Consider the following 144,179-nt stretch of genomic DNA (forward strand, 5'->3'; position numbering starts at 1 on the left):
CAGCTAAATTTATATTCAGCATTATATAAGAGGTCCTAACCAGACAAAGAAGAAAACTAAATTAAAAGTATAAAGGTTGAAATAAAAGGAAAATAACTATCTATATTTGTAGATAACATAATTGTGTATGTAGAAAATACTAAGAAATCTCAAAAAATATTACTTGGTCAATGAGTAAATTGAAGATCATAGAATATAAAGTCATTATAAAAATCAATTTATTTCTTTATATTGACAATAAGAAATTGGAAAATAAAATTAAAAACAGTATTATTTGTGATATTATCCAAAAACATAAATGTGACTTAAATTAATTTAACAAAAGTGGGCAAAACCTCCATGCTAAGAACTAAAATAGCATTGATAGAAATTAAGAGCCTAAATAAATAGAAAGATATGCCACTTTTATAGACTGAGAAATTCAATTTTATTAAGATGCTAATACTCTCCAAATTAATCTATACATTCATACAATCCCAATCAAAATCCTGACAATTTTTTTTATAGATATTACAAGCTGACTGTAGAATTCATGTGAAAATGCAAAAAACTATAGTAGTCCAAAGAATTCTTTAAAATAAGAAATGCGGAGATTTACTGCAAAACTACAATTAGTATGTTCATGCAGTATTGGCAGAAAGTTAAGCAAATAGATCATTGAAACAATAAATCTTCCAGAAATCAATTAAGACATATGGCCAAATGATTTTTGACAAGGCTACCTAAGTAATGTAATAGTGAAATAAAAGTCTTTCCAACTAAAGATACTGGACAACTGGCTATCCATATAGGAAAAACAAACAACCCTTACCATACCCCATACCCCAATTAATTCCAAATAAATCATAGACAAAATACAAAAGCTAAAACTATAAAGCTTCTAGAAGAAAATACAGAATAATTAACTTTTGTGCCCTTGAGGTGGGCAAAATTTTTTAAAGAGGAAGCAGAAATCAATGATCACAATAAAAAATTTTTCATAGAATCTACCAAACTTTAAAACTTCTGGTAAACAAAACACACCATTAAGAAGAGAAGACAAGCCAAACTATACAAACTATATATATATATATTTATATATATGTATACACACACACACATACATACATATATACGCTATAATTAAGTATATACAACACTTGAACAGATACTAAAAGAAGACATAAATGGCTTATGAGCGCATAAATATATGCTTGAGATTATTAAAATGCAAATTAAAAGCACAATAAGATACAATTGCACACAGGCTAGAATGATTACTATTAAAAGACTTATCAACATTAAATGTTGATAAGGATGTGGAGCAACCACATCTGTCATACATTGTTGGGAGGAACTGGTAAAATTATACAGCCACCACTTTAAAAAAAAAACTCTTCAGCGGCTTCTTTAAAAAGTAAACGTATCTACATTTTAAACAGCAATTACTCTTGTAAGTATTTATCCCAGATCATTGAAAATATGTGACCCTAAAATACACTTATAAAAATATTCATTGTATAGCAGCTCAAAACTAGAAGCATTCAGGTGTGCATCAATGAAAGAATGGATATGTAACTTGTCCCATATTCAAACAATGGAATATTACTCAGGAATAAAAAGGAACACTTTTTACATAAGCATAACAGCATGGATAAACCTCAAAAACATGCTGAGTGAAAGCAGCCAGCCATAAAAGAGTGCATAGTGTGTAATCTTATTTATACAATGTTCTCAAAAGAGCAAAACAAATGTGCAGTTCTAGAATCAGAATAACACTTTTAACTATTATGATTAAAGCTGCTATAAATATATTTCTTATCTATTATGATTAAAGCTGCTATAAATATTTAAATAAATAAATATTTTCTTGTAAACTGTTTTCTAGGGGCATACCTTGTTATAAAGAAGGATTCTACAGAAATTTCTAGGATGATAATAATGTCCTATTACTTAATAGGAATGTGTTATGTAGAACTGTAAAATTAATATCCTTACATGTCACTACATGTAAATAATGTCTAAAATCATGATTGTGTGTGAGTTCCCACTTTCAATTGTCCTGTATTAGTTCATTTTCACGCTGCTATAAAGAAATACCCAAGACTGAATAATTTATAAAGGAAAGAGGTTTAATTAAGCCAGTTCCCCATGGCTGGGGGAGGCCTCAGGAAACTTACAATCATGGAGGAAGGCAGAGGGGAAGCAAGGATCTTCTTCACATGGCAGCAGGAGAGAAAAGAGTGAGGAGCAAACGGGAAAGAGCCCCTTATAAAACCATCAGATCTCATCAGAACTCACTCACTATCACAAGAACGTCATGGGGGAAATGATCCAATCACCTCCCACCAGGTCTCTCCCTAGACAGGTGAAGATTATGGGGATTATCATTAGAGACGAGATTTGGCTGGGGACACAGAGCCAAACCATATCATGTCCCTAAGGCAAATTCTACACTTATTTATTTTTTTTTTTTTGAGTTGGGGTCACACCCTGTCACCCAGGCTGGAGTGCAGTAGCTCATTGCAGCCTTGACCTCCTGGGCTCAAGCGATCCTTCCACCTCAGCCACCTAAGTAGCTGGGACCACAGGCATGTATTACCATCCTGGGAAAAACTTTGTAGAGATGAGGTCTCACTATGTTGCCTAGGCTGGTTTCAAACTCCTAGGCTCAAGTGATCCTCCTACCTCAGCCTCCCAAAGTACTGGGATTATAGGTGAGCCCCCAAATTTGGCCCTATACCTATCTTTATTAAGATTTGGTAATCAAATCTAACACATTATCTTTTATGTGTAAATTAATTCTAGTTAAGTTACTGTCATTCCTAAATGAAGAGGTGTGTATTTTTTTTTTTTTTTTTTTTTTTTTTTTTTTTTTTTTTTTTTTTTGAGACGGAGTCTCGCTCTGTCGCCCAGGCTGGAGTGCAGTGGCGCGATCTCGGCTCACTGCAAGCTCCACCTCCCGGGTTCACGCCATTCTCCTGCCTCAGCCTCCCGCGCAGCTGGGACTACAGGCGCCCGCCACCACGCCCGGCTAATTTTTTGTATTTTTTTGTAGAGACGGGGTTTCACTGTGTTAGCCAGGATGGTCTCGATCTCCTGACCTCGTGATCCGCCCGCCTCGGCCTCCCAAAGTGTTGGGATTACAGGCGTGAGCCACCGCGCCCGGCCAAGAGGTGTGTATTAAAAGCAGGAGAAGCATTACTTTTTTCTTCCATTGTTTTGCCCTCCTTCCTGGTTTTGGAAAGTGGCTATGATTTACTCTTCCTCCTCTGTGGCTTTTCTTGATTATTGACACCTCCAACCAAACAGTCAAATCCAGAAACCTGGCATCTCCCTTACCCGCCAACATCCAATTCATCCCCAAGACATATCTCTAAAACTTACAGAATCCCATAACTATCTCTCTGAGGTGTCAGATTTCACCAGTTCTGTGAGTTATTGAAGCATTTTATCAGTTTGTTTGAAAGTCTCTTCATATGTGAATAGCAGGGCTTATTCCATACCAAATAAACTCCCTGCAGATTACTTCTCTGATTGCATTAAGTCTCTCTGGTGGCTTTCTTCTCTGTGGATTCTCCACCCATTTGGTGTGGAAGTCTTGGAATCTGGTAGTATGGGATGGAGACATATTGGATGGCAACATATTTTTTTGTTTTATTTCTGGAGCAGCAAACAATCTACCTTAGAACTGTACTACATTCATTTATTAGTTTAACTTACTGAGAACACACACTCCACCTCTGAGCACAGAAACAGCTGCAATAATTAAATTTGATTATACTGAGAAGATTAACATTTCAATACTTAGCTGAAAGATAAGATAGACGTCATGGGACTTGATCAGGCAAGGAAGCCAGCCTCCAAAATTTGTATAAATTAAACCAAAGGTAAACTCAGCAAATATAACCATATGATAAGGACTGTGGTAATGCGTCAGGCTACAAAAATTAAGCAGAATCATCTCTGGTCTTGGAGCACTCAATCTTGTAAGGAACACAAATAAAATCTTGTAAAATGGTGTGATGCCTGCACGCAAAGTTAATAGGTGTTCATGTAACACAGCGCTGCAGAGGTAAATTGGGTGGTGGTAAATATCATGGGCTCTAGAGAGATTGGTGAGATTCAAATCCCCATTCTACCCTTATGAAACAGTGGGACCTTGGATATGTAACTTCAGTTTAGAAGCCTTGGTTTCCCATCTACAAAAAGGGTTATTGAGACAATTAGATTTAAATATATATATACATGTTTTAGTTACTAGTTCAAATGTGTTTATTATATATTAATAATGTTAGTACTCTATAATTTTAGACCATTGATAGATGATAGAAATTTTTCTAATAAAATCTTATATTCCATTGTAATATAGACATATATTTTAATATTCTATAACTTTTTCGCTTACTCGTTATGGGCTAAGAATCTGTGAAGACCTCACAAATGGAAAGCCTCTCAGTAGGGACCTGAGGCCTGAGGGAATCAGCACCTTCTGGAGAGTTTGAACAGGCCCATGTTTCATGGGCACAGAGTGCATGGGACAAATACAGAGTAGCAGCAGGTGGGGCCAGAGAGGCAAACCAAAATTAGCTCATCAGAGAGCAGGGATCTTGTTCGCCATGCTGGAAAATATGGACATTATCCTACATTATCCTAAAGGGCAAGGGAAACCACTGAAAGATTTAAAGCAGAGTTCGGGCTCATAATTATATTTTAGAAAAAGTCACTCTGGTAGGGAATGAACTGAAAAAGTATTACCAAGGACTATCTTGAACTATTTTCCTAGGGGTTCTACTATAAGAAGTGGCCAGTATTACCAAAAGAGCAATTTCTTGGTCTTTCAGATGTTCCTCTCTGGCTGGACTGGGAGCAAATGCTTTTCTGTATCCTGCTTTTCAGGTCTTAAGCACTCCCAACCCTCCAGTTCACCACCTGCTACCACCTGCCCTTAAATACTGAAGGAAAATCCGATGTAACCAAATGATGGATTGTCAGAGCCAGAGGTTGAGAGGAAGAAAGGAAACCCCATAGATGGTGATGATGGGGATGCAGGGCCAAGGCACCCTAGGGAGGAAGGAAAAAATGAAGGACCCAGAAAGGAGGATTGGGTGTGACTCATAAATCACTCAAAGAAGAGACAAAAATGCTTTTCAGCATCCTCTGGATACATGTGTATGACTGACAGTCTGAAAATAAAATAGCCTATGTTTTTGTCCTTCCAAATATTAGGGACAAATATTAGGGAGCTAACAAGTTATTGATTATGAATATCAATATTTAATGTCATTGTCACCAGTACTCTGAAGAAAAAAATCATTCTTACTTTGGGAACAAATATGGGACCTATTATATCCTGGGAAATTCAGGGAAAGCTTCCTCCAGACGGTGGCAGGGAAACAAGCCCTATGATCTGAAGTAATCAGAACATGGGGTAAGTGGCCATAGGCATAGGCAATGACATGGACAAATGCACTGAGGTACTGAGGTAAGAAGGAGTTTGATGATTTCAAGGAGTTAGAAGAATACTGCAGTGGCTGAAGCATAGTGAACAAGAGGGACAGGGGTGCGTGATGAGGATGGAGAGGTAGGGCCTGGCAGGATTGGAGCTATAGATTTTAAATAAATGCATAACACTCTAAATGAGCCAAAAAGTGCAAGCATTTGGGTATTTTATAAGATTATCAAATTCAAATGAATCATTTCCTATATTTGACCACCTTCCATGAAAAATTATACTTAGTACATCAGATAAAGTACAATTATTGTTTTGCTTCTGTGACTATTAAAGGCTATAGTTACGACAATAGAATGGTGTATGATCCCTTCTTTTTCATAGCTCTGTTTCTAATATGAGATTGTATTTCCATTGCTAAAGACTTTTTACTAGGTAGGGAGATTAACAAGCAGTGCAGCAGAAATATGACCGTCATTACTGCTGATTAAATGATAATTTTCTAGAGCGACATTATGCATCAGAAAGAAAATAATGAGCTCACTTGAATTTATGGACCCCGCGGCAGCTGGAGAAGTTTTCTCATTTGCTCATCAACAGCTTCCACACCAAATATTCCAAAGGATTATACAGATACTTGGGATAGGCACAGTCTTAGAGGTTAAAAAGTAGGCACCTTGGCAGGGAGGCTTACATAATTGTAATCAGCCTGCTGGAGGTAATAAATAATGCTAGTAAAGACAATAAAAATATTTGCATATACATTGTAGTCTATCCATTACTTTAAGTCAGGAAGAGACAAAAACAGAAGCTGGTGGATGGAATGTAGTAAAGAGGAAAGCATAGTTTGACACAAGGAAAGCAATGGAAATAGAGTCAAAGAAAGGCCAGTTTGACATAGAGAATGCGAGTCAATTATCCAATACATTAGTTTGCTGGAGCTGACATAAACCACCACAGACTGGGTGGCTTAAAGAACACAAATTTACTTTCTCACAGTTCTGGAAGCTAGAAGTCTGAGATCAAGGTGTCAGCAAGTTTGATTTCTTCTGAGGCCTCTCACTTTGGCTTTTGGATGGCCAGCTTTTCACTATGTCCTCACTCTGTCTCTGTTTCACCTGTGTCCTAAACTTCTTATAAGGACACAAGTGATATTGGATTAGGGCTCACCACATAACCTCATTTTACCTTAATCTCCTCTTTAAAGGCGCTATCTCCAAATAGTCATTTTATGAGGTACTGGGGCTTAGGATTTCAACATATGAATTTTGGAGGACACAATTCAACCCAAACATACGACAAAAATTAATTGAGTACTTACTCTGTGCAGGGCATTGTGCAAGGCACTGCAGATAAAGGAAGACATGGCCCTGTCCTCATGGACCACGGGAGATAGGGGGAAGACAGGCATCCAATAAGGGATCGTATATAAACACATTATTTAACAATTAATCACCCCTGTGAGACATACTGCAAAGAGGAGCCTGAAATAGGGGAGGGTCCAGGAGGCATGTCTGGAAGAAGGAAGCTTTAAGCTACAACCAGAAGAGGGTGTAGGCATGAGCTGGAGGAAGAAAAGGACACGAGTGACCCAAGAATGAGAAAATAGCATGTTTCCTGGGGGCAAGCGGGAGAGACTGCTGTGTGTTGGAAGGGTTGCATGAAGCCGGTAGGACTAAGAGAAGAAAACAGATTTGTGCAATGAGTATGGAGCCATAAGCGGATGTTAGACCATTTGGAGAAAACTGAAGTATGATTGCTGGGGAGAAGTGTAGCCTGTGCAGAGTGGCATGCACTAGCGTGAGTACTCTTTATTGGTGCATTGGGAGGTAAATGAGAAGACAGTTGTCTAATAATTTTGAGAGGCTATTTAGTCCAATGGTTAAGAACTAGAGCTCTGGTTCAGACTTTATGGATTAGTTAATCCTGCCTCTACCACTTACCAGCTTGTGACTTTTGGTGAGTTACTTAATCTCTCTGTGTATCATCATCCTCAACTCTGCATTTATCCTAATCACCGTATGCACCTCATAAGTGGAGTTAAATGAGTGGATGTACATAAAGTACACACGTAGATGTACATAACTAGCAGTTTCTGACACAAAGTAGCATTCAGGACATGACAAGTTTTATCATTAGTAGAAATAACAGAAGATAAAATCTGCATAGCACATGAAGAAGTTGCTTAAAGGTAAGATAAAGGTAAAAAAGCAGAACTCTCTCTTAATGATGAATTCAGCAAGCATTTGTTGATTAATTCCTCTTTCACTCTCCAATAACCTTTTTGATAACGATGGAATTTTCCTTTAAAAGACCTTTTAAGCAATTGATGGAAGCACATTAATGACAAATGTGCATTGGTTCTAAGTACTGCTGTGGTCTTAGAGATTAAATGTCTTCCACCTACAGCTTTCCACTAAAATATCTCATCTAAGTTGCCTTTCTCTCTTTCTAGCAGTTTAAAATTTCTCTTTTCTACCTAGCCTGTTGTTTCACATGGTCACAGTGTACATATTTGACAAAGGAATGACTACAATAGAAAGCAATTGCCTCCAAATGAAAGAACGGGTCTAAAGGAAAATCCTTCAAATATTGGTACTCTCTGAAATCACTAGCGCCAACAAGATTCACTGTGTAAAATGCTATCCCTAAAGTTAACAGTGTAATCTCCTCCCCCTCTGCCAGAAGACAAGTTATCAAAATCCCAACTTTATAAAAAAAGTCACCTCAATTTCTTATTCTTACTTGTTTATAAAGAATTACGTGACTCATCTAGTTGGTTCATTAATAGCTGTGATGCTGTCATGAATTGCTTTCTGCTATAGTACATTTTCATATCTGACAGTATGGTTGCATTTTGAAAGTTCTATCATTACTTTCCTGTTGAATGCAATGATAGAACTTTCAAAAAAAAGTTCATATGGAGTTGGGCACTCAATAAATATTTGTTGAATTAATGAATCAGAAATAGTCCTCAGAGCATTTCTGCAGGACAATGGTTATTTCCCCATTTAACAAATGTGAGAGCTGAGGTTGATGGATGTTAAATAACTCATTCAAGGCAGCACAGTGGTGAATGACAGGAGAAATGAAGTCCAGGTCTCCTAGATTCAAAAGCTGCACCATGCCTGTTCTGATTTTTATGAATGATGCCACAGAGTAGAAAAATCCCTGAAGACTGTGGTTTGAGGGTACCTTCTCTGTGCCACACCAAGCCTAGGACTTGCTACAGGACACATAGGTTTCTATTTCCTGCCATAACCCTCACCAGACTGCATGGATTACTACTGTGTCCCAGCAGTAACACAGTGATTAGCACTTACTAAATGTTCAGTAAACAAAATTTTCAAAAAATAATAAGATCGCAAATACAATGTGAAAACAAAAATAATTTTGACTTCATGTATCTTTTAAAGTCTGCATATCTAATCTATTAGATCTCATAAAAATAAAGAAATATGTTTTGTGATATAGAATATGCACCTCATATTTGATGCCTCTGAAACTTTAGAGTGTTGCTCCCATTCATAAGGCTCCCATTCATTTAACTCTTCAACAATATCTTCCCATTCTTCACTTCAGGGTGACCTTAGTGTTCCCGATGATTCCATCCCTGTCCTTGTCTCTCTTTACCTCTTAGCCTTCCAACTCCCTGAGGGGACTCATAGCTACACCCATAACTGTGGCTGCCAATTTAGTGACACTGTCATGGATTCCTAGCTTTCCTTTACCACTGAAGGATTTATTCCTCCAGCTGCTGGGAGTGCTGACAGATAATAAACCTCAGCTCTCAGCCTCCTCTAGGAATTACCCTCAACTGAAGAGAGCTATTTTACCCAAGGCCACACCTTCCCAGGGGCAGTCAGCATCCAAAAACTGGCAACAGAGGATGTAAAGGCTGACTCTCCTCACTGGGCCATTCTAGCTTGAGTTTCCCTTGGGATCAGCAGTAGCTGATGTTGAGTCTGCATTACACACATACCTTCCCTCTAGGCCACCCTGTGGCCTTCTATTCTCACACTAGTGTTAATTTCAGAACATTTCTAATACGCCTCCTGCATATAAATTTCCATCTGAGCCTGCCTATGGGAAACCCAGCCTGCAAGAACCAATGATTCTAAAGTCTCTATTTCTAGCTGCCTTCTTTGAGACGCTCCAGAACCATATATTTACAGAAATCTATTGGACATCTTCCATTTGGGCATCATTGGCAATCTGAAGCCCAACATGCTCAAACTGAACTCATCTTGGTTTTTGAATCCTCACACTTTTGTTCCCTCTTGAGTTCTCCTTCTCAGGGAATATCACTAGCATCATCTCAGCCTCCCAATACACAAACCTGGTGCATTAGTTATCTATTGCTGTGTAATAATATTACCACCAACTTAGCTGCTTAAAGCAACATGCACTAATTATGTGACAGTTTCTATATATCAGTAGTCCAAGCACAGCTGGGTCTCCTGTAAAGCTGCAATCAAGATGTTAGCCAGGACTAAAGTCTTATCGTGACCAAAGGATCTGCTTCCAAATTCATGAAGTCATTGGCAGGATTCAATTCCTTGCAGGCTGCAGGATGAGGACCTCAGATTTTTGCTAGATGTTAAGCAGACATCACTTTCAGTTACTCACTCTGTAGTCCTCTCCATAGACAGCCCACAACATGACAGCTCGCTTCTTAAAAGCCAGCATGGGAGAGAGAGACAGTTCAAACAGGACAAGTGTTAGAATCCTACATAACATAATCATGGAGGTGACACGCTGTTACACTTGCCATATTCAGTTGGCCAGAAATAAGTCACAGGTGCTGTCTACAATCAAGGGGAGGGGTCCATCCAAGGAACACAAGGAGGTAAGGGTCATGGAGGTCACCTTAGAACTTTTCTACTACCCTTGGGGTGTATTCTGGTTAATTTTGCCCTACCCAGAGTGATGGTCTTACTCTTAATAGCAAAAGCCTGGACTGGTAAGCAAAGAAAGATATTTGAAGATCTTCTAGAGTTGAGGAAACATACCTAAGAGTAATTATTCTGAGGAGTAAGAGAAAATCTGAGCATGAGTGGCCCTGTTCTCTCCGACCCCGAACAAAAACACTGCAGCAGTGTAACACGGTAGGCAGTGCAGAGTAACGGGAGCCTGCTATTCAAATTATCCAGAACAATAACTCTGGCACCACTTTTTTAAACCCATAATATAAACAAAGAGTTCTCAGTTTCTGCAACCTTTTTGGATTCTGTCAGTCTATGCATTGTCGTATCTGAAAGGCTTCCAGAATAGGAGGCTGATATTACTTTCAACTGGCATTGCTTCCAATGGCAAAAACTGCACTAACATTTGCATCAACCTAATAAATTCTTTCCTCCATTCTCATTTCAGTATCTACCAGACATCATTGCCAGGTTTCTTTTCCCAAACTGGCTCAAAAATATGTCACCATTATCATCCCTGATCTAGCAGATTCACATTCTGAATGACAGGCATGGTAAAGTTCTTATGAACAAGCCGTTTTGTTCACATAAATTTGAGTTCTTTCACTTGGTGATGGTGTGATTTTAGGCCAACTTCTTAACCTGCATAGGCTTCAGTTTCGTCACCTGTAAAATGGCAATAATAATTGCCTCTATGTGGTAATGTTAAGGCCAGGTTTAAATACACAAACCATTTAGCACAGTGCTTGCCAAATGGCTAGCATTTCACAAACTCTAGTGCCTAAAATTAACATTATAATTATTGCCAAGAACAGTAATTAGTTGCCAGGCCAATAAAAATGTAAAAAACACAGAGTTGCCAATTTTTAGTTTTTCAATTAAATTCATTTTTTGAAACAATTATTTAATGTCACTGCTATTTTATCAAAGAAAAGAAACACATTAAACCAAAAAATTAGAAGGACATATTCTTGAATTAAAGAGGATTTTTTTTTAATGGAACAAATTTAGTTTTTGAGAAAAAAAAAAAACTTCACTATTTAACTTTGCTTTTTCTTATTTTGCCACCTCATGGTGAAAACTTCATCATGGATTTTCAATGATTCATAGCCCAAGGTCCCATCAGACCGGAATAATAGTTGCTGCCCTCTTGTATCTCAATCACTAAATGAATGATTGGCTTATCTTACATCAACACACGTTTTTCGTTAAGATACCTGAAATCAGACAGGGCCTCAAATTTTCAAGCCATTTTGATTGATTTACTGTGAACCAAACCAGTGACTTCTTAGCAATTGGCTATCTTATTTTGGTGACAGATAGGGTTCAGGGGAGCCATTATACCTTGATGAGTTTGTTTGAAACATGCCGGCCCCCTCCCTATGTCACGGGGAAAATTTGAGGGGGTGGGAATTGTTATAAAAACCTCACACATTTTAAATACAGAAACATTCTGCAGTTTTTCTGGTAAATTACACTTGATTGGGCTAGAAGATAAATGTCACAATTGAGAGCAATTTGTAAAACTGCAACTGGAAATAATTTCTTTGCTCATGCTGTTAAAAAGAAATACACTCTACTCAATCGTAAATTTAAACAGAGTAGTGATGTATGGCGTGCATTAACTGAAAAATCATGCAACTCTGTATGACAGTTTATTTACATATAGATGCATGTGAGTGTCTATGTATTGGCAGTCATGAAATGTTTGGATAGCTTTAGGAGATATACCTAATGCTAAATGATGAGTTAATGGGTGCAGCACACCAGCATGGCACATGTATACATATGTAACTAACCTGCACATTGTGCACATGTACCCTAAAACTTAAAGTATAATAATAATAAAATAAAATAAAATAAGAGAAATGTTTGTATTTTAATCCACTATTTCTGTCTGGATGGGAAAAGAAAGAACAGAGATGTGCTTTTTAGACCTTGGCTTTCTTGTAGAACCTTTTAGTAATGTGGTGCAGATTGATTCATGAAAAAAAAAAACAGATTGCTACATTTTTCTGTATATTTTGCAGATTTCTGGATTACTCAGAATAATTTTAGTTGCAAATGACAGCAACCCAAAACTGGCTTGTGATGGCGGGGGTTGGAGTAGGGGAAATGCATTTTTTTTACGTAATGGAATCCTGAGGTATTTACCTTTAGGAACAGCAGTATCTAGATGCTCAAATGTTGAAATCAGAATTCTCACTCTATCTCACCATTCTGCATTCTTCTTTGTTGGCTCCATTCTCAGGCTCTCTCCAAGAAGTAGCAAAACTGGTAACTAGCAAATCAGAATTATATCCTATCAGCCTTTACAACATCAGCTAGAAAAGCATGCCTTTTTTCTTAGCAATCCAATGATTAGTGGGCTTCTGCTAGGTCCAAATATCCAACCCAGAATAAATCACTAGGCATGGAAAGGTGGTAAATTTATTTATTGGAACTAGATCAACTGTTTATCTCTCAGACCTGGAAGTGAAGCCCAGTCTCCCATTCCAGAACCCATGTAATCTATAAATGGAGAAGTATGTCTCTTAGAGAGAGAGGTTTCTGCAGAAGTACAGTGGGTGATCAGACGTAGATAGCCCCTACCCTTTAGTGATTATTATATCTGTTTCTGTGCACAACCAATTTAAGCAGCACATGCTAGAACTGCTACACTTTCAATAAGTGACCCTATAGCGCTAAGATAAAGCATGTTATCTGCCTGGGTTAAAACTGGCAGCTTATCTGGCTGTATCTACCACGAAATAAGACAGTAATGACAACACCTTCAAAGAAAATGGATTATGTGGACCCATGAATGTTTCACAGTGTTCCCACATGGAATGAGCAGAGATAACATGTCTGCTCTCACAAGTAGAAAGCCTTGTTTGTATGTCCATTGTGTGAAAATCTAGTTACTTAACAATTACAGCTTTTTATTCCAAATGAGAAAGAGTACGATCAATACAGTAGAATAAGCATCCAAATTAGAATTGTATGGACTTGGGTTAAAATACTGTCTCGGATCCACAATAAATAATAGCTATTTATTTTTTAAGTCCATTGGCTATGTCATATTAGAATAGTTGTTTAACCTCTCTAAAACTAAACTTTATCATCCTTAAAATAGGAAATAATGATATCTACCTTGCAGATTCGTAATGAAGATTAGACATAGCAGAAATTAAGCGCAAGAGTCACGTAGACATGAAATAAATAATAGCTGTTTTCCTCAGGAATAAGAATAGCCTTTTTAATACTGATATAAAAAGCTACTTGTGAAGATCAAGTGATGTAATCACCCAGTGTGTTTAGTATATTGTCTGCTTTAAGGTAAGAAGTCCACAAATGTTAACTATTGGTGTTGTTAATAATAATACTCATTTTTATGGCTACCTTGAAGTTGAAATGATTGAATTTACTTTCATTATCTTAGCACCATACCAAGTATAGAGTAAATGTTCAAAATGACTCTAGGGTTTGCTTACTGTATTTATCATTATTGTGCCTAACCATTTGAATAGTAGAATGAATATGTAGCTACTAAAAGGTGAATGTCTTGATACAATAATCTCCTGTGCTTATTATCAAGTGTGAAATATAACTACATTTAAGACATTAAATGGAATCTTTTCTCTGACTTTCTCTGTTTAACCAAAGATACAGAAGCCAAACTGTAATGGGATAAATTGACTTCTGAGACAGCTCTTCTTTTTTTTTTCTTTTTTGAGACGGAGTCTTGTTCAGCTGCCCAGGCTGGAGTACAGTGGCATGATCTCGGCTCACTGCAACCACCGTCTCCTGGTTTCAAGCGATCCTCCCGTCTCAGCCTCCTGAGTACCTGGGATTACAGGCACCTGCCAACATGCCCGGCTAATTTTTGTATTTTAGTAGAGACAGGGTTTCACCATTTTGACCAGGCTGGTCTTGAACTCCCAACCTCAGGTGATCTGCCTGCCTCTGCCTCCCACTGTGCTAGGATTACAGGCATGAGCCAATGTATCTAGGATTACAGGCACCCGCCATCATGCCTGGCTAATTTTTGTATTTTAGTAGAGACGAGGTTTCACCATTTTGGCCAGGCTGGTCTTGAACTCCTGACCTCAGGTTATCTGCTTGCCTTGGCCTCCCAATGTGCTAGGATTACAGGCATGAGCCACCACGCCCTAGCAGAGACAGTTATTCTTAAGTGTCATTTGCATATGTAGTGTTTGTATATTGAAAATATTCCCTTCAATACTTTGCTTCAATTTTCTTCACTTTTTATTGGGTCTTCATTAGTGAAGGTTCATCTTTACATTTAGGGGTGGGATGGTTAAGAATAAGTTTCCAAATATCTAGATTGTTTACCAAACCACAGATGGAAGAGAGTTTCAAAAAGCTCTGGCTTTCATTTTTCTTGCTTCCTCTTAAGGCCACAGCTCTCCATCTTCTCCATTACAAGTTCATTTCAGCCACCCCTAGAATCAGCATTAAGGGGCTGCTAAACTTTAATTGGAATGAGGAAGTCAAGACCCTCTCCAGACAGAGCAATGCACCTTAGTGGTTTGGGAGCTTCTCCAAACTCATGCCACCATATTAACAGTCTCATTCCAAAGCATAAATATCTTGGAACAATTCTCCGGAAATACAAGCAATTTGAGTGACAAATGTAAAATTACGCAACTGGGGGGGAAAGATTGTCAAGCCAAAACATAGAAAGTAATGATTCATTTTAGAAAATAAAATGCTCAAAGAAACATCAGGGAACTTGTTTTCGGCTGCAGTTAGCTTAATGAAATGGTTCTCTAAGTGGATGTTTATTGGAAATCTGTGTTTAAAAGGCTGGAAATAAATTCCATTTTTAAGTTATGCTTTTTTCTCCCCTCTCCCTCTGCATTTGCTGGCCCATTTTATTCAAAGCTGAACACCAGATATAAATAAGGATTTTTGAACTGCTTTTAAACTGCTGGCATCTGTTAGATTAGAAGGAAGTCTGATTTAGCAAAACTTAGAACAGTACAGAACAATTGCCAAAGCAAGAGGATCTTTTATTTATGTTGTACAACAATGTTATGTAACCAGGCAAGTTGTTCATCTTAATTCTTTATGATGAGTATATGGGGCAATATATCTCTTAATGTTTGGCCAGCTGAGAGCCCATTAGCTGGTGTTGTATTATTTAGATGTTAAATTGATTTGAGAGGAAATTAATTATGTATGTTCAGCTAAAAACCATCACTACATTCAGTAAGCTCTTATATAAGATATCTTTATATTTTTAATTTTTGTTTGGTGGGGGGAAGGTGGTGTTTTTTTCACTTTCTTTACCAATTTCCAGAGTCTCCCGAAACCAAGTAGTTAGAAGTAAAAGTGCCACGGTCAAAGAGATCTTGGTTTAAAATCCGGCTTACTGTTTTCTAGGTGCTTGAATTTCAAAAGTTATTACTCTTTCCAAGTGTATTGCTCATCTATAAAATGGGGATAATAATAATATCTTCCTCATGTGTTTGTTCTGAGGATTAATGCAGATAAAGTGCTTAGCACATTGTCTGACACATAGTATGTATTCCATGAATGCTAATGCTATAAAATTATCACTACATTCTTATGAATACAAAGTTCTGTAACATGATTGGGGAGTAGTTTTGCTTTTTTGTTTGTTTGCTTTTAACAATCTATCTAGGTTCAGTAGAGAAAATATTAGCTAAATCATTTTAGCTATATAGGGACATAATAAACAAACCTCACAACAGACTGAGAAAGAATTTTTGCCATGACTCTTTTCTGTATGTTAAATTTCATCAGTCACAGCCGGGCAAGAAATGCTAAACAATATGTATAAGGAGGCAAAAGATGATTACAAACTCAAGACTTTTTTTTCTATTATTTTATTTAAAGGAAGGGCCTCTATCTGTTGAAGTCTAATGAAATTATACTCTGGAAGTGGGAGAAAGGAATCCTATTCTTCAACTTTAGAAAACAAATCCAAGAAGTTAAATGACTTGTCCAAACTAACACAATGAAGGTAGAATTTATTCTAAAATTCAGCTATTTAAATCCCAACTTTCTGTTCTTTCTCCTACCCTCAATCCTAACCTGGCCCCCACCAAGTCAGTATGAAAGTGGCTGGTTTGGATTCTGCTAATATTACTTTCTATATCAAGGAATTTTCTTAACTAAGAGTAGACGTTTTATCTAAACTCTTCAAAATTTTAAAAGATATTTGAGAAAAATTCCTTAGAAGAATTTAATTCAGGAGGGAAAGAATGCATTCAATATAATTATTATTAATATTTTAATAATGAAAACTAATTTAAATTGAAACTTACTATGTGCCAGGCACTGTGACATGCATTTCACTTGTACTGGTCCCATTTCATCTTCACAACAACTCTGAAGTAGGTATTAAGAACACTGGAGTTTAGAATACTTTCCAAGAGTCATGCAATTGGTAACGGTCAGAAACAGGACTCAAACCCGAGTCTATATAATCAAAAGCCATGGCCTGGGTGATTCAACTTTTTGTCTTCTTCCCTGTCTCAAGGGATCACAGGACTGTTATTCATACTATCAGTCTGAGGCACATTTAGAAGATGGCATTACTATCAGAATTGACTACAAAGGGGAGCTAAATTGGGACTATAATGTTGGGAGTTGAGATTTAGGAATATGACTAGGGCGGATGCTTATTTTTGAGGTTATGCTAAAGATAGCACTAAGAATAGAGGTACTGCCTCCAGAGTTCTCCATCCCCGAAGCTCCCCCGCTCTGCCCAGTTTCCCTTGAATCTCCTCAAACAGCAGAATTAAGCTTGCCTTTTGCATTATCTGGGTCAAAACTGGCAATCAGTAGATTCCAGAAAAGCTTATCTTAAATGAACTACTCTGGTCTGTGGTACATTTTAAACAATCAGTTTTTGTAAGTAAAATGTATTCAAACATGATGTAATTAGTAAAAACAAAATCATTTTAAGTGGTATTGGCTAGAGCTCCAGCAAGAAAACAACAACAACAGCAAAAAACCCTCCAGCATTAATCTCTGCACAATTAGACTTTAGTAGGAGGTAGAGATTACCTCTAGCACACAGGTTTCCCTCTGAAGACCTTATCAGGTTCCAAGGTTACATCCAACAAAGAGGTAGAATGTCAGGTCACCCTTCAAGTGGCAGAGATCTTAAACAATTCAAGTAAAGGTTTAAAAGGATGGTCTATGACAGTGTTAAGCAAATGTCAAGAAACATCTGAAAATGGCTCCACTCTACAGATCTTTAGATGATTGCCCAGGTGCAAGAGGCTAAGGACTGGTTGCTGTATTTTCGGCTCTGAGCACACAGATTTCAAAATAAATTTGATTTGACTTCTCAGTCCCAGCAAAACCAGTTAGCCATTTGGCTGGAGGTCTTTTCATGCAGGTACCTCTATAATAATTATAATTAATGTAGATGCACCTGCTGCCATGTGCCAGTCACTTTTCTAAGTGATTTACATCTGCTAATTCATCTCCACCACAACCCAGTGAGGAAGGTACTATTATTAGCACTGTCTTAAGGTAGGAAACTGAAGCACACAAAGATTAGAAACACACCCAAGGTTGAAATGTTAGGAAAGGGTGGAACAGGGGTTCAAAACTAGGATGCCTGCAGAGCCCACACTACTTACCACTATGCTTGTTATACTATCCTTTGCCATATTCATGGCAGTCGCTGTTTTTTCAGGATTTACTGTGTTTCAATTTAAATTATACTGAGAACTTTACATGTTATTTCATTAGAGCAATATGACAATTCCATAGGGTAGATGCTATTATCACCCCCAATTTATAGATAAGGAGACTGAGGCTCAGAGATGATGTGTAATTTTCCCAGTCATGTTGAGTCGGATTGAAATTCAAACTCAGATCATCTCACACAACCCACATACGTAACTCCTCTCAAAATACCTCTCAAGAAGCACTCTTTTTCATCAGTAAATCTTAAGTGCTGTAAACCACTGGGAACTTATTTCCAGCTGAAAATAAACAAGGAAAATGAGATTTGACTGCCAACAGAGAATTTTTTTTTTTTTTTTTTTGAGACGAAGTCTCACTCTGTAGCCCAGGCTAGAGTGCAATGGTGTGATCTTGGCTCACTGCAACCTCTACCTCCTGGATTCAAGCGATTCTCCTGCCTCAGCTGGAATTACAGGCACGCGCCACAGCACCCAGCTAATTTTTTGTATTTTTAGCAGAGATGAGTTTCACCATATTGGCCAGGCTGGTCTTGAACTCCTGACCTCAGGTGATCTGCCCGCCTCAGCCTCCCAAAGTGCTAGGATTACAGGCGTGAGCCACCGCACCTGGCCAGAACTTCTTATTGTTACACTTAAACTGTATTCTCCTGTAAATATGTTTGAACTATTAATACATTTTTTAACACATTTTACTTTAAAATATAGTTGTCTCCTCTTATCCATTGGGGATACATTCCAAGACCTTCAGTTCATGCCTGAAACTGCATTCATTTCTATGCAGCTTACATAGTACCAAACCCCATATATACTATGTTATTTTCCTATGTATACATAGCTATGATAAAGTTTAATTTATAAATTAGGCACAGTAAGAGATTAACAATAATTAATAATACAATAGAATAGGATAATTATAACAATATACTGTAATAAAGGTTATATGAATGTGGTCTCTTGCTCTCAAAATGTCTTATTGTACTGTTCTCTCCCTTCATCTTGTGATCTGTTGATCTGATAACCAAGGTAGCTACTAAGTGACTAACAAATATGCTGAAAAAAGGGATGGAGTGAGATTTTATCACACTACACAGAATGATATGCAATTTAAAACTTATAAATTGCTTATTTCTTAATTTTCCATTTAAAATGTTTGGACCATGGTTGATCATGTGTAACTGAAACCACAGAAAGTAATATCATGGATAAGGGGGAACTGATGTAGATTTAGATTTATACAAAAATTTCAAAGAGTTTTTCTGTATCTTACACCAGATTTTCCTTATTCCTAACACCTTACATCAGTATGGCACTTTTGATATAATTTAATGAATCAATACTGATACTATTAACTGAATTCTATATCCAGATTCCTTTAGTTGTACCTGATGTTCTTTTTCTGTTCTAAGATCCCACCCAAGATATCACATTACATTTAGTCATAATGTCTCCTTAGCTGTAACTTCTCTTAGCTGTACCTATTTCTCAGACTTACCTTGTTTTTGATGACCTTGACTGTTTTGAGGAGTAGTCACGTGTTTTGTAGACTGTTCCTCTGAGATTTCTTTGAGTTTATGTCATAATTAGACTGGGGTCATAGGTTAGGAAGGAAGACCAGAGAGGTAAAGTGCCTTTTTCATCATATCATATCCAGAGTATATGCTGTTAACATGACTTGTCTATATGAATGTTAACCTTGATCTTCTGGCTGAGGTACTATTAGGTTCCTACACTGTAAAGTTACTCTTTTGCCCTCCTCTCCACACTCTAGTCTTTGGAAGGAAGTTACTATAAGAAGCATACACTTTAAGAGGTAGAAAGTTATGTGGGAGATTTGTGGATTCACCCCCAATAGAGATTTAACTATTTACTCAATAATTTATTTATATCAATATAGACTCATATATATTCATTTTTTACTTTTGTTACAATCCAATACTACTTTATTTTGTGAATCACATTATTCCAGCTTTGATCTTTGAGAGCTCTTTTAGGTGGCTGTTTTGTCCTTTTGATGTACCCCCATCACTGTATTTTACTTTTGTTTCTGAGCAGTTTCTTAAATTTTGACAATATAAGGCGATCCGACTTCATCTTGTATATTTTCTGCCAGAACCTTAGAATCAGTCATTTCTGCAAAGAGCCCTAAGTCATTTTATTAGAAAATGGTATTAAAAACCAGCATCTGTATGTTAGGTGTGCTGGTTGCTACCGAGTATCATTGCTTCTAAGCTTTCTTAGCTGACAGAGCAAGGAAATAAGTGCATGTGTATACATATGTGTTTATTAACATATGAATGTACACATATCTATAAGTATAAAATATTCATGTGCACTATATTAATCCAAACATGAGTTTATACTGAGGTATCAAACTCTAATCTGTTAGAGTTGGATCATTCTAGACTTTTCTCATTGTATGTCTATAACTTCTTACTCTAACAATGAGAAACCTGGCTTGCACCATTTGCTATTCATTTATTTAATTTTTCCATCAGGGCACATGTATGGCAATATCATATTGCTAACAGATAGCCCATGGGCAACAATTTTTTCAACTAAATTACAGTGCTTTTGTGGTACTTTTGCCTTTAGTCTTAAGATTTCACCCATTACAAAGTTACTTTTGTTGGCCCCGTTTCCCATTACTTCCTTCAATAAAGTTTCATACATTTGTAATACAGTTAGATTCCTTTGTCACAGTTTGCACTCTATCCTGGGTTCCCCTAATCTCCTAAATGATTTTTTTTAATGTGCATACATCAGGACTTTTGCTTGCTGTAAAGTCCTATGGGTTTTAACAATTGCATAACATCATATGTCTACTACTACAGGACTATACAGAATAGTTTCTCTGTCTGAAAAAGTCTTCTGTACTCAATCTCTTTCTGACCTTTCTGTTATCCTTATAGCTTTTCCTTTTCCAGAATATCATATAAATTGAATAATACAGTAGGTAGCCTTCTAGACTGGCTTCTGGAACTTAGCAATATGGATTTAAGACTCACACACATCTTTGCATAACTTGATAACTCATTTCCTTTTATTGCTAAATAATATTCTGGTGTATGGGTATACCACAGTTTGTGCATCCATTTGTTTAAGGACATTTTGGTTGCTTCCAGTTTTTGGTGATTTTTATTAAAGCTACTATAAATATTTGCATGCAGACATCTGTGTGGACATTAATTTTCAAGTTAGTTGTGCAAATACCTAGGAGCACTATTCCTAGATCATATGGTAAGACTATATTTAGTTTTGTAAGAAACTGCCAAATAGTGTTCTAAAGTGGTGGTCTCATTTTGCATCTGCACCAGTAATGAATGAGAATTCTTATTGTTCCACATCTTCACCGGAAAATGGTACTGTCTGTTTTATCTTGTTAATTTTAGCCATTCTACTACATGTATAGTGGCATCTCATCATTGTTTTAATTTGCATTTATCTAATGATAAATGACATTGAGCATCTTTTCATAAGCTTATTTGGCATTTGTGTATGTTTTTTGGTGAGGTATTTTGCCAGACTTTTTGCCATTTTTTAATTGGGTTGTTTGTTTCCTTATCTTTGTATTTTAATCAGCCAACAGACACATGAAAAAATGCTCATCATCACTGGCCATCAGAGAAATGCAAATCAAAACCACAATGAGATACCATCTCATACCAGTTAGAATGGTGATTATTAAAAAGTCAGGGAACAACAGTTGCTGGAGAGGATGTGGAGAAATAGGAACGCTTTTACACTGTTGGTGGGACTGTAAACTAGTTCAACCATTGTGGAAGACAGTGTGGCGATTCCTCAAGGATCTAGAACTAGAAATACCATTTGACCCAGCGATCCCATTACTGAGTATACACCCAAAGGATTATAAATCATGCTGCTATAAAGACACATGCACACATATGTTTATTGCGGCACTATTCACAATAGCAAAGACTTGGAACCAACCCAAATGTCCATCAATGATAGACTGTATTAAGAAAATGTGGCACATATACACCATGGAATACTATGCAGCCATAAAAAAGGATGAGTTCACGTCCTTTGTAGGGACATGGATGAAGCTGGAAACCATTATTCTGAGCAAACTATCACAAGGACAGAAAACCAAACACCACATGTTCTCACTCATAGGTGGGAATTGAACAATGAGAACACTTGGACACAGGAAGGGGAACATCACACACTGGGGCCTGTTGTGCGGTTGGCGGGGGGGGAGGGATAGCATTAGGAGAAATACCTAACGTAAGTGATGAGTTAATGGGTGTAGTAAACCAACACAGTACATGTATACATATGTAACAAACCTGCACATTGTGCACATGTACTCTAGAAGTTAAAGTATAAAAAATAAAATAAAATAAAAAGTTCTTTGTATATTTGGGATACAATATGTAATCAGATATGTGTTTTGTAAACTTTTTTTTTTTTTTCAAATCTGGGGCTTATCTTTTTATTGTTGTAGCAGTGTCTGTCACAGAGCAGAATTTTAAACTTTTAATATAATCCATGCTGTGGGTTGTCCTAATACCCAGTATCTATGAGTGTGATCTTGTTTAGAGATAGGTTCTTTACAGAGGTAGTCAAGTTGAGATAAGGTCACAATGGATTAGGGGAGGTTTTAAATCCAATGACTGACATCATTACTTTAAAAAAAAAAAGGGGGTCGGACGCGGTGGCTCACACCTGTAATCCCAGCACTTTGGGAGGCTGAGGTGGGTGGATCACAAGGTCAAGAGATCGAGACCATTCTGGCCAACATGGTGAAACCCCATCTCTACTAAAAATACAAAAGTTTGCCAGGCCTGGTGGCAGGTGCCTGTAATTCCAGCTACTCCGGAGGCTGAGGCAGGAGAATTGCTTGAACCGGGGAGGCAGAGGTCGCAGTGAGCCGAGATTGTACTACTGCACTCCAGCCTGGCAACAGAGTATCACTCTGTTTCAGAAAAAAAAAAAAAAAAAAAAAAAAGAGGGGTATTTGGATACAGACAGGGAAGAAGACCATGTAACCCTGGAGGCAGAGATTGGAGTGATGTATCTATGAGGGTTCCCAGGAGCTAGAAAGAGGCAAGGAAAGGTGCCTCCTAGCAGCTTCAGAGCGAGGATAGGACTGCCAACACCTTGATTTTGAACTTCTAGCCTCCAAAAATATGAGATAATAGATTGCTGCTATTTAAGCCACTTGGTTTGTGATGCTTCATTATGGCAGCCCTAGGAAATGAATCCAGTTCAAATTACCATTGTTTTATTTTTTTCTTTTCTTTAAAGGATTATGTTTTTTTGTTGTTTCTAAAAACTCACCACCAAACCCAAGGTTACTTAGATTTTCTCCTGCTTTTCCCTAGAAATTGTATAGATTTTTATTTTACACTTAGATCTATGATCTATTTTCCATTAATTTTTACATAAAGTATAAATTCGGTGTCTTGGAAAAATGTTTTGCATGTGGACATCCAGTTGTTCCAACATCATTTACTGAAATGACTATCCTTTCTTGATTGAATTGCCTTTGTGCCTTTGTTAAAATAAGTTGACTATATTTGTGTGGGTCTGAACAACAAATTTTAATACTTGGTTATTTTTCCATATATGATATAATCCATTAAGGTCCTTTCATAATTTTTTTATGTTTGCAACAGCAGATTTTATTACTCTTCCTTTCCTCTAGATCATTCATCAATAAAAACCACTTCAATTTCTGTAGGCTCTACAAAAAAAAGGTGATATAAATTTCTTACATCAACTAAAAATGATTCATAATCATTTTCTTATTTTCACCCCTAGGCGACGAGGAAGATAAACTCCCTTTCGAGTCACAGATTTAGAAAAATACATATTATGAATTTTAAAAGTTGGGAGGTATGCTTTCTATATCAGCTGTGGAAGAATTTTGCATTCAGACTAAACAAGACAAGAGAGGGAATTATTATGAAATATGAGTTTCTGCTCCACGGCTGACTTATTTTATGACTTCATGAAAATGCATAGTGGTTTGTGTGCAGGGGCAGGGGTTGTGACTCTGCCCCTGCACCGACCATGCACACAAACTGCTATGAGATACACACATTGTAAAGCAAGCTCTAAGAGGATGAGGACTTCACCTACTCCAAGCAGAGTCTCTCACACACAGTCACAGCTCAGCAAATATTTGGTAAGTGAAAGATGATGGCAAAAGCTTGAATAAACTAAATTCAGTGAATAACATAAGGGTGGACCAGGAGCTGCATCTGGGTCACAGATGTGTTTTAAGTTTCTCACACTTAAGAACATAAAACACAGTGTTTCTTAAAAATCTGTACTCATTTCCAACACTTTTACTTTATTTTTAAAAGACAGGGTCTCTCTCTATCATCCAGGCTACAGTACAGTGACATAATCATAGCTCACTGCAGCCTAAATATTCTGGGCTCAAGTGATTCTCTTACCTCAGCCTTCCAGGTAGCTGGGACTACAGGAGCATGCCATCGCACCATGCTAATTTTTTTTATTTTTTATTATTTTTTTTTTGAGATGGGTTCTCATTTTGTTGCCTAGGCCAGTCTCAAACTTTTGGTTTCAAGTGATCCTTCTGCCTCAACCTCCTAAAGTGCTAGGATTACAGATGTGAACCACCATGACCATTCTCCAACACTTTTAAATGGAAAATTCTCATGAAAATCCAGAGAATCCAGCAACACAGAGCCTTTATTCCCATTGACTATAACTGAGTAATTGTGCCCTTTTAGAGAGGACAGGTGCTCTACCATTTGCCACAATTGCTACCACTCCTACTTGTCAAACACATGGCCAGCTTTACACATTGTCTTCATCTGTATTGTCCCCACATACACATTTGAGTTTGCAACCCTCGTTATATAGACTTGGGTATCTAAGTATTTAGACAGATTTCTGGGGATTAGAAAAACAAACAAATGATCTCATAACAATAATTTTAATAATAAGAAAATGTCTAATTTGTTTAGAATTAGAGCTATGCCAGGCCTAATGTGAAGTACTTGGCATAAATGTATGTTTTATTATTTACAATAATCCTAGATAGTAGCTACATATGCTGTTCCTTTTTATGGGTGAGAGGTAACCACCTTGCTCACAAGTATAGCTAATATAAGGCAGAATAGGCATAAAAGCTCAGGTCTAAACTCCTAACCATTTAACTATTATTTAAACCACTTTGTCATTTTCTAGAGAGCAGGAGAAATTCATTGCTGGTGATAAAAGGGGTTGAATATGCGTATATATTAAGGTATTTTCTCATGTAAAGGATGGTTTAATGTTATTAATATGATAAGTAAATGGCCCACATTGTGTTATAATTAACATGTATAGAGAATAGAGGGCTGAGATTAACATATTTAGTCCTACAGGCATAATAGTGAAGTTAGATCAAGACAATGAGGCTATGGTTACAAAGAGTAACCAGATGCTGGGATTAATGTTAGCAGACATCAGACATAGCCGTATCAGGAATTATCTCAACTGCAGAAAGCTACCTGGCCAATGGCATCCATCCAATGACTACTTGATGTGTCAGTATAAAGATTGGCCACCTATGCCCAATGCTTGACTATACTGAAGTACTATTCTAGCTCCAGAGCTTCAAGTTGTGTCAACTGAGGAATCTTAGGGCCAGTATCACAATTAAACTCCTCTCTCTACTTGATTATGCATCCTTCTCTTTTAAAGGTTTTGTCCCAAGAGCACATCTTTTTGAAAAATTATGCACATTATGCTTCAAATGTGAGTCTGTTTTCTGGGCAACTAGTGACAATTTTCTTCCACATAAGAATGCCATCATGCAGCCCAGGTGAAGCAATGTGCCTCCATAAATACATTTCATTATTATTATTATTTATTTAGCAATAATGACTAACATCTATAGAATAATCAGAATTTCTAAAATGCTAATGAATTAATCTTCTGAAAGTTGTCACATATGCTCATTTAAATAATCTTAGTTACTGAATCAGAACCCATCAGCTAGCATGTGTTACATCATTGACTTGACTATAGGGAATCAGATCAAATGACTTTGAGTTTTTAAATGTTTCAAAACTAAAAGTTCTGTATCCACACTGTACACAGCTGTAGAAACAGTTCTACAATTCCACTGCTAACCCTGTATGACCAATATTACATCACTTTGACAACTTCACAACAATAAGGGCTGTGTTTCCTATATCAAGATTATTAACTCAGCTTTTATTGGATACCTGCTAAAGTTTGTCATTGTTTGTAAATACAGCAGAAGATATTAAAATTATTTTGTGATTAGCCATATATTTGTAACTTGTATAAGAAACTTGTTTACTTGGAATGGACTTACCCTGATCCATGTAGTTTAGGTGATAGAACCATGAATCCCTACAGTGATGTTCTATTTCTGCATTTAATGCCATATTTCCCTGAAGTTCTCATAACTTATAAGTGAATCTCTGCTTGGGGATACCACTAGACTATACTGGCCTCAAAATGAGAATTTCCAGATGAATGAATTTCTTTTTGAAAGATTTGTTGAGAAGGCTGCTGTCCAAACAACAAACATGTTTTTTATTCTGTGAGAGCAAAAAACACATCAGAGTTTCACAGCCATTTTGCTGTGAATGAGATACTAGGGAACATAGATATTGATTTCCTCAACCCCAGGGCTGCTCACCAGCTCTGAGCTGGTTGCCTCCTCTGAGCTGGTTGCCTGTCCTGGGCTGATTGCTTTTGATTATTTGCCCAATGTGTTATACTAATGTGGAAACATTTATGATGCAGCAGAAAACATTGTAGCAAACTTTAGATTATACAAACACAAGGATTAACATTGAGTTAAAATTCCTGCATGCGTAGCCCTGCAAAAAAAAATTGATTTCTAAGTTGCCTCTGATGAAAAATTTATTTTGTAATTATTTTGTTATAAAGACTCAATTATAAAACTTAGTGATAAGGTAAGAAAAAAAAGAAGAATCATGGTAATATAATTTATTTTCTAAGTAGGAGGGTGGTTTAAGTCAGTGTTACACACTTTCTAGTATTTCCCAAACATAGTTAATTGTGAAACCCTTTACACTGACTCATTGGAAAGTGGTGGTTGAAGTAAAGCCTGTTTTGCTGCAATAAACAAAAAACTAAAAGAAATTGATTGTAGATTTCATGATGATCCAAGTGTTGATATAGTACAGAACACAAGGCATCTCCACAATGTGGATATAAGTACTGAATGCCAGATAGAAATAAATGATTGAATCGTTGTTTTGTAGAATTTTAAATCTGGAAGAGTTCTTTAGAGATCTTAAGACCCACACACATCATTTTTCAGATTTGAAAACAGATGTTCTAACTGAAAACAAAGATTTGCCTATGTTCATGTAGTGAATTGATGGAAGAGCCAGCTATGAAGGCAGAGACCTTGTTTATCTTATCTACATGAATTTATTAAGCAAATACATTAATAAACAAAACAAGTAGACAATGTAATTTAAAAACCATATTTTACCAAGAAAAAGAGAATCAAAGGGATGATTTGTGAGAATTTGAGAAAAGTGAATTAGGACTTAGGAAAATGAATTAGGACTTAAGACTTTTCCTTTATACTTGGAAAAGAAATATAAGAATAAATCTTGGTGCAAAGCTACTAAGATTTCCAGACAAAATATAGGGAAGTGAGATTAATTGATTAATTTTGTGAGGCCAAAATCTCAGTGACAACAGAAGAAATTATTCTTTTAAAACCTATATGCTATGGCTTGACTTCTTGTTACCTCCAAAACTCATGTTGAAATTTAGTTGCCATTGTAGCAGTTTTTTTGTTATGTTTTTTTTTATTTTATTTTATTATTATTACACTTTAAGTTTTAGGGTACATGTGCACAATGTGCAGGTTAGTTACATATGTATACATGTGCCATGCTGGTGTGCTGCACCCATTAACTCGTCACTTAGCATTAGGTATATCTCCTAAAGCTATCCCTCCCCCCCTCCCCCCACCCCACAACAGTCCCCAGAGTGTGATGTTCCCCTTCCTGGGTCCATGTGATCTCACCGTTCAATTCCCACCTATGAGTGAGAATATGCGGTGTTTGGTTTTTTGTTCTTGCGACAGTTTACTGAGAATGATGATTTCCAATTTCATCCATGTCCCTACAAAGGACATGAACTCATCATTTTTTATGGCTGCATAGTATTCCATGGTGTATATGTGCCACATTTTCTTAATCCAGTCTATCATTGTTGGACATTTCGGTCGGATCCAAGTCTTTGCTATTGTGAATAGTGCCGCAATAAATATATGTGTGCATGTGTCTTTATAGCAGCATGATTTATAGTCCTTTGGGTATATACCCAGTAATGGGATGGCTGGGTCAAATGGTATTTCTAGTTCTAGATCCCTGAGGAATCGCCACACTGACTTCCACAGTGGTTGAACTAGTTTACAGTCCCACCAACAGTGTAAAAGTGTTCCTATTTCTCCACATCCTCTCCAGCACCAGTTGTTTCCTGACTTTTTAATGATTGCCATTCTAACTGGTGTGAGATGGTATCTCATTGTGGTTTTGATTTGCATTTCTCTGATGGCCAGTGATGGTGAGCATTTTTTCATGTGTTTTTTGGCTGCATAAATGTCTTCTTTTGAGAAGTGTCTGTTCATGTCGTTTGCCCACTTTTTGATGGGGTTGTCTGTTTTTTCCTTTTAATTTGTTTGAGTTCATTGTAGATCCTGGATATTAGCCCTTTGTCAGATGAGTAGGTTGCGAAAATTTTCTCCCATTTTGTAGGTTGCCTTTCACTCTGATGGTAGTTTGTTTTGCTGTGCAGAAGCTCTTTAGTTTAGTTAGATCCCATTTGTCAATTTTGGCTTTTGTTGCCATTGCTTTTGGTGTTTTAGACATGAAGTCCTTGCCCATGCCTATGTCCTGAATGGTAATGCCTAGGTTTTCTTCTAGGGTTTTTACGGTTTTAGGAAATGTAATCCAGCATATAAACAGAACCAAAGACAAAAACCACATGATTATCTCAATAGATGCAGAAAAGGCCTTTGACAAAATTCAACAACCCTTCATGCTAAAAACTCTCAATAAATTAGGTATTCATGGGACGTATCTCAAAATAATAAGAGCTATCTATGACAAACCCACAGCCAATATCATACTGAATGGGCAAAAAACTGGAAGCATTCCCTTTGAAAACAGGCACAAGACAGGGATGCCCTCTCTCACCACTCCTATTCAACATAGTGTTGGAAGTTCTGGCCAGGGCAATTAGGCAGGAGAAGGAAATAAAGGGTATTCAATTAGGAAAAGAGGAAGTCAAATTTTCCCTGTTTGCAGATGACATGATTGTATATCTAGAAAACCCCATCGTCTCAGCCCAAAATCTCCTTAAGCTGATAAGCAACCTCAGCAAAGTCTCAGGATACAAAATCAATGTACAAAAATCACAAGCATTCTTATACACCAACAACAGACAAACAGAGAGCCAAATCATGAGTGAACTCCCATTCACAATTGCTTCAAAGAGAATAAAATACCTAGGAATCCAACTTACAAGGGATGTGAAGGACCTCTTCAAGGAGAACTACAAACCACTGCTCAAGGAAATAAAAGAGGATACAAACAAATGGAAGAACATTCCATGCTCATGGGTAGGAAGAATCAGTATCGTGAAAATGGCCATACTGCCCAAGGTAATTTATAGATTCAATGCCATCCCCATCAAGCTACCAATGACTTTCTTCACAGAATTGGAAAAAACTACTTTAAAGTTCATATGGAACCAAAAAAGAGCCCACATTGCCCAGTCAATCCTGAGCCAAAAGAACAAAGCTGGAGGCATCATGCTACCTGACTTCAAACTATACTACAAGGCTACAGTAATCAAAACAGCATGGTACTGTTACCAAAACAGAGATACAGATCAATGGAGCAGAACAGAGCTCTCAGAAATAACGCCGCATATCTACAACTATCTGATCTTTGACAAACCTGAGAAAAACAAGCGATGGGGAAAGGATTCCCTATTTAATAAATGGTGCTGGGAAAACTGGCTAGCCATATGTAGAAAGCTGAAACTGGATCCCTTCCTTACACCTCATACAAAAATTAATTCAAGATGGATTAAAGACTTAAACATTGTAGCAGTTTTAAGAGGAGGGATTTTAAGAGGCAATTGGGCCTTGAAGGCTTTGTTCTCATAGGTGGGATTACTGCCATTATAAAGGGACAAGTTTGGGCCCATTATGTCTCTTGGCCCTTCCATTTTCTGCCATGTGATGATGCAGCAAGAAGGCTCTTGACAAATGCCAGTACGTGTCAAGACAAATGCCAGGCTGGACTTCCTGTGAGCCAATAAATGTATGTTCATTATAAATTAACCAATCTGTGGCATGCTACAGCAACACAAAATAAACTAAGACAATATACATAGTATAGTATACATTTTAAAGTTATATATTTTACAATGTAACATATTTCAATAGGTTACATATTTGTTATTCCTTTCATATATTTACATCGTAAAATATGTGAGACAGTATTTTAAATATTTTATTTTGAAATGTTGCATGTATAAAACAGAACATTATCAAAAACAACATAAAAATATGAAATGTGTGCCCTTATTACATATTGCATTTTGCAATATATATTTCTAATTTTTTATTATAGAAAATTTTAACAGAGACAAAACAGAATAATTAACTCCCAAATACTCATCACCTAGCTTCAATAATTATCAACTCAAAACCCATTTTGTTATACCTGTACCTTACCTCTGTCTTTCATATCATTTTGAAACTAATCCCAAACCTTGTATATGTTTCCTTTTTGTTAACATAACAATATCATTCCCACACCTCTTAATAATATGTTCTTAGTATTATCAGACATTCAGCTAGTATTAAGATTTTTAATTGTCTCATAAATATCATTATTATTATTTTGAAAGTTTGGTTGATCCAGAATAAAAATAAGATCCACATATTGAGATCAATTGCTACTACTCTAATTGTGATGTTTAATCTATAGGCTTTCCTTCATTATTTTCAGGGGAATTTTGCAATGTATTTGTTGAATAAACAAGATTGTAAAATTACCTTCAGTTTTGATTTTCCTCATTCCATGGTTATTGTATTATTGTATTGTTTAACATGTTTCTCTGCACTGTGTATGTCCTGACACCTGATCGTTGCATCCTGAGTCCTGATTGGACACAGGTTCCATTTTTTTTCCCTGCTGAGACCACTACATATATATGTGTGTGCGTGTGTGTGTGTGTGTGTGTGTAATATAAAATAAGATTTTATGAGACTCCAATTTCGTGATATTAGCAGCTATTATTGATTATCAATAGCCAGATCAATAATTTCACTGGGGACTGCAAAATGGTGATATGGTGATAATTTCTTTCTTCCATTTCTTCTTCATTAACTAACTGGAATCCTTCTATAAAGAGAAAGGCTCTCATCTACAGTTTAGCCACCCAAAAATGAAATTTGTATGGGAAAGACAGGATAGATACATGATTCTTTACCTTTAGCGGTTTTAAATCAATGAGTTGATTTTCTAGTATTTTTCAACAGTAACAAATTTTTGTCTTTTTTCATTTCATTATGAACTCAAGATTTAAATATATTTGATGCATTGTAATATATTGAAAATATTTTCTTTATTGATTATTACATTGTCCCATCTTCACTGCTCTGTGTATATCACTAACTGTACGTACATTTTTCTTCAGTTAAAAAAAATGCCATCTTTGACCAGTTCTAGCCATTTCAAATTCGCTCTTGTCCTTTTAAATAAAATGGTGATGCTTGATATCTGATAATACCTTCTTATCTGTTAAAACAAAATGTCTCAGGCTTATCTTGGACACTTCCTACCTCATACCTGAAAATAGTCATTTCTCCAAGGACCACTCGTTTCTAATAGAAAGTAATACATTTTAAGGCCACAATCTGAATTCTACGGGTGCTCATTCCTACTCCATTAGTATTGTTTCTAAACCTTTTTAGTATAAAAAGTTTAAGAATGCTTTAAATAAAATACAATCATTAATTTATACTGATAACTACAAATTCAAATTTTAAAATATAAGTTGTTATTTAAGCTCCGTTATCTTAAATCTGAATCTCCTTTCTTTAAAGTCAAGAATCCCAGTCCTCAAAACACAAGGAATGATGGAATTAAAATATTATATCACTATACATTTGTTTTATCCCACAATACAAGCACAACAGTCAGAATAAGACTACCAAGATTACAAGGAACATTATAACTACTAAAAGCACTTTAAGATTTTTATTTTATTTACTTTTTTTTTTTTTTTGGCAGTTCAGCTTGTCCTTAGGGTATATCCCACTAAGAATATTGACGTGTTGTATTTTCTTGAAATAGTTCCTTTCCTTCTGTTTTTTGCCACCACCTAGTCACAAAGTTGGTATATTTATTGTTAAGGAAGTCTTCTTTATTTATTGTTAAGGAAGTCTTTCGATTTTGTTTTATAATTGGGCAAATGATTTATATGATTTTTAAGCCAAACCTACAAAACAAAGCATATTCAGAGGAGTGTAGCTTCTCACGTCCCATCAAACCCATTATGTAAAATAGATTTTTATTATTCTATCACCTTTTGAACAATAAATGGAGCATATTGTGCATACCTTTTCCCCTTTGCTTGTTTGCCTAACAATATATCCAAAAGAGTTATCCCAATGTGATTGTGTTATTTTACATCCCCACTAGCAACATTTGTGAGGTTCAGTTGACCCACATCTTAGCACATATTTAGTGCTGTCAAATGTTTTAATTGTAATTACCCTGACTATAAAATTGTGTAACATTGTGGTTTTAATTTTTATTTTCCTGAAACCTAATGATGTTGAGCATATTTTGATGTACTTTTTCACCATTCATGTATTTCCTTATATGAATGAAATACATTCATGTAGTTTTCTTTTTGTGAAGGGTCTGTTCAAGACATTTACCCATTTTTATAGGTTTGTCTTTTTATTGCAGATTTATAAAAATCCTTCAATTATTATTCAATCAGGCATGTATAATATGGATATTTTCTGCAAGTTTTTGACTTGCCTATTCATTTTCTTACTCGTGTTTTTTGAAGAGTTGATACATTTTGTTTAAGTGAAATTTATCAGGTTCTTTTTCTTTTATGGTCTGTGCTTTCAGCTCCTTTCTAAAAGATCTTTGCCTACCTCAAGTTTACAAAGTTACTCTCCTGGATTTCATTCTAGAAGCTTTGTATTCTTAGCTCTTATGTTTATATCTATGACCCATCTCAAATTAATTTTTGTATATGGTGTGAAGTAGGAGTTAAGATCGTTTGATCACATTTGTTGAAAGTACTTTTCCTTTCCTCATTAAATTTCATTGGCATCTTTGTCCAAATTAATCCATTGTATATTATAAAACTTATTTCTAGTCTCTCAATTCTAGCCTATTAAGTTGAATATCCTTACATCAAAACCATATAGTCTTGATTATTGTAGCTTTTTATTAATTCTTGAAAGCAGGTAACCTAAGTCATCCAACTTTATTCATTTCTTTTTTTTTTTTTTGTTAACCCTGGTAATTTGCATTTTCAAATAATTTTAGACTCAGATTGTTAGTTACTACACATAAAAAAAAGATGGCCAAGATGTTCATTAGTATTACATTGATTCATTAGTTAAATTTGGAGAAAATGGATATCTTTAAAATATTGAATCTTCCAATATTCCATATATTTTCTCATTTATGTAGATCTTTAATTTTTTTATTCAAATTTTTCTTTCTTTATTTCTTTTTCTGAGACAGAGTCTCACTTTGTCCCCCAGGCTGGAGTGCAGTGGCTCAATCTTGGCTCACATCAAGGCTTTTGCCTCCTGGGTTCAAGCGATTCTTGTGCCTCAGCCGGGCACCACCACGCCTGGCTAATTTTTGTATTTTTAGTAGAGAGGGGGTTTCTCCGTGTTGCCCAGGATGCTTTCAGACTCCTGACCTCAAGTGATCTGCCCACCTTGGTCTCCCAAAGTGCTGGGATTACAGTCGTGAGCCACTGTGCCTGGACAAATTTTATCTTTCTTGATATCAAGAGTTTTATACTTGTTTTCTTGTGTTTGTATTTGTCTGGTATATATTTTTATTTTTTACCTTTTTGAATCTCTTTTAAATTGTGCCTTTCAATATAGATAGAGTTGAATTTTGTATTGTTAGCCAATATTCTTTTTTATTTTAGTAGGTGTGTTATGCTCATTCACATTTACTGATATATTAAGAATATATATTAATATATTAAGAAAAATTAAATGTAATTAGTATTAATATATTTGGTCTCAATTTCCTCTTTTTAAAATAGTATATAAGTATATACAAGTCTTCCATATAATTAGCTTGTAAATATGTGCTTCATTTCATTTAAGGCACAATTGCATTTTTTTTCCTAGTAGTAATAGTAGTAAAGGTTCTAATAGTAAGGTCAGCTAATCAAGTAGCTGTTTCTTCAAGCTGACCCCTAGCTTGTTTGTTTGTAAAGTTATTGATGGAAACAGCCTTCAACAGTATTACGATCATGGGATCTGGGGAGCATAACACATATCTCCTCTACCTGATCTTTTAAGCTTTATAATCACAGGTAATATTAGAAATAGCTCAACCTTGAAGTCAACAGTTATAGATCCAAATCTCAGGTCTACCACTGACTAGCTGTGTGAACTAGAAGAGTTACTTTACTTCTCTGAACTTCAGAACCTGACAACAATATTATAACTACTTATAATGTCATCAGAATTAAATAACATTTGTAAAGCACCCCAAAAAGTAGGAGAGTGATAAAATGTTAGGTACACTTTGGTTTAGAGGTAGTGCTGGAAGCTTGTTTCTGATACTTACCTTCTCACCACTGACAGTAAAAACAGTGAAGTCAATACGGCTACCTTAAGTGCATTGTATTACCTGAATATGATTGTAAGCCCCCACCAAAATGTGGACACTAAACCTGTGTGACAATGTTCTACTTCAGACTGTCACCCAAAAGATTTAGAAGCTTATATTGCTTTTATATTACCAGCTAAATAGAAACTAATCATTTTTAAGCTCTTCTTATAGAGAACTCATGGTGCCCTGGGATCACATCTGTAGGCTCCAGGCTGGGAATCACAGGTTTGCTGTGTCTTACTCTCTGCATCTCTCTCTAGGAACAGCAACATAGAAATTTGACAGTTATGATTGGGCAGCCATCTGTGAGCTTTGATGGAAAGCACTGTGTGGTCTGGTATGTCTTTATACAGAAACATTAATTAATAGAATTCACTCTAGGTTCACCAATATTTAATTAATTGGATTAACTGAATTTCCACTGATTACAAAAAGTATAACAGCACCAAGTTGAAGGGACTACTTTACTGTTGCAATTACAAATCCTCCATTTCATGATGGTGCTTGTCCTCTAAAACCCCAAGGATATATTCGGGGACAAGAGAGTCTGTTGGAAATGACCATCTTTGTTGCATGTCCTTTTATTCATTCCCTGGCACTTATGATGCCCCTGTTGAAGCTTTGTAATTATGCTCAGCGACTATTATCACAGTATGATAGAATCGGTGAAAATGGTATCCTGCTTTATTTTCGCCTTCTTAATCTATCTCCCACTTGGAAATATGCAGGTGAAGGGGCACTTTCTTCCAAAAACAATAAAGTTCATTATTTACTTTTTATGATTAAGAAAACAAAACAGGTCATTTATAGAAAATTGGCAAAATACAGCAAAATAAATAAAAATAAAACATAATGGATAATATATGTATTAAACACTTACTATATACAAGCAATGTCCTAATGCCTTATTTTCAAAATCTTATAAATCAAATGTTCACAGCAATTCTATGAAAGCATTATTATGATTATTACTATTGTTGTTACCATTTGTATAGTAAAGGAAATTGAGGTTCTGAGAGGTGAAATAGCTTTTCCAAAGTCACGCAGCTAAAAACAAAATTTATTTATAATCTCATTTTCGAGAGACATGCACTTTTAATATTGTAATAGTTTTTTCTCCATGCATACATATTGTTTGTATCATGACTATGCTAGGCAAGTTAAACACTTCATTTCTGTTTATCTTTATGACAAAATTTTGAGGTGAGGTTAATCATTCCTATTATAGAGATAATGAAACTGAAATAATTCAAGGTGATTAATTTGCTCAATGTCATACAACTATTAAGTGTGAGAGCCTAGATTACAACCCAAGTACTTCTGACTGCAAACAATATAGCCTGTCCGATATATATTGCTGCCCCATTTTTTTCAACAATATTAAAATTATATCAGTGCTGAGATTTAGGCCTTAGACTTCCAGACACCAAGACTATGTTCTGTTCATTTGGTCACACTCCCACTTAAAGATTCATGTTCTGTTGGACACAATTCTCCCTACATAGTATAGAAAAGGCATCAAAATTTTGTAAACAAAATTTCAATGCATTTAAGTTATATATGCACACACACATATATATAGTATGGTACCTGATAGAATAGGAACATAGTGGAGATTTGGAAAATATTTGTCGAACGAATAAATGAGTAAGAAAGTACTAATAATCCATCTCCTATTGTGGATATGTAGAATTTTTTAAATTTATATCCATTACAAACCGCACTGTCCATGAATGATGGCAGATTGAATGCATACAACTATTTCCACTATCTCCTGAAACTTCACCGAAAATTCCAGTCATGGGAATTTTAAAGCATAAACATAGGCACAAAGGATAGAGAGAATAGGATAGGAGAGGGTAGGAGCAAATTTTTGAAAGCTGGAAAGCAAAAGGATGAGTAGTAACTGAGTTAGTAGATATGATAATGTAAAATTGTAAGCTGGCAGTGAAAAACAAATGGAAAAATCAAACCAGTTTTCAATGTAGAACCCACCAGGGATTCAGAAATCAGTAGTACCAAGTACCTTGGCAAGTAGAAATTAAGATTCTGCTATAGAGAGAAAGATTGCTTGAAAGACCCAGCTCTGTATTTCCACATGACTGACCTTCCTACCCTAAGGAGAAGATTGTAGGTCAATTTTCCACAAAAGGAAAAAGAGACTGACTTGAGACTGGAGGATGCCAGGCACATTATGATGTGCCATAATGAACACGCAACTGGTCACTTGAGGGCAGGCCATAGGTAACAACTACTCACCAGCATAGTCTATCAGTGGGAAGGAGGAAAGGAATTCGTCTGTGGCCTCATTCCCATCCAGCTTTTCACTGGTCAGGGCAAGAGAGGTCCCTGACCTGGGTCCTGTTTTTTCAAAGGCCCTGCAGAACTTACACACACACATACAAACACACACACACTTATTACAAAATACAGGGCCACCTCTGTCACTCAGGATCTACCACATCCTGGCACAAAGCAACCCTTAACTCCAAACAGTTACTGTCATGACAAATACTACACAGGCCCCCAGGGAAATGCTTCCCCACATCTCTCACCCTGTGTATCATTTTTGTGCAGATGCCCACGGTGGGCCGCTGCTAATGCAAAGATGAATATGCTGTAGGATATGACAGGATTCCACCGGTGGGAACACTGAGGTCAGAGAAAACACAAATAGTGAACTTGCTGAAGCCTTCTTCTCAGATAGCAGAAGTACAGCAGACTCTTGCATGACAAACTATTCCTTTATGAAGTCCTGAGTCTCCCTTTCCTTTGGGTACCTATTTTATGTACTTGAAGTGCCCACATGCTTAGCGTTCCAATAATGGAACACCAGTTAATGCAGTATTACAAAAATGACTTATGGAGTTTGAAGGACATTTTACAGCATTAAGCAATAAATATATTACTCTTAGGTTTGTATGAATATTATGTCAGTCGGAATATAACTTATGTGAAGTGTGTTGTCACTTGTTTACATTGGTAACTAGATGAAGTTTGAACACTTTTCTTCAGAATAGTTTTTTTAATAACAATGTTTAATGAGTTAATTATATTTTTTAAAAATGAAATAAATATTTTAAAGTTTACTTAAGTCAATTTGATTTAATAATTCCATTAATTACAATGGCATTAATTCATATTTGCCTTTTCAGTTTAATAGAAAAATATAAAACTAATTTTATATTAGTTACTTAAAAGAAAAACATTTTTGAAAAATCAGTAAAAATAATTTTACTTTTCATTCTGTTACATTTATTTTAAATTACTTCTTTGATGAAAATACACTGGATTCTTGTACAGTTGAGTAAATCATATTTCATATTTCAATCTTTTACAGTACTATTATCAGTTCAACCTAAATTATATGAAAATCTTGATTATAATAATATAACTAGTGATTTTTCTGAAAGTAGGCAAAAATAAGGATTATATTAGTTTATGAATTACGTATATATGTTAATTTTTAATACTTATTGAAACATCACCAGTCCATCAACAGAATATCTACACATGCTTCATAAGTTACTAAATGTAGTCATCTTTAGTATTTTACCAATGTTTATCCATATAAATAATGTAGCTTGATTCATCTCTTTATGTCTTGTTATTTTGAATGTATACTTATCAAAATAGGAGATACAACTACTTTTAATATTATAGTTGGTTAATTTGGCATAACTTTTTAATGTTTCTATATATGATCTTTATAGTCTTGCCAGACTTTGTAATTTTTCGCAATGGACCTGGTCAAAAATTGTCACATAGGGCATTAATTTTCTTCTATTCCTTGCTTCTGTTGCTAAGTCCTTCCAGGAAGCTGCAGAGGAAGTCAGACCTCATGGCCTAAGGCATGCCATTTCATTTCAGGAGGAAGCAATGTGAACAGCCGTAGTTTAATAGGTATAGTTGGGGCAGTCATGGATACTGGAGCCTCCAGAGCTGCCTCTGCAGCAGGTACCATGGAAGCCAGGCCGAAGCCCAGTCCTCACCCTGAGGGAGGCTCACACAGCAGGTGGCCAGAATCTCTCCATGGCACAAGCAGCTAAGATCTATGGCTGGACAGAGCCAAGTGAATCTAGGAAGACACATCAACTGGGTCTGATTATACTTGTTAAAGACCTTCTGTTACTCAGTGCAAAATTAAGAATACCACATCACCCTCAACATGTCAATCCTAACCCACCTCTACTTAATCCAGAGGCCCTGGGAAATAGAGTATAATAGCTGCCTCTCAATCCTCTGTGTGCCACATGCCTACTCAACTATCCTCCACTCACACCCAACAAAAGTGTACATTAGCTCCATGTGGCATTTAGTCATTTGAGGTCAAGTACTGAGGTCATTCAGTTCAGCATGGAGCCCACCAGTTTGGCTGTGGGCAGGAGAGAGATTATCTGAGAGCTATGCCCAACAGCAGCCATGTCTCCTTAGCGCACCGGCTAAGCACCTGAGCCATAAAAGCAAGACCATTGGAGCAGGAAAAAAAAATTTTTGCTCAGAGGTCATTTGCTTTTGTCATTTCTTTCCAAAACTACAAGGAAGAACCTTGACCTGGACATCTATGTACGGTCATTTACCAGGCCACCTGGCAGAGGTGCTCTGAGTCCCACATTCTTGGGCCTGTCTGTTTGACATACGGTTTCCCTGAACTCTTCATTGCTCTAGCACTCTCTGTGTGTGGTCAGTCTAATTAAAGTGAGAGAGCAGCACAGTGAAAGAAGGAATCATTTGAAGGGAGGAAGCGGTAATACACTCTCTTAAAAGCCACCACTAACTACTCTAGCAAGAATGTATGAGCCATTATCAGACTGAGAGGGCACCAGGTGCCTCAAGGTGACTGATGGTCCCCTACCTATCTTAGCCATTATTCTTTGAGACAAGCGTAGAACCCAAATGCCCAGCAGTCCCAGGATATGTACATATATATCCTGTCCATATGGATGGGTTTGTGATTTAATGCTAACAAACATATTTCTAGGAGAAAAATAGATGTAATAATCGACAAAGATTTAAGCTGAGGAAAGAATCATCAATCTTCTCTGCTGTAACGATCACTTTGCCTTCCTTTTCTGTAACGTGATATTTTAAAACACATTTTTTATTGCCTATGCTTACTTTTCAGTTTTTACACATTATAATTCCTAGTCGAATTTCTTCTGACTATACTGCAGAGTACTTTAGGTGCATCAATTCAAGAGTCTATTCTAAGAAATTAATGTGAATTTAATTACTCTGCCACCATATAGATCTATCTATCTATCTGTGGACATGTAGGTGCAGATATTTTTAATTTAGAGGTTAGAGTGTATTTTTTTTTTGCCTAATACAATGCATTCTTCTTTCAGTAAATATTTATTAAGCATTTAATAGTTTGAGGAACTCTAGTTGAGCCTTAACACATAGTAGATAATGACATATATTTTCTAGAAAGAACAAAAGCAATGAATGGCAACAAAGAATTCAAATAGGATGGGAATGCTTCCTGGAAGGCACTTGTTATTTTGACAAACCTGCTTTCTCAAAGCCATGTTAACTGCAGAGACCTTGATGCTATCAACATTTTTTTCTTTATTGTAAATTAATGGGCAGAGCAGACATTTGCTGTATTCCTTGGCCTCACTCCATCCCCGACTCCACTCAGAAGATAGAGTAGAATTCAAGAATGTATTGGACAGCAGGGATGAAGCAAGAGTCTGAGGTCTCTTTTGTACGTAAAACTGGATCATTAAAAATTATTCTTACATTTTGACACATTAAAATATCTTTTCCTCAGAGTGGTCAAGTCAAATAATAGAGCTTAATCAGCTAATTTGAAGTGTGGTGTTTGATGCCTGAGGTCTTTATCTCTCCTATGTATTTGTAAGCAAACATGGAGAAAATACTACAGGAAGTAATCAACACAAGAAATATTAGCAGATTGGTGTTCTTGAAGCTCAAAAGAGAAGGACATTGCTGGAGAACACAGTATTCCAAGGAGAATTGTTAAGACGGTGAGATCTGGGCTGGATCTGAAGAATGAAGAAGAGAAATGATATGAGCAAAGGCACTGGGGTTTGTTTGAGGGGCTGGATTGAAGTGTTCATGTTGGATAGTAGTGAAAGATAGGGAGAGAAAGAAAACTGATGCAGGATTGCAGAATAGCTAAGCTAAAGAGATAGAACTTTGCCCTGCTGACGGAAAGGATTCCTTGTAACTTTGGGAGCCAGTTGTACCAAATATTTAAAGAAAGTATTTGCTGAAAATATTATAAGATGGGCCTAATAAAATAATCAAAAATTCCCTTTTATTTGATTCTACTCCCACTAACAACAATAGCTAACATTGATTGAGTTCTTAATATGCCAAGTGCTATGTTCAGTCTTCCTATCTCACTTATCTTTACAACTACTCTATGGGATCCATGTTTTACAGTTTAGGGAACAAAAAAAAGGTTCAGTAATTTGCACAAATTATGCAAGATGAAGTTGGTGGAGCAAAAGTGTGATCCCAAAAAATATGACTCCAACACCCACACCTTAACCATGAAGTTATTCTGCCTCTCCAAGCAGCCTTATAAGAAAACAGCTTCCCTTGTAGCTTACCTAAAGTGATAGGCTAAGCTGACTGGACAAACTGGAGTAGTCTGTTTTTGCTAATGGTATGATATCAGACTACTTCTCTTAACCCCAATGCCACAGGAAGGACAAACATTTGAAATCATAAACATTTGAAATCATAGACTATTTATTACTTATGCAGCCTTGGACAAGTTAGTCTGTCTCTAACTATTCTTACCTGAGAAAATGAAGACAACAAGAATCCTGCTTTCATGGTTGTTGTGAGATTTCAAGAAATAAATGTAAAGCATTTAGAAGGGTATCAGGCACATAGGGAACACTTAATAAGTGTCTGCAATTATCTTCATTTCTTTGGGGCAAATATAGTCAATTATCAATACAGTTTTAAATTAGCTTCCTATGTAGTTTGGATAGAGGGAGAGAATGTGATTATCTTAGTCTGCTAGACATTTCGATTTTTCCTTACAATATCAGACTTTTGAGTTTTCAGGGATAACAATCATTATTTGCACTGTGGTAATTTTATCAAAGAAAATGCCACCTTTGGAGACCTTTCTAAGTGGCCAGATGCCCTTTCCCAAGTGACAATCACCATGTACGACTTTTTAAACCTACTTGAAACTGTCAAAATGGTCATGATTTATATTAACAGAAAAATCAGTTCTTAATTACAAAATGATGATACTCTTTAAAATTTAACTCAAACTACCATTTTAGTTCATGATATCAGGCCACATCTTCCTTCCATCCCCTCTGGCTCCATCAGTTGGGTTACTCAACTTCACCCAAAGGTTAATTCATATCCTCTTTGTACCTTTGTACCTTTTTGGTACATATCCTCTTATTCATCTTCTGGTGGTCTCTTAGAAGGTTTTCCACAGTAGTTATTTCAAAATGCATCTTCGTAAACTCTTAAGCTCACTTTCCATGGTTATCAGGTGTTTTGGTTATTTCACATTAATTAAGAAAAAAGGCAGACATCAGGTGGAAGTTTCTTTCATCTCCCTTTTTTTTTCAAACTTTCTCTAAATAAAAATTCCAATCTTCCCTTGAATATTTTTCTGTTACAAGCCTGAATATTTCAGTTCTGTTCTCCATACCAACTCTTCATATTTGCTTCCTCAGTCTCCCAGTTGTCTTTCAATCTCTTCCTCTCAATTTGACTCATGTATGATTGGCATGTATAAGTAAAATCGGGCCAGATGACAAGAAGATGACAAATGAATTCTGAAATCTCAGTGGTTTGCAGAAACTAAAGTATTTCTCATTTACTATATAAAGAGTGTTAGCAGGGGCTCTGCTCCCCATGGTCACTCAGGGACATAGACTGACCAAGACTCTAGCACCTTACCATGCTACCATCTCACACATGGTTTCAGGAGTTGCCAGTGCCAGGGAAGGGAGGTGCTAGAGTGCAGCTGGCACTGGTTGATAAGCGTGACACCAGAACACTGTAGCACAGCCCCCACCCATTCATTTCTTGCTGAGAAGAGACTTTTTTTTGGTTTGTTGCTCTGCTGTCACCATCTTGAAGTCGGTAGTTTTGGACAAAGAAGCCTCACATTTTATCTTACCCTAGGTCTCACGAATTGTGTAATCAGTCCTAATGAGTGCACAGGAAATCCTGTGACTGTGAATTCTATCTGGACCCTGTTGGCTGGTTAGACTCAGGGCATGGCCTTGATTTTTGCAAGGACAGCTGAGAAATTTAGATTTTTATGCACTATTTTCTGACGAACACATAGTATATTTTCTTCTACTTGAAATTCCCTAAGCAATAACACCAATTCCATGCAACAGTACTATATTTAAAGTTAAATAGCATGGTAAACAAACATTCTTCATGTGCCCAGCATGTTGAGTGATTCCCATTACTAGCAGGTGCTACATGATATGGATGAACACAGAAAGATGTGACATGCCTGCCCTCTAGAATCTTAAATTCTAGAGTAGTGCATTTCACACTTTAATACAAATCTTCTGAGTAAAATGCAGATTCTCATAACAGATATGAGAAGGGGCCCGTGGTTCTGCACTTTTATTATAGTTTTAATTGAAATGAAAAATTGTATATTCATGGTGTACAACGTATTTTGATATATATGTATACACTGTGAAATGATTAATCAAGCTGGTTAATATACCCATAACCTCACATACTTATCATTTTTTATGATGAGAACATTTAAAATCTACTCTTAGTACCAGGTGTATTGACTGATGTCTGTAATCTCAGCATTCTGGGAGGCCAAGGTGGATGGGTTCCTTGATCCCAGGAATTTGAGACCAGCCTGGACAACATGATGAGACTCTGTCTCTACTAAAAATACAAAAAAAAAAATTAGGTGGGCATGGTGGCATGTGCCTGTAGTTCTAACTACTAGAGAGGCTGAGGTGGGATCACTTGAGCCCAGGAGGTCGAGGCTGCAGTGAGCCAAGATCATGCCACTGCACTTCAGCCTAGGTGACAGAGTGAAGCCCTGTCTCAAAAAACAAACAAAAAATTTACTCTTAGCAATTTTCAACTATACAATACATTAGTATTAACTGTAGTCACCATGCTGTACAGTCAATCTCCAGAACTTACTTCTATTGAAGTGAAACTTTGATCCCTTCAGCCAACGTCTCCCCATTCTCTATCTCCTTTACTCTCACCCTCAGCCCTTGGTAACCATCGGTCTACTCTCTACTTCTATGAGATCAACTTTTTAAGATTCCACATATAAGTGAGATCATACAGTATTTGTCTTCCTGTGTCTGGCTTATTTCACTTAACATAATGCCCTCCAGGCTCATCTATGTGCCACAAATGACTGGATTTTTTTTCTTTTTTTAAGGCTGAATAGTATTCCATTGTGTATATATACCACATTTTCTTTATCCATTCATCTATTGATGAACATTTAGTTTAATTCCATATTTTGGTTATTATGAATAATGCTGCAATAACATGAGAGTGCAGATATTTTTTCAACATGTTGATTCTATTTCCTCTAGCTATATATACAGAAGCGGAATTGCTGGACCATATGATAGTTCTATTTTATTTTTTAAGAATAAATGTTATTAAAATGTCCATTCTAACTAAAGTAATCTATAAATTCAATGCAATCTCTATCAAAATTCAAATAACATTTTTACAGAAATAGAAAAAAAATTCTAAAATTCATATGGAACCCCCCAAAAAACCAAATAGCCAAGTGAATCTTTAGCAATTCTGCATTTTTAACAAGCTCTCAATAATTCTGATGTTACTAGTTCATAGAACTGGACTTTAGATAGCAAGGTGCTACATAATGCCATAAAATAAATATATATAAGGTAACAAATTAATGCAGTTATACCTTCAAAGGCATTTATGCTGACAATTCATCCAGTTAAAAAAAAAATAAGAAAATGTTTATTATTATTTTTTAAAAAGTGAAGTTTTTTCTGCTCTAGATGTCTATCTTTCAGCAAATCTGTTTTCCTTTTGCATTTCCAATATGTTTGCCTTCTTAATTTAAGAAGGGAGGAAAGGGCTCTTCTCATTTGCAGGTTTATTCTTGGTCTGCTTCCATAATTGGTAGTATCAGAGGATTGTGATTAATGCTCCATTTGTGAAAACCTGCTCACCTTAGAATATCCCATTTGGCAAAATCTTTTCCTGCATCTGCTCTCCAACAATAGCCTCTTTATGCTGTTTAGCCCAATGAAAATGGCTACTGTGGGACCCCTGTAGGTGGTGTTGGCAGCAGACGGACTGGAAGGTGTGCTCATCTGGAACTGCAAGAGAGAGGACAGATATCACGTTCGTAGGAGGCGGCGCAATTCTGAGGCTGGGCAACAGCTGGGGTATTCTGAGGAATGTTTCTCTTCTTTCTTTCCCATCCCTCACTTCCCAAAGAGTTGCAGCATTACATTACCTAACTAGTTTCACAGTTTACAAACTGAGAAAAGTCAAATAATTTGTCTCAGTAGCAAGGTGCACCAAAATAACATAAGGAAATAAAATGGAAAGAATTCTGGAAATTCTCCCAGGAAGTCCCTATTTTTAAGCAGAGAAAAGAATCTGTGAACATCAAAAGCTAACAGTATCTAGACTCTTGTTCTGATGGCCGTTTCAAAGTGCCTATTTTCCAGTTGGAAATTTTAATAGCCTGGCCATATGTACTTATGTTATGCTATGAGACATCGTACAGTTTCCCAAAGCATTTTAAATTATGTCATATCACTTTATAGTCAGGGAAACATTTGAAGAAGGCAGGAACCATGAGACCTTCATCATGGATGAAGAAACAGAGATGCCTAGATAGTTACTTAGCCATGGGTATGGCTCCACAAAGCAATGGTGCTGGAACTGAAGCCCAGGTATGATTCCTAATCCCAGCATTTTTTAAGAATTAAAGTGTATGTCTAGCCTTTCATTTTTAATCTCACTCTATCTTTCACTTTATGTGTGTGTTACATAAGTAGCATTGTTAAATATGTCTTGTTTAGCTTAATACATTTAAATAAGCCATTGATTTTAATTTTTCTATTTTACATGAGGGGAAAACAGAAAGAGCAAAGTCTGTTTCAATTGTACTAGAAATCTCTTACAGTTATTTATTCACTTTAGAAATACAGTGCTATAAGTTATAAAATTTATAATAGCATGGAAAATTTTTTAAAAAGTAACTGATTTACATGGGGTTTTGAAGGAACTTTTATTTTTTTTTCCAAATTTTTTATCACTAAAATTTTTTAAAATACAGAACAATATAAATAATACAATATCCTTACACATGCCATGTATATTCAATAATTATTAAGATTTTGCCATAGTAGTTTTCATTATTTTTCTGTATCATTTCAAAGTAAGTTGCCAGGTCATCCCTGGGCACTATAAATTAAGGTTAAGTTTTCTATATAAAATTGTTATGGCACAATTTTGTAAGTTGTAGGTAAGTTGCCCCGTCATCCCTGGGCACTATAAATTAAGGTCAAGTTTTCTATATAAAATTGTTATGTCACCTAAAATAATTAACTTTTGACATTTCTTTTTATTCATATCTGAGATTCTGACTTTTAATAGGATAAATTTATATAATTTACTCATATTGCTTTTCAGCCATCTTTTATCATCTCTCACCTTACTATTTGGGTCTGAATTTTATATTTATCTATTGTTATTGTTTAATTCTAATTTTTATTGTATGGCTTATGATTTCTTTTGTTTTTTGATCTTAAAAGGTAAGTAAATTTGGAAGGTTGTAGCTGCCTATTAAATTGTTAGCTAATTAACATACTCTACAATAATTCTTTTTTTGGAGATGGAGTCTGGCTCTGTCACCCAGGCTGGAGTGCAATGGCATGATCTCAGCTCACTGCAACCTCCGCCTCCCGGGCTCAAGCGATTCTCCTGCCTCAGCCTCCTGAGTAGCTGGGACTACAGGCACGTGCCACCACGCCCAGCTAATTTTTGTATTTTTTAGTAGAGACAGGTTTCACCATTTTGGCCAGGATAGTTTCGATCTCTTGACCTCGTGATCTGCCCGCCTCGGCCTCCCAAAGTGCTGGGATTACAGGCACGAGCCACCGCGCCCAGCCTCTACAATAATTCTTAAATTTATACTTATTCATATGGACATATCTAATCAGAAAGAATAACTTCTAGTTCCCTTTCATATAGAATGAAGAATTATGAACATTTTAGTTTCACTCTCTCCAGATTTTTCTTATTCATGACTACTTTACCTGGATGTCCTAGTTTGCTTGCTCTTTCAGGGTGTGTGTGTGTGTGTGTGTGTTTGTGTGTGTGTGTGTGTGTGTGTGTAGCAATCATGCCAGTTGGATCTTTTTATTTGAAATAGCCCGTCCTTACACATGTCCACCAAGTGTCATTTTTTAATGTAGCTGACAAGAGAGAAATTTTGGAAACAGTGAAGATACTAATGAAAAATAGTAAAGTATGGCACATCCATATAATGGAATGCGAGGCTGAATCTACACATGGAATGGAAGGTAATGAAAATGGTAATAGGTGGAGGTAACAGGTATGTTAATTAGCTTGATTGTGGTGATAATTTTACAATGTCTATCAGAACATTAAGTTGTACATCCTAAACATATACAATTTTGTATATTGTCATACTTCAATTAAGCTGTTAAAATATACTCAGAACTCATAATTTCTTAATTTTTTACCACATTTACTATTATCTATACTTTTGAGGTTATTTACCTCTCTTGTATTTATATGATGGAAATACTATATAATGGTGGACTGTTGTGTTTCTCTTTCTATCTCCACATTCAGCAATGTTAGATATGTAGCTTGAAATTCGCCATGGTAGAATATTTACACCATAGGAGCCGGCAAACACTACAAATAAGGGTCTGTATATTGCTGTTGGTTTCTTGGTCTTTTGGGTCTTTATTGTTTAAACTTAATGAAGTGAAGAAAACATTAGTAATGTAGATTAAACTTTAAAATGTTTTGTAACAGTTAATCATGCAGAGCACAAAAGAGAAAATAGCCTTTTAGTATTCAGTAAAGAAGCCATTGATAAACCAGTGACATTCTGACATACGTATTTCTTGTTTCAATTTCACTGTCCTCTTTCACATAAATGAAAACATCAACCCATATTCATGTTGGAACTACACCTGGGGACTAGATTGTTAAACATTTACCAACACACCATAATCAATCCCTCAGTCATAAACCACGCAGCTAAAAATGTTACCTCTTCTCCACACCCAATGTGCAAGAGAATAGAAACCTGATGCAGAACTACTTAAAGAAGGTTACCACACAGTGCTAAACAAAAGGACTAAGACAGTTCCTGTTAAGATACCACTGCCTGCAGTTTTTGCAATGGTGAATTCTATATTTACTGAACTTAGGCCTAGATCTGAGAGTTAGGGCTACTCCCCAGAGCAGGGTACATTTCTACTAGAAAAATATACCTAAGAAAATACCATGTTTCCCAGCTTGTTTGAATGAACTCCATTTTTTCAGTTTCTAAAGCCATTTCATATAAACAGAGTTCTGCAAAAACCACCAACAATGTTTGCTCCTCTTTGCTAACATGTATATATGCAAATGATGTCTCATTTCATCCTTTCTCTCTCATTTACCTCAATTCCGTTTAACTCTGAAGAATTTAGTCTTGTTCTCACAAATCATCACAGTTCTAAAAGATCATTTAATTCAAGAAGAAATCAGATTCCACCAGGATATTTCCTGCACTTCTGTAATCCACCGGGGTCAAGAGTGATAGAAGACAATGGTTTCTAGCTGGAAGACAAGTGCTTTAATTGTCAGGTTGCAGGAGACACGATGTCACAGTTCTTTACCAGACAGTTGGAAGGCTGGTGTGGATTCAGAGCAATTTCTTGTGTTTGTCCAGTTTAATAGGTGCTTTCAAGCACATCACCACATTGGGTCCTACAATGGTCCTTTGAGAATGTCAGTTCAGCAACATTTATTAAAAACCACTGAACCAGCAGTTACTCTAGAAGTTGAACACACAAAATTGGATAAGACGTTGCCATCATACGAAAAGGGTGCTCCTGAGCAGTGCATTTTAAAATGGCTTTGCAAATGGGGAAACTCTGGCAGCTAGAAAGCTGTTGAATAAGAACAGCCTGTGGCCCCAGAGAGCAAGCCCTATCTTGTAGACCAGCTTGTGCTGTTCCTGAGCCTGTTGGCCCTCAGATCTCTCTGTTATCCTTTGTCTGACATACTCTGTAACAAAGAGTGAGGGAGGACTGACCCTTGAAATCTTTGTTTACCAGTCTGCCAGGTCATTAGGCTTCTTAGAGAAACTGGTACAAGACTGGGGGGGTGGAGAAAAAGGAGAATCCAGAGTATTTCTCTCCTCTCTGTGTCATGAGTATCTTCCCCATCATGGCTAAATCTCTTCTGTGACTCCAGCTCACTCCAGAAAGTTCTTCTGAGGTTTACACTTCTGTCAGGTGACTTTGTCCCTGGGCTCCAGGAACACCTGCTCCCTGTGTCTCACCAGCCTAGGAATGGTATTACTTTCCTGCTGGTGCTCATCTTTAGGTAACCTCACTGTGAACTGTTTGATGAGATTTCTGTGTTACTATTTAGATCCTAATACAGAGATCATCAAAATTCTAGACCCATAGATCTCACTATAACGATAATAATAATTAACAATAATAGCAGCTAACATTTGCTGAAACTCCATTAGGTGTCAGGTACTATTATGACGACTGGAGATTCTCAGGGCAGGCATTATTGTTATTCCACTTTACAGATTAAGAGACTGTGGCACTGTATATTTGTCTTATATTATCCTCAAATTTATAGTACATTTTATTTAGAGTTCCAGTCAAGTCTCAAGTGGACTACTAGGAAGCAAGGGAAGGGTATTTTTCAGTGTTTCTACAAAGCATTATAGAAATATCTATGTTCTCAAAAGGCTAACATACTGGTGCCTTCTATATTAAAGAAGATAAATCAAAGGCATTCAAATCTCAGAGACCAAGCCATTGTTGTCTATGTCAGCCACCCTTTTCCACACACTGAATTGCTTTCCTTTACTAAAACTCTCATGACCTGAGTTTTATTTTGTTAATGAAGGCAGAAATATGAAATGTATTATGTCTACATCAGTTGGGATATGTAAAGAATCATAAAATAACTCACAATCTAGACTAGAAAAGGAGGGTTTCCCAGAGCAAGGTTAATAACATGCCTTCGTATGCACTCACAGTACTCATAGATTCTTTGGTATTGTATTAATAAAACAGGATAGTTCCCTGGCCCCCTCACAAGATGTGCAACAGGGGTGTGGCTTGTCTGTTTGGCTGCTGTGCACTCAAACCCCTTACAGGAGGGGGAGCATGCAGATGGGCAGCTGCAGGAACTGGGACAAGTGCTTTTGGGCTCCAGCCCCATGGTAGTGTCTAGGGGTAGGTGCCTGTGACTCCCAAAGTCTCAATGGGTGTGTTACAGTGCTCTTTTAGCTCTACCATCCACAGAAGGCTTAAGTGTTAACTAGCTCAGTGCCCTCTTGGTACCCAGGTTCCTGTCTGGCATCCAGGGAAAATCAGGTCACACAGACAAACTGAAGGATGGTGAATGCAGGGGATTTTATTGCTGGATGGAGGTGGCGCTCAGCAGGATGGATAGGGAGCTGGAAAGGGGATAGAATGGGAAGATGATCTTCCCCTGGAGTTTGGCGGTCCCACAGCCGATCTCCTCTCTGACCATCCCTAGCCAAACTCCTCAACATTCAGACATTCCTTCTCTGCTTCTCTGTCCTCTGCTCTTCTGCTCATGGAGGTTTGGGGTGTATATGGGTATGGTATAGGGGGGCGTTGTGGGTCAGAAGGCAACATTTGGGTGTGAAAAAAGAAATGCCTGTTCCCATTTAGGGCCACGGGTTTCCAGGCTTGAGGGTGGGGCCTTTGCTGGGGAACCACACTTTTCTACTCAATATCTCCCTGCTTCCTGTCCATATCACTAAAAGGATGGGAATTTCCCTGATAATGTCAACTGAAGAAAGTGGTGTCCACCCCTCCTATTCCCGAATCTTGTCTCAAGTAATGCATAGTTGTATGAAGTTAAAAAGTAATCCCACCAGGCTGGGCACAGTGGCTCATGCGTGTAATCCCAACACTTTGGGAGGTTGGGGTGGGTGGATTGCCTGAGGTCAGGAGTTTGAGACCAGCCTGGCCAACATAGTGAAACCCCATTTCTACTAAATATACAAAAAAATTAGCCAGGTGTGGTGATGGGCGCCTGTAGTCCCAGCTATTCAGGAGGCTGAGGCAGGAGAATCCCTTGAACCCGCGAGGCGGAGGTTGCAGTGAGCCGAAATCGTGCCACTGCACTCTAGAACTCCAGGTTGGGTGACAGAGCGAGACTCCATCTCAAAAATAAATAAATAAATAATTTTTAAAAAGTAACCACCAATGATTAAAGGTGCTTATTCATAAAATCACCTTAGTTTCTTGAAGCTGAGCACAACTCTGGATGATAAGCACACCACCAGAGTCCAGGTGTCAGAATATAAAGCATCTCAACTTTTTACCAGAGCAGTACTTTATGTTTATCACCTCTGCAAATGTGTGTGAAATATATACCACTGCCTTTTGTCAATACCATTTTCATCACCACCAAAAGCCAATTTAATAAACTCAGTTCATCAGACCTATCCCTTTGACTACTTCCTTTCCCAAAGGGAAATATAATCCGTTTTAACCATTTGAATATTTAAAAGATTCTTTTATGTGCAGTCTCAGTTCATTATGAATGGAATACATTTTATTCTTCTGTTCCATTTAGTCTGGCTACACGCTGGATTGGATTGAAGATGCAATGTCTCATTGTACTTTTAGTCAGGGAATAGTTTTCCTGAGTGCTCCTTAAACTACTTGCACTTGGCATTTCCTGCCTGCAGTTGTCACATATCAAAACCCAACAGTACTCAACAGCTTTTGAAGCTAAGTGTTGAACAATGACCCAGGAGTTAGGTTAGCACGAAGTGGCCCTCTGGATAAGCCACACCAGAAGCACACATTTCCCTGCACGCATCATAATGGCATTCTCCACTTGATTTTGCCTGTATTGCTATAATGCTGAAAGAATAATGCTGGGAACAATATGCCTTTTTTCGATCACTGTTAATAGAAAACAAGGAGATATTATAATTTAGGATATTTGTACCATAAGCAGAAAAGACTGAAAAAAAAGTATGTGCTGACTTTTTGTTGTTTATTGTTATTGTGTTTGGTTTTAAGACTATATTTATGTGTGCAATCCAATTAGACATTTGACTTAAAAAGTTAACTCAGTTAAGGCAACCTCTGTCATTGTTACTGGAATTATTAACTACTGTCTGTTGAGCATTTTCTATATGCTCAGCATGGTACTTCTATGCATTATCACAGTTAATTTTTACTCCATCTCTAAAATTATTATTTACCCCATTTTACATACGCAAAAATTGAGGCTCAAAATATATTGGTCAAGATCTCACTACTATTTAGTCCAAGAGTTGAAACGAAAAACAAGGCCTTTTGCTTCCAAGCCCCAGGTTCCATACCATTATTATCTCCCTTTAATAAGTCAATATAGCACAGTAGCTGTGTTAGTAATTGACATTGACTAGGAAGAAACCCGTAAATGATTATTATAAAATTTAAGAAAACCATTCAAAGCCTATTACATACATTTTTTTTTTACCAAAGTTACTAAGGAGGAAGTTACCTATTAATGAGAAAACAGTTTTATAGGCAACACAAATTCCATTTCTAGAGAAACAATTTAGGTAGCACTCTTTCTTGAAATTTCTTCCTGGATAGCTGATTACACTATAGAAACCAATTGAAACTGCCTGATCCACCTTCTGAAAGACTCTGCACATGTGTCCCAATAAACTTTAGTACATAGCTTATGCTGTGTAAATACTGGGCCCAGATTATTTTTGTTGTCCACAACAATAGCAGTTGAGAACAGAGAGATATTTTGCTACTCCACTGGCAGACGCCCCTTAAAAATGCTTTGGTTTCTTCTTCACTTACCCTCAAGCACCCTATTTTGTTTTATTGGACATAAGAGGGAATGGAAAGCACTGACATTTGGATATTGATTTAAACTCATCAAGCCATAGCAATTGTCCCCTTGGTAAAACTAAGCCTTCAAAGTTATAATTTGCCAAGCTTTTGTCTGAAGGGAGAAATACAAAACTATCTTTGTGCTGAGAAGTTCTCTCGATGGTATGTGCTGCCCTCCCTTCCTCATACAAATAAATTAAAACACTAAAATGTAATCTAGAAAGCATTGCTGTGTCCAATAAGGATATAACATGCAGGTGGCCCAATCCAATTTGGAGAGACCACCATGATGTGGCGCTGGAGCTCACCATCCTCAACAGGAGATGTGTGTACACTGAGTTTGAGATTTATTTTGATCGATTTTTGTTTGCATACAGATCATTTTATGGTCTGGAGTCTGCTGAGAAAAGATATTTATTCTAATTTCTTGGCATGCTCTTTTTCACTCCAAATAAATATTAATAGCTCTTGGCTCCTGTCTGTGAATTGCTGAGATAATTCAAAAATGGCTAGAAAATGTCTGTAGGATCAAAAATTATCTGAGAATAAGGTTAACCATAATCCATCTCCTTACCCTTCTCAGTCCATTTGAAAGCACTTGTCACAAGAGTTTATATTTCATTATCTCAAATATCCCTCTTATATCGAGATACTAGGCTATTTTTTCCATACATATAAGGACCTCTGAGGACCAGGAGAATAGGGTTTCAGCTCTCCACACTGAAAACTTAGTTAGCTTGTTTCTTTATAACTTCTTTTTGATCTGATGCATTCCTTCTTGAAAGACATAAAGCCCTCGTGGCTAAACAAAAATTGAGAAGTCTGAACTTGTAGCATTGAGAGGACTTAATTTTGGTTTAGCCAAAATCTAGCCATTCACATCTACTAACACACTTCTATGTTAGTGTATGTTACCTCCAAATGCTTGGTTCTCTGCCTAGCAAGACAGAAAAACAAATGCAAATTAAATTTGAAAACTTCAACTGATATATAATTATTTCAATAAATACTTACTAGAAATAGCACTGTCCTTGGCCCTGGGAATATAATAGAGATAAACATGTTCTTTACCTCATAAAACTTACATGCTACTAGCAAGAAAACAAACCAAAAAGAGCTCATTAATAAATACAAAATTGGCCGGGCACGGTGGCTCATGCCTGTAATCCCAGAACTTTGGGAGGCCGAGGTGGGTGGATCATGAGGTCAAGAAAGTAGAAAGCTGGGCCTGTAGTCCCAGCTACTCGGGAGACTGAGGTAGCAGAATTGTTCGAACCCGGAAGGCGGAGGTTGCAGTGAGCCGAGATCGCGCCACTGCACTCCAGCCTGGTGACAGAGTGAGACTCCGTCTCTAAATAAATGAATAAATAAACGAATAAATACAAAATTAAGAAATAATAGTATGTGCTAAGAAGCACACTACAGGGTCCTGAGATACCAATTAAAGGAGGGCTTCTTCTTTAGATTGGTTCTCTGGGAGGATCTGAAAACAAGAAAAAGCCAGTATGGGAAAACTAATGGGGAAGACAGCACCAGCAGAGGGGGAAAAAAAAAAAATATATGTGCAAAGGGCTTTAAAGCTAGAAAGGGCATGGCAGGGGACCTGAAAGAAAGCTAAGAGTGACTGGAGCACAGAAAATGAGTGGGAGAGTGGCTTCAAACACAACTGGAAGGTTGGCAAGGGCTGAAGTAAGAAGGTAGAACAATGGGATATGGCTTAGACTACAAGTCCAATGAGAAGCCATTAAAGAGTTTTAAGCAGGGAAGATATGTGATCAGACTTGTATTTTTTAAAGACGTCTCTGGCCACTGTGTAGAGAATGTATTTTTAAAAAAACACTTTTATTTTAGGTTCAGGTGTACATGCATGGGTTTATTATATAGCTAAATTGCATGTTGTGGGGGGTTTGGTGTACAGGTTGTTTCATCACCCAGGTAATAAGCATAGTAAATGGGTAGTTTTTCAATCATCACCCTCCTTGCACCTTCCATGTTCAAGTAAGTCCCAGCATCCATTCCCTTCTTTGTGTCCATGTGTACTCAATGTTTAGCTCCCACTTATGAATGAGAACCTATGGTATTTTATTTTCTGTTCCTGTATTAGTTTGCTTAGGATAATGGCCTCCAGCTCCATCCATGTTGCTGCAAGGAACATAATCTTATTCTTTTTTATGGCTGCATAGTATTCCATGGTAGATATGTATCATATTTTCTTTGTCCAGTCTACCACTGATGGCCATTTAGGTCAATTTCATGTCTTTGCTATCGTGAATAGTGCTGTCATGAACATACACATGCATGTGTCTTTATGGTATAATGATTTTCATTCCTTTGGGTATATACCCAAAAATGGGAATCCTGGGTCAAATGGTAATTCTATTTGAACTTCTTTGAGAAATCACCAAACTGCTTTCCACAATGGCTGAATTAATTTACATTCCCACCAGTGGTGAATATGCATTCCCTTTTCTCCATGAAGAATTCGGACTAACGGGGAAATCAGACCTAGTAAAATAAGCAGTTGCAACAGAGAGAGTTACATTCATTTAAGGTAAGTATAAGGTGACAGGGAATCACTGTGGACACTGTGGATGTCACTGTAGGGGGGAAAGAATCCCATCCCTTTCCTTTCACAACTCCCAGCCTAGCCTGGGCCATGTCCAAAAGACATGTCCAAAAATGCAGAGGCATTCCTGTTTTCCTACCTACAAAGCCAGTGGAATGTCTAAAACTAATGAAGGGACTTTCAACTCTTAGGAGCCAGGGTCCAAGTTGTAAATCACATAAACTTAGCTATTCTATTCTTCCAAACAACTGACATGTTCAAATTTGTGAAGGGTGAGTTTTAGGAGTTCCTTGTTTCTGGAACAAAACTTATTTGTGAATATCAAGATTCCTGTCTACCCAGTTCAGGTCCTCAAAACTTAGAATAATTCTTGCCAAATAAGTCTTGTACTATGTACACTAAAAGAACAGCACAAAAAATAACATGAAGTATTTTTATAATAATGCATATTGAATGCCTACTCTGAACCTGCCATTATGGAGAACTTACCACATATAAGGCATTGTTCTAAATGCTTTATATTATTAATTTATTCAATCCCAAATCAACCTTGTGTGTTTGTATTTATTTATATCAGCCCATTCTATAGATGAGGAAACTTATGCCTAGAGTGGTTGAATAACTAATAAAAGAAGGAGCTAAGATTAGAAAAAAGTGTGTCTGGCTTCCAAACTTCATAATATAAAGGAATAATTAGGGAAAGCAAAGTATTTGTAGGTTCTGTTTCATTCAATACACTGAGACAGGGCTAGCGCTTATTGAATGAGTAAGCATTTCTGAAAAGTCATGGGGTTCAAGTCTCCTGGAGATGATAATACCAAAACCAGAATAATTTCTGTAATCAACAAATTCAGTCATGACACTTTCCTATAAGCAATAATTAAAGTTTCTTATAAGCAATAATTAAAGTTTAATTTTAAACTTTTTAAAAACATGCACAAATAGTTTTTAAATAAGGAAATCTTATAAAATCAAAACCATCTTTTTCCTTTCTAAGTGAAAGTAAACATGTTTTCTTGCTGTTGGTTTCTTGATTGGCTGAAAGCCCAAAGTATATTATTTCTCAGGCATAATTCCATAGAGAGGAAGAAAATTTTCCCTACAGGGCAAATGCTTTGGAGAATGTTTCTTTTCAACTAAGTGCTACAACATCCTCCCTCTCTTACTGCAAACTATAAGAGGAAAAAAAGAGGCATGAAAGAATCCTGAGCCAAATATCCAGATAATTAGGGAGGTAGAGAGAAAACAAGAGTTGTCTGAGAGGACAGAATTTTATTTTATTCAATTACAAAAGTAATTTTTAGTTGTGTTCAGTGCCTTAGAGTTTACAGAGTATTTTCATATCTATGCACTATTTTACAAGGGACTTAAAATAACCCTGTGGAAAAATTAGAGGAGGACTAACCCCATGTTTTCTAATAAGAAAGTTAAAGTTAAAAGACATTACATAGTTTACCCAAGACCATACCAGCTTAAAATGAACCAAAACTCAAACTTTGGTCTTCTAACCTTATTCCCTTTCATTTACCTGGCCTGCCTCTACAGTGATGAATTTTGGCAATCTATCTTAATTAGGTTTTTCTCGTCTTTTTTCTGCTTTTCTATGTCAAAAGGATGGGGGGAAGTATTAAAACTAAAACTAGTAAAACTTGATTTGCAGTTAGAGAAAAATTACTGGCAGTGGCCTCTTCAGAATTCTGTTTAAAATTAGAATTGTCAGCTTCCCACTCCTGTCATGACAGAGAAACTGACACCACATGAACACTCCAAAAATATATGAAAATATATTTACAGACATTGGACAACAACACACAATTGGAAGACTCAAAATATTTTTTTGAGGCAGGGTCTTGCTCTGTTGCCCAGGTTGGAGTACAGTAACGTGATCATAGCTCACTGCAGCCTCGATCTTTGAGCTCAAGCGATCCTCCCATCTCAGCCTAAGTACCTAGGACTACAGGCATGTGCCACCATACCTGGCTAGTTTTTTAATTTTTAGTAAGAAGAGGTCTTGGTATGTTGCCCAGGCTGGTCTCCAACTCCTGAACTCAAGTGATGTTCACACCTCAGCTTCCCAAAGTGCTGAGATTACAGGTATAAACCACTGCAGTCAGCCACAGCATTATTAAAGTGTCAGTTCTCCCCCAAATTGATCAACGTGATTTCAATAAAAAGCCAGCAGGTTTATTTGTATAAATACACAAGCTGATACTAGAATTCATATGAAACGTAAAGAACCTACAGTATCCAAGATAATTTTGAAGAAAAAGAACAAAGTTGGATAATTATACTACCTCATTTCAAGAATTACTATAAAGCCATTGTTTTGTCTCGTATATGTTTATAGTTTTGCATTTTATAGTAATAAAACAATGTGGTATTGGAGTAGGTATAGATCAACTGAACATAATAGTGAGTCTAGAAGAAGGCCTACATATATAAAGTTGATTGATTCTTGATAGTGGTATCAAAATTAATTAATAGGGAAAGAATCAGCTTTTAACAAGTGGTGAAAGAACAATTATGCATCCATATGAAAAAATAGTAACCTCAAACTCCTACCACACACTATCAAAATGGGTCATAGACCCATAGACAATGATTTATTAGAGAAGACCAGAAAAAAAGCATTAACTATAAAAGAAAAAAAAAAGAAACTGATGCATTAGAGTTTTAAAAATTAAAGCAGCTGTTTTTCTAAGAGCATAAAGAAGAAACTGAAAATGTAAGCCAAGAATTGGGAGAAAGCATTTGCAATATGAGTTGGGTCGTAATCCCAAAAGACACAGTCACAAACGCCATAATTTTAAATGTTGAAATTCTAAAATCTCAAAATCTCTTAAGGCCTAAAATCCTAAAAATCACAGTACTATTCTGCTATTGTTGGAAGAAACATTCTGTATATGTCTTCAGGTCTATTTGGTCTATATTGTTATTCAGGTCCACTGTTTTTTTACTGATTTTTTGTCTGTATTATTAATTCATTGTTGAAAACAGGGTATTGAATTCTCCCATTATTATTGTATTGCTGATAATTTCCCTCTTTAATTATGTGAATATTTGCTTTGTACATTAAGATATTTTGATGTTGAGTGCATATTTATTTATAATTTTTTCATCAGCTTGATGAATTGGCCACTTTATTATTATATAATGACCTCTTTTTTCTCTTGTGACAGTTCTTAAAGTCAATTTTATACGATATAATTAAAGCCACTTCTGCTCCCTTTTGGCTGCTATTTGCATCGAATATCTTTTTTCATCCCTTCACTTTCAGCCTATGTGTGTCCTTAAAGCTACAAGAAGTATCTTGTAGGAAGCATATTACTGGATCTTGTGTTTTAATTCATTCTGTCTTTTGATTGGAGAATGTAAACTACTTTCAATTAAAGTAATTATTGATAGTTAACAATTTACTATTGCTATTTCCTTGTTTTCTGATTGTTTTACAGTTCTTTTCTCCCTTTATTTCTCCTTTGCTGTCTTCCTTTGTGACTTGATAATTTTTTATATTGATATGCTTTGATGTCTTTGTCTTTACTTTTGTGTATCTACTGGAGGTTTTAAAAAATTATTATTTTTTTAATACTTTAAGTTCTGGGATACGTGTGCAGAATGTGCAGGTTTGTTACATAAATATAAACATGCCATGGTGGTTTGCTGCACCCATCGACTTGTCATCTACATTAGTTATTACTCCTAATGCTATCCCTCCCCTACTCCCCCCATCCCCCAACAGGCCCTGGTATGTGATGTTCCCCTCCCGGTGTCCCTGTGTTCTCATTGTTCAACTCCCACTTACAAGTGAGAACATGTGGTGTTTGGTTTTCTGTTCCTGTGCTAGTTTGCTGAGAATGGTGGTTTCCAGCTTCATCCATGTCCCTGCAGAGGACATGAATTCATCCTTTTTTATGGCAGCATAGTATTCCATAGTATATATGTGCCATATTTTCTTTATCCAGTCTATCATTGATGGGCATTTGGGATGCATGCGAGTTCATCAGATATATAACCTATTGGTTTTTATACTCCTGTGACCCATTTCTGACAAATTGCTGTTTTACCTGTTAGGAAGTTAATAACATTTGACATAAACTTGAAGTAAATTTGCATAAGAAACTTTGATATTTAATATGCCATCACCTGTCATAGGTAGATATATATTTTTAAAGATCTTGCCCTATATATATTGAGTAATCAGTTGCTACCACTTTTTGAGTCTTTACTCTGTGACAGTTACAATTCCTACCACATGCTATTTGATTTTCAATCATAGTGAGAATTATTCTCAAAATAGTTGAAACACTGGCCCAATATCACACAGCAATTAATCCATGGTTATGGGATTTTAACTGACACTTGTCTGGCTCCAATGCCTATGTACTATTCACTATGCTCTTATGTTCATGCTTTTAATGGCAGTATATGTGAATCAAGGTGATGTAAATAATCAACTAAATCAAGGCTTACTGCGTGGAATTGAAGTAGATACTAATTTTAGTCATAATTATCTACATTTTTCAAGTAAGTGGCCCATATTATTAAAATAGCCCAATTTTTATAAGGTTTTAAACAGGTTAGATTATATAGCTGCCTCATTATCCCCTAAAATGTGGATAGGGTAGAAGAGGCATTTTAAAGTGAACTACAGAACTTAAGAATTGACTAGCAGACTGGAGGCAAGATGGCTGACTAGATGCAGCCAGTACATGCCTCTGACACATAGCTAAATCAAAGTAGTAAGTAGATATTCACACTGCAAGTAAATTTTCTAAGAGAAAACAGTGAGATTCAACAGAGAAGTGACAGACAGCACTGAAAGCAAGTAAAGAAAGAGAAGTGAGGCAGCTTGCTCAGCCAGGATTGGCGGGGAGCTTGGAGAGGCTTCCAGACCTGAGAAAAGGGTAAGAGAGGAATATCCAGGGCTTCACATTCCCACCATGGTCTTTTACAATCTTAGCTATGAGAGAACCCCTTGACCCACACAAGCCTCAAGACTAACATATGAAGCTGCCTAGAGGTTGCACAGAGACATTGCTCCAGATAGAGAACTAACACACAGCCCCACACGTATCTGAGCAGCTGCATCTTAGTGCCATTCTAAGAGCCTAGTCTACAAATATGTGTCTCCTGCCCTGGGCCTTGGATGACGTTGTTGCTGCAGGGCCAAGAAGGAAGATGAGAAGCTATACATTCCCATGCACTCTGAGAAAAAATCCCACTGCTGCCAGTGTAGGCTGCAATGGGATCAAAGCACAAGAAAACTGCACTTCCCGCAATTATCTGCTCCCGCTGCTCCAGCTGAGAGGGGCTTTACTCTACCCAAAGGCAAGCCCTCAACTGGCACCATTCTGAGAGCCTAGCCTCTAAAGATCTGTATCCCGCCCTGAGGCATGGCTGACACTGTTGCTGCTGCCACAGGGTCATAAAGGAAGAGATGAGGCTAGATACTCCCACACATGCAAGGACAAATCTTATTGCTGCTGCTGTGTACTGCTCTGAGACCAAGGTGTGGGCTAACTTCACTCTCCATGACTACCTGCCTACGCTGAGCTAGCTGAGAGGGGTTCACACCTGAGCATTCCACCAGTGACCTTGGGACCACTCCACCTCTTCCTACCATAGCCAGCACCTGAATGCACTACTAAGGGGCCTGAGGACAAGTTTATCAGCCTGGTCCCATCCCCCAAATACTTGAGCATCCAACCCATGAGCCTCAAAATTACCCAGCTAAGTCTACCACCATTGGCACCTGATCCCTCCTGCTGCGGTCTGTGGTCTGGCTGACTCAACCTGCCAATATCACCACAGCTGAAACCCATAAGCACCGGCCTGCCCAACCTGTCACAGTCACCACCAACATAGCATGGACTGCACGGGTTCCGCTGGTTGCTCCAACAGTCCCACTGCCATCAGCCACATCACACCAGCTGCCCAGTGGCTGAAGAACATGTCCACATGCCCAGCCCACCACTGCCATGACCAGCACCCATGCAAGCCACCTGAAGGCCTAGGAATCAGGCTTTCAGGCTGGGCATGGTGGCTCATGCCTGTAATCCCAGCACTTTGGGAGGCTGTGGTGGGCAGATCACTTGAGCCCAGGAGTTCAACATCAGTCTGAACAACATTGTGAAACCCCATCTCTACAAAAATTACAAAAATTAGCTGGGTGTGGTGGCACATGCCTGTATTCCAGCTACCCAGGAGGCACAGGTAGGAGGATCACTTGAGCCTGGGATGCAGATGATGCAGTGAGCTTTTATCATTGCACTCCAGCCTGGGTGACAGAGTGAGACCCTGCCTAAAAATATACATATATATATCCTCCCTATATCCACTCACACTGGTGCCAGTGTAAGCTGCTCTGGGGCCCAAGAACAGGCATGCTGTGTTTAACACTGCCACCACTAGGGCCCAAAAACTGGCCTACCAGCATCCTAGTCCCCAGCAAAACTTCATCACAGCCTCCCCTAATAACTGCACCCTAATCACAAAGGAAGTCACAGATAATACTGAGGCTGTTGACAGCTGAAGAAATCATACAGAGATCACACTACTGCAGGCACCCAAAATCAAAACCAAAGCACCCTACCTAACCAACAATATATATACATCTTCAGGGAAAAGTACTCCACTATGAAAAGAAATCCAAAAAATTGGAATAAGTGACTGTTATACCAGATGTGCAAATATCAGTATAAGGACATAGAAAACAAGAAAAGAAAAAAAAATGACTCCCCCAGAGAAATACAATAATTCTCTAGCAACAGATCTCAATCAAAAAGAAATTTTTAAAGTCTCAGATTAATACTTCAAAATATTAATTTTTAAAGAAGCTTGGTGAGGTACAAGAGAATTCTGAAAAACAATACAAAAAACTTAGAAAAAACAATTCAGTACAGGAGTGAGAAATTTACTAAAGAGATAGATTTTTTTTCTGTAATATCAGCTACTCAGGAGGCTGAGGGATGAGAATCGCTTGAACCTGGGAGGTGGAGATAGCAGTGAGCCAAGACTGAGCCACTGCACTCCAACCTGAGCAACAGAGTGAGACTCCATCTCAAAAAAGAAAAGAGAGAGATTTTTTAAAACAACCAGGTAGAAATTCTGGCACTGGATAATTCATTGCGGGAAGTAAAAAATAAATTTAAGGGCTTCAATAATACATAAAATCAAGCTAAGAAGGAACTTGAAGACAGATTTTTTAAAAAAAAATTTAGTTGACAAAATTTTAGAAAAAAACAAAAGGATGAGCAAAGCATTTGTGACATTTGGGACAACATAATGCAACCAAATATTTGAATTATCAGTATTGCTGTGGTCAAAGAGAAAACGAAAAGATTAGAACATTTATTTAACAAATAATTTGATATAAATTTCCCAAGTCTAGCAAGAGATTTAGACTTTCCCATACAGGTGGCTCAGCAATCCCCATGCAGATAAAATGCAAAAGGATCTTCTCTACAGCACATTGTAGTCAGACTCTCTAAGGTCAAAGATAAAGAGTGAATCCTAAAAACAGCAAGAGAAAAGTGTCTAGTCACCTACAAAGGAAATTCCATTCTGATTAATAGCACATTTCTCAGCAGAAACCTTACAAGCCTGAAGAGAATGAGATAATTTATTCAAAGTGCTGAAAGAATAAACTACCAGTGAAGAATACTACATTCAGCAAAATTATCCTTCATGAATGCAGAAGAAATAGTCTTTCCAAGATAGACAAATCTTTAGGAAATTCATTACCACTAGACATTCCCTACAAAGAAAGGTTCAGAAGAGTCCCAAGCCTAGAAGCAAAAGGATGACATTTACTATCATGAAAACACATGAAAATATAACACTCTGGTGAAGCAATCACACAAAGGAAGAAGAGAAAGGATTCAAATGATAACACTGCAGAAACCCACCAAATCACAATTATAAACAAGAGAAAAGAGAGAAACAAAGAATATGTGAAACAACCAGTAAACAATTAAAAATGTAACAAAACACAGTCTCATATGTCAATAATAATCTTGAATGTAAATAGATTAAATTATCCACTGAATATATATATAAAATGTGGTTGGATAAATTTTTAAAAACAAGATTTACCTATATGCTGCTTGGTATCTCACCAGTCTTCTTTAAAATTAATATTTTGAAGTATTAATCTGAGATTTAAAAAATTTCTTTTTGATTGAGATCTATTGCTAGAGAATTATTGTATTTCTCTGGGGGCGTCATTTTTTTTTTTGCCTTTTCTTGTTTTCTATGTCCTTGTACTGATATAAGGACATACAAGACACTCATTTTATCAGTAAAGATCCATATAGACTGAAAGTAAAGAAATAGAAAAAGATATTCCATGCAAATGAATACCAAAAGTGAGCAAGAGTAGCTATATTTATATCAGATAAAACCAACTTTAAGTCAAAAACAGTAAAAAAAAAAAAAAAAAGAAAAAGAAAGTCTTATAATGATAAAGGGATCAATCCAGAAAAAGAATAAAACAATTTTTAATATACATGCATCCAACACTAGAATACCCAGATTTATAAAACAAGTACTAATAGATCTAAAGCACTGAATAGACTGCAATACAATAACAGTGGGGGATTTTAACAGCTTACTTTCAACGTTAGAGAGATCATCTAGACCAAAAAAATTAACAAAGAAACATTGGAATTAAACTTAATTTAGACCAAATGAGCTTACAAGACATTTACAGAACATTCTATCCAATGACTGCAGAGTATATATTCTTTTTATTGGCACATCAAACATTCTCTTAGATAGGCCACATGTTATAGGCCACAAAACAAGTCTTAACAAATTTTTAAAAACCAATATTATATCAAGTATTTTCTCAGAACACAATGGAATAAAGCTGTAAATCAATACCAAGAGGAATTTTAGAAACTGTACAAATATATGGGAATTAAGCAACATGCTCCTCAATAACCATTTGAGTCAACAAAGAAAATTAAAACAAAGAGTTTATTAAAACAAATGAAAAGAAAACACAACATGTCGAAACCTGTGAGATACAACAAAAGTAGTACTAAGAGGGAAATTTATAGCAAAAAATGCCTACATCAAAAAATTAGAAAGATTACAAATTAACAGTCTAAACAATGTACTTCAAGGAATTAGAAAAACAAGATCAAACCATACCCAAAATTAGCAGAAGAAAAGAAATAATAAATATAAGAGCAGAACTAAATGAAATAGAGACCAAAAAATACAAAGAATAAATAAAACAAAAAATTAGTGATTTGAAAAGATAAACAAAATCGATAAACCACTATGTAGATGAACCAAGAAAAAAAGAGTATACCCAAATAAGCAAAATCAGAAATGAAAAAGGAAGCATTACAACTGATACTACAGAAATACAAAGAATAATCAGAGACTATTATAAACAGATATATACCGACAAACTGAAAACCTAGGGGGAATGGATAAATTCCTGGAAACATACAACATACCAAGATTGAAACAGGTAGAAATAGAAAACCTAAATAGACATAATGAATAGCAAGACTGAATCAGTAATAAGTCTCTCAAAAAGGAAAATCCCAGGACTGGAGGGACTCACAGCTCAATTCCACCAAACATACAAAGAACTAATACCAAATCTCCTGAAATTATTCCAAAAAATTTAACAGGAAAGTGTTCTCCTTCACTCATTCTACAAGGCCAGCATAACCATTATACCAGAATAAGACAAGGACACAACAACAACAAATTATAGGCCAATATCCCTGATGAATATAGATGCAAAAATCCTCAACAAACTAATAGCAAACTAAATTCAACAGATATCAGAAAGATAACACATCATGAATAAATGGGAACCATCCCAGGAATTCAAGGACAGTCAACATACGCAAACTGATAAATGAGATACATCTCATCAACAGAATGAAGGACAAAAACCATATGATTTATTTTATCATAATTGCAAGATTCTAATATTATATATCATAAGCTATTGAATAAGTCTCCTGTTTTGGAACATTCAGGCTGTTTCTAACTTTTCTTATATTATAAACCATGCTTTAGTAAATATTTTGCCTATATAACTTTGCTCACGCTTCCATACATTTCTTAGAAGTGTAATTGTTGGATCAAAAAACAGACTTCATTTTATGAAACTGTATACATAATGTAAAATGTTCTTAACCATACAGAATCCTACTTGTAGTGCATGAGAGTGATGCTCCTGCCAAGCTGAGTATTACTATGTTCTCAAAATCTATGCCAGTTAAATAGTTACAAATAGTGCTTCATTGTTGTTCTCCAATATGCAAGTTTTCTTACTGATAATATTTAATATGTTTTCATATTTATTAAGCACTTATGTTTCTTCTTTAGTGAATTGCCTGTTTGTCCTTATTTCATTTTTTCTATTGGGATGAATAATCATTACTTTTACTGATTTTTAAGAATTCTTGATAATGAGGATTTACCTGTGCTGTGCAATTCCAAATCTCATTCTTAAGTTAGAGTCTCCTTTTAAACTTCATATTGGATTTTTTATACAAAAATTGTTTATTTTTACCTGATAAAAACTATCTAAACTTTACATGTGGTTTCTGCCTATGATGTTACTCCAAATTTAAACAAATACTCACCAATATTTTACTCCAGCACTTTTCTGTTTTGTTTTGACATTTTAATTTTTACTTATCCATCTGGAATTAATTCCACTTTCAGGTATAAGCAAAGAAGTATCAGTCTTTTTATTTCAAAATGTACTTATTCCATTCTCACTAAGCCCTGGAGACATAAAGGGGAATAGGACAGCCCCTCTCTTCAAGCTCAAGGAAGTAGATAAAGACATGCTCTTGTCTTTCTGCTTGCTAGTCTACTGATTCATGACCACAGACTCATTTATTGAGGACCTGATGCCTTGACACAAGAGACTCCAAACTCACCTACAATTGGAATCAAACAGTTGAAGCCCACAAACTCAAAATGTTCCTCCCTCTCTAGAAATACTGCAAGAAGAATGAACAAGCTGAGAATAAAGTCAGGATGGCAGAAAGATGGAAAATTCTGTGCTCCCACAGCAAGCCTTTCTCATCATCTTAGCTTATAATATCCAAGTAAAATAACACTCTATAGCTGGCATTGCTTACTTCCAAGCTAATAATAACCTTTTCATTTCAGCATCACATATAAACAGACTGCAATATCTACAAGTGAAGTGCTTTGAAGGAAAAAAACACATTAACGTAATCTGAAAATAATTGCTGAATGCTGGGCTATTAGAGTATTTGACTTGTGAAATATAAAGGGATTCAAGATTCAAGATTGATGCAGATGCAAAATTTCAACCACCACCACCCCGCACCCCCACCCCACCCCACACATATATGTACACATTTAGCCATTTTACACACTTCTCACTAGAATCACAAATACACTGTGGGGGGAGGCACTTTTATCCCAACTTTCAGATATATAAACTGAGTCCCAGCTGCAAATGAGCATTAAGGCAAACTGCAAATAGCTAGGAGTCTGCTGGTCCTAGGCTTGTGTAAACAGTGACAAAACAGAGAAAGTTAAAGACCATTTCTCTAAGAGTTCTCACTCTAGTCTCTTTTCTCCTTCTCACCAGTCTGTGACCTAGGGCAAATTACTCAGCCTTTGAAATTCTGTTTATTCATCTGTGAAGGAAAGGGATTGAGTTATGTATTCTTAAAGTACCCCCAGCACTAACATTCTATGAGTTAATTTTACAGTGTTAATATTAATAATTCCTCTAAAGATAAAAACTCAGGATTCCAAAAAAGACTCAGAGGAAGTAAAGCTCACATTTGAATTGCAAACAGTCAGCATTTGGTGATCTTAATCTCATATCTGTTTGATTGCTAAGATGTGTAAGATTGACAGCACTGATAGCTTCTACTCAAGAGACAGTTTGAGGAACAGGTTCACTAACATTGCCCATTGCATTAGCAACATCATTTAAGGAAAATACTATCCCTTCTCCTATTCTTGGCCCAAGATAATGCACTAAATTGTTTTAGAATGGGAAAGGAATTATTGACTAAAGATAGCCTAACAGGCCTGTTCCATTTTAGGGGCTTTAAAACTAATAGCAGCTAAGAATAAGATTTAGAAGGGCTATAATTGCAAAATGAGCATCAGAAACCTGGATCTTTTCCTAGAGCCCAGCTATTTCTACACTGTCAGAGTAAATTATTGACAAAACCATCTGGCTCTTTTCAAGAGAACACTATACTCTCAGTTCTGGACAGGTGATATGTTTTAGTCTGTCAATGGAGAAAGAAGCTGATTTTAGCCTCAAAGCATTGATAATTCCTCTGGACTTGCACTTCCTATGTGTGAACTCTGCTTATCTTTACATGCCAGAAAGGAAGAACATCCATTTTAGGCCTAAGAGAGATGAAATTGAAAGCAAATAAATTAACTGTGAGCATCCTAGACTATGGTCTTAAACACTGCTTGATCTGGATAAAGAAATATATCCACATTCTTTGAAGTGGATATGGTCAGTGTTCCCCCTTCATCTGATTTTATAGTGTTAAAGCTTCTATGTGTGTATCAGAAGGGGAAATAGCCGGTCCTGTGGGGAAAAGAGAAGTTTTCCTTCTTAAAGAGCTGATCTCCCTGGGTGGACAGGGGGTAAAACCACAAAGTTCTACATCTAAGAAACTTCTGCTCAGAAGGTCAGTGCATGTTTATTTCTGTTCAGCTAATATTGCCCACTAGTGGCGAAGCTAGATCTGTGTCTATGGCCAAGCCTGGCCTTCAGGCTGCCACTCCAATTCAGAAAGCTGAGTTGAAAAAAATAAAAATGGTACAGCCATGTGATCTTTTTATTCCCACCTCTTTGAATGCTTTGTAGTGAAGAAATGAGCCTCAAGGGGAATGCATCTTTCCAGTTCACCCACATTAGTAGTTATGTCGAGTGGAGCATTTATATGGCCTTTTAGAGACCATTCTTGAAAATTGCTGTTTCCTCAAAAATAGGGCAGATGCTATCAACCTGGGCTTCCTCTTTGGATTTGATTCAAATTTCATTGTAGCTCACAAAGATTCTGGAGTTTAAATAAGGGTTTGTGGTGGCTATTTTATTATCCATGGAGTTTTCTTTTTCTATTTTTAGCTATTTGTGCTAGTTTTTGAGTTTTGCAGTTTCAGAGCAGTGAGGTGGTTGAGGGTTCATTCTTTCCCGCTTCTTAGTAGCAGCTTTTACCCCCTTTGAGTAAATAATACCACCCCTGTTTGAAAGGATTCTAGAAAATATTCTGTATGATACTGTAGTGGTAGATAATATAAGATGTTAATAATAGGGGTAACTGTCTGTTGGCATATATTGAAACTCTCTGTACTATCTCTTCAGTATTTTTGAAAATCTAAAATTTCTAAAAATGAAAGTCTATTTTTAAAAAGACAAGGTTTACCCCTAGCAGAACTATTGAGGGAAAGACGCTTTACTATTTTGATTCAAATGGTTCCCATGTTTTAGGTCAGAGTCACTGTGTATTTTTAGCAGAAAAAAAAGAACCTGAACAAGTAGGCAGTAACATCTTCTAAAGAACAAGGTCTTAGAACATTAAGAAGCAATAAACAGGCAATTTATCCTGAGGTCCTCTATGTCAGCAAGGAATCCATGATCAGTTAAAGACATCAGAAAACTTAAGTGGCAACAAACAAGAGAAATAAAAACATTGTCAATAATGATAAACATATTAGTGAATGTGGCTGAAATCTTCACATCACATTTTGTCATTGCCCTACCATTTCCCTTATGCAGAAGTCCATCAAAACATAATCAGTGAGTCTAAGAATAAAACCACAGTATTCTCCTCTAACTCTGGGCTCTTCCTTTGTTCCTAATCTGAGAGAATAGAATCATGACCAATCCAAGTAGCAAGCAAGAGATTTTGAAGCCAACCTTATAGTCCCTTTTTCTATGCTATAACCAAATCTGTCCATTTACCTCTTAAATATAATGATCAAATCCATCAATTTCTCCCACCCCCAGTAGCATTACAGTCATCACCAACAGAAACATTCTATACCTGCCATTGTCTCTCACTTAAATTAATGCAATAAATTCTTAATAGTACAAATACGTTAAGACAAGAGGGTATTGCTTTTCTTTCTTTTTCCTTTTTTAGGATTTTTTTCTATTATAAATTGCAGCCATTTTTTTTTACAATCACTATTCTACATATTTTATCTTTGCATCCTTTCCAATAATGGTATAATTGTGTAGAGACATTTAGAGAGTTCTAATTTGTTCATGCACTTCTTGCAAATTTGACTCCATGAAAAGGCATTATCACAATGTTGATTTTGTGTGTAAGCACTGTATGTGTATGTTAAAATGTTGAAACTTTTCAACAAATGGAGAGATGTCATTGTACATCTGCATTTATAAAAGATAAAATTTCTTGAGATCTTGGCTTTTTGGGTGACTATATATGCAATGTTGATCCACTACAATTTTTGATAGATCTCATCAAAAGGGTTAGGTTTTTTTGTCATAGTATTTCAGATGACTGCAGTTGTAAATCTGGGTGCACATAATTACCAAACATAGTGATATATGTATTTATACATGTCCTTTTTTGACCTATTTCTTTGTGAACATGATTTATCTGCTCATAATTCTTATACCCATGCAACTGTTGTTAGTATACTTGAGTGCTTGCAAAAATACATATGCTATTATTGCCTATTTTATTGTGAAAATACCCTATGAAGTGTTCAGTTCTGTTTTTATATGTTTCTCAAATAAACCCCCTTTTTGAAATGTAAGTAAATGTCTTCTAAAGAATTTTTAAATTTTTTTTTCAGAATTATATTTTTGGGACTTTGCTGTTTTGAGATTTCAACATTTGCCATTATGGCTGCAAGAATTGTGTCTTTTGGGATTATGATTGGTTCCCATTTGAAGTAAGCTTTAAAGTCCAAATTCAACAATCAAATCCCAAGTATACCTCCTAGTGGAGGTACACAGAGGAGGAAGTCACTCATTATTATATGACTTCATTTGTTTTTTACAAATCCTGTGCCTAGCAGGATAATTGTTTCTTGAAACCATGAAGAGACACTCATACAGCAAATCTCAAAGGACAAAAACATATTATCTTCCCACTCCACATATACAACCATCTTCAATTAAAGAAGTAGAGAAATTAAAAAGAATTCTCTATAGTTAACTTTATATTATGCATTATATAATAGCATACATTAAAGACTAAAATCCATGGGACCTATAGCTATTTTGGAATATGGTCTTTATTATAAGTAAACACATGAAGAAATAATAATCTAACTGTGAAATCACAGGGCCATTAATGTACTACAGTAATAAGGAATACTGCATATCAAATCATCTAAATTTAAAAACTACTGCTTAGCCTTTATTCACTTGACAAATATTTATTTAGGATTTACATCGATATTTATTAAGTAAACAATTATTAAGCTCATATTATGTGCCAAAGAGGGCTCCCAAGAGGAATAAAAATGAGGAATCTCAGCCTATTGGAGGGGTAACCATGCCATAAAATAAATAGTGCCCTGGTAGGTAAGAGCACAAGCTTTAGACATACATTGAACTCTGCTTACTATATTTGTAACCCTGGACAAATTATTTAAATATTCTGAATCTTACTTTTGTCTTCTGTAAAATGGACATAAGTTTATATGTGCATCAAATAAGATAAAGCCTGACGACTCCTTAGCATGTAGTAGTTTCTCAATCATGATAGTCTTTAACACTTAATTTTATTTTGTTATTTATTCAATGCCAGAAAACATAAATGAGGCATAGACTATCAGTCTAGATGACATGAGAAAAGATTTCACCAAAGAGTGGTATTTGGCCTGGGTCTTAAAGGATGAGTGGGAACTCATTAGGCAGGTAAGAGACAAGAAAGGCACAGGGCTCCAAGTTTCAAAATCACACAAAGTTTAGGGGAAACCAGGAGGCAGGGGCAATGTGATAGTGAACAGGAAGATAGCTAGCCTGTGGTGAGACCAAAATGACAGGTTGAGAGTTGATTGAGGCCATTATGAAGCCCAGCCACGGAGACTGGAAAATAAGTGTATTCACTCCTTTCTTATTCTTTTGAGGAGCCTTCACTCACGATTCACTCTAATTTTTCATACATGATTTCTCTTATATAAATATACATGTCCACAGGTATGCATGCACAATTTATGGCAAACTGCCATACTCACAATGAATCAGAGTTGAGGGGACCACTGGCACAGAGCTGAGATGATTCAGGGGCTGGACTCCTATATGTAAGATTCCTGTGCTCCAGGAAGGAAGGCAAAAATTTGAATATGTGGCAGCCGCCCAGACTATGAGAAGCCTGCAGGCTTCCAGGTCTAGCCTGAGAATTTCCTGGAAGGGAGCATCCTGGCTTGTGAGACTTGGTCTTAGAACATGCCCAGTGAATCTACTTATTGATCATGATGAAGACATATTCTGTGTAATGATAGTAGCAGGCAGTTATTGAGCACTTGATATAAGCCAGTCAATGAGATAAATATTTGGGATATTTAGGTAATTTAACTCTCACAACACAGAGAGTAGGTGCAATATACCACAATTTACAAAAGAGGAAATTGAGGCCAAAAGATAAAGTGACTTTCCCAAGCTTACAAAGCCAGTAAGTGGCAGAGGTAGGATTCAAACTCTGGTCTGTCTGATTTCAGAGCCAAAAGTTTCATTCACTCATATTCTCTGGGAGGGGTGTATTAGTGTGTTCTCACACTGCTATGAAGAAATACCCAAGACTGGGTAATTTATAGAGGAAAGAGGTTTAATTGACTCACAGTTCCACATGGTTTGGGAGGCCTCAAGAAACTTACAATCATGGCAGAAGGGAAAGCAAACACATCCTTCTTCACATGGTGGAAGGAAGCAGAATTGCCAAGCAAAGAGGGAGAAGCCCCTTATAAAACCATCAGATCTTGCGAGAACTCACTCACTATCACAAGAACAGCATGGAGGGAACAACTCCCAAGATTCAATTACCTCCCACTGGGTCCCTCCCACAATATGTGGCAAATATGGGAACTATAATTCAAGATGAAATTTGGGCAGGGATACAGCCAAACCACATTATTCCACCCTTTTCCCCTCCTAAATCTCATGTCCTCACATTTCAAAACACAATCATGCCTTTCCAACAGTCCCCCAAAGTCTAGCTCATTCTACCATTAGCCCAAAAGTCCAAGTCCCAGGTCTCATCTGAGGCAAGACAAGTCCCTTCTACCTATGAGCCCGTAAAATTGAAAGCAAGTTAGTTACTTCCTAGATACAATACAGGTAGAGGTATTGGGTAAGTATACCCATTCCAAATGGGGGAAATTGGCCAAATAAAGGGGTTACATGCCCCATGAAGTCCAAAATCCATTAGGGCAGTCATTAAGCCTTAAAGTTCCAAAATGATCTCCTTTGACTCCATGTCTCACATCCAGGTCATGCTGATGCAAGAGCTGGGCTCTCATGGCATTGGGCATGCATCTCCACCCCTGTGGCTTTGCAGGGTACAACCCCCCTCTCAGGTGCTTTCATGGGCTGATGTTGAATGTCTGTGGCTTTTCCAGGTGCATGGTGTAAGCCGTCAGTGGATTTACCATTCTGGGGTCTGGAGGGTGGTGACCTTCTCCTCACACCTCCTCTAGGCAATACCACAGTGGGGACTATATGTGGAGGAGGCTCCAACTCCACCTTTCCCTTCTGCACTGCCCTAGCACAGGTTCTCCATGAGGGCCTCACCCCTGCAGGAAACTGTGGCCTGGACATCCAGGCATTTCCATACATCCTCTGAAATCTAGGCAGATGTTACCAAACCTCAACTCTTGACTTCTGTGTACCCTCATGCCCAACACAACATGTAAGCCACAAAGACTTGGGGCTTGTACTTTCCGAAGCAATAGCCTGAGCTGTACATTGGCCCTTTTTATCCATCACTGAAATTGAAGCAGCTGGGACACAGGACACCATGTCCTGAGGCCCCATAGAGCAGGGAGCCCCTGGGTCCAAACCAGGAAACCATTTCTCTCTCCTAGGCCTTTAGGCCTGTGATGGAAGGTGCTGCTGTGGAGGTTTCTGACATGGCCTGGAGATATTTTCCCATTGTCTTGTTGATTAACATTTGGCCTCTCTTTACTTATGCAAATGTCTGCAGCAGGCTTGAATTTCTTTCCAGAAAATAGGTTTTTCTTTTCTATCCCATCTTCAGGCTGCAAATTTTCCAAACTTTTATGCTCTGCTTCCTCTTGAATGCTTTGCTGCTTGGAAACTTCTTCTACCAGATACCCTAAATCATCTCTCTCAAGTTCCTAGTTCCACAGATCTCTAGTGAAGGGGCAAAATTCTACCAGTCTCTTTGCTAAAGCATAACAAGAATCACCTTTATTCCAGTTCCCAATAAGTTTCTCATCTCCATCTGAGATCACCTCAGCTTGGACTTTATTGTCCATATCACTATCAACATTTTGGTCAAAGTTATTCAACAAGATTTTAGGAAGTTCCGAACTTTCCCACATTTTCCTATCTTCTTCTGAGCCCTCCAAACTGTTCTAACCTCTGCCTGTTACCCAGCTCCAAAGTCACTTCTACATTTTCAGGTATCTTTATAGCAGCACCCCATTCTCTGTGGTACCAATTTACTGTATTAGTCCATTCTCATGCTGCTATGAAGAAATACCTGAGGATGGGCATGATGGCTCATGTCTATAATCCCAGCATTTTGGGAGGCCGAGGTGAGTGGATTACTTGAGGCCAGGAGTTTGAGACCAGCCTGGCCAACATAGCCAGTTTCTACTAAAAATACAAAAAAAAAAAAAAAAAAAAAATCAGCTGGGTGTGGTAGTGCACACCTGTAGTCTCAGATACTTAGGAGGCTGAGGCAGGAGAATTGCTTGAACCCAGGAGCCAGAGGTTGCAGTGAGCCGAGATTGTGCCACTGCACTCCAGCTTGGGTGACATAGCTAGAATACATCTCAAAAAAAAAAAAAAGAAAAGAAATACCTGAGACTGGGTAATTTGTAAAGGAAACAGGCTTAATTGACTCACAGTTCTGCATGGCTGAGGAGGCCTCAGGGAACTTACAATCATGGTGGAAGGGGATGCAAACACTTCCTTCATCACATGATGTTAGTAAGGAGAAGTATCAAGCAAAAGGGGAAAAGTACCTTATAAAACCATCAGATCTCATGAGAACTCACTCATTATCACAAGAACAGCATGGAGGTAACTGCCCCCATGATTCAATTTACTCCCACTGGGTCCCTCCTATGACACATGGGGATTATGGGAACTACAATACAAGATGATATTTGAGTGGGGACACAGGCAAACCACATCAAGGCGGAAAAGCACCTCAATTATGATCATAAAAGATTTTATGAGGTCCTTCTCCAACTTTCTATATTTTTCACTAACTTGGCTAATTTGTCCTTACCATCCTTACCATCTCCAGTGGTTATGGTGAAATTTAACATCTGTGCTTCTTCTCTTGACCAAGAGTTAGGAAGAAAGGACACTCAGAAGTTCAAGTCCCTGGAAAAGCAGCCAAGTAATCTGGCTTCAGCATCATAACCCATGTCATTTAGATGGTACTTTGTGGTTTCAAACTGTTTTACAAACACTCACTCAATCTTAGCAAACAAGGTTGCTAAGAGGCTGTAATTACCATCCTACCTTTAGAAATAACAGAGGTCCCACATTATTCGATGACTTTCCTCGAGAAGGCACAGCCAGGATACAGCAGAAACAGGCCTCTTAACCAAGATTCTGATTCCTAGCCCACTGTGTTTCTCATAATATGAACCATATTTTGTAAAATTTGGAAAGGTTGCCCCATTCTATGTTTACATTTTATTTTGGTGGTGTACGATTTTTTTATTTTCCATTCTTGACAAAGGAGCTATGAGGTAACAACGCTCAGGATCCATAGAAGATGGGAAAAGAAGAGGATTCCTGGTTGAAAACAACCTCCCTACTTTCATATATTTGTTTTTGCTAGTTTACTGATTCCTCTCATTAACAAATATTTCCACAGCCCATCTGTGTAATTTATTAAGGCAGATAACCACTGCAAATTTCCAACCTCAAGAGAAATACCTATTTGCTTCCTGTCTCACCTCCTGTGCAGAATTACTTCATATTTAACTTTTAAAACCCCAACAACAATAATAAAACCCACCATATACATGAGCTAATATAACAAAAAAGGTAGGTTTCCTGAGTAAACTTGTCCCAAAGTATGTCATAGAGAGGAGTAGATAGGTGAATCTATATAATTTTTAATGAAATAATGAATCATCTTGAACTTTTTCATTATGCCACTTAGGGCAGGGGGAGATTAGTGGAACCTAATTAACTGGGCAAATTAAATTATCACACAATGTCTACATTGTTCATTTGAGCTGCTCAAATGATTGAATAAGCTCTCTTTTTATTTGTTCTTAAACATGAGGTATATCTCAACTGATGCTATTAAAGACCAAACAAAATTGATGATGGAATGAAAATTCGTTCAGTAGCTAGAACCACTAACTAGTATGTAATGAGCCTTTTCATTAAAGACAGTGTTTAATATTCTTGATTTATAATAACTGGTAACATTTTAAGATAAACTACTTAGTTGCAGTATTGTGTTGTAAATTATGACAATAAAATTTAATGGTATTTTTCTTAAAAATGTCTATAAGTTGTTTTTCTAAAAAAATACTTTCTTACATAAGCAAGTGGAAACTTAAAAATACAAGGGGTAAAAATACCATAGAATTAACTGCAACATAAATGGGATGAATTTTGAGCCAATCTTCTAACATATTACAGTAAGCTCATATGTAATTTAGTTAATGTAAATATTAAAGGTTAAATAATGTATTCAAAAGTATTTTTTAAGAATTTTCTCTCCTTATATTTGCATGTATATATGTGTAGAGATTGAGGAAAAGAGCTATATTTTATTTCCTCTCATAATAAGATGACCCTGCTGATGATATCTCTTATTAACTAAGCTTTTAAAATATCAGTTTAGAGCATAAAAAGGATCTTAGAAATTTACAGTTTACTGTGTGAAGACAAAGGCAGCAAACCATGCATATACCCATACCTATGTTTACCTATGTTCAAAGGACCCACCAAACATCCTACCAAGGAGATGGCTGCTAAGACACTGAGAAAAATGAGTTCAGCATAAAGGCAGAGCAAAAAAAGCATGAGCTTTGGAGTCTGGCAATCACTGGTTCAAATCCAATTTCTACCATTTACTAATAGTGTTACTGAAAATAAACAGTCTAACCTCTTAGAACCTCATCTGTGAAATCTGGATAGTAACATCTGTCCTTACAGAATTGTTTGAAAAGTTACATGAGCTGGTATGTACTTTATGTAGCACAAGCCTACATAGTAGGCATATAAATGTAGCGATTATTATTAACAAATAATTAATAATTATCAAGACCATGTCTACTCCACTCATGAAGAGAGCTGATACAATCTTTAAATTGAAAAGAGTAATTTCTATGGAATAAGAGTACTACAGTATTGAATTCTTCCAATGTCTTACTAAAACTCTCCAAAGTTAACAGAATATTCCTCAACAAACAGCACCACTAAGTAGTCCTATCATTACCTTATATTGACCTAACACTGGCCTCATTCGAACAGAAATACTTACGTGATTTAACACATTTGAATTTAAGAAAATATTTTATAAACATACTCAAGTATTTCAGGTTGGGTTTATAAAGCCTTCCACAGTATAGAGTAACACTGTACTTAAGGCTGACCTGTGACAAAATGAGCAATGACGTGTGGTCTCCTTAGAGTCCAGAGCTTTATTAATCAATACTTATTTTAATATAAATAATAATCATAAGTAATTATTAATAAAATAATATCCCGCTATTATTATGCAGTTATTTAAGTCTCTTTATAGGTCTCTAAGAATTTGCTTTATGAATCTGGGTGCTCCTGTGTTGGGTGTATATCTATTTTGGATGGTTCAGTCTACTTGTTTAATTGAACACTTTTTTATTCTGTAATACCTTTATTTGTCTTTTTTTTTTTTATCACTGTTGGTTTAAAGTCTGTTTTGTCTGAAATTAGAATGGCTACCCTTGCTTTTTATTTTTTCTGTTTGCTTGGTAGATTTTTCTCCGTTCCCTTACTTTGAGCCTATGGGTATCACTGCACATGAGATGCATATGCTGTAGACAGCATACAGTTGTGTCTTGCTTCTTTGCCACTCTGTGCCTTTTAATTGGGTCATTTATTTACATTCAAGGTTAATATTGATATGTCAGGTTTGACCCTGTCATCTTGTTGTTAGCAGATTATTATGCATACTTGATTATGTGGTTGTTTTAGAGTGTTAATGTATGTTTTTGTGGTGGCTGGTGTCTTTCCATATTTATCCCTCCCTTAAGGACCTTTTGTGAGGCAGGTCCTGTGGTAGTGAATTTCCTTAGCAACTGCTTGTCTGAAAAAAATCTTATTTCTCATTCACTTATGAAGTTTAGTTTGGCTGTATATAAAATTCTTGGTTGGAATTTCCTTTCTTTAAGAATGTTGGATATAGGCCCCCAATATCTTCTGGCTTACAGAGTTTCTGCTGAAAGGCCTTCTGTTTACCTGATGGGGTTCCCTTTGTAGGTGACCTGCCCCTTCTCTCTAGCTGCCTTTAACATTTTTTTTTTCATTTTGACCTTGAAGAATCTGATAATGATGTGTTTTGGGGATGGTTTCTTATATAGTATCTCACAGAGGTTCTCTGCATTTCCTGGATTTGAGGGTTGTCCTCTCTAGTGAGGTTAAAGAAATCTTTGTGGAGGATATCCTGAAATATGTTTTCTAATTTGCTTGATTTCTCTCCCTCTTTTTCAGGAATGCCAATGAGTCATAGATTTGGTTTCTTTGCATAATCCCATATTTCTCAGAAGTTTTATTCATTCTTCTTTATTGTTTTTTCTTTATTTTTGCCTGCCTGACTTATTTTGGAGAACCGGTCTTCAAGCTCTGAGATATTTCCTCAGCTTGGTCAATTCTGCTATTAACACTTGCAATGGTACTATGAAATTCTTGAAGTGAGTTGAGTTTCTTAGCTCTGTCGATTCAGTTTGGTTCTTTATTAAAACAGCCATTTCATCTTTTATCTTCTACATTGTTTCACCATATTTCTTAGATTCCTTGGATGGGGTTTTGACTTTCTCCTGAATGTCAATGATCTTTGTTCCTATCCATATTCTGAATTATATTTCTGACATTTCGGCCATTTTATCCTGGTTAAGAACCATTGCTGAGGACCTACTGTGGTTGTTTGGAGTTAAAAAAACACTCTGACTTTTTGAGTTGCCAGAGATCCCATGCTAGTTCTTTCTCATCTGTGCGTGCTGACATTCCTTCAATCTGTGAAGTTGCTGTCCCTTGGATTTTTTTTTTTTTGCATTAATATTCTTTGGTGCCATTGGTAGTTTGGTTGTGGCATAAGGTGGGTTTAGTCGACTGGCTTTAATTCTAGTCTGCTCTTGGGTCTTGGACGGGCCCTCTCTGATTACTGTCTTCATGCCTGCATTTCTTTTGTTGGGTGTTCTGGTCCATGGGGCTCCTTCAGGCAAGGGCTGCAGTTGGCAGACAGGCCATATCCTTGCTGAGTCGGCCCTTATCTGCTGTCTCAGTGCTTCTCAGGGGAACACAGGGTTGTGCCTGCCTACAGGGTTCAGGCAGAGGCAGGACCACTGGGCTGGAATTTCTAGCAAGTGTGGTCCTTCTGACTATGAGAGGGAGGAGGTGGGTGGAGTTGTTCGCCTTGCCCTCTGGCTGTTTCTGGTGCAACAGAAAGCTGTGCCCCTCAGCATATTCAAGCAGAAGTAGGACCTCTAGGCTCGAGCTCTGCAGCCATTGCCCCACCTTGCTGCCAGCAGTGGGGGTGGCTGGGGTCACCCGCCCTTTCATCCAGGTGTTTCCCAGGACAACAGGAGGTTACACTCTCCAATGAGTTCACACAGAAATGGGACTGCTGGGCCAGAGTCACAGAGAAAGACAGGATAGAGTCTTCTGCCAGATGAAAACAGTTGCTAGCCCACTTTAACTCTAGTCTCATGGATAAGAGGGTGACCAAAGGGAGAAAAGATGAAAGCCAAAGAAGAAAAAGGTCATCTCTTTAATGTGATGGAATTAAGACACAGATGATACCCAAAAGACAAAATCCAATGAAAGGGAAAATGGTCCCTTCAATATTTTTGACATTGATCCTTGGATGAAGAAGTAGAAAGAGGTCTTGATTTTGCTTTCCAAATGTGCACACAAAATATCTGCAAAATCGTGATTGGCAAATTCAAAGTTCTGGAATTAAGTTTAAACTGACCCTCTGCTTCTTCTTTGTAAGCTTTTAAAATTTTCTTCAGAATGGATTTCTCACAAGAAAACATTAAAGGATGATAGTACTAGCTTTGCCAAAAAGGTCATCCACTCAATCCAAGCATAATTTATAATGAGGACTCTGGGCACCTGCCCATCAAAAAGGAAAGTATCCCAGCAGCCACTTCCCTAATTCCCTGCACAGCTGTCAGCTTCCATTCCAGATGGTGATTACTGATGGATGCACTGACATGGACCAATCTTTAACTGGTACTCCAAATATGTTCTTTTACTGCGGACTCATTAATGCCAATTATAATCTTTGATTAAGCCTGTGCTTGACAAATGGGCTTTATTGCAAGTATTCACTCCAGACATGAATTTACAACTAGAGGTTAGCATAATCAATACTCTGGACAGTATATTGTCAGAAAGAGGATTTGCCAGAATACCTAGTGCAATGCAGCTGGTGGCATTCAATCTATCACAGCTGCCCAATAAGACTGAACCATGGCCACCCTCCATTAATCTCTCCCTGTTCTCAATCAGGAGTAGGGCTGCAGGAAATGAGATTGGCTATTTAGGAAGACTGTTTAGAGTTTCTCAAGAAAATGACCATTAGGAATTTCAACTAGAAAACAGAAAGTTTCCTTTGTTCTTCCACATTTGTCACAACATCAATTATGACCACATGGTAGAAATAAGATGCAGAATCGATTTTTCCAGTCTCAGATAAGTAAGCATGGTTACAGAACTATCCATTTGCTCCTCTACTATCGAAAGCCACTCCTTGGAGCAAGTTAAAAAGCTGGAAGGCTATGTACTGCTACCACATTAGCCTCATAGAACACTCTTCATTGAATTGCTGTTTAAAGACTATTATCAGAGGTTGTTACATGAAATAGTATTTGAAATTCACCTCTTCATCCTTTTGCCATGAGATCCCAGCTGGCTCAGAGCTGAGTCTCAAGTATGCTTGCATGTTAAGTTATAAACACTCTACTACCAAGCCCTATCCTCTCTTCTCATTAGTTCAAAAGATCCTCATGGGAATAAATTTTAAGCATGTTAACAGTGAGGTTCAATTTTGTACAGACATATTGGATTGACTGTGAGGCACAAACTAGAGAAAAAAGAATTCCTGAGAGAATGGCTACATTTGAGAAATATGTCAGACCTGCTGAGGTATATGCAGCCCAAGGCTTGGGCAGGTGCCATAAGTATCACAAAGCTGAAGAGACTATATCACTAGGGAACCAGCCACACTCCTGTGGGTCCTCCTCCTCCAAAAGCAGGCCAGAAGAACAAGAAATATTGGCCAGAATGGAAAGAAAGAGAACAATGTGACTCCAAATGGGGAGACTCACCCCCAAGGGTACTTTGGATTCAAGGGTAGGTCGGCACCACCACGTGGGCATCCCCCAAAGAGTGGCAGGAGGAAGGCAGTCCTGACATTTCTAAGGCACTGAGCAGAGTGAAACAGACAACAGAGAAGACAGAAAAGGCAAAAGCATAAGCAGTAAGGAGGCAGGAGTGTAGCCAATAGAGAACTGCAGGTAAGATCTCCCACAGAGATGCAAGAAAGGAAAGACGAAGGTCCAGCAAGATGACATAGGGACAAACCCTTACAGTGTCCCGACCTGGAAATCAGAACAGAGAGGGCTGCAATTCAAGTAGGTTTTGTCTGGAAAATAACAGCCCCTGAGCCTATTGTGCATTTCAATATTCAGTGTCCATTCTATAAAATGTGTGAAAAAGACTTTTCAAAATTTAATGCCAACAATATAAAAAATGTTGATGCTCCTTACCACCACCTGTTCTTGACTACAAAACCAAGGGATCCATTAGATTTCCTTTTTGACTTGGATTCCAGGAAGTCAATAACTCTATTTGATATGGAGTTATAATAATTCCAATCCTTTGAATGAGCAGATCTCTACTTCTATTTCTAGTTCATAATTTCTGTTTATGATACTATTATAATAATTTTGTTTCATGTATCTTTTTGTTTCAAAAGCTGGCATATAAGTAAATAAATATGATATCCTTACTGCATATATAATACTTATGTCAGCCTAAAGTCCATCAAGATACAGTATCCTACTATGTGCTGTAGAGGGAATCAAGCAGATGATTCTACCTCAGTCCTCTCACTTACCCACCTACAAGGTTGTTAAAAGGATTAAAGCCTATGTAAAAATATTTTGTAATCCTTAGAAAACACTGCTCAAATGTTAAATGATGATCTTATATGAAAAACATCTGGAAATTTTTTTTCTATTTTGAGTTATCTTTCTTACATTCCTGTCATAGTATTTGATATTGCCATAAAACTCAAGGCTGTGCAAAGACTCTAAACTAAAAGCTGGTGTTTAAAAATGCAACTGTTTTCTGAGAAGGAGGCATTATAAATTATAATCAGCCCTTAACACCTTAGCTCAAAATCACATATTGTTTAACCTTGCTAAGTGCTTTCTAAATGAAGGCAGATAATAGCAAGGCTGAAGACCGAGTGGCAGAGTAAAACCAATGACCAAATAACACAATTTTCTTGATGCTCCCCGAAAGATGCCTGCCTCTATGGTATCTTCTGCTGACTGCTGAGTTCCTTCAAACAGCTGGCAGGAGCCAGATGTCAGCAATACAGCTCTGGTCCCTGTTGAGAATGCATCCATTTAATCTTATATTCAGCATTTCTTAAGAGACAGACTGGTATGTAAAGGGCCACAAAAGAGTTGTTTTTTGACCAAATCTGCACACCACAGCTCTGCAGAGGGCTATTTTTTAAATGCATATTCGAGTCTCCCAACTCCTACCTCAATAAGAACATCTTCAGTGTCTTTTCTTTGCCCAACATTTAAAACATCCCACAAGGCTCCTCATGATCTGGCCTTGTTCTGAGTTTCTGAACCACACCTAGCCTTCTGTGAGCTCTGGCTTACACTGGCTGGCCTTCTTTTCATTTCCAGAGCCTTCACTCAAGCTGTCCTCCTACCTGGGAGGCAATTTCCCTACTTTTTCTCTGGAAAGTCCCAAATCATGTCCCAGATTTCGGTTGAAAGTTCAGCCTCTCAAGAAACTTCTTTGCTCTTCAATGATGCCAGGTTCCCTGTGACATGGACTCAGACACCTTATAGTTCTTCTGCACAGCTCTCAACACAATCATGATTCAACAAGTACTTGGATGATGATATGTTTACGGCAGCATTACTAGAATGCACATTTGACAAGCATAAGGTCCATGTCTATCTCATTCATTACCATCTCCAGTGCCTTGTTTGGTGCTGTGCATATCTTGGGGACCTAATAAATATATGCTAAATGAAGAAAGGAAGGAAAGCAAAGCTGAGAATTACCTCCTAGTCAAGACAGTGTGTTTAAATGTTGGTATCTGAAGCCTTTCAAAAGAAAAATACAGGCTGGAGGACAGAGAAACTAAGGAATCTGATTCTCTTCAGTGTCCTCATACCTGGCCTTCAGGTTTCATCTCGTATAGTTGGGAAGACTTCATATTCACTAACATCTTTAGACAAGGTTAAGCACTTTCTGCAACGTGTTTCCATGGACTCATGTTCATACCACTATCACAGCCTTATCATACTGCTGTCATGATTCACTTCCTTATTTGTTTCTCCTGAATTCCTTAAAGCAAGTTTCTAATTTCACTCATTTTTGTGTTGCTAGATCATGGCCCAGAACCTGGTATATAATATGCACTAAATAAATATTTTCTAAATGGCTGGATGAATACATAACATTTCACTGATCTGATGAAAATAAAACAAATCTTACATCTATAGGTCCCGGACCTTGGACCAAGGGAGAAAAAATAGTTATGATGAATTTTAGGCTTACTAATACAACACCAGGAAGACCATGAGAATAGACATAGTTAGGCTTATGCCAATGATATATCAGTAACAAATCCTGGCCAAAAACTTTTAGAAGTGCTCATATTCACATGATGCTTTGGCTGCCATGAAAGGAATAGATCTTTCTAAGACATACAGACAGTGCTTGATGGCTGGAAATCAACACCCATATATATGGTAGATAAATAAGTTAAATTTATTCGTATCTGTTTTGACACCACACCATGGGTCACCCTACCTCAACCTCTTCTTCTCTTAATTTAAATCTTTAGACCTTACACTTGCAATGTCAAAATATGTAAATCTGATTCTTTTTTCTTCTCCACCATAGAGATTAATTAGTTTTTCAAAAAAAAAAAAAAAACAAGGCCTGCATTCTTAATTCTAGCCACATATCATGGCTATAAGAAAAAAAACAGAGAAAATAATGTGGCTAGCTCAACACAAACATAACACCCTCGTGAGAAAGAATGGCGAATATGTTACCTAGCGAACATTGATAGCTGGTTATCATCGTCGATACCCATAAGATGTGTACATATCAAAATGTTAAATACTAAACAACTCTTAAGGGCCCCAAATAAATGTATTAGCATCCAAATTAGGGAAACTGTGGCTTCCAGTTTTTGTCTTGCTATGGGATTATTGTGACAGCCTCTTTATATTCTAAAGTAAGTAAAATCAAAGACAATCCCGTGACAGGTACTGAGGGAGCAGCCATTAAAAATAGTAAAACTCTTAAGTCCTCTGACTCATTAATAAGAAAGCCCATAAGTCTCATTTAGGCTAATTGTGCAAGTGTTGTGACAGAGAATATCCCCTCATAGATCATTTTAAAATATTCGTTAAATGTCTAATGTTTATTACAACCTTTTTTAACGATACCATTAAAGCAGAGTAAAGAGAAAATTCTTAATAACCATGGTAAGAAATTGTATCTTTATACCTACAATATATTTGCCAAATTAATTAGTTCTTTAGTTCATGACTATAATCATCATCTGAATTGTATTATTTCATTCAAACAATGTTGCCTTCCAAATAATATTTGCCTTGAGTAGAAATTTGAATGTGTTGGTATTCTGAAAGGAGTTATGTTTACAGCGTTCTGTTTCCCAAATAATATTTCACTACCAGTGAACATTTGGAGTAGCTGCACATACCTATTCAAATTCTAATGAAACATAGACTAGAAACATTTAAACTTTCAGTAGAATATTATTTGGAGAAAAAATCTTCTTTAGCTGATTGTACGCTATTGCTACATTTGCAAATAAATTATTCTTGGCTGCATAAAACTTCACACAACAAATTCTGCTTGGAAGATTAAATGACTTTGAAACAGATACCCAATAATGGAAAAGTCACTATTGCTTCATAAGAGCTACTTTTAAATTAATGGGTTATCAGAAGAAAATAAGAGTGTGATAGAAATACCAAAGGTAAACAAAACTGAAAGAAAAGCTATTTGGCTTAAAATAAACACAGAGAGAAGTATTCTGTCGATATCCAAATTGAAATGCTTTCTCTGTCCACAGTGCCTTTAAGTTTCTGGATTCTGATGACAATTAGATTATATTTTTGGCATCTGGGGGATGCATTACAACTATTTGACTCTAATTTCTAGAAAATAGAAAATTTGCCACACTCTAATCTCATCCATGCCAGGACACATACTGAAATAAGTTACATATTTGTCGAATTAATTTACCTTTAAATCATCTATCATATTTTCCTGCTTTATTGTCCTGTTCCTCCATTAGAATGTAAGCTCCCTAAGGAGAGAACATTTGTTTTATCTACTCATAGATCCTCAGCTTTTAAAAGAGTGTCAAATACACAGTAGTACTTAACAAATGTTTGTTAGATATCAAATAAATGAAGTGGGGTGCTGTGGATTAAATGGCCAGGCTACTACAACAGAAAGACATTAGATAAGGGGAGAGGAGTAGCTCCTGGAGAGTAAACTTAAGCATTTCAGGTATTTGCCTAAAAATAAAATTCTATGGTATATGCAGACAACACTTGGATTTCACCAAATTACATAGTATCTTACACATATTAATTGTTGGGTGGTAAAAAGCACTGCCACTTCTTTGATTCCCTGCATATCCTGACAACTCGCTGCAGCCCACTCAAACTCAAAGTCCTATTGAAAAGGATTTCTGAAAATTCCCAAAAGGAAATATTAATCTAAGACCTGCCAGTGGTAAATAAATATAGGAAATTTAATGTAAAAGTGCTGGACTACACAAAGTAGTCAGAAAAGATTTTTATTGACTGACTCTTGCTCTCTTTCTAGAGAAAACTGAATTGAGACTTCTCCATATAATGATGTCTTATAGGAACTCATAGAAGTAGAGAGTAGAATGGTAGTTACCAGAAACTGGAGGATTCAAGTGAATGGGGAAATGGGGATGGAGATGTTGATCAAAGGGTACAAAATTTCAGTTAGAAATGAAAAATAAGCTTTAATGGTCTATTGCACAGAGTGGTAACCATAATAAATAGTAATGCATAATGTGTTTTAAAATTACTGAAGGATTGGATTTTAAATGTTTTTCACCACAAAAAAGATAAGTATTTTAGGTAATAGATTTATTATTTAGCTTGATTTAATCATCCTACAATGCAAACATATATCAAAACATCACATTGTACCTCATAAATATATGATAAATATGAATATTGCTTGTCAATTAAAAATAAAATTTTATAAATTTAATTTAATCTATTTAAAAGATTGTGACTTACACGTGGAGCCAACTGTCCATTTGTTCATGTGTGGGTATTTAAAAAGAAATTTCTGAAGGGAAAATTTAACCTAATTTTGGCGTATGTACCTGCCACAAAGAGCATTCACTGTGCTTGGGCTCAGTGTGCAGCAGCAATAATGTATTGAAATAACTGAACCAATTGGACTGGATAGAAACATTCCATGGAGTTATTCTGGTCTGGCAGAGAGACAGATCATGGTCTATAAATAATATGCCTCCCTCAACCACTAACTGATGGAGTGGCCTAGATCAAATGTTTCAGTGTTTGGGTCTTAACAAGATTGTAGGACAAGATGATCTTTCAGAATCTTTCTAGGGTTAATTTTCTGGAGCCCCTAAAAATCCACAGGGCAGAACTGATTTCATTAGGCCTCCCTAGTCTCCAGAATAAATAAGACATAAAAAATAAGACTGACAAAGTAGAAAGTGAGTAAGTAGTTCTCTGATAAATATAAGTGGTATAAAAAAGGCTCTCTAGACATCCTGGCAAAAATGGGTCTTTTTTTCTAAATAGCAATTTTCTATTTCTAAAATAGATATATGTATGATTTAGTTCACCTCCCTACCTCAATCTGCCTGTGCAGACTTTACTTAAATTAACTTAAGTGGGTATGTTGGGGACAGAATAGGGAGAAAAGGATTTTAATGAAAGCCATAGAGGACACATGTTTCACAATTATTAGACAAGGTTTTGGTGATGTTCTCCATCCACAAATTCTCTCAGTGTATTCTTGTTTTCAAGCAGTAATCTGAGCATAAATAACCTGAGCAGTTGCGGCATGACACTAATAGCTCCATATTCATGTCTCTGCAACTCTGATTTGCACGCACGTTTATACCTTCCAAAAAGGGCCGATTATTTCCCATGGAAAATTCTGACACTTGGAAACATTTGAATGAAAAGAGAAAATAACAGGAATTCGGAGTATTGCTTATTTGGCAAACATGTGATTTGTCAAATCCCCCCAAATAAGCTAAATGACAGTCCAGAAGGATACAGGGTATTTCAATTGTCGCCAAGCATTGTTTGGAGGATTAGACAGCTCCTGGTAGTAAGAATGCCCTTTTAAATCACATCAGGTTGAAGTAACAGGACAGATAATGTTATATTATAATTTATTTTCTCATCTTCTTTTTTCCACATGGCTTTTACTGTTGAAATACTTTGACTATTTCTGTTGAAATTGTCTGTGTTCTCACCAACCAAAGCATATCTCTGTGCTCCATACAGCATCACACCATACTTTAAGCCACCAATCTTGTCTTCTGTTTCCTCAAACAAAAACAAGTGGATGACAAAGGATGAGAGTATCCATAGATGCTCCATTTTCTAAATTTTCTACAATCTCAAGGAAATACTCAAAAAGTGACACTCCTGCCATTGTTTGCTCTTCTGAAATGTTTTTCTGATTTACCATATTGGAGTAGGAATAAGGAGTTAAAAGGCTTCTAAAAGCCATCAATAGGTAAGCTGGTCTGATTAGGATATTTTATCCAGAAGGCCGTACATAATCAGGTTTCTAGAATTTTTTCCCTCATCTAGTAAAATCCAGTCACACAGGATAATTAGCTTCTTCTTACCTCAAAGCTTTCCTCTAGATGTTTCCTCTGTCTGCACTTTTCCTTAAAAATTGTCATATGATTCTTTTCTCTCATCTTTTAGGTTTCTGATGAAATGTTGACTCCTCAGAAAAGCCTTCTTTGACCACTCTATATAAAGTTTCACATCCTTTCAACCCAAAATACTATTGTTCTAATTTAGTTTTCCTCAAAGCACTGTCTGAATTTTTCAGTAGACTTTATTTTTTAGACCAGTTTTCAGTTCACAGTAAAACTGAGCAGAAGGTACCAAGATTTCTAATATACTCACTGCCTGCACAGATGTACAGTCTCTTCTATTTTTAACATTCCCCACAATAGCTATTCATTTATTTCAACTGATGAACTTACATTGATACATCATAATTACCCAGAATCTACAGTTGACATTAGGATTCATTCTTGGTGTCGTACATTCTATAGGTTTGGACAAATTTATAATGACATGTAGCCACCATTATAGTATCAGACAGAGTAGTTTTATTGCACTAAAAATCTTCTGTGTTCAGCCAATGCATCCTCCCTTTCCGCTAATCCCTAGCAACCACTGATCTTTTTACTGTCTTCACAGTTTTGCCTTTTCCGTAACATCAAGTAATTGGAATAATACAGTGTGTAGCCTTTTTGAATTGACTTCTTTCACTTAGTAATATACATTTATGTCTTCTCCATATCTTTTCATGACTTGATAGCTCATTTCTTTTGAATAATATTTCATTGTCTGGATGAACCACATTTTTATCTATCCACTCACCTGCAACCTACATCTTGATTGCTTTATGAATAAAGCTACTATAAACATTCTTTTGCAAGTTTTCATGTGAAATAAGTTTTCAACTTCTTTGGGTAAATAATAAGGAGCCACATTGCTTAATCATATGATACAATTATGTTTGGTTTTGTAAGAAGCCACCACCATCAATTAATAAGAGTTCCTGTTGCTCCACATTCTGTCATTCCGGGTTGTCGATGTTGTCTGAAATTTTATTATTTGGTTATTTGTTTTATTTGTTTATATATTTATTGCCTGTCTTCCCCAACTGGAACGTGAGTTTCTTGAGGATAATAACTTTGTCTGTCTTATCCAAATCTGTTTTCAACAACTAGTCCAATGCCTAGAATGTATATGGTACTATTAACAAATATTAAATGATTGAATGTTTTAAATGGGATGCTCAAAATAGTGTTACGGCTCTAAAGCCATCAATTTTTCTGGTTGGCTGAAAAAAAGGGAGGGAGAATGGCAAAATGCCAACTTTTAGCTCCAAAATGGTACACGTAACTTCAGTTAATGTCTTCAGTTTGGCATCTTCAAGACACCTCAAAGTCACCATGTCCAAACCAAACTGATGCATTTAAGCCCATACCCCACGTCACTGAAAATGGCACCACACCTAATGCCTTGGAAATGCCAAACCCTGAACATCATCCTTAACTTTCTCCTCTCCCTAATATATACTTAGTATGTCTGAAAGATCATTTACTTCTGGTCTCTCATGGCCTTTACACATACGGTTCCCTCTCATATAAAAGTTCTTTTCTTGTTGGTTTTCATTTTCTTCCAATTTTTATTTATCTTTTATTCCCATTGAAAAGATGTAGTCACCCATAACAGATTTTTATTTCTTAACAATAGGCTTTCTTTTCTGGTTAAGTTTATTCTTTCAATGGTAAGGTTTTAATGCAGTCTCTTTCATTTTTTTGTTGTTGTTGTTTTTAATTATTTAATTTTTATTTTAAGTTCAGGGGTACATGTGCAGGTTTGTTTTACAGAGAAGCTAGTGTTACGGAGGGGTTGTTATATAGATCACTTCATCACCCAAGTATTAAGCCTAGTACCCATTAGTTATTTTTCCTGATCATCTCCCTCTTCACACCCTCAACCCTCCGATAGGCCCCAGTGTGTGTTGTTCCCCTCTATGTGTCCATGTATTCTCATCATTGATCTCCCACTTATAAGTGAAAACATACAGTATTTGGGGTTTCTGTTTCTGTGTTAATTTGCTAAAGTTAATGGCATTTAGCTCCATCCATATTCCTGTAATGAACATGATTTTGTTCTTTAAAAATATATTTTAAGTTCTGGAATACATACGCAGAACATACAGGTTTGTTACATATGCATACATGTGACACAGTAGTTTGCTGCACCTATTAACCCATCTTCTAAGTTCCCTTCCCTAGCCCCCCAACACCCAACAGGCCCTGGTGCGTGTTGTTTCCCTCACTGTGTCCATGTGTTCTCATTGCTCAAATCCCACTTATGAGTGAGACCATGTGGTGTTTGGTTTCCTGTTTGTGTTAGTTTGCTGAGAATGATGGCTTCCAACTTCATCCATGTTCCTGCAAAGGACATGATCTCATTCCTTTTTATGGCCGTGTAGTATTCCATGGTGTATATGTACCACATTTTCTTTATCCAGTTTATCATTGTTGGGCATTTCAGTTGGTCCCATGACTTTGCTATTGTAAATAGCGCTGCACTAAAGATATATGTGAATGCATCTTTATAGTGTAATGATTTATATATCTTTGGGTATATACCCAGTAATTAGATTGCTGGGTCAAATGGTATTTCTGATTCTAGATCCTTGAGGAATCACCATACTGTCTTCCACAATGGTTGAACTAATTTTCATTCCCACCAACAGTGTAAAAGTGCTCCTATCTCTCCACAGCCTCACCAGCATCTATTGTTTCTTGACTTTTTAATAATTGCCATTCTAACTAGTATGAGACAGTATCTTATTGTGGTTTTGATTTGCATTCCTCTAATGACCAGTGATGTTGAGCTTTTTTTCACGTTTCTTGGCTGCATGTCTTCTTTTGAGAAGTATCTGTTCATATACTTTGCCCACATTTTAATGGGTTTTTTTTTGTAAATTTGTTTTCTTGTAAATTATCTTTTCTTGTAAATTCTGGATATGAGACCTTTGTCAGATAGATAGATTGCAAAAGTTTTCTCCCATTCTGTAGTTGTCTGTTCAGTCTGATGCTGGTTTCTTTTGCTGAGCAGAAACTCTTTAGTTTAATTAGATCCCATTTGTCAATTTTGGGTTTTGTTGCTATTGCTTTTCATGTTTTAGTCATGAAGTCTTTGCCCATGCCTATGTCCTGAATGGTACTGCCAAGGTTTCCTTCTAGGGTTTTTTTAGTTTGGGGTTTTACATTAAGTCTTTATCCATCTTGAGTTAATTTTTGCATAGGGTGTAAGGAAGGGGTCTAGTTTTTTTTTTTTCTGCATATGGCTAGCCAGTTTTCCCAGCACCATTTACTGAATAGGAGATCCTTTCCCCATTGCTTGTTTTTGTCAGGTTTGTCAAAGATCAGATGGTTGTAGAGTGTGGTAATATTTCTGAGGTCTCTGTTCTGTTTCATTGGTCTGTATGTCTGCTTTGGTACCAGTACCATGCCGTTTTGGTTACTGTATCCTTGTAGTACAGTTTGAAGTCAGGTAGCATTATGCCTCCAGCTTTGTTATTTTTTCTTAGAATTGTCTTGGCTATAAGGGGTCTTCTTTGATTCCGTACGAAATTTAAAGTAGTTTTTTCTAATTCTGTGAAGAATGTCAATGGTAGTTTAATGGGAATAGCATTGAATCTATAAGTTAGTTTGGGCAAAATGACCATTTACATAATATTGATTCTTCCTGTCCATGAGGATGGAATGCTTTCTCGTTTGTTTCCTCTCTTATCTCCTTGAGCAGTGGTTTGTAGTTCTCCTTGAAGAGGTCCTTCACATCCCTGTTAGCTATATTCCTAGGTATTTTATTCCCTTTGTAGCAATTGTGAATGGGAGTTTATTCATGATTTGGCTATCTGCTTGTCTATTGTTGGTGTATAGGAATGCTTGTGATTTTTGCACATTGATTTTGAATCTTCAGACTTTGCTGAAGTTGCTTACCAGTTTAAGGAGTTTTGGAACTGAGATGGGGTTTTCTAAATCATCTCATCTGCAAACAGAGACAATTTGACTTCCTCTCTGCCTATCTGAATACCCTTTATTTCTTTCTCTTGCCTGATTGCTCTGGCCAGAACTTCCAATACTATATTGAATAGCAGTGGTGAGAAAGGGCAACCTTGTCTTGGGCCAGTTTTCAAAGGCAATGCTTCCAGCTTTTGCCCATTCAATATGATATGGGCTGTGTGTTTGTCATAAATAGCTCTCACTATTTTAAAATGTCTTCCATTAACACCTAGTTTATTGAGAGTTTTTAACAAGAAGGGATATTGAATTTTATCAAAGGTCTTTTCTGCATCTATTGAGATAATCATGTGATTTTTGTCTTGGTTCTATTTATGTGATGGACTATGTTTATTGACTAGTGTATGTTGAACCAGCCTTGCATCCCAGGAATGAAGCCAACTTATCATGGTGGATTACATTTTTGATGTGCTGCTGGATTTGGTTTGCCAGTATTTTATTGAGGATTTTCATACCAATGTTCATCAGGAATATTGGGCTAAAATTTTCTTTTTTTGTTATGTCTCTTCCTGGTTTTGGTATCAGGATGATGCTGGCTTCATAAAATGAGTTAGGGAGAAGTCCCTTCTTTTCAACTCTTTGGAATAGTTTCAGAAGGAATGGTACCAGCTCCTCCTTGTACCTGCGGTAGAATTCAGCTGTGAATCCATTTTTGCATAGAGATGTTTATAGCATCTCTGATGGTAGTTTGTATCTCTGTGGGGTCAGTGGTGATATCCCTGTTACCATTTTTTATTCTGTCTATTTGATTCTTCTCTCTTTTCTTCTTTATTAGTCTAGCTATTGGTCTATTTTGTTAATTTTTAAAAAAAACAGCTCCTGGATTCATTGATTTTTGGAGAGTTTTTTGTGTCTCTGTCTCCTTCAGTTCTGCTCTTAGTTATTTCTTGTCTTCTGCTAGCTTTGGGATTAGTTTGTTCTTGCCTCTCTAGCTCTTTTAATTGTGATGTTAGTGTGCCAATTAGAGATCTTTCTAGTTTCTCATTTGGGCATTTAGTGCTATAAATTTCCCTCTTAACACTACTTTAGTGTGTCCCAGAGATTCTGGAATGTTGTCTCTTTGTTCTCATTGGTATCAAAGAACTTACTGATTTCTGCCTTAATTTCATAATTTACCCAGGAGTCATTCAGGAGCAGGTTGTTCAACTTCCATGTAACTGATTTGTTTCGAGTGAGTTTCTTAATCCTGAGATCTAATTTTATTGCACTGTGGTCTAAGAGACTGTTTGTTATAGTTTCAGTTATTTTGCATTTGCTGAGGAGTGTTTTACTTCCAATTATGTGGTCAGTTTTAGAATAAGTGCCATGTGGCACTGAGAAGGATATCCTTGTTAATTTTCTGTCTAATATTGACAGTGGGGTGTTAAAATCTCCCACTATTTTTGTGTGGGAGTAAAAGTCTCTTCGTAGGTCTCTAAGAACTTGTTTTATGAATCTGGGTGTTCCTGTATTGGGTGCATATATATTTAGAATAATTAGCTCTTCTTGATGAATTGTTCCCTTTACCATTGTGTAATGCCCTTCTTTGTCTTTCTTGATCTTTGTTGGTTTAAAGTCTGTTTTGTCAGACAATAGGATTGCAACCCCTGCTTCCTTTTGCTTTTCATTTGCTTGGTAAATTCTCATGCATCCCTTTATTTTTAGCCTAGGTGTGTCTTTGCATGTGGGATGAGTCTCCTGAATATGGCATACCAATGGGTCTTGACTCTTAATTTGCCAGTCTGTACCTTTTAATTGGGGCATTCAGCTCATTTACATAAGGTTATATATTATTATTATATTAATATATATTATATTATATTATATGTTATAACATATATAATATATATTATATTATATATTATAACATGTAATATATTATATATTATAACATGTAATATATATTATATATTATAACACGTAATATATATTATATAACACATAATATATATTATATATTATAACATGTAATATATATTATATATTACATATATACATATAATATATTACATATAATATATATTACATTATATATTATATATTATATATATATTATATATATTATATATATATTATATTACATATTATAACATATAATATATATTATATTATATATTATATTATATATTATAACATATAATATATATTATATAATATAACATATAATATGTATTATATATTATAACATATAATATATATTATATGTTATATTATAACATATAATATATATTATATGTTATATTATAACATATAATATATATTATATTATATATTATAACATAATATGTATTATATTATATATTATAACATATAATATGTATTATATTATATATTATAACATATAATATGTATTATATTATATATTATAACATATAATATGTAGTATATTATATATTATAACATATAATATGTATTATATTATATATTATAACATATAATATGTATTATATTATATATTATAACATATAATATGTATTATATTATATATTATAACATATAATATGTATTATATTATATATTATAACATATAATATGTATTATATTATATATTATAACATATAATATGTATTATATTATATATTATAACATATAATATGTATTATATTATATATTATAACATATAATATGTATTATATTATATATTATAACATATAATATATATTATATTAATAAGGTTAGTATTATTATGTGTGAATCTGATCCTGTTACCATGATGCCATCTAGTTATTTTTCACACTAGTTGATGCAGTTTCTTCATAGTGTCATTGGTCTTTATATTTTGGTGTGTTTTTGCAATGACTGGTACTGGTTTTTCCTTTCCATATTTAGTGCTTCTTTCAGGAGCTCTTGTAAGGCAGGCCTGGTGGTAACAAAATCCCTCAGCATTCGCTTGTCTGGGAAGGATTTTATTTTTCCATCACTTATGAAGCTCAGTTTGGCTGGATATGAAATTCTGGGTTGAAAATTCTTTTTTAAGAATGTTGAATATTGGTTCCCAATCTCTTCTGGTTTGTAGAGTTTCTGCTGAGAAGTCTGCTGTTAGTCCAATGGGTTTCCCTTTGTAGGTGACCTGGCCTTTTGCTCTGGCTGTCCTTAACAGTTTTTCCTTCATTTTGGCCTTAGAGAATCTGATAATTATGTGTCTTGGGTTGATCTTCTCATGGAGTATCTTAGTGGTTTTCTCTGTATTTCTTGAATTTTCAGGTTGGCTTGTCTTGCTAGGTTGGGGAAGTTCTCCTGGATAATATCCTGAAGTGTGTTTCCCAGCTTGTTTCCATTCTCTCCATCTCCTTCAGGTACTCCAATCAATCACAGCTTTGGTCTTTTTATGAAGTCTCATATTTCTTGGAGGCTTTGTTCATTTCTTTTCATTCCTTTTTCTCTAATCTTGTCTGCATGCCTTATTTCAGCAAGGTGGCCTTCAAACTCGGATATCCTTTCTTCCACTTAGTCAATTTGGCTTTTGATACTTGTATATGTTTCATGAAGTTCTTGTTCTGTGTTTTTCAGCTCCATCAGGTCATTTATGTTCCTATTTAAACTGGTTATTCTAGTCAGCATCTCCTCTATCCTTTTATTAAGGTTCTTAGCTTCTTTGCATTGGGTTAGAACATGCTACTTTAGCTCAGCGCTGTTTTTTATTACCCATCTTCCGAACCCTTCTTCATTCAATTCATCCATCTCATTCTCCATCCAGTTCTGTGTCCTGGCTGGAGAGACATTGTGATCATTTGGAGGAGAAGAGGCACTCTGGCCTTTCAAGTTTTCAGCATATTTTCATTGATTCTTTCTCACTTTTGTGAGTTTGTCTAGTTTCAATGTTTGAGGCTGCTGACCCTTAAATGGAGTTTTTGTGGGGGCTTTTTTTATTGTTGTCATGTTCTGCTTGTTTTTTTTTATTTCAATAATCAGGTCCCACTTCTGTAGGGCTGCTGTGATTTGCTGGGGTTTCACTTCAGGACCTCTTCATCTGGTTTGTACCTGCACCTGAAAATGTCATTCAAGGAGGCTGGATAATAGCAAGGATGAGTGCCTACTCCTTCTTCAGGGATCTCTGACCTCAAGGGGCACCAATATGATGCCAGTAGGATCATTCCTGTATAGGGTGTCTGACAACCCTTGTTGGAGGGTCTCACCCAGTTGGGTGTCCAGGGGAATAGGACCTGTTTAATGAAGCACTTTGTCCCTTGGTGGAGAGGGTGTGGTTTGCTGGGGGTAAACCCACTCATCTGGGCTGCCCAGATTCCTCAGAACTAGAAGGAGGAAAGGCGAAGTCTGCTGATCAGCAGAGACTGAGGCCAGCCCTCTCCCTAGGGGCTCAGGCCCAGGGAGATCTGGGTTCTGTCCCTGAGCCTCTAGCTGGAGTTACTGGAGTTCCTGCAGGGAAGGCCTGTGCAGTGAGGAAGGATGAGTCATGATCAGGCCTGAAGAGGCACTCTGGCTGCAATCTGCCACAGCTGGTTTGGTGGGCTGTTGGTGACACGTCTTGGGGCCAAGCCATCCAGCCCCTTGGCTCCAGCAGGGGAAAAGCACCGCCTGGAGCTATAGAGATGCATGCTGCCCTTCCCCAACCCAGAGAGCTAATGTGTTAGGCAGTTGTGAGTCCCAGTGCTGGCTGCTATGTTGAATAGAAGTGGTGAAAGAGGGCATTCTTCTGTTGTGCCAGTTTTCACTGGAAATGCTTCCAGCTTTTGCCATTCAGTATGATATGGGTTGTGGGTTTGTCATAGATGGCTCTTATTATTTTGAGGTATTTGCCTTTAATACCTAGTTACTAGGAGTTTTTAACATGCAGTGGTGTTAAAATTTATCAGAAGCCTTTTCTGCATCTATTGTGAAATCATGTATTTTTTGTCCTTAGTTCTCTTTATGTGATGAATCACATTTATTGACTTGTGTGTATTGAACTATCCTTGCATTCCAGGGATAAAGCCTACTTGACCTTGATGGATAAGCTCTATGATGTGCTGCTGGATTTAGTTTGCCAGTATTTCATTGAAGATTTTTGCATCAAAGTTCATCAAGAATATTGACCTAAAGTTTTCTCTTTTTCTGTTGTGTCTTTGCCAGGTTTTGATATCAGAATGATACTGACCTCATAGAATGAGGTGGGGAGGAGTCCCTTCTCCTCATTTTTTTTGTAATAGTTTCAGCAAGAATGGTACCAGCTCTTCTTTGTACATCTGGTAGAATTCACCATGAATCCATCTGTTCCTGGGCTTTTTTTACTTGGTAGGCTATTACTGACTCAATTTCAGAGCTTGTTATTGGTCTGTTTAGGGATTCAGTTCTTCCTGGTTCAGTCTTAAGAGGCTGTATGGATCCAGCAATTTATCCATTTCTTCTAGAGTTTTTATTTTATGTGCCTAGATGTTCATAATATTCTCTGATGAGGTTGCTTGTATTTCTGTAGGATCAATGGTAATATCCCCCTTGTTTCTGATTGTGTTTATTTGAATCTTCACTTTTCTTCTTTATTAGTCTAGCTAGCAGGTCTATCTATTTTATAATTTTTTTTGAAAGACAGGCATCTGGGTTTGTGGATTTTTTGAATGTTTTCTTCTCCCTTAATCTCTTTTAGTTCATCTCTGATTTTGGTTATTTCTTGTCTTCTGCTAGTTTTGGTTGTGTTTGCTCTTGGTTCTCTAGTTCTTTTAATTGTGATATTAGGTTGTTAATGTGAGATCTTTCTAACTTTTGATGTGGGCATTTAGTGCTATAAATTTCCCTCTTAACACTCTGCCTTAGATGTGTCCCAGAGATTCTGGTCTGATGTATACTTGTTCTCATTAGTTTCAAAGAACTTCTTGACTTCTGCTTTAATTTCATTATTTACCTAAAAGTCATTCAAGAGAAGGTTATTCAATTTCCATGTAATTGCATAGTTTTAAGTAAATTTATTACTCTTGATTTCTAATTTAATTGCACTGTGGTCTGACAGACTGTTTGTTATGATTTCAGTTCTTTTGCACTGGCTCTGAAGTGTTTTACTTCCAATTGTGTGATCAGTTTTAGAGTATGTGCAGATAAGAAGAATGTGTGTTCTGTTGGCTTTTGGTGAAGAGTTCTGTAGATGTTTACCAGGTCCATCTGATCCAGTGCTGAGTTCAGGTCCTGAATATCTTTGTGATCTGTCTACTACTGTCAATGTGGAATTAAAGCCTCCCACTACTATTGTGTGCAAGTCTAAGTCTTTTTTAAGGTCTCTAAGAACTTGCTTTATGAATCTGGGTGCTCCTGTGTTGGTTGCATATATATTTAAGACAGTTAAATCTTCTTGTTGTGTTAAACCCTTTACTGTTATGCAATGTCCTTCTTTGTCTTTTTTTAATTTTTGTTCACTTAAAGACTGTTTTGTCAGAAACTAGGATTGCAACCCCATTTGCTTGGTAAATTTTTCTCCATCCCTTTATTTTGAGCCTATGTGTGTCATTTCACTCATCAAGAAATCGGTCTCTTGAAAGCAGCATACCAATGGGTCTTGGTTCATTATTCAGTTTGCCACTCTGTGTCTTTTAATTGGGAAATTTAGCCCATTTACATTCAAGGCTAGTATTGATATATGTGGATTCGATCCTGTCATCATGATGTTGGCTGGTTATTTTGCAGAATTGTTTATGTGGTTGCTTTATACTATCACTGGTCTTCCTTCAAGAACTCTTGTAAGGCAGTTCTGGCAATAGCAAATTCCCTCCGCATTTGTTTGTCTGAAAAGGATGTTATTTCTCCTCATTTATGAAGCTTAGTTTGACCAGATATAAAATTCTGGATTGGAATTTCTTTTAAGAATGTTGGCTATAGGCTCCCAATCTCTTCTGGCTTCCAGGGTTTCAGCTGAGTGGTCTGCTGTTAGTCTGAAGAGCTTCCCTTTGCAAATGACCTGACCTTTCTCTCCAGCTGCCATTAACATTTTTTTCTTTCATTTCAACCTCAGAAAATTTGCTGATTGTGTGTCTTGGGGAGGATCTTTTTTGAAGTATCTTACAGAGTTCTCTGAATTTTCTGAATTTCAATGTTGGGCTGTCTATCTAGGTTGGGGAATTTCTCATGGATGATATCCTGAAATATGTTTTCCAAGTTGGTTTCATTCTCCCCATCTCTTTCAGAGACACCAGTGAATCACAGATTTGGTATCTTTACATAATCCCACATTTCTCAGAGGTTTTGTTCATTTCTTGTCATTCTTTTTTCTCTATTATTGTCTGACTGTCTTATTTCAGAAAGCCAGTATTCAAACTCCGAGATTCTTTTCTTTGCTTGGTCTGTTCTGCCACTAATACTTGTAATTGCACTATGAAATTCTTGTAGTGTGTTTTTTGGCTCTATTAGGTCAGTTACATTATTTTCTATACTGGCTATTTTGTCAGTCAGTTTCTGCATTGTTTTATTATACTTTTTAGCTTCCTTGGATTGGGTTCCAAGGTACTCCTGTAATTCAACAATCTTCATTTCTATTCATATTTCGAATTCTATTTCTGTCATTTCAGCCATCTCAGCCTGGTTCAGAACCCTTGCTAGAGAGGTGATGCAGTTATTTGAAGAAAATAAGACATTCTGACTTTTTAAGTTGTCAAGGTTCTTTTGCTGATTCTTTTTCATCTTTGTGGGCTTATCTACCTTCAGTCTTTGAGAGTGTCAACCTTTGGATTATTTTTCTTTTTTTTTCTATTAGATGAAGTTTGGATTATTTTTCTTTTTTTTCTATTAGATGAATTTGAGGGTTTGGTTCTGGTATAAGGTTGATTCAGCCAGCTGAACTTATTTCCGGAAGATTTTAGGGGGCCAATGCACAGCCCCCAACTCCTAGACTGCATGTTTTAATTCTGGAAGATTTGTACTGGGTCCCAACTTTGTTCTCTGGTTTCTTAATGATAGGAATCCACTTCACTGGGGAAGCGGCCAAGGAGGTGATCCCAGACTGCTGGTCACTGCACTCCAATGGGTGGTGTCAGCCAAGTGTTTCATAGTGCAGTGACAGTGGATCTATTCTCATAGTAGCAGCTGTGGCAGAGTCCTAGTAGGTGCTGGACTGCCTGACTCCCTGTCAGTGTTCACCACAATGGCAGAGGCAATGCAGCTGGAATAAGGTGTGAGGGGCTCCTTCTGGTGATTATGTGCATGGTTGTACTGGAGGTGGTGTTGGCTTGGAGGCAGGGTGCTTGTGCGCACAGTTCTAGATGGCTTCTCTGTGCCCAGCAAGCAAGAGTGGTCACTCAGGGTGAGGTAGGATCCACTGTTCTCTGTGCAATGTTAACACAGAGTATGGTGCTGGTGGTGGCAGAGATTGCTGGCTCTGCTCACCAAGGCTTCACCTGCAATGGAATTTGGAGTGGGGAGCAGGGATGGAGCACAGACATACATATATACCACACAGACATACAGACAGCAAAGCAATGTGGGGAGTTGCTGTGGGCCAAGGGGAAGCTACGGCATAAGGAGGGAGCATGAAGGCTGGTACATGGCCCCAGGAGCCAACCTGCAGGAGCTCTGCAAGTCAGGCATGTTTTATGAAGCAGAAGCTATGGTGTGGGCCCCAAGAGCACTCAAGACTGCCCTTCGAGCAAGCATGTCCAGGCTAGATCCCCAGGAGAGACCAGCAGACCAACAGGTGGTCAGGTCAGACCAGCTGTGTCTGATGGGCAAGACTACCCTACAGAGTTCAGGTCCAACAGTTCCTTTAGGGCTAAAGACTATGGGAGCAAGTCAATGCTAAGGGCACGGCCCTTTCTGGCCATGGTCTGCTATAGATGCTCCTGCACCAAACCCTCTGGGCTCTACATCAGCTGCCTTGCTGCCCCTACCACTTCTCTAGGCTGCTCTCCCTGCTAATTTAAGTGTCCATGGTGGTTGAGGGGTCTCCTCCTGCCGGGGTCCCAGAGGCCCATGGCAACAGTGGGTTGCTCCTTGCCAGTTTAACTCAATTATTCCTCCAGACCCACTGGGGGCCAGAAATAAGTCCCAATATTTGGTAGCCCCATGCAGGGTTCCCAGCTTTCTCCCCCTTCAGGCCAGCTTTTGTGTCTTCCCTTTATCCACTCTTGGTGCCTTCCCTCTGAAGATCTGTTAGGAGCACCCCAGTTCTTATGGTCCCTTGATGGGAGCTCTTTCACCTGGCTGCTCTAATTGGCCACCTTGTCCTCCTCCAAAAGTTATTTTCTAAATGCCGCCATGTGGCCTGATTAACTTAAAGTTTCAGCTCAAATATAACTTCTCAACAAAGTCTTCTGTAGTTTCCACTCTAAATCAGCACTTCCAATTTTACACATTCATAGTAAGTATGTTTTATTACATTTTACATATTTTTTCTTTTTGTTACAGAATATTGTTTTTATTTTAGTACCTACTGGTTTGCTCTTTAGACTTCATCCAGTTTTTACAGTAGAGCTATTTTTGGATTCCCTCACTATAATGGCATTATTAAATATGTTTCAGTTGAATGAAATAATGAATGAATGAATGAATATGAGATCCTTGAAGGCTTTGATGAGCTTTTCTTTTACTTTGCCCCCACAAATGCCTAAAATATTGTCATCCATAACAAATGGTCTTGATAAGTTGTATATAAATAAAATAAATCCAATCAGTGACCTAAAAACTATGGGACACAGGTTTTATGCATGTTCTAGAACAAAAACTATGTAACATAGAACATTAGTTCCATGGAACATAATAAAATAGGTGTTAAATGTTTAAAGAATGATCCACTGGAAATTCTGGTTCATCATAGTGTGTATTTTGCGTAGAATTCACCTTTTCAGTTAAAAACTACAAATTCTGAACAAGTTGTCTCTAAAAAGCAATAATTTAAAGGCCCTAAGAGTGATTAAACGCAGACAAAGTTAAATAAATTCAACTCTCAAAAGATCAAAATCAAAGGCAGGTCCATGTTTATGCATCTATCCCATGCAGGGCACTTTCCATCAAAACACCTGAAACTCAAGCAAAATGATGCAGTCTTTCTGAATTAAACTGTGAGAGAAAAACTTCAGAACTTTCACAGAGGCTTGAAAATGAGGAGGGAAATCCTGAAAAAGAGAATGGCACAGAATGGGGAGCCCCAAAAATCTACATATTGGGTTGGTGCAAAAGTAAATGCAGTTTTTTGTTATTACTTTCAATGGCAAAAAGCACAATTAGTTTTTCACCAACCTAAAACAAACTTTAATTCTCAGCTGATGTCTGTATTGTGCATGTGTGGATGACATTATATGAAGTTCAGTGGAAATCAACAGCCAAAAACTTGAAAAAGTTTAGAAGGTATTTTAGCTGCTACTCACCATAGAGGAGAACAAATTGGGTCCCAACAATGTAAAGAGCCTTGGTATTTGAAACTTCAGAGTCTTCCACTGACACTCAAAAACAGCCATACCTCAGAAGTAAATGCTATGATCCAGAACTGAGAGATTTTTCTGAGAACAAAACAAGACATTCTTATAAGAGTAAGATAAGAATACCACAAGTTCAAGATAATCAACCTTCTATAACAAAAATAATTCTACAGAGGAGCATAACAGAATATATTATCTCTGTAAAGTATCATCTACTGTGTTCATTAAAATTATAAGACACATATTTTAAAACCCAGAAAACTGGGATGCATAGTCAAGAGGAAGAAAAATCTATTGAAATAGACCCTAGGATTATTTAGTTTTTTTTTTTTAATTTAGCAGAAAAAATGACTAAATATGTTGAATAACTTTAAAGTGGGGGGTAGTCATAATTAAAACAAAAGGATGAATGGGAAATCTCAGAAGAGAAATTGAGACCCTTAAAATATAGAAATTCTAACACTTAAAAACTATACCAGAAACTTAAAAGTCACTGGATGAATTATCAACAAATGAGACACAGCACAGAAAGAATTAGTTAACTTGAAGACAGAGCAATAAAAAGTATTCAAGCTAAAGAACAGATAGTAAAAGACTGAAAAAAGATTAACCCATCTTCAGTAACCTGTGTGAATAATGTTAAGCAGTCTAGCATACATAAAATTGAAGTTCCAAAAAAAATAAAAGTGATAATAGAACAAAAATAGTTAATCAATTAATAGCCCAAATGTTTCAAAATTTATTGGAAAAATGTTAATTTTGAGATTCAAAAATCCCAGCAAATGATAAACATTTTATAGTAAAATTTCTGAAAAAGATAATAAGAAAATCTTGACAGAAGCCAGAGAATAATACATTACATACAAGATAATAATAAAAATGGCAGATAATTTTTTTCAAAAACAATAGAGTCAAGAAGGCAATAAAATGGTCTTTCAAGTAAAAGTGTGAATGTTAAATATCCATCCAGCATTTTTTCTAGCAAAAATATATTTCAAAAATGAAAGATAAGACAAAGATATTTTCTAGTGCACAAAACCAGAGAATTAATTACCAGCAGACCCATACTATGAAAAACGCTGTCTCTTAAGGATCTCTTATGAGGCTGGTCTAGTGGTAACACATTCCCTTAGCATTTACTTGTCTGGAAAATATTTCATTTCTCCTTCAAACTTCAGCATCACACAATATACCCATGTAACAAACCTGTACATGTACCTCCAGAATCTAAAATAAAAATTTGAAATTTTAAAAATAAAATAATATAAAAAATGAAATACTTAGTGTAAACTTTACCAAAATATATAACAACGATCTGTATTAAAACCTCTGAAACACTTCCGAGAGAATTTTAAAATACCTAAATAAATGGGGAGGTGTACTATATTCAAGGATTGAAAGACTCAACATTGTTAAGATATCATTTCCTCCAGATTGATCTGTAGACTCAATGCAATCTCAATCAACTTCCCAATAAATTTTTTAAAAATAAAAAATTTACACTGATTCTAAAACATGTGGGAAAAAAAAGCAAACCCAAAACCTAGCACAGAAATACACACATACATCCATATACATGTGTGTATAGATATCCTATACTCAAATATATATACTCAAATAACTATATATGCATTCATATATACATATATATACACACATACATACATATATACACACATATATGTACAGATATACAGCTATTTCATTTATACACACACACACATACACACATCCATATATATATACACACACACAAATGTGGATGTGTGTGTGTGTGCATATAAATGAGAAAGCTGAAATACTCACATTACCTTTTCTAAGATCTAGTATAAAACTAGTGAACTAATAATCAAATAGATAAATATAATAAAACAGAGAATCCAGAAATAAACCCATATAAAAACTACAGTCAGATGATTTTCATCAAAGAAGCCAATGCACTTCAATAGGGAAAAAATCTTTTTAACAAATGATGTGAAATAACTAAATGACAGCATGCAAAAAAAAAAAAAACCTCAATTTTTAGCTCACACCATGCACAAAAATTAATTTTAGGTGGATTGTAGACCTACACGTAAAAGTTAAGTGTAAAAATCTTCTAGAAGAAAACGTGAGAAAAATTAGAAATATCCTTTTGACCTTAAGGTAAGCAAACATTTCTTAAAGAGAAGACCCAAAGAGGACCACAGATTGGCACACACATGCACATACACACACATACACACACACACATTTGAGTGTGTATATTTAACTATGTATGTGTATATATATGTGTGTATGTATATATGTATGTATGTGCATGTATATATATGAGTATAGGATACATAATACATTTTTACAAATCATTAATAAAAGGACAAACAATTCAATTTAAAACTTTGAACACATTTCATAAAAGAAGGTATACTAATGGCCAGTATGCACATGAGAAGATACTCAAGATCATTAACCTTTGAGTAAGTGAAAGTGAAAACCACAATGATGCACCATTTTAAACTCAAGAATAGATAAGCTTCACGAGACTGACAATACCAGATGTGAGTGAGAGTGTGAAAGAACTGGGCATTTCATACTTCGCTAAAGAGAGAATGTAAAATTGGTCATCCACTTACCAACCTATTTCACATAGGCATTTATCCAAGATTAATGACAGCATAAATCCATAAAAATAGTTCCACAATATATTTAAAATGACTTTATTCATAATATCCAAAACTGAAAACAATGCAAATGTTCATCAACAGGAGAATGGATACAAACTCTAATATATTCATACAATGGAATGTTTTTCTAGCAACACAAATGAATGATATATAAATATATGCAACAATATAAATGAATATTCAAAATATATATTGAATAAAAGAAAACAGAAATGAAAGGTTTCATACTGTATGATTCCATTTACATAAAATATAAGAACAGGCAAAATAATCTGTGGTAATCGTATTAGGCCATTCTTGCATTACTATAACAAAATACATGAGACTGGGTATTTGTAAGAAAAGAGCCTTAATTGGCTCCCAGTTTTGCAGGCTGTATAGAAAGCATAGCCCCAGCATCAGCTTCTGGCCATGCCTCTGGAAGTTTACAATCATGGCAGAAGGTGAAGTAGGATTTTGCATGTCACATGGCAAAAGCAGGAGGCAGAGAAAGAGAGGGAGGTGCCCTACACTTTTAAACAGCAGGCTCTCACGAGAAGTCACTCTGCCACAAGGAGAGCACCAACGGTATGGCTGTAAACCATTCATGAGAAATCCATCTTCATGATCCATTCACCTCCCACCAGGCCCACCTCCAATACTAGTAATGACATTTCAACATGAGATTTTGGGTGGGGACAAATACACAAACTATATCGTAATAGAAACCAGAACAGTAGTTTCTGATGACTGGTAGGTACAGTGTAAGAGTGAATTTTAGAGGGTTGATAGGAATGTGTTACATCTTGATTTGGGTGGTGATTACACAAGTGTATATATGTATCAAAACTTACTAAATTATACACTTATAGTCTGCGTGTTATACTGCATGTAAAATGTACTTCCATAAAAGTATTTAAAATTTTTTAAATGTATCTTTTATAAAAATTGGAATTGAAAATGCCAGATCTTCCAAAGTTAAGCATGTTCCTTTCCCGAAGGACTTTTCAGTACCTTTAAAAAGACAAATAAACATGGTTAAGTGTCTGTGAAAAAAATCTAGTCTTTATCATTGCCCTGAGTTATTTGTCTATAAAATTTTTTGTTCTTCCATAGCATCTTGAAGTACAAATATTCTGCAGAAAATGCCTTTGGAAGTGCCGCTCAGATGGTGTCTTCCATCAGAAACGCTAGTTGCCTGGGAAACACTGTGTGGAGGAAAAATGCAAACTGACCACTCTGTCTGATAGGATCTAGTTTGGAAACCAATTTAACTTCAGTAATGAGAAATCCTAACCATCAAATTTTTGCAACTCATACATTTTTCACTACTGTAACACATGGTAGTAAATAATGTAGGACTGTTTCCTCTTTTACCAAGAACTTTTGGCCTATAAGTACAGATAGCACCAGAGAACTATTGCATTTTGTATTTCCATTCATGGAAATTCATCCAATTGTAATGTTCATTAGAAGTGGAATTATTTTATATTTAGATCATAAATGACATTGCATCCTTCAAGGTCCAACTCAAATGCCACCTTTATGAATTCTTCATAAAGCCTTTCCAGTACCTTAACAAACCGAAAACATATTTTCTTTCACTGAACACCTCTGTTTTGTGTCCTCATAGGGTTTGGCTCTATGTCCCCACCCAGATTTCGTCTTGAATTGTAATCCCCATAATCCCTATGTGTCAAGGGAGGGACAACGTGAGAGGTGATTGGATCATGGGGGCTGTATTAGTCTATTCCCAGGCTGCTATAAAGACATACCTAAGACTAGGAAATCTATAAAGGAAAGAGGTTTAATTGACTAACAGTTCAGCATGGCTGGGGAGTCCTAGGGAAACTTACAATCATTGCAGAAAGGGAAGCAAACACGTTCTTCTTCACGTGGTGGCAGCAAGGATAAGTGCAGAGTGAAGGGGGAAAATAACCCTTATAAAACTATCAGATCTCATGAGAACTCACCCACTCTCATGAGAACAGCATGGAGGTAGAGGTAACCACCCCCATGATTCAATTACCTTCCACCAGGTCCCTCCCATGACACAGGTGGATTATGAGAACCACAGTTCAAGATGAGATACGGATGAAGACAGCCAAATCATATCAGGGGCGGTTTCTCTCGTGCTGTTCTCAGGATAGTGAGTGAGGTCTCATGCGATCTGATGGTTTCATAGGCAGTTTTCCCTGCTCTTGCCTGATCTCTCTTGCCTGCCATTATGTAAGACATGCCCCTTCCCCTTCCATCATGATTGTAAGTTTCCTGAGGCCTCCCCAGCCACGCAGAACTGTGAGTCAATCAAACCTCTTCACTTTATAAATTAACCAGTCTCAGGTATGTCTTTATAGCAGTGTGAAAACAGACTAATACATGGCCCTTATTATTTTCTGTCTTTCATTGGCATTATTTGTATTGTTTACATATCCTACCACAGGACAGAAACTATAGCTTAATAATATCTCTCTTACACAAATATCTCATAGAATAAATTCTTAACACTTGTTGAAATAATAAATGAGCACTTGATATGGTCATTTTTATAGAGAAGCTTCAATCTCTGGAATCAAAATGTTGCATTTCAAGGAATTACTTTTTCTACATCACTTTATAATATTAATTCTCCTGGGAGCAGCCCAAATAAAATTGAATGGCTGGTTATTTTCCTTACTGAACTCAACAACCCAATTTATCTTAAGTGATAAGCCCTCTTCTGTTTCTAAAGATCAGTGCCATAGCTTTATTATGTATGACTTTCCAAAAAGGTTCATTTTACATAAATTAATAATAGTCAATAAATCAATAGATATTTACATAGCATTCATTTTGCAAATAACACTCAGGTAATGCGTATGACCAGGTATACTTACTAAATGGTTCAATTTGTGATACCATCAAACCTGAACAAATATAACCTGAATATTGCTCTTAGATATGTCAAAAAGCCTTTTATTTTTTTAAATGGGAATGTAGATGCATGGTTATGTTGGGCTAGTGAAATTACATATGCATAGTAGGTTATTCAAGGAGCAAAAATTTGGTTTTCAGCTAAAGTGAGAATATAACAATGGAAGGGATGACCTCTTCCATTTAAAAGATGTGAGAAGTATGCCAGAAGAAGTGAGGGTAATGTGGGCAATGTCATTACATTAGTTAAGAAAAGAGCCTTATCTAGAACTTATATCTTTGACACTTGACCCAGGGATGTTAGAACTTGTTCACATTCCGTTTCTTTATAAAGAATTTATACTTACCATCAATTAACCAGTAAAATGTCTACGCACTTAAAAACTGAAGTTGTTTTACTTATGATTGTACTTTTTTGACCATACATGGCTCCTAATCACCTGGACACTGGTTTAAAGACAATCTAGGATGAGCATGGTGGCTCACATCTGTAATTCCAGCACTTTGGGAGGCCAAGGTGGGAGGATTGCTTCAGCCCAGGAATTTCAGACCCACCTGAGCAACATAAGGAGACCCTGTCTGTACAAAAAATACAAAAATTAGCTGGGCATGGTGGAGCACACCTGTAGTCCCAGCTATTCTGGAGGCTGAGGTGGGAGGATTGCTTGAGCCTGGGAGGTTGCAGTAAGCCCAGATTGCACCACTGCACTCCAGCCTAGGCAAGAGAGAAAGACCCTGTCTCAAAACCGAACCAAAAAAAAAAGACACTAAAATTGCAAGCTTTAAAGTGGCAAAGTACTCTGTTAAAAAATATTTAAAGAGGCTTATCATTAATATACAGATAAAACAGAATTCCAAACAGTTAGTAAAAATCAGAAAAGAACATTCAAGAGATAAAGGATGAGGTTGGTAGAAACATTACAAGAACCTATCACTTAGCAGTAATTACCAGTAAAGTAGGGAATTGAGTGTTTGAAAAATGGGGTAAAAATAAGATCTCTCATGTTTCTTTTCTACCTTGAATTCTGTATGCTAGTATTACCTATTTAAAACATAAAAGTCAAAATTAATTAGCATTTTAAGTATTTTTAAATGAATAAATGTGTAACTTGTCCCTGAAAATCTACAATAATTAACTGCATCTTGGTCTGGACTAGGTAGCAAGTGAAAACATGGAAACACTGTATCTAACACAACTAACAAGTATCTAGGCATTTGATAATGATATTTCTTTGTCCATTATTGCTTTTCTTTTTCCCACTCCCATCAATTGGGCCCACTTTACAAACCCCAGTTTAATCTTCACCACATTCATGTCTTTCATGATTCCTCCAGTTCTCATGAAAACTTATTTCTCTAAATTCCAACAGACCTTGAAGTGTGCACCATACACAATTGGCTCCTTCCTACACTCAAACATCATTCCTTTTTCTTTATTCTGCTTTAAGCACACTGGTTTTTTTCTGTTTTACAAATGAGCTTGGCTCATTTCCATCTCAGGGATTGGTCCTTAATTTTCCCTCGGTGTTAAATCTGTCTTTCCACATCTCCACGTGGCTGGCTCCTTCCTGACTCAGGGCAAAGCTCAAATATTACCACTTTGGCAAGACTATCTGGACCACCCAATTTAAAGTAACATTTCTCCCATCATTCTCCATCATGATTTTTCCATCAATATCATATTTCCCTGTTTTATTTTCCTTTTAGGACTCACTACCTGAAATTATCTTTATAACATCTGCATGTACTTATTTATTTTGTTTTTTTCTACCATAAGCATGATGTACCATAAGCACAATGTATCTTACTCATCACTGTAGTGCTAGCTCCTAATATTGTGACCAGCACATAACAGATGCTTGATAAATATTTACCAAATGAATATCCTGAATTACATTCTGCCTTGTACCACTTGCTGATTATTTCATTCCTTATCTCTCAAACCAAATTGCAACTTTCCTATGGCTAAGAACCATGCTACATATTCTGTCTGCCTCCCCTACTGCTTGTAGCAAAGATCTAGGCAGATCTGCACTCAAAAATGACTCACCGATTGATTCAGATTATGGCTGTTACACAAGATAGTAGATGGAAGAGAAATACAAACAGATGATCTTAGAGGGGCTTGTGAATGCTGTAATGTGACAGCCTTCACAAGTCTAGAATTGGTAATGAGGCAACTCATCACCTGACACAGAGGCAGTAAACAACTTTCCTCTGCAGTACCCACCAAAGCCCAAATGTCAATACCAGTTAATATCTGAGGTTGCATAGTTCTCCAGAGAGTTTTTACTGAAGGGATAAAGTAATGCATTAAAATGTAAATTTTGCTATTCTGGCTGCTTTGCATTTAGGGAACATCTTTCTTCCAAGGAGCTCAAATAAGTGGTAACAACTCTATTTAACATAAAATACAGTATACATCTCACACAGTCCAAAAGAATTGAAATTAAAACTCGTGGGAGTTGTTCTAAAAATCTCTCTTGGCAGCACGGCATACAAATTTGGAAGGAAAAAAAGAGAATACAGTTATTGGAAATGAAAGTTAGGTTGCTCACTTTGTCTCTGAAATTTAAATTCTCAGTAGTCCAGAGGAGAGGCTGAGGTGGTATACGAACAGTGCCTTCATTTCTGCCACAGGGGTTCACACTTAACTCTACTGAGAAAGACAAAAATTTATATCAGACCAAAGTGAAAAATACTTTCTTAAAATTACCCAAGTAAACAATGCTAGTAATTGTGTGGGAAGAAGTTATATAGTTTATTCAAATATTCAACAAACATTTACTGAGCACCTACTATGTAAATGCCAGGCTATAACCATGAAATCTTGAAAAAAATCTGCCTTCCCAGTTTGATTAGGAAGATAGCTGCATAAAAAATTATCTGCAACACAGTAAACAGAATTCTGATGGAGGTAAGGACAGTGGAAGTACATAGGAAAGACACCTAATCCTGTTCTAGAAGATCAGAAAAGGCTCTTCAAGGATTATAATATCTCAGTTGAAGCATGAAGGATTAGAAGAACTCTGCCAGATTAATAGAAGTTTCAGACCCAAAGAACAAAATTTACATAGGCCTAGTGTATTAGTCCATTCTCACTCTTCTAATAAATATATACCAGAGACTAGGCAATTTATAGAGGAAAGAGGTTTAATTGACTTACAGTTCAGCATGGCTACGGAGGCCTCAGAAAACTTAAAATAATGGTGGACAAGGGAGCAAACATACCTCTCTTCACAAGCTGGCAGGAGAGAGAAGTGCCAAGTGAAGCAGGGAAGCCCCTTATAAAGCCATCAGATATCATGAGAATTTGAGAACAGCATAAGGGTAACTGCCTCCATGATTCGATTACCTCCCACCGGGATCCTCCCACCACAGGTGGGGATTATTGGAACTACAATTCAGGATGAGATTTGGGTGGGGACAGAGCCAAACCATATCATTCTGCCCCTGGCCCCTCTCAAATTTCATGTCTTCACATTTCAAAACATAGTCATCCCCTTCTAATAAGCTCCCAAAGTCTTAGTTCATTCCAGCATTAACCGAGAAGTCCACATCCAAAGTCTCATCTGATACCAGGCAATTCCCTTCCATCTATGAGCCTATAAAATCAAAAGCAAGTTAGTTACTTCCTAGATACAATGGGGCTACAGACATTGGGTAAATTCACCCATTCCAAATGAGAGAAATTAGCCAAAACAAAAGGGCTACAGGCCCCATGCAAGTCCAAAATCCAATAGGGCAGCCTTAAACCTTAAAGTCCCAAAATAATCTCCATTGACTCCATGTCTCACATCCACATCACACTGATGCAAGAAATGGGCTCCCATGGCCTTGGGAAGTGCCACCCCTGTGGCTTTGCAGGGTACAGCCCCCCTCCCGCCTACTTTCATGGGCTGATGTTGAGTGTCTGTGGCTTTTCTAGGTGCACAACACAAGCTGTAAGTGAATCTACCATTCTGCGGTCTGGAGGATGGTGGCCCTCTTCTCAAACTTCTAATGAGCAGTGCCCAGTGGGGAATCTGTGTGGGCACTCCAACCCCACATTTCCCTTCTGCACTGCCCTAACAGAGGTTCTCCATCATGGCTCCACCCCTGTAGCAGACTTTTGCCTAGACATCCAGGCATTTCCATACATTCTCTGAAATCTAAATGGAGGTTCCCAAACCTCAATTCTTGACTTCTGTGCACCCACAAGCTGAATATAACATGAAAGTCCCCAAGGCTTGGGGTTTGCACCTTCTGAAGCAATGGCCTGAGCTGTATGTTGGCCCCTTTTAGCCACTGCTAGAGCTGAAGCAGCTGGGACTCAGGGCTGCATAGAGCAGAGAGGCCCGTGGCCTGGCCATATCCCAAGGCTGCATAGAGCAGAAGGATCGCATGGCCTGGCCCTGGAAACCATTTTTTCCACCTAGGCTTCCAGTTTTATGATGGAAGGGGCTGCTGTGAAGGTCTCTGACATGCCCTGGAGATATTTTCCCCATTGTCTTGGTGATTAACATTCAACTCCTCATTACTTATGCAAATTTCTGTAGCGAGCTTACATTTCTCCCTAGAAAATGTTTTTTTTTTTTTCTATTGCATCATCAGGCTGCGGATTTTTCAAACCTTTATGCTCTGCTTCTTCTTGAACACTTTGCTGCTTACAATTTTTTTCCACCAGATACCCTAAATCATCTCTCTCAAGTTCAAAGTTCCACAGATCTCTAGGGCAGGGGCAAAATGCCACCAGTCTCTTTGCTAAAACATAGCAAGACTCATCTTTGCTCAAGTTCCCAAGAAGTTCCTCATCTCCATCTGAGCCCACCTCAGCCTGGATTTCATTGCCCATATCACTATCAGCACTTTGGTCATTGCCATCCAACAAGTCTCTAGAGGTTTCAAACTTTCCCACATTTTCCTGTCTTCTTCTGGGCCCTTCAAACTGTTCCAACCTCTGCCTGTTACCCAGCTCCAAAGTTGCTTCCACATTTTCAGGTATCTTTATAGCAGCACCCCACTCTCTGTGGTACCAATTTACTGTATTAGCCCATTCTCACGCTGCCAATAAAGACATACTTGAGACTGGGTAATTTATAAAGAAAAAAGGTTTAATTGATTCACAGTTCAGCATGGCTGGGGAGGCCTCAGGAAACTTACAATCATGGCAGAAGGGGAAGCAAACATGTGTTTCTTCACAAGGCAGCAGGAGAGAGAAGTACTGAGTGAAGGAGGGAAGCCAGTTATAAAACCATCAGATCTTGGGAGAACTCACTGTGAAGAGAACAGCATGAGAGTAACCACCTCCATGATTCAATTACCTCCCACCGAGTCTCTCTCAGGAAATGTGAGGATTCTGGTAACTACAAATCAAGATGAGATTTGGGTGAGGATACAGACAAACCACATCAGCTGGACACAGAGAGCGCATGTAGTAAAAAGGGCATTTAAATAAATAATATAACAGAATTGCAGAGGACACAATGCACTCTGAAAACAGTCACAATTTGATCTGTAATTGTAACTAGCTTTAATAGGACATACCAAAAATAGACATCACATAATGAAAGAGAAAGAAAGAGAGAGGGAGGAGAGAGAGAGAAAGAAAGAGAGAGGGAAAGAAGGAAGGAAGGAAGGAAGGAAGGAAGGAAGGAAGGAAGGAAGGAAGGAAGGAAGGAAGGAAAGAGTCTACATGCTCTCTAGCCAATCAAATAACAGTATCCAGAAAACATGAACACGAATGTTCTTCCAAGTAAACTATTTAAATATTCTCCTTTCCATCTTGTCCTGCATTCTAATGCAGCCAATGGCATGAATCCACATTGTCCAGTGACATAGTCTGACTCTATTTTGTCCTCAAACACTTTGTTTCTGTGTCAAAGCTCATTTGTCCAGCTGAGGGCTTTAATCTCTTGCTCCATCCCCTTCTCCCCATTGCACTTTGCTACTTTACCTGGAGAAGCACCAAACCCAAACTTCTCACCAAGAGGAGCTTCAGTTATTTGATTTCTACTAATATGTGAGATTAATGTGTAGAGTTCTGTGAATCTGGTATAATCCATCACACAATCAGATGCTGGCCTTCCCTTAATGAATGTATAATAGAGAATGACATTATCCATTAAGTGAGAATAAGATGGAGCAGGCCCATAGCAGAGTAAAGGCCAACACCATGAGGAGCCATGTGTAGATCCTTTGATTTCAGAACTAAAGTCCAAATGTCATGCTCCTCAGGGGAAATATAACTTGGCGGGGTCCACTCTGTCAGGACAAGTGTCAGTGAAGCACCTCGGTGTGGGAACTGAGTAGCCTGGCTTTGGGTTTTTAAAAGACAAAACTCTAGGCAAATTAAATTTAGCAGAGTTTAATTGAGCAAAGAATGATTCAAGCATTGGGCAGCCTCCAGAACAAGAATAGGTTCAGAGAGGCTGTAGGGCTGACACATGGTCTGGTAACATTTATGGACAGAAAAGTGAAAGCAAACTACAGAAAATGGAAATGAATTGCAGAAACAGCTGGATTGCTGACAGCTGGCGTTTGCCTTATTTGAACCTGGTTTGAACAGTTAGCTGCCTGTAATTGACTGAAACTCAGCTGCTGTGATTGGCTGAGATTCAACTACTTACACAAAGTATATTACAATCTATTTACACATCAAGTTAGGTTTCAGTTCACTGTGTACAGAGAAATCTTTAAACTTAAAATATGTGTGGAGAAAATTTTAGGCCAAATTTAATTCAATTTAACAGGGTTAAGTCTGTCTTGGGGAGACTGCATGAGGAAGAAGTGAAATTCTGTGCATTGTGTTTGTTGGTGAACCAGGCTAAAACATTTGCAGACATACATTAAAAACCACCAGATTTAATAATGGTATCTAAAATACTTAAGACAGTCAGGAAACTTTTACACTGTTGGTGGAATTGTAAACTAGTTCAACCGTTGTGGAAGTCAGTGTGGTGATTCCTCAGGGATCTAGAACTAGAAATACCATTTGACCCAGCCATCCCATTACTGGGTATATACCCAAAGGATTATAAATCATGCTGCTATAAAGACACATGTGCATGTATGTTTATAGCGGCACTATTCACAATAGCAAAGACTTGGAACCAACCTAAACGTCCAAGAATGATAGACTGGATTCAGAAAATGTGGCACATATACACCATGGAATACTATGCAGCCATAAAAAATGATGAGTTCATGTCCTTTATAGGGACATGGATGAAACTGGAAACCATCATTCTCAGCAAAATATCACAAGGACAAAAAACCAAACACTGCATGTTCTCACTCATAGGTGGGAATTGAACAATGAGAACACATGGACACAGGAAGGGGAACATCACACACTGGGGACTGTTGTGGGGTGGGGGGAGGGGGAGGGATAGCATTAGGTGATATAACTAATGCTAAATGACAAGTTAATGGGTGCAGCACACCAACGTGGCACATGTATACACATGTAACAAACCTGCATGTTATGCACATGTACCCTAAAACTTAAAGTATAATAATAATAAAATAAAATAAAATAAATATATGTTCCAAATTATACCTATAGTAAATACTGGCACTAGGAATGGAGCCTAGATCGTCTGACTCTGGAACTTGTGTTAATCCCATTTGAACCTGTAAATAACTCTGTGGATTAAGAACAAAGATTATTTCCATTTTATGGAGGAGTGGCAGAAAAGTGTGGTGGTTAGGAGAGCAAATGTAAGTGTTAGAAGAGTCCATTTTGATTCCGGCTCTGTCGTTTATCAGTTGTGAATTTGGGAAATGTATCTAACTCCTCTGAGATTTACAATGTCCTCAAATATCAAGATGTAGAGAACACTTAATCTCTTAGGGCCTCTCTGTCTTTGCCATCATCATCATGGTTATTATGTATTTTGGGTTTTCTCGTCTTAATTTTTTCTCCTACCTGAAATTGCCATGTTATTCCCCTTAAACCCTTAGATTAAGAGATGGCTACAATGTACTACTATGCTGATAATAGTAAATATTTATTGTACACTTACTACATGCCAAGTGCTTTTAGTGCATTATCTCATTCAATCTTTACAACCCCTCCATGAGATAAATACTGATGTCATCTATAATTTATAGTTAGAAACAGAACTCGCCTAGAACTGGACATTGCTGATTTCACTTCCCCTTTTCCTGCCCACCACCCTGACTGCCAAGTGACTTCGGAACTCCAAAAAGGCATCCATGAAAACGACAGGAATTGCCTGCAGGAAATTGAATGCTCCAGGAGTTTGACACTAAAAAGATTGGGAACTGTCCACCAACAGGTGCTACTGAGAATAGTGGTTGTTGAAAGGAATTTCGGCTCTATCCCAACTTACTTTTCCTCAGGGATGTGTCAATTACCTCCAAGTCCTCTTCAGAAGGGTAGCTGGAAAAACAGTGAAACCAAGTAACTCACCTGAGAACAAGCCGGGAGTAGTGCAAAGGAATCAAACAGACTTTTAATTTATTACAAAGTCCAGCCACTCCATTTGCTTTCTAACAACCTTGTTGCGTGGTATTGAGTAAAAGATGCTATAAAGGACAAACACGTTTGGAAGTAATAATAATCTGATGTTATGCAACATAATTTTCTCCACATTTGCTGTTATTTTTTTGATAATAAATTTCATACATTTTATTGGAAAACCACACACACAAAAAAAAAAGACAGGAGAGGCAATGCAATGAGGTGTAAAGAACCCACAGCTGGGAGTCATGGAGCCTGGACCCCAGTTCCAGCTCAGCCAGCCACTCATGTTAAAATTTGAACTTCATTTCCTCCAACCAGATAGTCACTAAGTTACCTTCTGGTGCTGACATTCAATGACTAGCTTATCAATCTTTGCCACAGTCATATAATAAGAATGGTCTCCCTTACTACCTTCTGGGCTTCAAAGTACTACCTCTTCTTCCCTTGCCTGAATTGTTGTGTCTTCTTAGGAGCCAGAATAAGAAACAAAAGCAGAAATGATTCTGGAAAACAGAAACTTGGTTAAGTATATCAACCACGTGATGTCCACCAACATTACAGGTAGATTTACAAGACTGCTTAATACTAGTTCAAAGGAACAAATGTTTACAAAGCTTTATATATAATTAAGCACACTTTCATCAAATTTTCCTCAGCATTGTAATAACAACCAACATCCTCTAATAAGCTACTGGGACATTATTAGATGTGAGGATAATTGAGCCTGAAAATGCAGGTTCATTGTTCAGCAGAGCTATTTGTTCTTCATAGTCTCATGGGAGCCTTGGCAATATTTTGATGTTTTATTATCTACAGTACTAGTAACTAGAGTCCTAACAGTTAGGGGATGAACTCTTAGCTTTTAGGCTGTAATTTGCCTGTGAACCAAAGGTGTCCCAAAGCCTAAAATGTAAGAATGACATTTATATTTTTCACAGATTGTAAAAAAAAAAAAAACAAAAAAAATAATGTGACAGAGAGACAGAGATAGTATTGGTCCTATAAAGCCTAAAATATTTACTCTCTGGTTCTTTGCAGTAAAAGTTTGCCAAGCCTTGAACTAGACTAAATATGAGACTTCCATTACTTAAACCTTAATAGATAAAAAGCTAGGGACTTCTTTTATACTTCACCCTAATTTCTGAGCAAATAACTAAAATATCCCCCTTAAGGTAAAGTTCCCTGAGATTCTGTCTTGAAACACAGAAAGAATAAGTGCTATGGAAGCAAGACACAATAGGAAAACTCAGATTGGAGACTCAATAACACAGGTGGAGGATGAAGACTAATTACTCAGGTGAAGAAAAGCAGAAGAAAATTCTCAGGAGACAGAACCCAGGGAATTTGAAAAAAACCACATGGTCCAGCTAAAGGTCAGAGTGCAAAGTGAGTAATAAGAAAAATTAAGTCTACATAAGTAAATACAGGTTAGAAATGAAAGAACTTATACACAGAAAAATGTCTAGATATTATACTGAGGGCACTGGGGAGCAACTGCAATGATAGTCCACTGCTATTCTTAATACCTATCACTAAGCCCAGAGCACCCTCCAGACAAATGAGTCAGACCCCTATCCTGAATGTGATATTATAATGGAAGTTATTGAGTGGAGAACAGGGGATGTTATTAGATCTCAGGTCCGCAAGAATTCTAAGATCTATAAAGCATCCATTTCCCTCTACATGTTCCGAAGGCCCCCAGATGACTTCAGACATTTCAGGTAGAATTAGGGATATCAGTAAAAAGTACTCTGAGAATAAAAATCTGAGACTCAGGAGAATCTCCCAGGGTAACATATTTTGACAAAACACACGCCAAAAGAAATAGCATGTCGCTTGCTGTCAAGGAATGGTTATCATATTGTCCATTGAGGGACCAGAAGAAATAAGTTATCTCATTTATCATGTGCCTAGGTAGGGGGAAATAAAAAAAAAACTTTACTCAACAAACTGCAGGGTCAAAATATAGTGCATCTTGCATCTTGCAATTTTCTTCCAGATTGTAGAATAAACACCTGTTTTGACAATGCTTCTGCAAACTCCTCTGCAAAATGCATCATTCTGCTCTGAGAGCTAACTAGTCATCTACAAAGCTCTGCAGGGACCCTGGGAGAGAAGATAGGAAAAGAGAGAGACAAGAAGACACCCACCTGCACTTTTGTGAAAGCCTTTAGGAAATCATGAGCCTGGATTCTGGTGCCAGATGCCAAGAAATAGTAGGTCCAAAGTTATGAATTGTGCCTGCCATTGGTTAAAATGGTCAGAGAAGCGAAAACTGAGTTTCCATGCCCTATGGGAGCCAAAGCAGCAAGGATGTCTGAGAACCACCAAATGTAGTTGTGGCGGGAATATATTAGGGAATGAAACTGAAGGATACATCATGCCTGATCCCTTCAGGTGAGCAAGAATGCAATGGTGTGAGGCGATGGCTGGTGAAATAATTTAATGAGTCAAATACTTCTCAAAGGGGCTAGAGTTTGAAATGAACTTTGCATACCTCTTGTGCATTTCTTAAATCCCCATGGCCTCATCTTTTCTCCAGCCATGGCAGGGACCAGAATCAGGCAAGCTTCAACCAGCTTCAAACAGTGTCACCTGGCAGTACTTCAACTCAGTCTGTACTGCCCACCTTCTACTCCCTGGGATCCCTCAGGGAACCACTGGGCACTCACTCACATGCCATGCAAAATACAGAAGATTTCATGTCCCCTGGGGCAACTGTTGGCCAAAGAATGGGTCACAATTGCCCACATATCATTATTTCCCCCTCGCCTCTTTTAGATGAACATTTCGGAGTTTTATTTTATCCAGCTCCTCAGAAACTTTTTCAGAGTCAATTACCAGTTGATTGTAGCAGTGGCCAAATCAGTAACATACCTTTCTGAAGTCCTCCCCTACCTCCCCTGTTTTCACTCCTGTATCTCATGCCTGCCTTCTATGATCACATCCCTAAACCCTCTGCATACCAGTTTTCCCCCAGTCTCTGCCTTCAGGGGAAGCATGAGAGGATAAGACAGGGGCCATTTTGGAGTTGTGATCCACAGGACTCTTAGTTTATTTATTAATTCAACATATACTTACTCTGTTTCTACTATGCACCTGGCCCTTTTCTAGGTGGTGGGGACATAGCAACAAACAATGTTCCTGTTCACGTGGAGCTTGCATCCAAGTGAGAGAGACAAATAGTAAGCAAGTAAAAGAGTAAACAAGGACATTTCAGAGAATGATGAAACCAAGAAGAAAACAAAACATGTGAATGTGATAGGGAGAAGAATGCGTGAGAGGAGTGTGGCTTTTTAGAAGGAAGGAAGTCTTTCCTCAAGAGGGGACATTTTAGCTCCACCCTAAACTTCAAGAATTAGTCTTGAGAGGATCATATAGAAAAAGGTTCCAGGGAAAAGGAGTAGTAATTATGGAATCTTTGAGTGAAGAAAAAACTTGATATATTCTGGAGATGTGCCTGGGATCCATTGAGCAAGTGAGAGATTCACATGTCCTGAGATTGAAGAAGCGGAGGGCTAACCCAAGTGGCCAACACTAGACTGTACCCAGAATTACTCCTCCTCTCAAATCTCCCATATATTCTTACTGGGTCAAGTTTATCATTTCTGTACTTTTCCTCTTGGAGGAGTTTTCTTCTTACTTGTTATCTAGAGGATAGTCTGTGGAGCCCTCACTATGAGTTTCCTCAATGTCAGTGGCTTGACTATAATCTCATTCTCTGTGGTGATAGAAAATGAGATGGAGTTGATTACATGGGGGTTGGAAATCCAGCATCAAAGCCACTCCTGGTTAAGAAGGTGGTACACAGAAAAGAGTCGTAGAAAATAAATTAATATATAAAAATCACATATCAGAAAAGGATTCTGAAAAGTTCAAAGGTTCATTTCTATATCCTGCTAAAACAATACCAGAGCTCATGCAAAATGATATGCTCTTCTTCTTAAGAACAAGGAAATTCTGTCACTCCATCCAGAATCTTCACTTTCTCAAAAATTCCAACTGAATCTAACATAAATACCTCCTTTTATCAGCAAAATGGTACAATGGACCATTTACCCTCTATATAGATATAGAATTCTATTTCTTATTTGTAATAACTAACCCTACAGAGATCTTTTTCCCTCTCATCCCCTCATCTCCCAGGGCTCCTGCATTAATTATTCCGTTTTCATGCTGCAGAGAAAGACATACCCAAGACTGGGCCATTTACAAAAGAAAGAGGTTTATTGGACTTACAGTTGCACATGGCTGGTGAGGCCTCACAATCATGGCGGAAGGCAAGGAGGAGCAAGTCACACCTTATGTGGATGATGGCAGGCAAAGAGAGAGAGATTGTGCAGGGAAATTCCCCCTGGTAGAACCAACGTACCTCATGAGACTTTTTCACTATAACAAGAACAGCACAGGAAAGACCTGCTCCCATTATTCAATTACCTCCCACTCAGTACCTCCGATAACAGTAGGAATTCAAAATGAGATTTGGGTGGGGACACAGCCAAACCATATTATCTCCACACCCTCACACTGTCCTTCCTTTCCCCAATTTTATTTAATACTGGGTTTCTGGACCTTTATTGGATAATGGCTAGAAGTGTTAGCTCTGATCAAATTCAGGCATCAGTCATTATGCAAGTGATGACTATTTTTTGAGATATCCGTACATAGTTGTATATTCTACAAATGTGTACAACTAGTCCTGATCTCAGAGAGACAGACCAAAACAATATAAAATAAATCCTTTTCCTCTTAAAATTTTTCTCCCATCCAGACCTCAGAGACGCCAAGTGTGTAATAGTGTGCTTCAGGCTGAGGAAAGTTCAGGATCCCCAATCAAACTTTTCTTCTTCCCATCGTCTGAGAGAAACTTTTCCTCATTCCCATTTGAATTGTTAATCCTCTCCTGTTGCTGTTGGCAGAAACATATATCTTGTGTCATTTTGATAAAGTTGTGCATTTAATGTTCCTACAGTTAAGTGAGAGGGGAAAAAAATCTAACATTTTTAAAATGAGGCAATTCAAGCAGCAGAGAGAACACGATGTCGAATGACTAATTCTGAGGTAGCAGGTTACCCCCAGGAACATACATCATTTTCCAGCATGCAGAAAATAACAGGCATTTTTCATTTTTCTCCTCAGCACACACATTTGGTTTTATCCCCCAGTCTGTGGGAAGGAGGGTGTCTGGCTTTGTTTCTTTGGACCATCTGATGCTAGAGAAGATGTATATTTTCCAAGCCTTTCTCTTCCAAAGCAAGGAAACACGTTGAGACTCTGAAACTCACTACCCTACCATCAACCATGACCTGGGACAGAATTTCAAAGCATTCCTTCCTGGGATAATCAAAGAAAACATTAGGGCTATGAGGAACCTAATGAGGCCATGTCTAAAGCCAGTGCCATTTTTCCCAATAATAGGAAAGGCAGCAGCAAAGGATGCCTCCCAGGGACTCACCACTGTCTGGTGGGTGTAATTACCACCAGACAGCCTCCCTCCCACCACTTAGACTCTGAAAAGAGCCAGAAAATACAGATATCCAAGGATCACTTCTTAGTTATCCATCCCCAGACAGAAGCCCTACTGCCGTTGTCATGTGCTTGAAGGGATACAGCCAAGAACTAGAAACTTAAATCACGCAGTTAAAATTTCAAGGACGTAAAAATGTGAATTTTTGAACTGAGATTTTGCAAGTTCTAGAATCTAGGATTTCTTTTTTTTTTTCTTTTCCATTTAGACCCCTAGCCCATTATCCTTGGTAAAATATGAATAAAGAGGGTAGATCTCATGTTAAGTGTTCTTACCACAATCAAATAAAATTAATCAAGTTAAGAAGGAGAGTATGGAATTTTCCCTAAGGTAAATGAAGAACTTCCTCTGCAATATTTTCATAGAATCAACTATTAATCAGGTGTTCAAATAATAATTTCAATTAGTGAACTCCTACCATGTGTCAAGACTGTGATACAGATTTTGAAATGCATTAGATCCTTATAACAGCTCTATGATGAAGATTTTTCCTTTAGTGTAACAAGCTCACCTCTTTCCGCTAGCAGCCACCATCCCCAGAGAATGTTAGCTTGTGTGAGGACTCCCTCTTCGCCTTCTTTACTCATATATATCCTCCACCTCCTGCTCAGCCCATCCCACCATTACAGATGAGACACTTTGGTCAAATGATTTCTCAGACTATGGACTTGATGTGCACATTTATCTAAAGTAGCAATTTGTGTTTTTTTTTATGTATGTGTTTGATTTTGGCCACTGTCTGTCGAACATTTAGTCTATGCATGGCATTCTGCTAAATTTAGTAATGTGAGACAGTGCTATCATTCTCACAGACAGAGGAGGAAACTGAAGCTCTTTCCCTCTCGCTACTTCGAACACTATTTGCCTGGGTAACTACTATCAGTTGTATGATCTTATTCAGAAAAGTCTTTCCTAACATCACCCACCCACCCCCGTTGCTTCTAAGTTACAGCCACAACCATACTTGATTATTCATATTATTTGTTTAGTTATCTGCTTCTTCCATGTGAGGCGCCTTATTCATCACCTTTTATCCATAAAATTTGTGAAAAACAGAAAAGTTTACAAATCATTTTCACATGCTTTATTTTAACACATGGATGGGACAGATATGACCATTCACATTGTTAGAAGAATTGGACATAGACTCAGAGAGGAAAAGTGATTTTCCCAAAGATGCAGAGACTTTTTCTCAAGTGTCCTAAGCAAAACTGGCTTTTCTTGAGTGGGTAAAAGCTAAGGGAAGCTGTATGCTCCTTGGACTGGTAGATTCATCAAGACTCGGCACATTTTATCTTAAGCAGAGATACTTAAGCACTCATACTACAAAGGTGACCAGATACTTCTGAAACTTTAGGATTGTTTATATATGAAACATGTGCCCTTGGATTTATGGCAAAAACTGAATTTATGCCAGGGACACATTATAGATTTGGTTTGAATCAGATCCAGCAAAATTGTAAAGGAAAATTAAAATGCTCACTGTACCAAAATCTGTGCTGTAGAGCAGGTCTCCTTGTTTGGAATCCCTTTTCCAATTCTCACTGGGTGTGTGACCTTGAAAAAATGTTTAACCTCTCTGAGTCTCTTCAAGATAAGTTTTCTTATTTTCACAATAGATATATTAGTGTGCACCCGATGAGCCTACAGATAGGATTATATGCAATAATGCATTTAAAGTGTTTAGCATAGTGTCTGCCATGTGTGAGTTGACACTGAAAGTCAGATGCCTGATAGTGAGGATCACAATGTGAGGAGGAGCAGGCACAACAGACTGAATAGATGTCATATGTTTGATCCCGGTTTCTTTCAGGTAAGTCTTTTCAAGGACATATGAATGAGCGGCAAAGGATTCAAAATGACCTTGCTGAGCCATCCAGATACTATACACTGAGGAAGGGGTTTTGTCAAAGGGAAATTAGAGTCCAGAGATCAACTCCTCAGTGCTTGCCTTGGGATTAGGTGGTAGAACTAGGATTTGGACCCACTTCCTTGAGCCACTAGACCCACACATGTTCTTTTTAATGTAAACTTCTTCCCTTAGAAGGTAGAGCTTTCCTAGGGGACTGCAAATGAGAAGAAACCTCAAAAGGTCCAAACACTGTGAGGAGTCACTGGGGAACCAAACTCTTCTAAGGTGGATCCAGAGTGTCCAATCTCCTTTTTCTGATTATAAGGAAAAGCCCAGAGCTTTGAAAGTAGTTTTAAAAGGGACCAGTGCCAGGTGTGATGGCTCACGTCTGTAACCCCAGCACTTTGGGAGACCGAGGTGGGAAGATAGCTTGAGCCCAGGAGTTCAAGGCCAGCCTGGGCAACATAGTGAGACCCCATTTCCTTATTAAAAATAATTAAAAATTTTAGAAAAAAAAATTGTAAAAGAAGACGGGGGCAAATGCTTGAATGCCTGCTTCCCCCATGCACAGTAGCCAGTATGAAGAATGGGGCCTGGTTTGGAGGTCTCCCCATGCTGGCCCCATCCCTTCTAAGCCTGTTCCTCCTCCCATGAAGAACAGAACTCAATTCCCCTTCCCAGGCTCAAAACACTTTCACTCAGACCTACTGGGTAAAAGAAGGAAAGTTTATATTGGGTTTGCTATGTACCAGGAGCTATACTAACACTTAACATGTGCCATTTTATTTAATCCTCTCACAAATCCTATGACATGGGTGTTATTATCCCTGATTTACAGATTGGGAAACTGAAGTCAGCAGGATTGGGTACATCTCCAGTGTCATTCAAATGAGAATTGGGGGATCCCAGCTCCAAAACCAGGTCTATCAGACTCAAAATCTATATGTAATATAGTACTGTCTCACCCTGAAGAGAAACTCCTCAAGAGACTGCATCTTCATAACAGCCAATGTTAGCTCCCAGGAAAGCCAAATCGATCTAGATCCTTTTTGTTAGAACAGTGCATCTTTTCTGGGAACAAGGTTGGTCTTTTAAACTGCCAAAGCACTAACGCCAAGAGAAATGTGTGTACCAAACCATCTCATTTGTAGATGGCAGCCACCCTGATTTGAAGTGGATTAAATATCAACAACGGCACCTGTGACTTCTATGATCTCTGAAGGCTGGCAGGATGAATTAAGCGTAACATTCTCTGTACCATCCTTCACCACTACCGAAAGGTGTATTTGTTCACTCTAAGTAATAGAGCAAACACGGAACAGTGAAAATGTATGATATATTGGAAGCTTTAGCTTATGCAAGAAAGATGGCTTATTTTCCTTTCCGCACACTCTGTGCACCTCCATTAGCTCATGCATCAGCTGCAGAGCTGTCCTTCAGAAGGACAACACAAGGAACAGAGACTGTGGGATCAAATAGAGACAGGGATTCCCATAACAGCTTTGCCTCTTCCCCTGCTGTGTGACATTATTTGCATTTATTCATTTTATGAATATATAGTGTGTGTCCAGCACTATGTTAGGCAGAGTGAACACCAAGGTGAAGGAAATATGTCCCTGCTCTCAAGGAGCACACAGAGTAGTGGGAGAGACTGACCAAATGACCAACAATTATAATACAGTGTGGAGAGTGCAGGAAGAAAGATCCATGCACAGTCACTTGCATATCTTTCAGCATCTTTAAACCTCTCCTCATCTGTAAAATGGAAAGAATAATGAACACCTATTTCACAAGGCTGGGGTGAAGATTAACTGATATTGGGTAGAAGGTGTCTATAATCTGGCAAGAGTCACACAAATTGTGGTTTTGACTGTCTATGGTCCAGTTTAAAGTGAGAAACCTAATGAAAGTGAAGCAAGATGGAAATGTAGAGGAGGCTCAAGGCAAAAGAGGAAGAAAGATATCTGCATGGTGAGATTAGACACTGTTATGTTAACCTCCAAGGTTTCCCTGAATTGGCTCTGGGGGGATGCAGAGTGAAGGCAGGATGTGGGCAGGTAACTGGATGGAGGCCCCGCTGCATGTTCAGCTCATATTTTCATGGTTTTATACACTGGGGCTCCAAATCAGATTTCACTGAAAGAAAGGGTTTCACAACTTAAAAAAATAAAATAAAAAAACTTCAAGTGCCACGTTATCCCAAACTCCAAAAATGTGTAATAATATCCTGATTGGGGAACTCCCAATAAGGGGGGTATCTTTGCTATTGTTAGAAAATATAATTAAAAACAAAATATTCCCCAAAAAGAAAATTTCTCCACAATGGCAGAAAAGAGAAAATGTAGCCAAGTAGATAAAACCTATTACATACAAGTAGAAGGACTTAACAGCACTGTTTTTTCACACAGTTTATCCTAAACTCACCTGGTAATCTGGGTCCCCACCTATGTTAGTTAATTGCTGTGTTAAGCTGTTCTTACATTACTATAAAGAAATACCTGAGACTATGTAATTTATAAAGAAAAGAGGTTTAATTGGCTCATCATTCTGCAGGCTTTATTAGTTCAACTTTCTTAGAGTCCACATATAAGTGAGATCATGCAGTATTTTTCTTTCTGTTTCGCTTAATATAATGACCTCCAGTTCCCTTCATGTGGGTGCAAATTGTAGGAAGCATGGTGACAACATCTGCTCAGCTTCTGGGGAGGCCTCAGGAAGCTTAGTATCATGGCAGAAAGTGAAGGGGGAGCAGGCATGTCACACGGTGAAAGCACAAGCAAGAGACAGCAAGAATGGAGGTACCACATACTTTTTTTTTTTTTTAAGATGTAGTCTTCCTCTGTTGCTGAGGCTGGAGTGCAGTGGTGCAATCTCAGCTCACTGCAAGCTCCGCCTTCCAGGTTCACACCAATCTCCTGCCTCAGCCTCCTGAGTAGCTGGGACTACAGGCACCTGCCACCAAGCCTGGCTAATTTTTTGTATTTTTAGTAGAGACGGGGTTTCACCGTTTTAGCCAGGAGGGTCTCAATCTCCTAACCTTGTGATCCACTCACCTCAGCCTCCCAAAGAGCTGGGATTACAGGCGTGAGCCACCACAGCCAGCTGGTACCACACACTTTTAAACAACCAGATCTTACAAGAAATCCCTCAGGATCACAAGAACAACACCATGGGGATGTTGTTAAACCATTTATGAGCAATCTAACCCTATGATCTAATCACCTCCCACCAGGCCCTACCTCCAACACTGGGGATTAAAATTCAACATGAGATTTAGGGAAGGACACAGATCCAAACTATATCAATTGGCATCATATAAAGGAAAGATAACCTTCTCATATTTGTATAACAGGTGGTAGTTTTGCAATTTGTCAGAGTACCCATGAAGTTAGTCTTTTACCCTTCTACAGAAACTGTGAAATAAGGTTTTTATGTCTTTAATGTTTACATAATATTTACATTTCAAAAGTATGGCTCTCATGTCTCTGAAAAAGACATTACTGGGTGGTAAAAGTATCAACAGGCTTTTAGAAAGATTTACATCTCAAAGGGCAGAGAAAGAATTAACAAGTTTTTATTTTGTTTTGTTAATTAATGAAAATTGTATATATTTTTGTGTACAACGATGTTGGAAAATATGCATACATTGTGAGGAAAATGGCAGATTGGAGACAGAACTAATGTGGAGCTCCCACTTGGACAGACAGAATAGCATGTGGAGACTCACACTGTGAACTTTTGCTCCAAGAACCACTGCCAGAACATACCAGGAAAACCAAAAGAATTCACAGATCCTTTGAAAGAAGTGGCTTGCTGCTGCAGACTCCATGAGCTGAACAACTGTGAGTTCATACAGTGTGAGAGGGGGTAAAGTCTGCCTCTGAACACACATTCCCACTGGAGAATCTGAAAATCCAGACCACAGGAGAAAGATTTAATCTTACCTAGAGCTGAAATGAGTTTAGGGAGCTGAGTGAAATTTAAAAGTAGAAAAAGAAGGGAGAAGAGCCCTGTGGGCACTCTCAGTCCCCAGCTCAAACCCAGGGAAGCCATTCCTGGCCTTATCTCATGGGGTTCCTTGAGGAAGGCAGCCAGCAGAATTAGGGTGGGGTCACAAGTTGAAGGAAGATTCTACCTAAACTTTGTAATAATTTTGATTGAGCACAAATCTTCCTGAGCTGAAGCCAGGATTGGGGAGCAAATGGGAAGTACAGATATGAGCACAGAAGCTATAGCTGATAGTGCAGATAGGTATGGAAGGGTGAGTTCTGAAGAGCCCTTCTTGCTTTCTCAGCAGGAAGGCTGGTAGCCTGGAGCAAGAACTTAGCCCTGTGCATCAGCTGTCTGGATATAAACTTGGTGCTATGTGTGGGGCATGGTGGGAGTGAGACTGGAGACTGGCCTTGCTGGCTCTGGATAAGGCCTGTCACTTCTGGCTTATCCCCACTTCTGTGGCAACCTATATGATGGGGCAGAGGCAGCCATAATCCCCCTGGGAACATAACTCCATTGACATGAGAACCACCCTCTGTCTCCCACAGTGGCCACAACAAGCCTCACCTAAGGAGAGTCTGAGCTCAGACATGCCTAACCCTGCCCTTAACTGATGGTTTTTCTCTACCTGCCCTGGTAGCTGAATACAAAAGACATAAATTCTTAGAAGCCCTATGGCTCCACCCATTGCCTAAAAAACCCCAGTACTTTTCTTGACCAACATAGGGCAAACCTAAATTCCCCTTTAACTCCTGTAGCTGCTGCTCTCTTGAAAGAGTCACCTCTTAGATGTAGGTCAACCAACTAAAGCCATTACAGCAACTCATAACAGGACAACTCTGCTCCAACAAAGGAGAAAACAACAGCTAATTCCACCAACAACAACAACTGGATAACCAGAGGTCCTGAGTCTGTCAACATGACAACTTCACTGCTACCCTAACCAGCATTCAAGAAAACCAATCCACTAAACAAAACTACAGCCAAGGACTCCCACAGAGTACACTTCAATCCTCTGCCACCTATGCCAGCACAGGTGTGAGTATCCATGGCTGAAAGACCTGAAGATGAATCACATCACAGGACTCTGTAAACATTCCCCAGCACCAGCCCAGAGCCCGGTAGCCCTATTGGGTGGCTAGACCCAGAAGGGCAACAACAATTACTGCAGTCTGGCTCTCAGAAAGCCCCATTTCTAGGGAAAGAAAGAGAGCACCACATTGAGGAATTACCCCGTGGTAGAAAAAAAAATCTGAACAGCAGCCCTTGAGGTTTAGATCTTCCCACTGAAACAGTCTACGCAAATGAGAAGGAATCAGGAAAGTATTTCTGGTAATATGACAAAACAAGGTTTCATAACACCCGTAAAAGATCACACTAGCTCTCCAGCAATGGATACCAACTAAGAAGAAATCTCTAAATTGCCAGGTAAATAATTCAGAAGGTTGATGATTAAGCTACTCAAGGAGGTAGCAGAGAAAGATGAAAACCAACTTAAAGAAATATATATATATGTATAATATATATATGTATAATATATATATAGGAGATTAATGAAAAAGTCTCTAGATAAATAGATATATTAAAGAAAAGACAATCACAACTTCTGGAACTAAATAACAACTTAGAGAAATGCAAAATACACGGGATAGAATAAATCAAGTGGAAGAAAGAGATTCAGAGCTTGAAGAAAAGGCTTTCAAATTAACCCAATGAGAAAAAGACAAAGAAAAAAGCAATTGTAAAAATGAACAAAGCCTTCAAGAAATTTGGGATTATGTTTAACGATCAGATGTAAGAATAATTGGCATTTGTGGGAAAGAAGAGAAATCTAAAACTTTGGAAAACATACTTGAGGGAAAAATTGAGGAAAACCTTCCTGATCTTGATAGAGAGTTAGACATCCAGATACAAGAAGCTCAAAGAACATCTCAAAAATTCATTAAACAAAGATGCTCACCTAGGCACACAGTCATCAGGTTATCTAAAGTCAAGACAAAGGAAATAATCTTAAGAGCTGTGAGGCAAAATCATCAGGTAACCTATATAGAAAAACCTATCAGATTAACAGCAGATTTCTCAGCAGAAACCCTACAAGCCAGAAAGGATTGGGGTCCTATCCTCAGCCTCCTTAAAGAAAATAATTGTCAGCCAGGAGTTTTGTATCCAGCAAAACTAAGCTTCATAAATGAAGGAAATATAAGGTCTTTTTCAGACAAACAAATGCTAAGACAATATGCCACTACCAAACCAGCACTACAAGAAGTGCAAAAAGGAGTTCAAAATTTTGAAACAAACCTTAAAATTCACCAAAATAGAACCTCCTTAAAGCATAAATCTCACAATGCCTAGAAAACAATAACACAATGGGAAAAAACCAACGTATTCAGGCAACAACTAGCATGATGAATAGAATAGTACCTCATATCTCAATACTAACGTTGAATGTAAATGGCCTAAATGCTCCACTTAAAAGATACAGAATTGCAGAATGGATAAAACTCCACCAACCAAGTATCTGCTGTCATCAAGAGACTTGCCTAACACATAAGGCCTCACATAAACTTAAGGCAAAGGAGTGGAAAAAGATATTCCATGAAAATGGAAACAAAAAACAAGCAATAGTAGCTATTCTTATATCAGACTAAAGAGACTGTAAAGCAATAACAGTTAAAAAAGACAAAGAGAGGGCCAGGTGTGGTGGCTCACACCTGTAATCCCAGCAGTTTGGAAGGGCAAGGCGGGTGGAACACAAGGTCAGGAGATCAAGACCATCCTGGCTAACAAGGTGAAACCCCATCGCTACTGAAAAAAAAAAAAGAGAGAGACATTATATAATGATTAAAAGACTCATCCAACAGGAAACTATCACATGAAACCAAAAAAGTGCCTGCATAGCCAAAGCAAGACTAAGCAAAAAGAACAAATCTGGAGGCTTCACATTATTTGATTTCAAACTATACTACAAGGCTATAGTTACCAAAACAGCATGGTACTGGTATAAATGTAGGCACATAGACCAATGGAACAGAATACAGAACCCAGAAATAAAGCCAAATACTTACAGCCAACTGATCTTTGACAAAGTAAACAAAAACGTAAGGTGGCAAAAAGACACCCTATTCAAAAAATGGTGCTGGGATACTTGGTAAGCCACATGTAGAAAAATGAAACTGGATTCTCATCTCTCACCTTATACATAAATCAAGTCAAGATGGATCAAAGACTTTAATCTAAGACTTGAAACCATAAAAATTCTAGAAAATAACATGAGAAAATCTCTTCTAGATATTGGCTTAGGCAGATAGTTTATGACCAAGAATCCAAAAGCAAATGCAACAAAAACAAAAATAAATCAATGGGACTTAATTAAACTATAAAGCTTCTGCACAGCAAAAGAAATAATCAGCAGTGTTAAAGACAACCCAGAGAGTGGGAGAAAGAAAATCTTTGCAAACTATGTGTATTAGTCCATTATCATGCTGTTATGGAGAAATACCAGAGACTGGATAATTTATTTAAAAAAAGTTTAATTGACTTACTGTTCTGCATGGTTTGGGAGACCTCAGGAAACTTACAATCATGGCAGAAAGCACTTTTTCACAGAGTGGTAGGAGAGAGAATGAGTTCTGATTGAAGGAGGAGTCCCTTTATAAAACCATCAGATCTCATGAGAACTCACTCACTATCATAAGAACAGCATGGGGGAAACTGCCCCCATGATTCAGTTATCTCTACCTGGTCCTGCCCTTGACACATGGGAATTATCACAATTCAAGATGAGATTTTGGGTGGGGACACAGCCAAACCATATCATTCTGCCACTGCACACCCGACTCTCATGTCCTTACATTTAAAAACACAATCATACCTTTTCGACCATCTCTGAAAGTCTTAACTCATTTCAGCTTTAACCCAAAAGCCCAAATCCAAAGTCTCATTTGAGTCAAAGCAAATCTCTTCTGCCTATGAGCCCATAAAAGCAAAAGCAAGTTAGTTACATCCTAGATACAATGGTGGTACAGGCATTGGGTAAATACACCCATTCCAAGTGGGAGAAATTGGCCAAAATAAAGGGCCTACAGTCTCCATACAAGTGTGAACTCTAACAGGTCAGTCATTGTATTAGTCTGTTTTCATGCTGCTGATAAAGACGTACCCGAGATTGGGTAATTTATACAGAAAGAAGGGTTTATTGAACTTACAGTTCCACGTGGCTGGGGAAGCCTGACAATCATGACAGAAGGCGAGGAGGAGCAAGTCACATCTTACGTGGATGACAGCAGGCAAAGAGAGAGCTTGTGCAGGGAAACTCTCATAAAGCCTCATAAAGCCATCAGATCTCATGAGACATATTCACTATCATGAGAACAGCACAGGAAAGACATGCGCCCATGATTCAATTACCTCCCACTGGGCACCTCCCACAACATGTGGGAATTCAAGATGAGATTTGGGTGGGGACACAGTCAAACAATATCTGTCATTAAACCTTAAAGTTCCATAATAATTTTCTTTGACTCTATGTTTTATATCCAAGACACACTGATGCAACAATTGAGCTCCCACACCCTTGGGCAACTCTGCCTCTGTGGCTTTGTGAGTACAACCCCCCTACCAGCTGCTTTCATGGGCTGAAATTGAGTGTCTGCAGCTTTTCCAGGCACATAGTGAAAGCTGTCAGTGGATCTACCATTCTGGTGTCTAGAGGATGGTGGCCTCCTTCTCACGCTCTACTAGGCAGTGCTCCAGTGGAGACTCTGTGTGGGGGCTCCAATCCCACATTTCCCTTCTGTAGTGCCCTAGAGGAGGTTCTCCATGAGGGCTCCATCCCTGTATCAAACTTTGGCCTGGACATTCAGACATTCCCATACATCCTCTGAAATCTAGGTGGAGGTTCCCAATCCTCAGTTCTTGTCTTCTGCACACCTGCAGGCTCAATACCACGTGAAAGCCACCAAATATGGGCTTTGCACCCTCTGAAGCAATATCCTGAGCTGTACCTTGGCCCCTTTTAGCCGTAGCTGGAGCAGCTGGGATGCAGGGTACCAAGTCCTGAGGCTGCACACAGCAAGGGGTCCCTGGGCCCAGGCCAGAAAACCATTTTTCTCTCCTAGGCTAGGCTTCCAGGACTATGATGGGAGGAGCTGCTGTGAAGGTCTCTGACACGCCCTGGAGACATTTTCCCCATTGTCTTGGTGATTAATATTTGGTTCCTCATTACGTCTGCAACTTTCTGCAGCCGTCTTGAATTTCTCCCCCAAAAATGGGTTTTTCTTTTTTCCTACATCACCAGGCTGCAGTTTTTCCAAATTTTTATGCTATATCACCTCTTGAACACTTTGCTGCTTAGGAAATTCTTTTACCAGATACCCTAAATCATTCATCTCAAGTTCAAAGTTCCATAGATCCACAGATCTCTACGGCAGGGGCAAAATGCCACCAGTCTCTTTGCATAGTAAGAATGGCCTTTATTCCAGTTCCCAACAAGTTCTTCATCACCATCTGACCACGTCAGCCTGGACTTCATTGTTCACATCACTATAGCATTTTGGTCAAAGTCATTTAACAAGTCTCTAGGACATTCCAAACTTTCCCACATCTTCCTACCTTCTAATTCCTTCAAGTCTCTAGGAAGTTTCAAACCTTCTCACATTTTCCTGTCTTATTCTGAGTCCTCCAAACTGTTCCAACCTCTGCCTGTTACCCAGTTCTAAAAGTGTTTACACATTTCAGGTGTCTTTATAGCAGATCCCCACTCCTGGTACCAATTTACTGCATTAGTTTGTCCTCACACTGCTATGAAGAAATATCTGAGACTCAGTTACTTATAAAGGAAAGACATTCAATTGACACACAGTTCTGTATAGCTGGGGAGGCCTCAGGAAACTTACAATCATGGCAGAAGGTGCTTCTTCACAGGGTGGCAGGAGACAGAATGATTGCTGAGCAAAGGGGCAAGCCACTTATCCCCTTATAAAATCATCAGATCTCATGAGAAATCACTCACTATCATGAGAACAGCATGGGGGAAACCACCTCCATGATTCAATTATCTTGACCTGTCCCCCGTTGACACATTGGGATTATTACAATTCAAGATGAGATTTTAGGTGGGGACATAGCCAAACCATATCGCTATGCATCCAACAAAAGACTAATGTCCAGAACCCACAAATAACTCAAACAAATCAGAGATAAAAAATAATAATAATCTCATCAAAAACTGGGCAAAGGACATAAATAGACAATTCTCAAAACAAGATGTACAAATAAAAAAATATGAAAAATGCTCAACATCACTAATGATCAAGGAAATGCAAATCATAACCAAAATGTGATGCCACCTTACTCTTGCAAGAATGACCATGATTAAAAGATAAAATATAATAGAAGGTGACATGAATGTGGTGAAAAGGGAACACTTTTACACTGCTGATGGGAATGTAACCTAGTACAACCAATATGGAAAACAGTATGCAGATTCCTTGAAGAACTAAAAGTAGAACTACCATTTGATCCAGAATCCCACTACTGAGTATCTAAAAGGAAAATAAGTCATTATATGAGAAAGATACTTTCATATGCATGTTTATAGCAGCACAATTTGTAATTGGAAAAATATGGAACCAGCCTAAATCCCCATCAACCAACAAGTGGATGAAGAAAATACACACACACACACACACACACACACACACACACACATTATTTATTATGTCAATAGATGAGGAAACACATTTACTCATCCCCCACCCCCTTCCCTCAGACCCTGGTAATTACTATTCTACTCTCTTCTTCTGTGAGTTCAACTTTTTTAGGTTCCATACATAAATGAGATCATGCAGTGTTTGTCTTTCTGTTTTACTTCTGTTTTATATAACCTAATGACCTGCAGTTCCCTGCATGTTGTTGCATATAACAGGATTTTCTTTTTTTAAGACTGAATCATATTTTATTGTGTCTATATAACACATCTTTATTCATGTGTTGATGAACACTTGGTTCCACATCTTAGCTATTGTGAATAAAATTATCAATTTCTAAAAAGTAATTGCTCTAAGAAAAGGGAGAAGAAAATATTTCTTATTTTGAGAGGTAGAATTAAGCCTCTCATTTCTAATTTGTCTTTGCCCCTACTGTTATCTGACCCTTTTCAGGATATGGGAACTCTCTTCAAACATCAGCAATATATCATATCCCTTCCTCCCTAGTTGGTCAAGCAACCGGTAGAGAACAGGACCAGAGAAATTGACTGTTTGTTAAAGAAAGAAAGAGTTCTCCACAATTCAAAATCTCTGGCCACATGAAATTGAACTACTTGGCAGATGTTTCCTAATAGGTGTTTTCTACAGAATCTTGGTTTACATTTGATTGGCTGCTCTTGTTGTAGCCAAAGGTGATGCCCTTCCATAACCACCACAACGAAAGTAGCCCCCCAGGCCTGCTGAAAATCTGTCCCATTGTCCACCATATCTCTGTAATAGAACCCCTCAGAATGTGTAGTTACCCTCTTAACTTATTATTATTTCCTGCTATTATTATTCTCAGTCTGTGAAGACAGAAAACTTTTCTTTCTTTTTCAATTAAGAAGTAAAATTGTCTTCTTATTTCCAATATGTTTAAGTAACTAGAAGAGTGGTAGATATATAGTAGGCCTTCAATAAATATTTGTTGAACTAATGAATGAAACAATAAATACACAATGCATCCAAAACTGACCTGGCAGAACTGTGAATCAGAGTAGTGTTCTCCTATTTTAAACTTTTGCTGAATTAATTCTCTCAAATGAGTGCAATTTCAACCACCATATAAGTATTTACTTGGGCATCTCAGCACTCAATACCTGAGTCTTGAAATAATATGCAGCACAATGGCATAGGCAGAATGATTTCATTTGAATATGTCCACATGGGAGGATTCTGTTTACCATTTATATGTCTCATAAAATAGATTTGGAAAATCATCACCAGCAATAACTCTAGGCTGCAGTGAGAAAAAGCAATGGTTCTAAGACCTGAACTCAGCTCTGGATCAAGTGGATCTGATAGATATCTATAGAACTCTCCATCCCAAAATAACAGAATATACATTCTTATCACCACACAGCACTTCCTCTAAAATTGATCACATAATTGGAAGTAAAACACTCCTCAGCAAATGCAAAAGAACTGAAATAATAACAAACAGTCTCTCAGATTAGAGCACAATCAAATTAGATTGATCAAATTAGATTGAAAAATTTACTCATAACACACAACTAAATGGAAATCGAACAACCTGTTCCTGAATGACTCTTTTTTTGTTGTTGGTTTTGTTTTGTTTTTTATTTTATTTTATTTTTCCTTTTTTTTATTATTATTATACTTTAAGTTTTAGGGTACATGTGCACAATGTGCAGGTTAGTTACATATGTATACATGTGCCATGCTGGTGTGCTGCACCCATTAACCCATCATTTAGCATTAGCTATATCACCTAATTCTATCCCTTCCCCTCCCCCCACCCCACAACAGTCCCCAGAGTGTGATGTTCCCCTTCCTGGGTCCATGTGTTCTCTTTGTTCAATTCCCATCTATGAGCAAGAACATGCGGTGTTTGGTTTTTCGTCCTTGTGATAGTCTACTGAGAATGATCATTTCCAATTTCATCCATGTCCCTACAAAGGACATGAACTCATCATTTTTTATGGCTGCTTAGTATTCCATGGTGTATATGTGCCACATTTTCTTAATCCAGTCTATCATTGTTGGACATTTGGGTTGGTTCCAAGTCTTTGCTATTGTGAATAGTGCCGCAATAAATATATGTGTGCATGTGTCTTTATAGCAGCATGATTTATAGTCCTTTAGGTATATACCCAGTAATGAGATGGCTGGGTCAAATGGTATTTCTAGTTCTAGATCCCTGAGGAATCGCCACACTGACTTCCACAATGGTTCAACTAGTTTACGGTCCCACCAACAGTGTAAAAGTGTTCCTATTTCTCCACATCCTCTCCAGCACCTGTTGTTTCCCGACTTTTTAATGATTGCCATTCTAACTGGTGTGAGATGGTACCTCATTGTGGTTTTGATTTGCATTTCTCTGATGGCCAGTGATGATGAGCATTTTTTCATGTGTCTTTTGACACATGTCTTCTTTTGAGAAGTGTCTGTTCATATCCTTTGCCTACTTTTTGATGGGGTTATTTTTTTTCTTGTAAATTTGTTTGAGTTCATTGTAGATTCTGGATATTATCCCTTTGTCAGATGAGTAGGTTGGCTAGCCATATGTAGAAAGCTGAAACTGGATCCCTTCCTTACACCTTATACAAAAATTAATTCAAGATGGATTAAAGACTTAAATGTTAGACCTAAAACCATAAAAACCCTAGAAGAAAACCTAGACATTACCATTCAGGACATAGGCATGGGCAAGGACTTCATGTCTAAAACACCAAAAGCAATGGCAACAAAAGACAAAATTGACAAATGGGATCTAATTAAACTAAAGAGCTTCTGCACAGCAAAAGAAACTACCATCAGAGTGAACAGGCAACCTACAAAATGGGAGAAAATTTTCACAACCTACTCATCTGACAAAGGGCTAATATCCTGAATGACACTTGGGTAAATAATGAATTTAAGGCAGAAATCAGGAAGTTATTTGAAACTAATGAGAACAAAGAGACAATGTACCTTAATCTCTGGGACACAGCTAAAGCAGCATTAAGAGGAAAATTTATAGCATTAAATGCCCACATCAAAAAGCTAGAAAGATCTCAAGTTAACAACCTAACATCACAGCTAAAAGAACTAGAAAAGCAAACAAACCCCAAAGCTAGCAGAATACAAGAAATAACCAACAAAAGAGCTGAACCGAAGTAGACAAAGATATGAAAAATCCTTCAAGAAAATCAGTGAATCCAGCTTTAACCCAAAAGTCCAGGCCCAAAGTCTCATCTGAGTCAAAGAAAGTCCCTTCTGCCTATGAGCCCATAAAAGCAAAAGCAAGTTAGTTACATCCTAGATAAAACTAGTTTTCAAAAAATTAGTTTTTTGAAAAAATTAATAAAACAGACTGCAAGCTAGACACATAAAGAAGAAGAGAAGAGCTAAATAAAGACAATCAGAAATGATAAGGGAGATATCACCACTGACCCCACAGAAATACAACCATTAGAGAATATTATAAATACCTCTATGCACATAAACTAGAAAATCTAGAAGTGGATAAATTCCTAGACACATACACCCTCCCAAGTCTGAACCAGGAAGAAATTGAATCTCCAAACAGATTGATAATGAGTTCTGAAACTGAGGCAGTAATAAATAGCCTAGGAACAAATAAAAGCCCAAGACCAGATGAATTCACAGCTGAATTCTACCAAAGGTACAAAGAAGAGCTGGTGCCATTTCTACTGAAATGATTCCAAACAATTGAAAAGAAGGAACTCCTCTGTAACTCATTCTATGAGGCCAGCATCATCCTGATACCAAAACCTGGCAGAGATACAAGAAAAAAAGAAAATATCAGACCAATATCCTTGATGAACATCAATGCAAAACTTCTCAATAAAATACTGGCACACCAAACCAGCAGCACATCAAAAAGCTTATCCACCATGATCAAGTTGGCTTCATCCCCAGGATGCAAGGTTGGTTCAACATAGGCAAATCAATAAATGTGATTCACCATGTAAACAGAACTAATGACAAAACCACATGATTATATCAATAGATGCAGAAAAAGCCTTTGACAAAATTCAACATCCCTTCATGTTAAAAACTGTCAATAAACTGGATATTGAAGGGACATATCTCAAAATAATAAGAGCCATATATGATAAATCCACAGCCATTATCATAATGGATGGGCAAAAGCTGGAGGCATTCCTCCTGAAAACCAGCATAAGGCAAGGATGTCCTTTCTCACCATTTCTATTCAACATAGTATTGGAAGTTCTGGACAGGGAAATCAAGCAAGAGAAAGAAATAAAGGGTATTAAAATAGGAAGTGAGGGAGTCAAATTATCTTTGCAGATGACATGATTCTATATTTAGAAAACTCCATCATCTCAGCCCAAAATTTTCTTAAGCTGAGAAAAGCAACTTCAGCAAAGTCTCAGGACATAAAGTCAATGTACAGAAATTGCTAGCATTTTTATACACCAATAACAGGCAAGAGCCAAATCATGAATGAACTCCCATTCACAATTGCTACAGAAAAAAAATACCTAGGAATACAGCTAACAAGGAAAGTGAATGACCATTTCAAGAACTATAAACCACTTTTCAAAGAAATAAGAAAGGACATAAACAAATGGAAAAACCAACCATGCTCATGATTAGGAAGAATCAATATCATGAAAATGGCCATCCTGTACAAAGTAATTTGTAGCTTCAATACTATTTTCATTGAACTACCATTTATATTCTTCACAGAATTAGAAAAAAAACTATTTTAAAATTCATACAGAACCAAAAAAGAGCCCAGATAGCCAAGACAATCCTAAGCAAAAATAAAACTGGAGGCATCATGTTAACCAACTTCAAACTATACTACAGGGCTACAGTAACCAAAACAGCATGGTATAAGAACAGTGGTATAAGAACAGATGCATAGACCAATGGAAAAGAATACTCAGAAATAATACTGCACACCTACAACCATCTTATCTTCCACAAACCTGACAAAAACAACCAATGGGGAAAGAATTCCCTATGCAATAAATGGTGCTGGGAGAACTGGTTAGCCATATGCAGAAAATTAAAACTGAACCCCTTCCTTATACCATATACAAAAATTAACTGCAGATGGATTAAAGAGTTAAATGTAAAACCCAAAACTATAAAAACCCTAGAAGAAAATCTAGGCAATACCATTCAGGACATAGGCACAGGCAAAGATTTCATGATAAAAATGCCAAAAGCAATTGCAACAGAAGCCAAAATTGACAAATGGGACCTAATTAAACTAAAGACCTTCTGCACAGCAAAAGAAACTATCATCAGAGTGAAGAGACAACCTACAGAGAGAAAACTTTTGCATTCTATCCATTTAACAAAAGTCTAATATCCAGAGTCTACAAGGAACTTAAACCAATGTACAAGAAAAAAAAAACATTAAAAAGTAGGCAAAAGACATGAACAGACACTTCTCAAAAGAAGACATACATATGGCCAACAAACATGAAAAAATGCTCAGCATCACTGATCATTAAAGAAATGCAAATCAAAACCACAAAGAGATACCATCTCATGCCAGTCAGAATGGCTATTACTAAAAAGTCAAAAAATAACATGCTGGTTAGGTTGTGGAGAAAAATGAATCCTTTTACACTGTTGGTGGAAGTGGAAATTTATTCAACTATTATAGAAGACAGTATGGTGATTCCTCAAAGAGCTAGAGACAGGAATACCATTTGCCCCAACAATCCCATGACTGAGTATATACCCAAAGGAATATAAATCATTCTATTATAAAGATACATGCATGAATACATTAACTGCAGCACTATTCACAATAGCAAAAACATAGAATCGATCTAAATGCCCATCAATGACAGACTGAATACACAAAGTGTGGTAAACATACACCATGGAATACTATGCAGCCATAAAAAAGAACAAGATTATGTTCTTTGTTGGGATGTGGATGGAGCTGGAAGCCATTATCCTCAGCAAACTAATTCAGGAACAGAAAACCAACCACCTCATATTCTCACTTATAAGTGGGAGCTGAATGATGAAAACATATGGACACATGGTGGGAAACAATACACACTAGGGCCTGTTGTGGGGTGTTCTGGGGAGGGAACACGGATGCTGTGGGGTGTTCTGGGGTGGGAACAACGATGGCACACATTTACCTATGTAACAAACCTGCACATCCTGCACATATATGCCTGAACTTAAAAGTTGAAGAAAAAAATAATAATTCAGCAAAAGTTTAAAAAAACAACTATGCCTTCCCACTCCCACACAGCCTTCCCTTAGAGATCAGAGGTAGAAACACAAGGCACCTGCCTGGGAGCCCCCTCATCATCATTATTATTATTTTATCTTTAACTCAGCTCAAGTCTCACTTACTCCTCCTCCCTTCCCTCTCTGAATTAAACGTGGTGATTGTTTTCCCCAAATATCCTACTGGGAAAAGAAGGGGCCTCAGTCAGGACCCTTCTGGCAGATGAGAGCTGGCAGATGAGAGGATAGAAATAAAATCCATCTTTAAAGTGATCCTGTGGTTTGCCTGCAGGGTTTTTGCTGCTTTCCTCATGTTTCTCATTGACGTCCAGCCCAAATATCTATATTCTCTAAAACAGAAATAAGTTGTCCCCTCAAGATCAATATAGAAATAACTGACATTTCCTTCAGACATTAAATTTTCATCTCGGTGAGGAAAAGACAAGGAATGAGGAATGGGGAGTGAGGACAAGAATTCCTGGAGTAAAACTGACTTTCAGCTACATCTTAAATGGCAAAGACTCTGACATGAATCAAATGTCTAAAGAGCTACAGAATCTACATCTAACTTTTGAGGTAAATTCCCCATGAAGGTCCAACTATGAGGAAGGATCTGGGTTATTCATTTCTTTACCAAGTATAATATAAAGGGGATATTCTAAATAATAACAATAGTCAACATTTATGGTACATTGCCTGTATGTCAGGCAGACTCCTAAGCTATTTGCATTCATTATTTATTTAATTCTACATAATCTTGTGTGACTTTTCCTATTGTTGGGATTGCTATTTTACAGGTGAGAAAACAATAACTCACAGAGGTAAAGTTGCACACCCAAGATCATACAGCTACTAAGCTGAGATGTGAACTCAGATCTGTTGATTCCAGAGCTGCAAGTCCACTGTACCACCTTGAAAAGAAAGAATATGGAGAAAGAAAAGAATGAGAGGGAAGAAAATAAATTTGGCATTTCTTTCCTACGCAGGATTCTAGTACCCTGGTTAAGATGGTCTTGTAGGATCCCACGCATGGAGGCTTCCAAAGACAAGCAGTTTACCCACCAATAGGCTTTTTTTGTTCTTCAACTGAGTCAAATCTCTGAGTAACTGAATTCACTTGCCTACACATCATAATTGGACAAGGTACAGAACGGATCTGACCTACTTTAGAATCAATTTTGTTGTACCCCATAGACTCTTTCAAGCTAATTTACAAATATCATCCTGTTTTTGTTAAATACATCTAATTGCTCCTGGAGTGTTAACAGATGACACTGCCTTCCAGGCAGAATCTGCCAAGATTGGAGCTGCTGTGCAATATTGTTTTGCAAGAAAATCCCTAAGTCTTGGTTTTAGACAACCTCAAAAACAGTCCCCAGAGAAGAAGACTAAGAGTATTTCAGAGGTCTGGCTATGAATTTTAACTCTCTAATGTAGTGTGTTACCAAAAGACCCCTGTGACACAGTGTATTTATTAATCAGATTGAAGACTCTCCTCTCCCCTCAACTCTGTATCCCAGCCTTAATATTTTTTTTTATTCAGACAAGAATCTAAAATTGGATTTGAAAGATGGCATCTATTTTTAAATATACCCCTTGGAATTAACTAGTGGAGAGCGCAGAATCAGTGATCAGAGCACAGTACCATCTGGGTGAGAGAGATTCGCTTATTCAATCTCATAGTCAGGTGCCAGGAGGTATTTAGTCCCTGCTGTGAACCAGGCACTTGTGCAGGATGCTGTTGATATACTGACAAAAAGAACGAACCATAGTCCTTGCCTTCATAGAGTTTATAATCTATGAAAACAATCACACCATTAAAGGTATAATACAATTTTGTTGTGATAAATGGTATAAGGAAATAGTGAATGGTGCTATGAGATAGTGCAAAGAGAATTTGGGCAGAAAGTTCAGGGATGTAATCATGAAGTTTAGATTAGACGATATTAATTATGAGAAGAGGGACAGAAAACCAGAATATTTAGGCACTAATGGAGAGAACAGATTGGAAGGGCAATAGTGATAATAGATGCCAGCGGATCTCAAGTAAATCTTGTACAAAAACAGTTCAATTTCTTTCTTTCTTTCTTTTCTTTTTTTGAGACGGAGTTTTGCTCGTGTCACCCAGGCTGGAGTGCAATGGTGCAATCCCAGATCACTGCAATCTCTGCCTCCTGGGTTCAAGTGATTCTCCTGCCTCAGCATCCCGAGTAGCTGGGATTACAGGTGCCTGCCACCACACCTGGCTAATTTTCATATTTTTACTAGAGACGGGGTTTCACCGTGTTGGTCAAACTGGTCTCAAACTCTTGACCTCAGGTGTTCCATCCATCTCAGCCTCCCAAAGTGCTGGGATTGCAGGCCCGAGTCACCATGCCTGGCCAAACAATTCAGTTTCTACTTCTATTGGTGCCACAGGCTATTTGAGTTGCAATGATCTTCCAGATTACCTCACCTAGTCTCTCACCCATTGTAAGAATCTCTACCTCTATTTATTCATTCATTTATAAAACATTTCTAAGCTTTTCTAGGCTCTGGAGATATTCAAGTAGAAAAAAAAAACTGTTCCTGCCTGCCTGAAATTAATGTTCTAGTACAAAGAATCAGACAACAAACAAACAACAGGTAAATATAGAATATGTCAAAGGCTGGAAGGGCTACGGAGAAGTTGTGGGGTGGGGGGAGGGAGGAGGAGATATACCTAATGTAAATGACGAGTTAATGGGTGCAGCACACCAACATGGCACATGTATATACATGTAACAAACCTGCACTTTGTGCACATGTACCCTAGAACTTAAAATATAATAATAATAATAATAATAAAGAAAAACAGAGTGAGATGCAGAGATAGTTTATTGGGGGCTATTTAAATACAGAGGTCTAGAAAGTCCTTATTGGTATGAAGAAGTCACTGGGGTAGAAATTTGAAAGAAATAAGCAAGGGAGGCATGCAGCTATCAGGAGGAAGAGCATTCCAGGCAGAGGAGAGAACAAAAGTGAAGCCCCCAGGCAGGTGCATGCTACTGTGTTCTAGGGGCAATAAGGAGGCCAGTGTGGCTGGGGCTGAGTGAACAAAGTCAAAAGAGGAGTAGGGAAGGAGTGCAAAGTGGGAATAGGAAAACAGTTCATGTGGGGCCTTGGAAGCCTTTGTAAATGGACTTCTGCTTTCCATGAGATGGGAAACTCCTGGGAGCCCTTAAGCAGGGGGTGACATTAAATGACTCTGATATTTAAAAGAGCACTTTGGAGACTGTGTGAAAACATTCAGAGCAGAG

At 37.4% G+C, this 144,179-nt stretch overlaps 1 long non-coding RNA gene across 1 annotated transcript; it reads right to left on the minus strand.

Moving 5' to 3' along the window:
* Window positions 1-44,708: 44,708 nt before the first annotated feature.
* On the minus strand, window positions 44,709-111,083 carry LOC129533629 (uncharacterized). The gene is made up of 3 exons (XR_008679906.2): window positions 110,671-111,083; window positions 102,507-102,638; window positions 44,709-45,291 (listed from the first exon to the last, which is right to left on the minus strand). It is a non-coding gene; the product is annotated as an uncharacterized lncRNA (long non-coding RNA).
* Between the last annotated feature and the right edge of the window lie 33,096 nt (window positions 111,084-144,179).

This window comes from Gorilla gorilla, chromosome 4 (genome assembly GCF_029281585.2).
Source record: "Gorilla gorilla gorilla isolate KB3781 chromosome 4, NHGRI_mGorGor1-v2.1_pri, whole genome shotgun sequence".
In the NCBI taxonomy this organism is placed as follows: Eukaryota; Metazoa; Chordata; class Mammalia; order Primates; family Hominidae; genus Gorilla; species Gorilla gorilla.